The 144179-nt window shown below is 43.9% G+C and overlaps 4 protein-coding genes across 5 annotated transcripts; 2 read left to right on the top strand and 2 right to left on the bottom strand.

Annotated features, from left to right (window-relative positions):
- Positions 1-3586: 3586 nt before the first annotated feature.
- LOC311124802 (large ribosomal subunit protein uL24m-like) lies at positions 3587-10080 on the bottom strand (the record flags this gene model as incomplete). Its single annotated transcript, XM_084158335.1, has 3 exons — positions 3587-3727; positions 9524-9619; positions 9916-10080. The coding sequence occupies 3 exons, from the start codon at positions 10078-10080 to the stop codon at positions 3587-3589; spliced, it is 402 nt and encodes a 133-aa protein (XP_084014461.1).
- A 6922-nt stretch (positions 10081-17002) lies between these two features.
- Positions 17003-64798, bottom strand: LOC311126979 (semaphorin-4A-like). 2 transcript variants are annotated; one of them, XM_084158707.1, is made up of 15 exons: positions 64534-64798; positions 56226-56478; positions 36484-36644; positions 36105-36164; positions 32065-32163; positions 28379-28484; positions 26870-26992; positions 26096-26223; positions 25796-25977; positions 25014-25158; positions 24303-24492; positions 24072-24187; positions 21910-22073; positions 18799-18890; positions 17003-18522 (listed from the first exon to the last, which is right to left on the bottom strand). In XM_084158707.1, the coding sequence occupies exons 2-15, from the start codon at positions 56320-56322 to the stop codon at positions 17702-17704; spliced, it is 2484 nt and encodes an 827-aa protein (XP_084014833.1). In that variant the 5' UTR covers positions 56323-56478; positions 64534-64798; the 3' UTR covers positions 17003-17701. The 2 variants fall into 2 exon arrangements, with proteins under 2 accessions (XP_084014833.1, XP_084014832.1); XM_084158706.1 differs by having other exon boundaries at positions 17003-18537; positions 64530-64759.
- A 10817-nt stretch (positions 64799-75615) lies between these two features.
- LOC311112616 (uncharacterized protein) lies at positions 75616-83018 on the top strand. The gene is made up of 8 exons (XM_084155765.1): positions 75616-75790; positions 76295-76615; positions 76908-77264; positions 77742-77840; positions 78575-78605; positions 78694-78734; positions 81163-81206; positions 81767-83018. The coding sequence occupies exons 1-8, from the start codon at positions 75712-75714 to the stop codon at positions 81827-81829; spliced, it is 1035 nt and encodes a 344-aa protein (XP_084011891.1). The 5' UTR covers positions 75616-75711; the 3' UTR covers positions 81830-83018.
- A 44418-nt stretch (positions 83019-127436) lies between these two features.
- On the top strand, positions 127437-137331 carry LOC311112329 (protein S100-A13-like). Its single transcript, XM_084155391.1, has 3 exons — positions 127437-127865; positions 134774-134905; positions 136479-137331. Exons 1-3 carry the CDS (start codon positions 127854-127856, stop codon positions 136647-136649), a joined length of 315 nt encoding a protein of 104 aa, XP_084011517.1. The 5' UTR covers positions 127437-127853; the 3' UTR covers positions 136650-137331.
- Positions 137332-144179: the final 6848 nt, after the last annotated feature.

Consider the following 144179-nt stretch of genomic DNA (forward strand, 5'->3'; position numbering starts at 1 on the left):
TGTTTCTGGTGTCCTTTGACAGCTCTTTGGTCTTGGCCATAGTGGAGTTTGGAGTGTGACTGTTTGAGGTTGTGGACAGGTGTCTTTTATACTGATAACAAGTTCAAACAGGTGCCATTAATACAGGTAACGAGTGGAGGACAGAGGAGCCTCTTAAAGAAGAAGTTACAGGTCTGTGAGAGCCAGAAATCTTGCTTGTTTGTAGGTGACCAAATACTTATTTTCCACCATAATTTGCAAATAAATTCATTAAAAATCCTACAATGTGATTTTCTGGATTTTTTTTTCTCAATTTGTCTGTCATAGTTGACGTGTACCTATGATGAAAATTAGAGGCCTCTCTCATCTTTTTAAGTGGGAGAACTTGCACAATTGGTGGCTGACTAAATACTTTTTTTCCCCACTGTATATAAAACGACATAACCTAGTCCAAGGCTCTCCAACCCTGTGGGTTTTCAATCCAACCCCAGTTGTAACTAAACTGATTCAGCTTGTCAACCAGCTAATTATTAGTATCCGGTGTGCTAGATTAGGGTTGGAGTGAAAACCTACAGAAAGGTAGCTCTCCAGGAACAGGGTTGGAGAGCCCTGCTAGTCAAGTGAGGCAAGTGTGGGCCTATTGAGAAGACTTCCCGCTCCATGCCACTCTCTAGCTAGGGATTTACTTCTGGAGTAATTTCATTACTTGGTCCTTCGTCTCTTTCCTCCAGACCGATTGGAAAGAGAGACACAGACATTTGTCTTAAAGCTTAAAATGGCTAAAGGGCATTATTACACCCTGGCCCCAGTAGTATAATATATATATTTTTAACATATAATAAATGGCCAAAGTGGCTGTGAGCTTTCCCAAGATGAGTAATGACTTACGGTATTTTCTACTTCATCCTCCCAGACCAATTTACAGGAGGCTTATTCTTTTTCCTGCCACTGCATTTGCTTTGGCTCAAAGTTTAGAGCCTTGACATCTTTGTTAACTCTGATTTCAGCCCATCTGTCAAATTCTGAGCTGTCTATCTGTCAAACTGTCCCTCAAATGCCAAGTCCTGTCCTGCAAAGTAAACCCCTGTTTAAAAAGCTTGAATTAGTTGCTGATTGTGCAGTTTTGGTAACAACGAGATGCCATTGCAGCTTTACACATTAATCTAAGTCTTAGGCATAAGTTTACTTAGGGATGCTTTGACAAGACCACTTGTTCAACATCTGAATGGATAACTAAATGAGCCAATTCTACAACAAGTGCAGTTGTAGCATTTACAGCGTTGTACATACTTAATTTGGAGCACAGAAACATTAGGCTTATTTCTATTAATATTTTATCTCCCATTATCTAGGAAAACTTAAAGCCAAATCAAGAACAGGATTGTAGATTGCTTAGACATTTATTTACGACATGAATACAAATCAAAACATGTAAGACAAACTCTGAAAGCATAATAAATAGTGAATTCTGCAGAATTTATGCCTGAAACAGGACCAGTAATCGAGTTACATTTCTGTATGCACATGATGGTTCCCATCACGTTACTGTACTCACTCAACCCATTTCCACTGATATCCATCTGGACTGAGCGATGTGGAATTGGTAACATTTCTTTAACACACAGATATACAGTGGGGGAAAAAAGTATTTAGTCAGCCACCAATTGTGCAAGTTCTCCCACTTAAAAAGATGAGAGAGGCCTGTAATTTTCATCATAGGTACACGTCAACTATGACAGACAAATTGAGAAGAAAAAAATCCAGAAAATCACATTGTAGGATTTTTAATGAATTTATTTGCAAATTATGGACCTACAAACAAGCAAGATTTCTGGCTCTCACAGACCTGTAACGTCTTCTTTAAGAGGCTCCTCTGTCCTCCACTCGTTACCTATATTAATGGCACCTGTTTGAACTTGTTATCAGTATAAAAGACACCTGTCCACAACCTCAAACAGTCACACTCCAAACTCCACTATGGCCAAGACCAAAGAGCTGTCAAAGGACACCAGAAACAAAATTGTAGACCTGCACCAGGCTGGGAAGACTGAATCTGCAATAGGTAAGCAGCTTGGTTTGAAGAAATCAACTGTGGGAGCAATTATTAGGAAATGGAAGACACACAAGACCACTGATAATCTCCCTCGATCTGGGGCTCCACGCAAGATCTCACCCCGTGGGGTCAAAATGATCACAAGAACGGTGAGCAAAAATCCCAGAACCACACGGGGGGACCTAGTGAATGACCTGCAGAGAGCTGGGACCAAAGTAACAAAGCCTACCATCAGTAACACACTACGCCGCCAGGGACTCAAATCCTGCAGTGCCAGACGTGTCCCCCTGCTTAAGCCAGTACATGTCCAGGCCCGTCTGAAGTTTGCTAGAGTGCATTTGGATGATCCAGAATAGGATTGGGAGAATGTCATATGGTCAGATGAAACCAAAATATAACTTTTTGGTAAAAACTCAACTCGTCGTGTTTGGAGGACAAAGAATGCTGAGTTGCATCCAAAGAACACCATACCTACTGTGAAGCATGGGGGTGGAAACATCATGCTTTGGGGCTGTTTTTCTGCAAAGGGACCAGGACGACTGATCTGTGTAAAGGAAAGAATGAATGGGGCCATGTATCGTGAGATTTTGAGTGAAAACCTCCTTCCATCAGCAAGGGCATTGAAGATGAAACGTGGCTGGGTCTTTCAGCATGACAATGATCCCAAACACACCGCCCGGGCAACGAAGGAGTGGCTTCGTAAGAAGCATTTCAAGGTCCTGGAGTGGCCTAGCCAGTCTCCAGATCTCAACCCCATAGAAAATCTTTGGAGGGAGTTGAAAGTCCGTGTTGCCTAGCGACAGCCCCAAAACATCACTGCTCTAGAGGAGATCTGCATGGAGGAATGGGCCAAAATACCAGCAACAGTGTGTGAAAACCTTGTGAAGACTTACAGAAAACGTTTGACCTGTGTCATTGCCAACAAAGGGTATATAACAAAGTATTGAGAAACTTTTGTTATTGACCAAATACTTATTTTCCACCATAATTTGCAAATAAATTCATAAAAAATCCTACAATGTGATTTTCTCATTACTTTGTTATATACCCTTTGCCCGGGCGGTGTGTTTGGGATCATTGTCATGCTGAAAGACCCAGCCACGTTTCATCTTCAATGCCCTTGCTGATGGAAGGAGGTTTTCACTCAAAATCTCACGATACATGGCCCCATTATATAACAAAGTATATAACAAAGTATTGAGAAACTTTTGTTATTGACCAAATACTTATTTTCCACCATAATTTGCAAATAAATTCATAAAAAATCCTACAATGTGATTTATTTTTCTCATTTTGTCTGTCATAGTTGACGTGTACCTATGATGAAAATTACAGGCCTCTCTCATCTTTTTAAGTGGGAGAACTTGCACAATTGGTGGCTGACTAAATACTTTTTTCCCCCACTGTAGGCCTACAGTAGGTCCATAAAGAGCAGTCACTAATTTTTCCCCCGTGGTGACCAATGCGGAAACAAGAAGGGGGAGGGAGACCATGGATGCAATGCCCCAACCCAACCCATGGCTGTGTGGCCCAGACACCAAAGGGTCTCTCCCCTCAGTACCAATAGGTCTTCCGGTTCCTCCTGGGCTCTTCGATGCCCAGCTTCTCCATAACCTCCTCCTCCAGAGTCTTGAGGGAGGGCGTGTAAGTCTTCTCCAGTGTGTCCTCCGGACTGGTGTCATTGGGGATTCCAAAATTAGGGGTGTCAATTCAGAAGAAAGGGTGTGTATGTATACTTACACTGAGTATACAAGCATGTAGCTGACCCAACTCACCTACAGTGCCTTCAGAATGTATCCACACCCCTTGACTTATTCCACATTTTGTTGTGTTACAGATTTTTTGTCACTGGCCTACTTCAAGAACAGGATTGTAGATTGCTTAGACATTTATTTACGACATGAATACAAATCAAAACATGTAAGACAAACTCTGAAAGCATAATAAATAGTGAATTCTGCAGAATTTATGCCTGAAACAGGACCAGTAATCGAGTTACATTTCTGTATGCATAATGTCGAAGTGGAAGTATGTTTTACAAATTTTTGCAAATTAATAAAAAATGAAAAGCTGAAAAATGTATTTAGTCAACAAGTATTCAACCCCTTTGTTATGGCAAACCTAAATAAATTCAGGAGTAAACATGTGCTTAAAAAGTCATAATAAATTGTATGGACTCACTCTGTGTTTAACATGCCTCAGTCAAGCAGTGAATTTCAAACACAAATTCAACCACAAAGATCAGGTAGGTTTTCCAATACCTCGCAAAGAAGGGCACCTATTGGTAGATGGGTAAATATAAATGGAATATCCCTTTGAGCATGGTGAAGTTATTAATTAAACTTGATGGTGTATCAATACACCCAGTCACTACAAAGATACAGGCATCCTTCCTAACTCTGTTGCCGGAGAGGACGGAAACCACTCAGGGATTTCACCATGAGACTAATGGTGACTTTAAAACAGTTACAGAGTTTAATGGCTGTGATAGGAGAAAACTGAGGATGTATCAACAACATTGTAGTTACTCCACAATACTAACCTAATTGACAGAGTGAAAAGAAGGAAGCTTGTACAGAATAACATGCATCCTGTTTGCAACAAGGCACTAAGCAATTAACTTTTGGTAATGAACGTTTGGAGCAAATCCAATACAACACATTACTGAGTACCACTCGCCATATCTTCAAGCATAATGGTGGCTGCATTATGTTATGGGTATGCTTGTCATTGTTAAGGCCTGGGGAGTTTTTCAGGATAAAAAAGAATGGAGCTACAGTGAGGGAAAAAAGTATTTGATCCCCTGCTGATTTTGTACGTTTGTCCACTGACAAAGAAATTATCAGTCTATAATTTTAATGGTAGGTTTATTTGAACAGTGAGAGACAGAATAACAACAAAAAAATCCAGAAAAACGCATGTCAAAAATGTTATAAATTGATTTGCATTTTAATGAGGGAAATAATTATTTGACCCCTCTGCAAAACATGACTTAGTACTTAGTGGCAAAACCCTTGTTGGCAATCACAGAGGTCAGACGTTTCTTGTAGTTGGCCACCAGGTTTGCACACATCTCAGAAGGGATTTTGTCCCACTCCTCTTTGCAGATCTTCTCCAAGTCATTAAGGTTTCAAGGCTGACGTTTGGCAACTCAAACCTTCAGCTCCCTCCACAGATTTTCTATGGGATTAAGGTCTGGAGACTGGCTAGGCCACTCCAGGACCTTAATGTGCTTCTTCTTGAGCCACTCCTTTGTTGCCTTGGCCGTGTGTTTTGGGTCATTGTCATGCTGGAATACCCATCCATGACCCATTTTCAATGCCCTGGCTGAGGGAAGGAGGTTCTCACCCAAGATTTGACGGTACATGGCCCCGTCCATCGTCCCTTTGATGCGGTGAAGTTGTCCTGTCCCCTTAGCAGAAAAACACCCCCAAAGCATAATGTTTCCACCTCCATGTTTGACGGTGGGGATGGTGTTCTTGGGGTCATAGGCAGCATTCCTCCTCCTCCAAACACGGCGAGTTGAGTTGAGGCCAAAGAGCTCCATTTTGGTCTCATCTGACCACATCACTTTCACCCAGTTCTCCTCTGAATCATTCAGAAGTAATTAATTTGCATTTTATTGCATGACATAAGTATTTGATCACCTACCAACCAGTAAGAATTCCGGCTCTCACAGACCTGTTAGTTTTTCTTTAAGAAGCCCCCCTGTTCTCCACTCATTACCTGTATTAACTGCACCTGTTTGAACTTGTTGCCTGTATAAAAGACACCTGTCCACACACTCAATCAAACAGACTCCAACCTCTCCACAATGGCCAAGACCAGAGAGCTGTGTAAGGACATCAGGGATCAAATTGTAGACCTGCACAAGGCTGGGATGGGCTACAGGACAATAGGCAAGCAGCTTGGTGAGAAGGCAACAACTGTTGGCGCAATTATTAGAAAATGGAAGAAGTTCAAGATGACGGTCAATCACCCTCGGTCTGGGGCTCCATGCAAGATCTCACCTCGTGGGGCATCAATGATCATGAGGAAGGTGAGGGATCAGCCCAGAACTACACGGCAGGACCTGGTCAATGACCTGAAGAGAGCTGGGACCACAGTCTCAAAGAAAACCATTAGTAACACACTACGCCGTCATGGATTAAAATCCTGCAGCGCACGCAAGGTCCCCATGCTCAAGCCAGCGCATGTCCAGGCCCGTCTGAAGTTTGCCAATGACCATCTGGATGATCCAGAGGAGGAATGGGAGAAGGTCATGTGGTCTGATGAGACAAAAATAGAGCTTTTTGGTCTAAACTCCACTCGCCGTGTTTGGAGGAAGAAGAAGGATGAGTACAACCCCAAGAACACCATCCCAACCGTGAAGCATGGAGGTGGAAACATCATTCTTTGGGGATGCTTTTCTGCAAAGGGGACAGGACGACTGCACCGTATTGAGGGGAGGATGGATGGGTCCATGTATCGCGAGATCTTGGCCAACAACCTCCTTCCCTCAGTAAGAGCATTGAAGATGGGTCGTGGCTGGGTCTTCCAGCATGACAACGACCCGAAACACACAGCCAGGGCAACTAAGGAGTGGCTCCGTAAGAAGCATCTCAAGGTCCTGGAGTGGCCTAGCCAGTCTCCAGACCTGAACCCAATAGAAAATCTTTGGAGGGAGCTGAAAGTCCGTATTGCCCAGCAACAGCCCCGAAACCTGAAGGATCTGGAGAAGGTCTGTATGGAGGAGTGGGCCAAAATCCCTGCTGCAGTGTGTGCAAACCTGGTCAAGACCTACAGGAAACGTATGATCTTTGCAAACAAAGGTTTCTGTACCAAATATTAAGTTCTACTTTTCTGATGTATCAAATACTTATGTCATGCAATAAAATGCAAATTAATTACTTAAAAATCATACAATGTGATTTTCTGGATTCCGTTGAAGTGTACCTATGATAAAAATTACAGACCTCTACATGCTTTGTAAGTAGGAAAACATGCAAAATCGGCAGTGTATCAAATACTTGTTCTCCCCACTGTATATGTGCTTTCTTGAGCAGGGGGACCTTGCGGGCGCTGCAGGATTTCAGTCCTTCACTGCGTAGTGTGTTACCAATTGTTTTCTTGGTGACTATGGTCTCAGCTGCCTTGAGATCATTGACAAGATCCTCCCGTGTATTTCTGGGCTGATTCCTCACCGTTCTCATGATCATTGCAACTCCACAAGGTGAGATCTTGCATGGAGCCCCAGGCCGAGGGAGATTGACAGTTATTTTGTGTTTCTTCCATTTGCGAATAATCGCACCAACTGTTGTCACCTTCTCACCAAGCTGCTTGGCGATGGTCTTGTAGCCCATTCCAGCCTTGCGTAGGTCTACAATCTTTTCCCTGACATCCTTGGAGAGCTCTTTGGTCTTGGCCATGGTGGAGAGTTTGGAATCTGTTTGATTGATTGCTTCTGTGGACAGGTGTCTTTTATACAGGTAACAAACTGAGATTAGGAGCACTCCCTTTAAGAGTGTGCTCCTAATCTCAGCTTGTTACCTGTATAAAAGACACCTGGGAGCCATAAATCTTTCTGATTGAGAGGGGGTCAAATACTTATTTCCCTCATTAAAATGCAAATCAATTTATAACATTTTTGACATGTGTTTTTCTGGATTATTTTGTTGTTATTCTGTCTCTCCCTGTTCAAATAAACCTACCATTAAAATTATAGACTGATCATTTCTTTGTCAGTGGGCAAACGTACAAAATTAGCAGGGGATCAAATACTCTTTTCCCTCACTGTAAGCACAGGCAAAATCCTAGAGGAAAACCTGGTTCAGTCTGCTTTCCACCAGACACTGGGAGATGAATTCACCTTTCAGCACGACAATAACCTAAAACACAAGGCCAAATCTACACTGGAGTTGCTTACTAAGAAGACAGTGAATGTTCCTGACTGGCTGATTTACAGTTCTCACTTAAATCTACTTGAAAATATATGGCAAGACCTGAAAATGGTTGTCTAGCAATGATCAACAACCAATTTGACAGAGCTTGAACAATTTTGAAAAGAATAATGGCCAAATGTTACACAAACCAGGTGTGGAAAGCTCTTAGAGACTTCCCCAGAAAGACTCACAGCTGTAATTGCTGGCAAAGGGGCTTCTACAAAGTATTGACTCAGGGGTGTGATATTTCTGTATTTAATTTTCAATAAATTAGCAAACATTTCTAAAAATATGTTATCACTTTGTCATTATGCGCTATTGTGTGTAGATGGGTGAGATTATTATTTTTTTAATCCATTTTGAATTCAGGCTGTAACACAACAAAATGTGGAATAAGTATAGGGGTATGAATACTTTCTGAAGGCACTGTAACTTCCACAGTCTGTCATATGGTACACATCACCCTAATCCCACAGCCCATTTCATCCAACTGCCAAAAGCAGTCCCTCCAGGATTTCACATGAATTTTTTGTGATATTTGTGGGCAAAAATGCTTGATTTTGCACGGCAATATGCAATGCTTTTGCCCAATTTGTCACAGAAATGCACTGACAAAGGTTTGTTGACGTGTGACTTGATTGAACCATATTATGCGGTAAATCTGCGAGATTGGTTGAAATTGCGAGGCCTGTTTTTGTAGTGCGTGATCGGTCAGTTTTATGCGATAATATTGCGATGGTTTTACTGTTTTATGCAGTAATTTGTCAAATTTGCAAGCCCTCGCATAATATGCGGGGAATTGTTGATTTTGCTAAAATGCGATCGCAGAATAGCAAAATCTTGAGACGCAAGAAATTTCAACTTCAGCACAAATCTCACATTGATATAATAAAATGATTTAAAGGCCCAGTGCAGTCAAAATGAAGTTTTCCTGTGTTTTTTGTGTCATATTTGTACAACAGCTGATTAAACTAACATTGTAAAAGTTTAAAATATTTGGAGAAGAAAAAAAATCTACACCAACCATCATAGTAATGTACTTAATTCTTATCCAGAAATGATTTGATATCTAGATAAAAATGGCTGCATTGGACCTTTAATAGACCAATAAAAAAGATAGTTCTAAACCTCTCTAACGATGAACTTAGCCATAAGATGCCTTTGGGAAACCGGGCCCAGGTCTTTGCTTTTGCCGCTGTAGCTTGGCCTGTGAAGCCATTGAGCGGGCTACACAGGTTCAAAGACAGTGCACTAGAAACCGGTATTATAAAAATGTTAGAAGTAAGCCCATCAAGCAATTGAACTGGGCATTTATGAAGCTCCTCTTTGGTAGTCGGGACAGTTTTCTAAAATGCAAAGATAAAATAAATAGGTGACTGCGCAACAACAACCATGAGCTGGCACTATCTGTACCCTGTATCAGTGTATCTCAAGTGGGTTATACAGTATATATGTATACAGAATGGTATACAATTGTTGGGTGCATATACTGAATTTAATGTATGGATGTGTTCTCTGTTATGGAAGTGGCAAACATACCCCCTCTTACAACCATGACTGGGATTCTTACCGTGTTCAGCCCATCCAGGATGACCCAGTTTCTGTGTCTGAAGACCTGGGCCAATTTGCCCTGTTTTCCTTTGTCCTTCCCAGAGAGGATCTCAACCTGGTCAAGGGGGAATAGCATTTTAGAATATCAAAGCTGCAAAACGTTAGGCTAACGGCTGAATAAAACTTGACAGCGACCCACAAATCTCAGTGCTACATTACATTAATCTCATTATCATTATCCTCCATGTGTTGATTGTATAGCAAGGAATTGCTCAACTCAATGGTTAACAGTTTGTTTGTGTCTAATATCTGGTATCTCTGCAAAGGAATTAGCCATATAGCTGCAATACAAGTGTTCTATATTATACATCCTAAAAGTCTTCAATGTCCTTTTGTCTCATGACCACTTACTGTGTCCCCTTTGAAAACAGACCAGTCCTCATAAGCTATGAGCTCTATGAACACCTTTCTTCTCTTCTTGCCTGGTGGGTTCAATCTCTTGGCAGCTATGGTCCTAGGCCGATTTGTGCCGTAGCGGTAGTCTTTAGGGAAGGCAGCCTTAGCGGCCATTGACATTACGGCTGTTAACCGCATTTTCCTGGCAAAAAAATGAAAACAACAGACAAATTTACTTCATTGGTGTGTGTGTGGTTTGAAAAATCAAAGGGAGACAAAGAGAAGTGATGATCTTTCAACATTTACTACTCAAAAGCGTAATTATGGATGCCCACACATGAACCTAACAGTATAGTCACCATATAATTAGGATCTCTATGATAGTGACTATAGGCCTAGATAGCTAGCTAGGTAAATAAGATGAAATGTGCTGATCAGCAAATTTTTTGCTATGATGAAAAGTTGAACATTATAAAATAGATTAAAATCGTTTTTTAAGTATACCGTGTGAATAAATGTGTGCCGTTTGTACTGTAGCTATTGGGATTATGGTTCATTGTTTAGCTAGCTACATGTCTAAACAAAAGATGCCAGATGATTACATGACTCATCAAGTTAGGCAGATGTGTCTGGGGGTGATTACGGCCATCTATTGTATTTCATTAACATCTAGACAATAGTGGCCCATCCACTTAGCTAGATATGCCTGGGGTGTGGTTATAGCATTTCTTTCACATGACCCATCAATTTAGATAAGTGTGTCTGGGTAAGCATCATCTAATATTTTTAAATTTTTTTAAATTATCAAATCAAATCAAACTTATTGGTCACGTACACATATTTAGCAGATGTTATTGCTGGTGTAGCGAAATACTTGTGTTCCTAGCCCCAACAGTGCAGTACTATCTAACAATGAACAACAATACACAAATCTAAAAGTAAAATAATGGAATTAAGAAATACACTGCTCAAAAAAATAAAGGGAACACTTAAACAACACAATGTAACTCCAAGTCAATCACACTTCTGTGAAATCAAACTGTCCACTTAGGAAGCAACACTGATTGACAATACATTTCACATGCTGTTGTGCAAATGGAATAGACAACAGGTGGAAATTATAGGCAATTAGCAAGACACCCCCAATAAAGGACTGGTTTTGCAGGTGGTGACCACAGACCACTTCTCAGTTCCTATGCTTCCTGGCTGATGTTTTGGTCACTTTTGAATGCTGGCGGTGCTTTCACTCTAGTGGTAGCATGAGACGGAGTCTACAACCCACACAAGTGGCTCAGGTAGTGCAGCTCATCCAGGATGGCACATCAATGCGAGCTGTGGCAAGAAGGTTTGCTGTGTCTGTCAGCGTAGTGTCCAGAGCATGGAGGCGCTACCAGGAGACAGGCCAGTACATCAGGAGACGTGGAGGAGGCCGTAAGAGGGCAACAACCCAGCAGCAGGACTGCTACCTCCGCCTTTGTGCAAGGAGGAGCAGGAGGAGCACTGCCAGAGCCCTGCAAAATGACCTCCAGCAGGCCACAAATGTGCATGTGTCTGCTCAAACGGCCAGAAACACACTCCATGAGGGTGGTATGAGGGCCCGACATCCACAGGTGGGGGTTGTGCTTACAGCCCAACACCGTGCAGGACGTTTGGCATTTGCCAGAGAACACCAAGATTGGCAAATTCGCCACTGGTGCCCTGTGCTCTTCACAGATGAAAGCAGGTTCACACTGAGCACGTGACAGACGTGACAGAGTCTGGAGACGCCGTGGAGAACGTTCTGCTGCCTGCAACATCCTCCAGCATGACCGGTTTGGCGGTGGGTCAGTCATGGTGTGGGGTGGCATTTCTTTGGGGGGCCGCACAGCCCTCCATGTGCTCGCCAGAGGTAGCCTGACTGCCATTAGGTACCGAGATGAGATCCTCAGACCCCTTGTGAGACCATATGCTGGTGCGGTTGGCCCTGGGTTCCTCCTAATGCAAGACAATGCTAGACCTCATGTGGCTGGAGTGTGTCAGCAGTTCCTGCAAGAGGAAGGCATTGATGCTATGGACTGGCCCGCCCGTTCCCCAGACCTGAATCCAATTGAGCACATCTGGGACATCATGTCTCGCTCCATCCACCAACGCCACGTTGCACCACAGACTGTCCAGGAGTTGGCGGATGCTTTAGTCCAGGTCTGGGAGGAGATCCCTCAGGAGACCATCCGCCACCTCATCAGGAGCATGCCCAGGCGTTGTAGGGAGGTCATACAGGCACGTGGAGGCCACACACACTACTGAGCCTCATTTTGACTTGTTTTAAGGACATTACATCAAAGTTGGATCAGCCTGTAGTGTGGTTTTCCACTTTAATTTTGAGGGTGACTCCAAATCCAGACCTCCATGGGTTGATACATTTGATTTCCATTGATAATTTGTGTGTGATTTTGTTGTCAGCACATTCAACTATGTAAAGAAAAAAGTATTTAATAAGATTATTTCATTCATTCAGATCTAGGATGTGTTATTTTAGTGTTCCCTTTATTTTTTGTAGCAGTGTATATAAATATTAGGAGGAGTAATGTCGGAGTGGCATTGACTAAAATACTGTAGAATAGAATAGAGTATATACATATGGAAATTTTTTATATTGCTACCATGCAAATATGCAAGTAATCATTTCACTGTACCATTTACACCTTCTGTATCCTGTGCAGTGACAAATAAACTGATTTCATTTGATATAGTGTGTTTACCAGATATGGTAATGTGAAGAACAACATGAACGGTACCAAAGTCAGATTAGGATAAAGGCCAAATTTACTTACTTACTGCTTTTAGTAAGTAGAAACGCCAAACGGATGCTTCACATGTATACATCAGGTGAAATATCGGTCTCATTGTTCTACATTTTGTTCTACATTTTGCACCAACATGGTTTAAATTAATCTAGGATTAGAGCTAATCTAGGTTTTGTAAATCTAGGTTTATAATTCATCAGAGATGTGTTGCACCACTTAATTTTAAATCTGGATCAGTAAATCTATGATTAACGGTTTTAAACTATGATTAGTGACATGTTACACCAATATATGAGGTATTTCGTGAGTTGAAACGAAGTAGCTAGCCTACTTGACAAAACAGGCCACAAAGTTGCTGTTCCTTGATAAAACAAAAACAATGTAACGTTAGAACTACTGCAACTCCATCGTGAAAGGTTCTCATTGGATGGCTGATTTGAAATAAAATCTGTTATTTACCAGTACTAGACAGACTCATTCGTTAGCTAACGTTAGCTACTGTAGCTAGCTAGTTTATAAACCAAGCTAGCTAGCATAAAATATAATGTAGTATTGTCATTACTTAACGTTTTTAGCCATTTATTATTTATCCGCTAGCCACCTGATCATGGCACGTCAAAGAAGTTCACATTTCTCCGCTTAAAAACCTCGTCGGAGCTGATGGAGGAATTTAGTTACGTACTGGATAATAAAAAGACAGAGAACACGACTGTCAAAAAAAAGAAAGACACCTGGGCCATTTTACGCCACAGATTTAATGGATCGACATGGATTAAAGAGAAGTGGGACCCAAATCGGATGAAGGCTTGCTGGAAAAACTTAAAAGCGAAAGCCAAAAATGATGCGGCAGGGGATTTTTCAGACCAGAGGGGGGCCTCCGTCCAAGGGAATTGATCCTCTCTCCCTGAAGATATGCGAGATGATTCCCCAGCAGTTTACCCCTCTCCTTAACCCCTATGATGACGACCGACAACTCGAACCACCAATATTTAGTAAGCATAAATAACTGGTAAATATCAATGACTATAATGCACGTTAAAACGAACGTTAAGGCTACTTCACTACAATGTTACCGTTATCAGGCCCATTACATTATGTTGCATAACATCATCATTCGTACCAAGGCGGGGCATATCATAAGCCCCAATTCAATTGTTGTACGTAAATAGCCTACTAAGAATGAGTTAATTTTCTTTCCTTTCGTTGAGCTGACAACCTGTGCCGTGGAGAAACAGCAGTGCCTGGATCCAGGGGCGGTGTGTTCAATAGGGCGATATGGGCGACGCACTGCCAAACGGGAAAAGGAAGGGATTTTTTTTCTAATCAATTATATCACGGCAACAGTAGTTATCAGTGTTGTAATCTAGACGTCTGATCTGCCACAGTGCCACTAAATGTCCAATCAGGCTAAAGTCGTGCTTCAAATGGCCCCCCCCCCCTTTTGGGGCGATTTCAGTCAGGTTGAAAATCGCCCAGAAGTCTGTCATAGACTCCCATGTAAAATCTATTTTTTTCAAATATCAGAGCTTTCAATACAATCTCTATGGGTTTCTGAGGGCTTGCACTTACGCGCTTTCGTCATACGTAACATAACCATGAACGTAACTAAGAAAAGAGCGGGTAGCAGCGTCAATCAATTCACTATTACTGTCAAAATGGCTAGGCTTCAGTGCAACTCGATTGTGTCTTTGAAAGAAGTTCCTTTTTGTCGGCGAACAAATGAAGATAAATTGGCAACGAAACAATTAGGACCTCCCAGACCAAATTTAATAATTCAACAGGTTTCTACTAAAGGGGGGAAGTCCTACACCCGAGGATTTTCCAAAAATTGGTACGAACGAAAAACCTGGCTAGCAGGCTGCGATGTAGCTAATGCAGTCTTCTGCTACCCCCTGCTTACTCTTTCACCCTGAAGGCGGCACGGCAGACAGCACCGCTTGGACAGCGACTGGTGTGTAACGGACATGCACCATCTTTCAGGAAAGATTAAGAAACATGAGCTGTCAAAGACCCACATGGATAGCTGTTTGAGATTGTCTGCTTTGGGGAGAGTGAACATTCCCACTCAACTGGATGAGGGATACAGGCTAGCTGTCCGCCGCCACAACGATGAGGTTAGTGTTGATAATCACAAGTTTACTGGAGAACTGAAACTGACAAGGCTGACAAGATAGGACCCTTTTGTCCATTGTTATTGGATAGGAACAGAACTTATAACCAGCTCCTGACCTAAATAGATCTTAGCACAACATTTTACTCAACATATCATATTCCATATTCACTATAACAAATATATTTACTACGACATTAGCAAGAACCGCCACATCCTCAGCCGGCTAATCCAGTGTGTGAAGTTTTGCGGAGTGTTTGAGTTAGCTTTGCGAGGCAAAGATGAAACTGAGGGCTCCACCAACCCTGGTAAGCCAACACTTTTGAGATCAGTCAATAAATGCTTCTGGTATTGACTTATATGCTGCCCCTGTCTTCATGTTGTTGCTGGACATATCTTTTTTAAAATGTGTGTAGGTCACCTAAATCATCAGAAAAATTGCCCCCCCTGAGAATTTTTTCAGGAGCCGCCACTGCCTGGATCTTGCACTAGCAGCAAAAACACCAGACAGGCCAAGTAAACGCCCCAGAACTGACATGAACCAAGCTCATATTGATGTTTTGGAGCTGGAGAGAGAGAAATCTACTGCAGATTGAGATCCGGAATTTACAAAAAGAGCTACTGCAAATTCAGAAACAGAAACTCCTTCAGGGAAACAAATGCCCACTGTGTAAATAATGCTGATCTTTTTATTTAAGCAATTATTTGTTAAAACAATTATTTATTAAAACAATGCTTTCCCAAGCAATTTGGTGTCCTCCAGTCTTGTCCCCGGTCTTGTGTTCTGGTGCTTCCAGTTCCACACTGTATGGTACTGAGAATGATGGACGGGGCCATGTACTGTCAAATCTTGGTTGAGAACCTCCTTCCCTCAGCCAAGGCATTGCAAATGGGTCGTGGATGGGTATTCCAGCATGACAATGACCCAAAACACACGGCCAAGGCAACAAAGGAGTGGCTCAAGAAGAAGCACATCAAGGTCCTGGAGTGGCCTAGCCAGTCTCCAGACCTTAATCTCATAGAAAATCTGTGGAGGGAGCTGAAGGTTCGAGTTGCCAAACGTCAGGCTCAAAACCTTAATGACTTGGAGAAGATCTGCAAAGAGTGGGACAAAATCCCTCCTGAGATGTGTGCAAACCTGGTGGCCAACTACAAGAAACGTCTGACCTCTGTGATTGCCAACAAGGGTTTTGCCACCAAGTACTAAGTCATGTTTTGCAGAGGGGTCAAATACTTATTTCCCTCATTAAAATTTCCCCTCACTGTACCTACAGGATATGGAGACAGTACAGTTGACAGACTACTGTATATTACATCTCAAGACTGATGAAAATCAATCTGATCATGTTGAGTCCAGTCATCTTATCAGTTCATTGTTGCAAGCCATAACATTTATTTCTCTATTGAGCCCTTCTAATTGCCTTTCTGCATATGCTACTATGGCTGCGTTTACACAGGCAGACAGATTCTGATCCATGGTCTGTCTTTTGACTATGAAGACTTACGGCACACAAGCATATCTTTGTGAAAAACTGTTTCACAACACAATGGCCAATTTATATGGAGAACAGCCTGGAGCCATTTTCTCTGTTAAATCCTACTCAACGAAGCTTACATTAATAACATAATACTGTGAAGCGTTAAAATGCTTTAAAATAATGAGATTTTCTGCAGTAGGCCTAAATTCAACACAAATGACACATTGTTTTTGCACAAATTGAACAGTTTATTTGCAACATTAGAACAGTAACATACGATTGTATAAAAATAAAGACAAAACTTAATTTAAAAAAGTTGTTTGTGATCTGTACCAAAGACAATGAGTACCATATTTGTTTAACTATTCGTCTTTCTCATCAGCATCTAAAGCAGCTTTAAAATGAACCACCTTTCTCTTAATCTGTTTTCACTCTCTGAATAGCTGTCTAGCAAAAAACATTTGTTTTTATTCAAAATGCAATTTTGGCAATATCAGTTTTCAAAGTGATTTTCAGATTTCTGTCCAGTTAATACGCTGACAACACATATATTATCAAAACTAAAGGTCTCTAAACACCAGAATAATCTTGTTTGTTCTGGAAGAGATAAGCCTACAGTGTCAAATCAACATGTTCTCATGGCTTCACAGACTGCAGGATTTCCAAAAATGTGCGTTTCGGTGAGAGAGAAAAGAAAAGCAAGTTGGAAATACTTGAAGTCATTGGCAGCACATTCAACAGAATGACAAAAATAAACCAGCAAAAATAAATAGAGTGGAAAAAACCTTGTACTGTACAACGTGCTCCGCTAACCTTCGCTGACGCTGCATAGAAAGAAAGTGGTTTAGCAATGTAGACCTGATGATACAAAAACACTGTTCGAACAAAAAAGGCTGTTTTTGTGTAACTCGCGATATGCATCCACACTGCCTGGGATTTGAGTGGACACATTAGTTAATAGTTAGTGGTAGAGAAACCTGTTTAGGAGCAATTCTTTTTTTCTTTTTTTTGTGGCCGTATAGTGACGCAGTCCGTCATTTACATTCGATACATCGGCTTTCTTGGCTCTTTCATTAAATACACAAAAACAGTCTAGTCGATTGAACCTCTTCTCCTAAGTATATACAGCACAATATAATACACAATATTACATAAGAGCAGTGAGAGTCACATTTATCAGTCTGCCCATTTGATTCACATAGGCTTGTATCGTACCAGAAGAAAAGTGTCCTTTAAATTGAGTTACCACAGTCTATCAGGCCAAACAGTCTTACTCACTGCCATGACAGTCCATACAATTCAGAGTGCTGCAGTTAGCCGCGTTTATGTAAAATCCCATGGCTTAGTGCGACCATGTAAAGGCTACATTTCTCTCAGGAAGAGTGGATATGGTACTGTCAATAGTTAGAGTGTGATGTGGTTGACTATGCTCAGATAGGGGTGTTGGGCAGATGCCCGTTGGAGCCCTTAGGCGTGCCGTTGCACACGACCCCGTTGTCTTGGCCGTTGTGTGCCGCCTGCCCGTTCCGCTTGCCGTTGCTGCGCGGTGACTGACCCCCCCGGAGGGCCTCCCGCTCCTGATGGCCACCCCTCTCCAAGTCCCTCCCTGGGGCGTTGGCCTGGGGCACCGTCCTGCTGCGGCAGCGCTGCCTCATGCCGTACAGCACCATGGTTAGCAGGATGCTAACGCAGGATGCTAGCAGTACAGACACCACCACCAGCTCCTTCAGGTAGGTTTGCCCCAGCGCAAGCAGTAGCTTCTCCCCTCCCAGCGACTTTGCCTCAGTCTCCTCCGACTGCTCCACCCAGAAGGTAAAGTTCCTGCTGGTCCGCCTTGTGGTGGCCTGAGTCTCCCTTGCCAGCGCGGTGGGCTCCGGCTCGGTCTGCTTGGGCACCGTCAAGGGCGGGGTGAGCCATCCTCCTGAGCCGGCCTGGGTGGTTGGGAGGAGGGCCGGGCTCTGGGGGCGGGTGGGCGTCACGTCAGGAGCAGTGGCCTGGGGGGTGGGGCTGCTCTTCTGCTTTACCTGGTAGATGGCCAGGTTCTGCTGGAAGCCGTTCTCTGTGGATAGACACAGGTAGTGGCCCAGGGTGGCGGGCGTGGCCAGGAAGTGCAGGCTTCCGTCCTCCAGCTGCAGGTAGAGGTCCGGGGAGAGGCGGCTGTTGGGTCGCTCCCAGTGGCGGTGGGCCATGCTCGAGGCCGCTGGACACTGCAGTCGCACCACCTCATTCAGGGACACCGACACCAGCTCGCCTGGGGGAAAGGAGTCTAACATAAATCAAGAGTCACTGACTGAGGCCCAAGCTCAGATTGAGCCAGATGCTAGTTCTGGCAGTTAGCGTCTAAGCTAGCAGCTAGCCCACAAACAAAGGCTTGCGCACACACATACAATGCAGTGTGTATCTATCTATAGACTAGTCTGGCAGATAGATAATAGGATAGTAGGTATAAAGATGTTTGTCTATGCAGAAAATGGTGACTACAAAGCTCACTGTAAGCATGATGGCTGTTTACACTAGTGATTCTCACCTGCGTTTCCTTTGTGCAGTCCAAATCTGGATCTGGGCGTCATGGGCGACGCACACGCCTCCTGCACATTCCCTCCATCCACATCCTGGCCTCTGTAGAAGAGGAGATAAACACTGTCAGTGTGTGTGTGTGTGTGTGTATTTGTTTACGTGTGTGCATTCGGAAAGTATTCAGACCCAGTGACCTTTTCAAAATGTTGTTACGTTACAGCCTTATTCTAAAATTGATTAAATTGTGTGTTTTTTTAATAATAAATCTAAACACAATACCCCATAATGACAAACCAAAAACAGTTTTTTATAAATGTTTGCTAATTTATTAAAAATACAAAACTTTAATATCACATTTACATAAGTATTCAGACCTTTTACTCAGTACTTTGTTGAAGCACCTTTGGCAGTGATTACAGCCTAGAGTTTTCTTGGGTATGACGCTAAAAGCTTGGCACACATGTATTTAGGGAGTTTCTCCCAAAGAGTTCAATCTTGGTTTCATCAGACCAAAGAAACTTGTTTCTCATGGTCTGAGAGTCCTTTAGGTCATTCAACCTCATGGCTTGGTTTTTGCTTTGACATGCACTGTCAACTGTGGGACCTTATATAGACAGGTGTGTGCCTTTCCAAATCATGTCCAATCAATTGAATTTACCACAGGTGGACTCCAATCAAGTTGAAGAAACATCTCAAGGATGATCAATGGAAACAGGATGCACCTGAGCTCAATTTGGAGTCTCATAGCAAAGGGTCTGAATACTTATGTAAATAAGGTAATCTGTTTTTTATATTTTTTAATACATTTGCAAAAATGTCCCTTTGTCATTTAGGGTATTGTGTGTAGATTGATGAGGGGAAAAAATAACTTCATAAATTTTAGAATAAGGCTGTAACGTAACAAAATGTTGAAAAAGTCAAGGGGTCTGAATACTTTCCGAATGCACTGTATGTGAGTTTGTGTGATATATTCTGTGCATCTGTCCATGCAAAGTTCCTGTTTACATTCTGGATAACTCTAATGTCGCATAAAGCTTACTTCATTTTTTTTATTCACTGCATCAGGGACAGCGTACTCAGACGTTTTGGCTTTGCAGCCTTCTTCAGTGTGTAGGTCCACCTTTTTTTTGTACCTACACAAAGTATTTGTAGCTACACACTGAACAAGGCTGCAAAGCCGGAATGTCTGAACACTATCCCTGATGCAGTAAAAAAAAAAAAATGAAGTAAGTTTTATGCGACATCTTTGAGTGAGGACCCATCACACCTTTTTGCTTATCTGAATTCACAGGTTTTACACACCAATTAAACTTCTGGGAGAGCGCAATGGTCCCCTTTTGATTAATAATAATAATATAATAATAATATGCCATTTAGCTGACGCTTTTATCCAAAGCGACTTACAGTCATGTGTGCATACATTTTTACGTATGGGTGGTCCCAGGGATCGAACCCACTACCCTGGTGTTACAAGCGTCATGCTCTATCAATTGAGCTACAGAGGACCTCTATAATGTAAAAAATAAATAACAAATAAAAAAAATAAAGTACACATTACCAAAAGTATGTGGACACCTGCTCGTCGAACATCTCATTCCAAAATCATATATAATATATAATATAATGGGCATTAATATGGAGTTGGTCCCCCCTTTACTGCTATAACAGCCTCCACTCTTCTGGGAAGGCTTTCCACTAGATGTTGGAACATTGCTGCAGGGACTTGCTTCCATTCAGCCACAAGCATTAGCGAGGTCGGCCACTGATGTTGGGCAATTAGGCCGTTCCAATTCATCCCAAAGGTGTACGATGGGGTTGAGGTCAGGGCTCTGTGCAGGCCAGTTAAGTTCTTCCACACCAATCTTGACAAACTATTTCTGTATGGACCTCGCTTTGTGCACGGAGGCATTGTCATGCTGAAACAGGAAAGGCCTTCCCCAAACTGTTGCCACAAAGTTGGAAGCACAGAATCGTCTAGAATGTAATTGTATGCTGTAGCGTTAAGATTACTCTTCACTGGAACTAAGGGGCCTAGCCCGAACCATGAAAAACAGCCCAAGACCATTATTCCTCCTCCACCAAACTTTACAGTTGGCACTACGCATTCGGGCAGGTAGCATTTCTCCTGGCATCCACCAAACCCAGATTAGTCCGTCGGACTGCCAGATGGTGAAGCATGATTCATTACTCCAAAGAACGCGTTTCCACTGCTCCAGAGTCCAATGGCGGCGAGCTTTACACCACTCCAGCCGACGCTTGGCATTGCGCATGGTGATTTTAGGCTTGTGTGCGGCTGCTCGGTCATGGAAACCCATTTCATGAAGCTCCCAACGAACAGTTATTGTGCTGACGTTGCTTCCAGAGGCAGTTTGGAACTCAGTAGTGAGTGTTGCAACCGAGGACAGACGATTTTAACACGCTACGCGCTTCAGTGGTCCCGTTCTGTGAGCTTGTGTGGCCTACCACTTCACAGCTGAGTCGTTGTTGCTCCTAGACTTCACAATAACAGCACTTACAGTTGACCGGAGCAGCTCTAGCAGGGCAGAAATTTGACAAACTGACTTGTTGGAAAGGTGGCATCCTATGACGGTGCCACGTTGAAAGTCACTAAGCTCTTCAGTAAGGCCATTCTACTGCCAATGTTTGTCTATGGAGATTGCATGGCTGTGTGCTCAATTTTATACACCTGTCAGCAACGGGTGTGGCTGAAATAGCCGAATCCACTAATTTGAAGGGGTGTCCACATACTTTTGTATACATAGTGTATGTACTCTAGCTATACCCTAAATAAATACCCATTAAATGTTATTCTGTTTTTTCTTAAATATTATGGGCCGGTTTTAGGGAAACATTAAGCCTACTCCTGTTCTAAGAAGCATGTTCAATTGAGAATATCCATTTAAAGTGTTTTTGTGTCAGGGAATCCAGCCCTGAAGGAAATAAATTAATTCCACGATATCAAATGTAACAGCCTTTATCCAAAAGTAATTTCTTACATCCAGCTCTATGCAAGCTGTATATTACGCTTGCAATGGTACACCCTATAAATCCTCCAGTGTATTGGTGTTGTGCCTGCTGGGTGGAGTCGTTGTAATGTAATGTGATAGGGTGTGACACTCACACTTTGTCCTGGATGCTGGTGGCGTGGGTGCAGACTTTGTTGGAGGGGTCCCAGCCACAGAAGGGATCCCGGGACAGCACACACTCGGCACAGCTCCAGTAGTAGGAGCAGTTGGAGGCCGGGACCCTCACCACGCCTTCTGATGAGCCCACAAACACCACACCCTGTGGGGGTGAAGGATAGCATTAGTGCGAAGTCGCTAATGTTAGTGTACAGCAGTGGTCAAGATCACTTTGAGTCCAAAAGCACACAGAGATCTACCTCTCAGATGTTTCATAATCTTTTTACATTAGTTAAAAAAACATAAGCCTATGCAACATTAGCCTATTAAAAACAGTTATGTAGCAATTAGGTTTGTGCAGTAGGCTTTAGGTATATGATCACACTGGTAATAGATAATGTGTTGTATTACTTGTGAGGCACAGCTGAATGAGCATAATAATTCAATTTTTTTATTTTACTAGACTGATGGCCTGCATCTAATGGTGAGTCTAAGGGGAGGGAGGGAGGGAGCAGCGGTGAGGCTGCCTCTCACGCGACTCACCGTCCCTCCACTCTCCCTTCCTCTGCTGAGAAAAGGGGACAGTCTTCCAGCTGATGGCAAAACTCAAGTCGTTCTGCTTTATTTTTGCCTCATACAGCATCTCATGTTGTTTTCCTATGACCAGAGAAAGTGAAATATTCCTATATATTAAAAAAGACAAGCCGCTAATAGTAACAACGCAAGCTTATCGGAACACTTTACTATACTCATTCATTGTAGCTGCAGTGCTGGTTGTACAGTAGTAAGTGGAAGTAAGGAGCATTTTATGGCTCATACAAATGTTGAACAAAGTGTTGCTAGTGCTGAATAGCAACTTAAACATTAACTTACTTAAAAACAGCAGCTTTTTGCTGTATTCATTGAGTCTCTATCTAGTCATGGTTTTTAACGTTTTTAAATCTCAGTATCAACTTCGTGTGCTCGAGCCTTATTTTTACAGCCTATGGCTCGAGGAAACCGTGCAGACATGGTGATCTGAGCTATCCGATTGGCCAGCGGTAGGCCTATAAGTGCACTTGATTTGCTTTCTGGGCCAGCCGGGTAGGCAGAGTTTTACCTTCAGACACATGAAATGGTTCAAAATGCGAACACTTTCCTTCCCGGCGCTAGGGCTGCTGAATCAAGTGCAACTATCGCTAACAGCAGAAAAAAAAAAACACGCAAGGCTTTCTTGTTGTTTTTTACAGAAATGTTTGGTGATCGACTAGGAATGCCTTTGAGATAAACCAGTCGATCGCGATGCACAGCTATGGCAAACAACATAGGGGGATAAGGATATTAACATGTTAGCGTTAGTATACACTTAATGACCAAGGGCACAAAGAGATTTATTGGGTAGTAATTATGAGAAGGATTAATTGAATACATTTGTCACTGAATTGCTGCGTCATGAACACACACTCCAGACGGACAGCTCGCCAGCCTCTCTCTCTCGCTCTCTCTCGTGCAGCAGATCCGAGAGAGGGCTTATCCGGGCTAATACCATCGCCTCGGACACATAGTCCTGCAAAACCTTACCAGCTTCTGTTCATTTAGCCTATGCTATGGTGTACAGTGTACACTTAACAATAGTTCAACAGTAAAAAAAACAACACAATTTGCATTTGTCATCAGCATGTCATTATTTGCGAAGAAGGCTGTTAGATAAAACCTTGAAATATTATATGCAGTGGTAGTAAAAATGTTTAACAGTTTCTGTGTCTATTCCGTGCTAACCAACCATCTCGCACTTCACAGAAGGCATGAAGCCAGCAAGTGACACAGACTCCCCAGGCCATGTCCATCTGTCAGTCACCAGCAGATGCAGTGATGTGATGTGATTGGTTGAGACTTCTGGGCATATTGGTGGGGTTAAAGAGCAGACGAACCCAGCGCACACATTCACGCACACATCCACAGGAGATGACAGGGGAAGTTAATGTAAAGGAAACATCTCGTGAGAGCTTTGGCGAAAGGGGGATTCACTGTTTGCATCGTGCGCGGTTAAAGTGCTAATGTTAAGTGCCAGCAGGCCCCTGTGGTGTAGAGCCCATTAAAATGTAATGTGACAGCGAGGCGAGGGTAAAGTGGGATGAGTACCTGACTTGAGATGGAGAATACCTAATGACTAGAAAGGTACCTTGGCTATTGAGAGCAGGAGGTTCTTTACGGGCTGAGGCTGCTCGAAGACCTGGATCTCCTCAATGATGTGTGCACCCTTCTCCAGCAGCACTGCTTTGTGGAGGTAGCCTGATTCTGAAAGCAAGCGTTTGAAACAAATGACTAACACGGTAGTGGTGTGCACATGCATACATGAACTGAGTAATACATTCATATTTAGGTTGATTCCAGTTGAATACATGTCCAGTACCTGTAAGCAGGAATAGAACGGTGTAGTCCTTGCTGTTGGCGGCCTGTACTCTCTGGGTGACCACATGGCTGTAGCGCTGGTCAGGTGACACCATGGTCAGGCTCTTCCCCACAGGGTGTACGCTGTCGTCCGCGAGGAAGTTTTCTTTGACAAAGCGAAGGGTGTTGTCTGAGGCGTTGTGCAGGCCACACTGAGAGGAGGGAGAGAGGGATTGAGCCAGATACAGATTCTGAGAAACATCCAGCTGTATGCCAATTGGCCTGTGTGGAAGTCATCCACAACAAGTATGCTAAGGAGTTTGACGAAACTTAGAATAAAGAAGATTACAAAGTCTTAAAACTACAATATCACATTTATTATGCCAAGTTCAATGTATGGAAGTTTCTTCTTATTGAACATCAAACCAGGCCAGGCTTATGACCTAAGGCATGGCTGATTGATCTTCAATGCAATACAACATGGGGAGACAACACAATATGTAAAAGAATCCAAGACGTATCAGAAAGTAACTAACATTTACCTAGGCAAGGATAAACAAGGCATTCCCTGGCATTGTTTTGTCTGAGTAGCTTTTGTTCTGTTTGGTCTCCAGAAGTTGTTTTTACTTCTTAATTATATTTTCCTTTCATCCAACTTCGATTTGCTAACAAGCTAATGTATTTCTGCTGACCCTCTGGGGACCTCTGTCATTCAAGACGGGGACACGCTTACCTCTCCCGGGTTGGCGACCTTCTCCTGAACCCGCATGCTCCACCGTAGCGTGTCCCGATTCAGGACCTTGTAGTTGCCTGCGAAAACCGCTTTGATGTCGCCCAGGCGGAAGGCACACACTGCCGACCGCCCTGAGTTCACCGACCTAGTAGTGGCACAAACATCAAAGACACTTGCGGTCACAACCATGCTACAATCTGGTAGCAGCTAAATTAGTAAAAACTTGGCAAATCTTGAACACCCTTCTGAAACCCACTTCTTGTTTCAAAAACCCTCAACACGCCAACCAGTAAAAAATATAAAAAATAAGTGGTCTTGTTTGACAAATGTTTTTCAGGGATTCAAATATAATTTGGAGTTCATTATACTGTCCTATAAAAGGCCGGGACTTGTCACTCTCTAGCAAGGTACAGGTAACTGCCAAAATAAAGGAAACACCAACATAAAGTGTCTTAATAGGGCGTTGGGCCACCACGAGCCGCCAGAACAGCTTCAATGCGCATTGGCATAGTTTCTATAATTGTCTGGAACTCTATTGGAGGGATGCGACACCATTTTTCCACAAGAAATTCCATCATTTGGTGTTTTGTTGATGATGGTGGAAAACGCTGTCTCAGGCGCCGCTCCAGAAAGTGTTCCCATAAGTGTTCAATTGGGTTGAGATCTGGTGACTGAGACCTGTAAGACCTGCTAACAAGAAACAACGGTTGCCATTCGTACGGGAGAATGTCAACAGATGACTTAATCCCATTCATAGCTTATAGAATGTGTAAACTACTGACCACTGAGAGCTGAAGATGCCGAAGAAGAGTGTGTCGTCCACTGGGGCACCCTCAGGTGGCGGGAGGGTGACGATGTCCTGGATGACGTTGTAGGGCAGCTCGTTGTCAGACTGGCACAGGAGCTGGGCTTTGGCAAAGGTGGTCCAACGTCGCTGCAGGGTACGCTGGCCCCCAATGTCACTCTGGGACAGAGAGGAAATGGTTGAGAGGATTACCATTAACATGCATCCGCACACACGCAGATGTACAACCACACACTCGATGTACAACCACATAATAATGCATCTCTTAGGGTCTTACCGTGCAGACTTGGGCGATGCGAGACACAGTGAACTTGTTGATGAAGTCGTACTCCCGGCCCACCTCACTGAAGAAGAAATAGATCTTCTCCTCACTTGGGACGAAGTTGGAGCTGATGAAAGTGGGATCTGGAGAAAAAGACTGAACAATTGGCTACACTAATCGAGAGATAAGTGTGTTACTTGTTAGGCAAATTAATTAACAAAGTAATCATTGGAAAGTATTGCAGACGTATTGGTTAGGAGGGCTTAACCAACACCAACCGACGTATGACTAAACTATTTCCTTTAAAAATGTAGTCCTTTAAAAGAGCAGTTTAAATAGAAGTTGAAATGTACATTTCCTTTTATCTGTGCTTTATGTGGAAAAGGTCACATGTAGGTATTCCTCCCTCTGTCACGTATTGCTAAATATCCAGCTGAGTATACAAAACATTATGTACACCTGCTCTTTCCAAGACAGACTGACCAGGTGAAACCTATGATCCCTTATTGATGTCACTTCTTAAATCCACTTCAAATCAGTGTAGATGAAGGGGAGAAGACAGGTTAAAGAAGGATTTTTAAGCCTTGAGACCGGTATGTCTCAAGAACTGCAACGCTGCTGGGTTTTTCACACTCAACAGTTTCCCGTGTGTATCAAGAATGGTCCACCACCAAAAGGACATCCAACTCAATATTAGGAAGGTGATCCTAATGTTTTGTACACTCAGTGTACGTCAGAGCCTTGGAGATGTGTGTAATACATCATGAGTAGTTTGTTGCAGACACGTACCCTCCAGCCAGCCCAAAGTGTCGTCCAGCTTCAGATCAACATGGCTGCCCTCGCTGAGGTGGCGGGAGATGACTGGCCGGTTTCCCATGTAGTCCGCTACAGTTCCAGTGTACAGCTCTCCATCTGAACACACACACACACACAGTGAGCGTCATCCAGTACAAGGCATGTAAACCTAAGTAAACATACAGGAGAATGACATAACAGCCAAAGCTGAACAATACCAATACCAATACCTTTATTAATGACAGAGTTAAAGAAATGTACTGGCTTTGGATGACAACAAGGTTATGGCCAGGGGAAATAAAAATTATAATTTTTATTTTATTTTATCTTTATTTAACTAGGCAAGTCAGTTAAGAACAAATTCTTATTTACAATGACGGCCTATACCGGCCAAACCCGGTGCGCCGCCCTATGGGACTCCCAATCACGGCTGGTTGTGATACAGCCTGGAATCGAAACAGGGGGTCTGTAGTGACGCCTCAAGCACTGAGATGCAGTGCCTTAGACCACTGCGCCACTCGGAGCCCTTGAACAGTCCGTGCATGTAATTATTATGTAATGTACTGGAAATGGCCTTCCACATCAAGACACAATGCCTTAGCAGGTGACGACAGATTCTGTCAAGACTTGACATTTATTGCGAGGAACATGACCCAAATACAAGATGTATGCATTGCGTAGTATGTGTCAGCTGTCATAAGAGCAAGCTCTGCTGGGGACAGATTCTCACAACCTGTCGTGACAGGCGTTATGACTTAATTTACGACAGTCAAATCCAGTTACATTTTAAACGTCCCCCTCTTGGTCAGTGAAATCATAATCTCGAATACATAAAATGCTAATTATGGCCAATGACAGATATATAGGCCTAATCAGGATACATATGTAACCCCCCCCCCCCCCCCTCATGTACTGTAATCTTTGCTAGCAGTCACATGCCACCCACATAAAGGTAAAGACATCAGGCCAAGGGTTTATGGGCAAGATTATTATTAGCGTCTGCTCTTCCTCTCTCTCACAGACACAATCACAGATTAAAACGCCACCACATTATCATGGCAATCTCCACCACCTTTCTGCACACTATTCTTAACCCCACCCTACACCCTCCTACAATGAGATGGGACAAATATGACGACATCGAAGAGACTAAGAAGTTCATATGAATCCCACATGGATCCCTATCCCCCTAGGCACTCATGTAGATCTGAAAGGATTGGATTGGTTCAAGCAATGTGTTAATTGCTTCATGTTGCCTTCTCATAGGTTGGGTGAAATTATCGCCATATAACTCAGACCTATCAAATCCTTTCAGATCTAAAGGAGTAGACACCAGTATACCATAACGTGTATGATATCATTGGTTCGTAACGGCACACTTCCTGGAGAATGTTGAAGGCTATGATGTCATCATTGCCCTTTGCCAATTACATTTCCTTGTCTAAAGGCTCTGTTCTGTGGGTCTTTAACTACCCCCTCCACTTCCTGTTAGTCATCTCTTACCGACGGTGATGGCTGAGTTACGTTGGTAGGGGTCGTAGGGGCAGCGACCTCTGCCCTCCTCTGGCTTTCCGCTGGGGCTCGTTACGAGGGAGAAAGTCTCATAGTTCTGTAAGGAAAAGAGCAGAGCAGGGTCAGGCCTGGAGGAAAGCAAAAGTAATTCCGCTACCTGAGAATAGTAAAGCCCCCTTTACTGGCTCAAATAGCCGACCAATCAGCCTGTTACCAACCCTTAGTAAAGGTTTGGAAAAAATTATGTTTGACCAGATACAATGCTATGTTACAGTAAACAAATTGACAACAGACTTTCAGCACGCTTATAGGGAGGGACATTCAATAAGCACAGCACACAAATGACTGATTGGCTGAGAGAAATTGATGATAAAAAGATTGTGGGGGCTGTTTTGTTAGACTTCAGTGCAGCTTTTGACATTATCAATCATAGTCTATTGCTGGAAAAACGTATGTGTTATGACTTTACACCCCCTGCTATATTGTGGATAAAGAGTTACCTGTCTAACAGAACACAGAGGGTGTTCTTTAAATGGAAGCCTCTCCAACATAATCCAGGTAGAATCAGGAATTCCCCAGGGCAGCTGTCTAGGCCCCTTACTTTGAGAAAAGCCAGTGTGTCTATGTATGCGGATGACTAACACTATACACGTCAGTTACTACAGCGACTGAAATGACTGCAACACTTAAAGAGCTGCAGTTAGTTTCAGAATGGGTGGCAAGGAATAAGTTAGTCCTAAATATTTCAAAAACTAAAAGCATTGTATTTGGGACAAATCATTCACTAAAACCTAAACCTCAACAAAATCTCGTAATAAATAATGTGGAAATTGAGCAAGTTGAGGTGAGTAAACTGCTTGGAGTAACCCTGGATTGTAAACTGTCATGGTCAAAACATATTGATACAACAGTAGCTAAGATGGGGAGAAGTCTGTCCATAATAAAGCACTACTCTACCTTTATTTTAATTTTAATTTTTACACCCCCTTTTTTTATCCCCAATTTCGTGATATCCAATTACGATCTTGTCTCATTGCTGCAACTCCCCAATGGGCTCGGGAGAGGCGAAGGTCGAGTCATGCGTCCTCCGAAACATAAACCGCGCTACTTAACACCCGCCCGCTTAACCTGGAAGCCAGCCGCACCAATGTGTCGGTGGAAACACTGTTCAACTGTATAACTGCCTTAATTTTGCTGGACCCCAGGAAGTGTAGATGCTGCCTTGGCAGCAGATAATGGGGATCCATAATAAATACAAATAAAAAAATACAGCAAAGATCATGACTCAAGAGGAAGCCAAAGTTACGTGTTTAGTGCAGTTTTATCTAACAACATAAAATAGTTACAGACCTGCTACACTGGACTCGTAATTTTTGCCGAGCATCAGCCACGAGTGATACCCTCCCCCCTGTAGTCAATGAATCCTGCTACAATGGCCGTGGTGAGCGAAGCGTCATTTTGAAGCGTGAAATTTTGCTCCATGTCTACTTTCTGCTAATGGACCAAGGGTAGATCCTTGATTAAGTGGCTTGTGCTTCCTCTGGGATACACTTCCAGTGTAGCAGCTAAAAACCTGTGTTAGGCTACTAGAGATCGTAACCTCAAATGAAAAACCGGGCCCAAATGTAAAATGGTTACTAAAGACAAAGACAGGCCTCTGAGGCTAAAGGATGCTTTGGTTCAAGCTAAGTATATAAAGGAGCAACATAATTTTTACACCCCCTGGAAAGTTGTATTTTACATTTGGACAGATGGATATGATAAAGGTAACCTAATTTAACAAATGACACTGAAAGATTATACTTTGCAATCATTTATTCATCAAAAATAAACAGAAATGCAATTCCATAGTGCGGAAAAAACAAGTACACCCCTAGCTTCAATAGCTTGTGTTGCCCCCTTTGGCTGAAATAACTTAATGTAGACATTTCTTGTAACTGTCCATCAGTCTCTCACATCGACTGGGAGGAATTTTTGCACACTCTTCTTTACAGTACTGCTTCAACTGTGTCATGTCCGGGGGCTTTCTTGCATGCACAGCCCGCTTCAAGTCCCCCCCACAGCATTTCGATAGGATTGAGATCTGGGCTTTGACTCGGCCATTCCATAACACTCAATTTCTTATTTTTGAGCCATTCTGTTGTGGCTTTGCTTTTGTGTTTTGGATCATTGTCCAGTTGCAAGATCCATGTTCGGTTCAACTTCAGCTTTTTGACAGATGGCCTCACATTCTCCTCAACAATTCTCTGGTACAATATAGAATTCATGGTTGACTCGATGGCAAGTTGGCCAGGTCCTGAGGCAGCCTCAAACCATAATGCCACCGCCTCCATACTTTACGGTTGGATTTGTAACCCCTCCCAGACTCATGGGCATCAATAATCTTTCTTCTGAGGGCCTCGGGTAGGTATTTTAATCTTGGCATGATGTGTTACCACACACCCATATGGTTAAGCCCAAACCAGACCAAGTTTCTAATCTTTATGGAAGGCTGGACCCCCCTAAGTGTCTCTCTAATTATTTTATAATAATTTGCACCTGTTTTGGTGCACCTGATTCAAATTGTATTAAAGGTAGGAGTGTACTAACGTTTTCTGCATAAGGAAAATACATTTTTGTTTATTTTAATTGCATAACATTTTCAAAGTATACTTTTTTTTGTGTGTGTGATTTGTTAAAATTGGGTTACCTTTATCAATGAATGTGGTGGGAATTTATCTAAAATATCCATGTGTCCAAATATGTTTTAAAAAAGACCACTTTCCAGGGGGTGTACTTACTTTTTCACATGACTGTACAAGTGTAGCCCAGTCTTGGGCATCATTATATGTGAGGGATGTCCTGTCTGAGTGGCCTGGCTGGCGTTGGCTATGTGAGTGTAGTACAGTAAAGCTACCAGCATCAACATGACCCGAGTTAACAGGCTTGACTGGTGGTCACTCGAGGATCCATTTTCTTAAACCTCATCACACAGAAATGCTCTTCCGCACACACGCGTACACACACACACACACACACACACACTGTCTCAGCCCCTGGGCATCAGACTCAGGGGGCGAGCCAGCAGAGCATGAAAACATTGGTCATTGAGCTCAGTACTTCACATAACTGGATTAAGAAATGATCAATCTCGTGTGAAGCACTGGCACGCACGTTTCTGAGTTTCTGAGCAAAAAATTACCTACAGCCGTGATGTGCTTGGCACTAATGTATTTGCCATTGGATAGCTAATATCTAATATGGGTTTACTGTACAGCCCATGACCAAGCACCATTACCCTCTTAAGAGAGTTGGAGAAGATACTCAGTGGGTGGGAGATAAGGGATGGATGGAACAAAAACTAATACAGAGGGAGGCAGTCACGGAAGGAGAGCGCAAATATGGATAAACAACCAATAAAATAAGTTAGAGAGTGATATAAATGTAAGATTGTGAGAGAGGAATACTACAAACGTGTTCATATCTTGTTGTCCTCACTGTATTTGTCCTTGAGTACACTGCTTGGATAACACTGAATCATACATTTGGTGACGATAAAGCTTGTTTTAATTTGAATATGGAATATGAGAAAAGTATTTTGAGGAAATAATCTTATGTAGGTGTGGGTTCCAATATACTGTACAAATGTATGGCATGCCAGTAAAAGCTTGTTTCAGTTTGGAGTAAGAGAATCTTACGATGTAGGTGCAGCGCGGGCTGAAGGCGAAGGTTCCACAGGCGTACATGTGCGTGGAGTTCAGGAACTGCAGCACCCGGATAAAGTTGGGACAATCCGCCTGAAGAGGGGACACAAGACAGAGACAGGGAACATTTTTAGACAGTGCAAATAACTAGGTATAGTACTTAGAAATGTGAGTGCAGGGAGAGATGGAGAAAACAGTTACACAGTGTTGTAAAACGGTTTCCTAATCCTGGTCCTTGAGGCACACTGTGTGCTACTATCTGTCATTCCAGTCAAAACAATACTCCTGTTCTAGGAATTGTAATAATAATAATAATAATAATATGCCATTTAGCAGACGCTTTTATCCAAAGCGACTTACAGTCGTGCGTGCATACATTTTTTTGTGTATGGGTGGTCCCGGGGATCGAACCCACTACCTTGGCGTTACAAGCGCCGTGCTCTACCAGTTTGATAGCTCATAGCCAAGCCAAATAAACACATCTTCAAACACAATGAACTTCAGAACCAGAACTGGGTGACCCTGCAACAAAGCTTGGGTCAGTCTGTCTAGAGAGAGCAGGTCAGGAGGAGGGAGCACCGTTCGCACCAGTGAGCCAATAGCGCTGGTAACCCTGATCTCATTACTTAGTTTAAATGGGGCCACATGTGGAGGCTTACTTCATGGGAGGCCTACATTATATTAAAGAGATTCTCCGGTACTTTTGTATACTTTCTAGCCAGTAGTTGTGAAAGTAGCGCTCACGAGCCAAAAGTGGTCCCAGAAACTTGCGCACTACGTCACATACAGTGCATTCGGAAAGTATTCAGACCCCTTGACTTTTTCCACATTTTGTTACGTTACAGCCTTATTCTAAAATGGATATAATTGTTTTTTTCCCTCATCAATCTACACACAATACCAGATAATGACATAGCAAAAACAGGTTTTTATAATTTTTTTAAAATGTAAAAAAAATCCTTAAATATCACATTTACATAAGTATTCAGATCCTTTATTCAGAACTTCATTGAAGCACCTTTGGCAGCGATTACAGCCTAGAGTTTTCTTGGGAATGATGCTACAAGCTTGGCACACCTGTATATGGGGAGTTTCTCCCATTCTTCTCCGCAGATCCTCTCAAACTCTGTCAGGTTGGATGAGGAGCGTCGCTGCACAGCTATTTTCAGGTCTCTCCAGAGATGTATGATCGGGCTCAAGACCGGGCTCTGGCGGTCAATTTTGCTGCCGACTAACCGGCCCTCATTAAAATCGGTCAACAAACGGTTACATTTTTCCCAAACAGTAAAATGATGTGACCAACAGAAAATACTATGCACGCATACAAGGAACGGACATTTTTCATTAAAAGCTTAATGGAAGCATGCAACAATAGAAAGCCTATCGTCTTACAGTCAAAAGGCTATAGCCTATTATTGAACATGCAACTTCTGTAACGAAGCACCTAATAAAACGTCATTTTCAAACATTTGCCAAAATGCAATTAATAGGAAAACACAGTTCTAAACAGCACACCTAATGCGAGCGGTTCCATATGTGACAGAGATTAAAATCTCAGAAACTTAGAAATATGGGGAATCTTCTCTGGCAACAGCTCTGGTGGACATTCCTGCAGTCAGCATGCCAATTGTACGCTTCCTCAAAACTTGAGACATCTGTGGCATTGTGTTGTGTAACAAAACTGCACATTTTAGAGTGGCCTTTATTGTCCCCAGCACAAGGTGCACCTGTGTAATGATAATGGTGTTTAATCAGCTTCTTGGTATGCCACACCTGTCAGGTGGATGGATTATCTTGGCAAAGGAGAAATGCTCACTAACAGGGATAGAAACAAATTTGTGCTAACTTTTGAGAGAAATAAGCTTTTTGTGCGTATGGAACATTTCTGGGATATTTTATTTCAGCTCATGAAACATGGGACCAACACACTTTACATGTTCCGTTTATATTTTTGTTCAGTGTAGAAACCCATCCTAGTTGTTGCTAAAGAATTTATAAAAATGTACTGATTTCCTCATATGAACTGTAACTCAGTAAAATCTTAGAAATTGTTGCATGTTGCGTTTATATTTTCATTCAGTATAATATATGACTAGGATTGTGCCCTTGGCTTCTGGATAATTAAATAAATGTATATGAAAACTAATAGAACAGTAGAGAAATTATGGCATGAGGAAGTCTTCATAAAATAATTGCCTCCATGTTTATGGTTGGATTTTGGCTAGGCTACTTTGAAGCAAAGTAAGACATTCTTTATTATTTGAAGTAAAGTAAAACGTCCAGGTTTCAAACAATTATACTGCCTCAAGCTCATGTTGCAAAGTGGTGGGCGACACGCTGATAGCCTGCCTACCGTTGAGTATAGCCTATGCACTCGAATGGTGAATGGGAGGCGCGATTGCATTACGAGTTTAGGCTGAGAAATGAAAACATTTACATTTACGTCATTTAGCAGACGCTCTTATCCAAAAGAGTAGCTCTTTTTAAAATCGTGTCCATCAAAACAGTTTAACACGTCATTGCATTTAGAATTGTTATTTGTTGCACAATGACTAGGCGTATAAAAGCACGTTACACTCCAGTACCAGCTTTTTGAGGTGCTGCTCTCGGAGATGGTGCTCTCGTCTGGTAGGTGATAGGCTATTCCGCTCCTCAAACTAGGCTCTGTATGCTGTGCGCATGTGATAAATAAGAAAGATGACGACTAATGAAAATACATGCCAATTTAATTCCACGAAATTATGCAAATTAACCTATAGACCAATAAGCATGACTGGTCAAATGTATTTTCGGCGGCTAACCGATTAACGGTTAACCGTTAACATCCCTATTTGAATTCGAATTGCTAGGTGGCTGGCCCACGTGGGAGAAACTTCAGGGAAAATGGCGCTGCACAGCTTCCAGAAAAACAGTGTCTTTCAAACAAGGGATTTCGTGGCTAATTGAGGTAAGACGGTAATTCTGCATGTATGAACTACAAATTGACACATCCTGCCCAAAGCGTGAGGTTTAAAAAATACTTAGTAGTCGCCAAAGTTTCGGAACATGTCTTTAACCAATGGCATTTCCTTGTTTCTGCCCCACCAACGTTCATTGTAATGAAGGCCATTGGCAGCCAAAATGTTTTTAACTAGAATTAGATAAAGCATCAACATTTTTATTGTGAGAATAAGGCCTATTCACACCCACCATACACAACTTGCACACACACCACACAAACAATCAGAGCAGCTTGCTTCGTATTGTTTCGTTATCCCTCTGTCAGATAACTTATCACAGCTCATTCCTCGGATTCTGAATCATGGGACGTGGGCCATGTCAGTAATGTTGACACATAAGAATAATTACCTTAGTGTATAAGCTGTGCAAGCTACCTTAGTCTATAAGCTACCCCATACCCTTTAGAGAGGATCAACTCTATATTGTATAATGGGATTGGTCTTTGTATGAATGGCCATTATGGTCACTGTTCATCTGATTTATACTATGGACGTGTATAAAGTGGCTCTGTTTGACTTGTCACAAATGTGGCTAAGCCCATTGCCACTGATGCTACATACAGGCCCATTGGTCTGCTAATCCCTATTGGCATAAGACCATCTTGTATTGACTTCCTCCTTTTGTATCGCTAGCACATTGACGGCCAGAAAGACGGTTAAAGTTATCCAATCAAATAGCTAAACAATTCCATTACGGAATTACAGTCTTGGTGGGGTGGCTGTAAGTGGAATGCAGTGACAGCTGTGCCTCCAGTAAGTAATGTTTCTCCTCCCTAAGACAGACCAGAACCACCTTGCACAGCCTTATCCTATCCCCCCACCTACTTGTTTTGTTGTATTAATTTCTAATGTATTAAGGTATAATCTAAATTCTAAAGCTCAAATTAAGTGTTATTGAAAAACCTTGCGACAGTAGCCCTGGATATTGACTCAGGGGCCTAAACTGCCCGTCTAATATCAAATCTAGGGGAAACACTGGCAGCATGCGGCATTATAATGCAAATGAGTGGATTGGCTGAGCTAGGGTTAACTTGCCTTTTTCTTGCCCTTCATGGAGCATTCGTCCAGGTCCTTCACTGAGGGGGACCAGTCCAGCTGAGAGAAGAATGGAGGGAGAGAGGTCAGTGTTAAGACTGTTGAACCAGCTGTGTTTCTGTTTCAGATGACAACCGCTGAACTAAACCACTGGAAGGGGGACATTTTCTGCAGCATAGATGGGCTCTATGCAGTGTTGAATATTTCCGATATAGCCTGTATGAACTGTAGGGCTTAGGTATTTTCCAACAAAATCTGGTGGTCTTATGCATGAACTTATAAGCTTATAGGGTTTATACAGCTTCATGAAGTCTCATAAAGCTGATCATACTTGTTAATAACTTAATGATAACACGGGTGTAAATGTCAATCCCCCCACCTTGCTCCTCATCACAATGGCGTCCTCCTGGCTGACATCCAATGAGAGAAATGCATCCCGCGCTCCCACAAACAACGTGTCTCCGTCGTCACTTAGCAACAGTGTGGTGGTGTTGCCGACGTCCGAGCTGTCGAAGTGGCTGAGAGACCTCCCAGGTGTACCTGTTACGCAAGAGATTAAAGTAACAGGCGTTAGGCTTACCTTTCACATTCAAAATAAAGTGCATACAGATACAGTTGGACCTTCATATCAAGCTGACTTCCACATGAAGCAATGAGTATTACACGGCTCAGATAGTTGGAACACTGTGTTGGCACCACAAAGGTTGTGGGTTCGAATCCTGCATAAACTATCCATGTTGGATTCGAGTATCTCGTAAATGGTCAAAAATAATATTTGCATAGGCCTACATTTTTAGCAGCAGAAACGTAAAAAACAAACAATTCTTAAGAGGGCTTTTAAACCATTACAATACACCGGTCCTCAAAGTCACTAGATTAAGGGTTAGATTATATTAATATAGATGACATATTATTAAGATCCCAGTACACTCCGCACCCAGCAATTAAAATAAAATATATGTTTGACTGCGGAGAGTGCTCTAACCACCAGAGGGCACACTTGGCACCAAACCCTAACCCCACACTGAAAGTAGGCCTATAGCCTAGCCTACATAAAAAGCCTACATATTTTTAAGCATTGAATAATCATTATCCAGCACAGAATATTTATAAAGATTTAGGATTAAGTCTACTCCAGGGAAAGTAAAATGGAAAGAGTAGTGTCATTGCAAAGTTTCAATGATGTACAACTGCAGCTATTTTCACACGAGGACATGCAATATAATGCCGTACTAATTAGCCTACATTAACCTGCTCCGATTGAGTGTCGAGACAGAACTGACATTTCATTAATTTCTTCCTCTTTTCATTAACCCTTTCCATACAACAAATACATACAATAACACAGAGGGGTGGCGCCCCCTCGTTCCACGCACGCTCCAATTTCATTTGGACTGGAGGCCCTCAAGCAGGCCGCTATGAAAGATGGGAAATAGCACGTGCACACGAGGCACACACACACACACTAAGTACACATACCATGACCTTTAACCAATTACAATAACTCAACCCACTTGCCTATTAGGTAGAGCCATTTCAAAAACTCTCTGTAGGCATGCATTCTCTGTAAAACGCTCTCTATGAACACTGAATGAAATAGTTGTCATGTTTAAATTCACCTCCAACATGGGGATGAGAGAGAGACTGACTCAATACATGGCAGGGTTGGCATGACAGCTTGTAAGGTCATGGTTTTGACTTTCTGTAACCCCTACTAGTCATGTCAAAGATTTCAACACAGTTAAGATATGGCACAACATGACAGCAAAGATGACATTTTGGTGTAGCAAAATTAAACAAACTTGGGCCGAGAAATGGTCAAACTCTGACCTTATTTTATTAAACTATAGTATTGTTAATTGGAGGCAAAGGCACAGCAATCAACCTAACCTCTCTCATAATGAGAATATTGGCACTTCTCAAACGCTACCAAATCAATCAGCAAGCAGGACTATCTGGAATTATCCATTTTATTATGGTGTGATTCTCGGTCTAATCAACACTTTAGACAGAGGCTCTACAGAGAGGGCATGAGCACATGACGAGCATAATCCTGTGCTGTCGCTATGGTTTCCATTCCCATGGCACCATTGGGGACAAAAATAAAATAAAAAAAAGAGGTTGGGCTTGGTTATTAAATAGGCACAGACCTGAACTATGACAGCTTTGTGTTGTTCAGTGATTGTGAAAGGTGCCTGTGTGTAAGTGACAGTGAGCGGATGAATAATGCAAAAAGCCACTTCCTGCTTCGGGCAGTATCGCTAGAGAGGAGTTCTCTATCTAGTTTTATAAGCGATAAGATAGACATTTTGAGTGATGTGCGAACATTTACATTACATTTAAGTCATTTAGCAGACGCTCTTATCCAGAGCGACTTACAGTTAGTGAATACATACATATATATATATATATATATATATATATATATATATATATATATATATATATATATATATATATATATATATATATTTTTATACTGGCCCCCCGTGGGAATCGAACCCACAACCCTGGCGTTGCAAACGCCATGCTCTATCAACTGAGCTACATCCCTGCCGGCCATTCCCTCCCCTACCCTGGACGACGCTGGGCCAATTGTGCGCCCCCCATGAGTCTCCCGGTCGCGGCCGGCTGCGACAGAGCCTGGATTCGAACCAGGATCTCTAGTAGCACAGTTAGCACTGCGATGCAGTGCCTTAGACCATTGCGCCACTCAGCAGTACGAACAACAGCGGAAACATCTGTGTACTGCGGCACAACCATAGAGCTATTTTCTACGTGCACAGACACATTCACACAGGCCTTACTTAAACTTACAGTGCATTCGGAAAGTATTCAGACCCCTTGACTTTTTCCACATTTTGTTACGTTACAGCCTTATTCTAAAATGGATTAAAACTGTCCCCCCCCCCTCCTCCTCCTCATCAATCTACACACAATACCACATAATGACAAAGCAAAAACAGGTTTGTAGATTTTTTTGTGCAAGTTTATTAAAAAGAAGAAAATAAATATCACATTTACATAAGTATTCAGACCCTTTACTCAGTACTTTGTTGATGCACCTTTGGCAGCAATTACAGCCGCGAGTCTTCTTGGGTATTACACTACAAGCTTGGCACACATGTATTTGGGGAGTTTCTCCAATTCTTATCTGCATATCCTCTCAAGCTCTGTCAGGTTGGATGGGGAGCGTCACTGCACTGCTATTTTCAGGTCTCTCCAGAGATGTTCAAGTCCGGGCTCTGGGTGGGCCAATCAAGGACATTCAGAGACTTGTCCTGAAGCCACTCCTGCGTTGTGTTGGCTGTGTGCTTAGGGTCGTTGTCCTGTTGGAAAGTGAACCTTCGCCCCAGTCTGAGGTCCTGAGCAGGTTTTCATCAAGGATCTCTCTGTACTTTGCTCTGTTCATCTTTCCCTCGATCCTGACTAGTCTCCCAGTCCCTGCCGCTGAAACACATCCCATCAGCATGATGCTGCCACCACCATGCTTCACCGTAGGGATGGTGCCAGGTTTCCTCCAGACGTGACGCTTGGCATTCAGGCCAAAGAGTTCAATCTTGGTTTCATCAGACCAGAGAATCTTGTTTCTCATGGTCAGAGTCCTTTAGGTGCCTTTTGGCAAACTCCAAGCAGGCTGCCATGTGCCTTTTACTGAGGAGTGGCTTCCATCTGGCCACTCTACCATAAAGGCCTGATTGGTGGAGTGCTGTAGAGATGGTTGTCCTGGAAGGTTCTCCCATATCACAGTGACCATCGGGTTCTTGGTCACCTCCCTGACCAACGCCCTTCTCCCGCGATTGCACAGTTTGGTTGGGCGGCCAGCTCTAGGAAGAGTCTTGGAGGACACTGTGTTCTTGGGGACCTTCAATGCAGCAGATCTTCTTTGGTACCCTTCCCCAGATCTGTGCCTCGACACAATCCTGTCTCAGAGCTCTACGGACAATTCCTTCAACTTGGTTTTTGCTCTGACATGAACTGTCAACTTTGGGACCTTATATAGACAGGTGTGTGCCTTTCCAAATCATGTCCAATCAATTGAAAAAAAAGGTCTAAATACTTATGTAAATAAGGTATTTCTCCTTTGTCATTATGGGGTATTGTGTGTAGGTTAATGAGGATTTTTTATTTATTTAATCCATTTTATTATAAGGTTGTAACATAAAATGTGGAAAAAGTCAAGGGGTCTGAATACTTTCCGAATGCACTGTATAAACAGAGGTGTATACACATGCATTGGCATACAAAACGGCCTCAAATTGAACACACAGGCCTTGATTTAAATACACACAATTGCACATGTATACAGTGGGGTATATGAATGGATGCCTGACAAGTACATCAGTTCAGTGTTCTTAAATTGTTCTATAACTTCTGCTTGACCACAGAGGCACTGCTATCCAGAAAACTGTTATCATCTGTTACAATGCCTCCTGTCAAGAGAGAACGTATAAGCCCATCAGTTATTAGGGCATCAGTAGTTAAAGGGAAACTTATACATTTTTCAACTTCATTTTCAGCACCAGCCAAACATCAACATACACTATATGTACACAAAGGTATGTGGACACCCCTTCAAATGAGTGGATTCGGCTATTTCAGCCACACCCGTTGATCCATCCATGCAATCTCCAGAGACAAACATTAGCAGTAGAATGGCCTTACTGAAGAGCTCATAAACATTCAATGTGGCACCGTCATAGGATGCCACCTTTCCAACAAGTCAGTTCGTCAAATTTCTGCCCTGCTAGAGCAGCCCCGGTTAACTGTAAGTGCTGTTAGGAGCAACGACTGCTCAGCCGCGAATTGGTAGGCCACACAAGCTCACAGAACGGGACCACCGAGTGTTGAAGCCTGTAGCGCACAAAAAAATGGTCTGTCCTCGGTTGCAACACTCACTGCCGAGTTCCAAACTGCCTCTGGAAGCAACGTCGGCGCAAGAATTGTTCGTCGGGAGCTTCATTAAAATGTTTTTCCATGGCCGAGCAGCCGCACACAAGCCTAAGATCACCATGCGCAATGCCATGAGTCGGCTGTAGTGGTGTAAAGCTCGCCGCCATTGGACTCTGGAGCAGGGGAAACGCATTCTCTGGAGTGATTAATCACACTTCACCATCTGGCAGTCCGGCGGACGAATCTGCGTTTGGCAGATGCCAGGAGAACACTACCTGCCTGAATGCATAGTGCCAACCTCAACTCCATCGAACACCATTGGGATGAATTGGAACGGGGACCAACTCCATATTAATGTCTATAATTTTGGAATGAGATGTTCAACGAGCAGGTGTCTACATACTTTTGGTCATGTAGTGTATGTGAAAATGGTGCGTTTCTATGTTTTGTAGTAAAAGATAGAGTAAGATAAGTGTTTCCAATGACATCATCGGTGTGGTATCGTGTGATTTTGACCTATTGTGAATAGGTAGTGCCTACTAAATTGGTTGATGATGTCATTGGAAATACTCATCTTTATCTTTTTACTACAAAACATAGAAACACGCCATTTTCCAATATGTTGATTTTGGGGTGGTGCTGGAGAGGGTGAATATGAAGTAGAACAATTTTCACATTTCCCTAGTACGCCATAAACGTTAGACGACAATACAGTGACATCAAATGAGACTTGAAAAGTAATGACCGTGAGCAGTGGCGGCTCCTGAAAAAATTCTCAGGAGGGGCAATTTTTCTGATGATTTAGGTGACCTACACACATTTAAAAAAAGATATGTCCAGCAACAACATGAAGACAGGGGCAGCATATAAGTCAATACCAGAAGCATTTATTGACTGATCTGGGGAGATGGATTCCAGTTTCTGTGACAGATTATAAATAATCTCTGATGCCTTTGTTATATTAGCTTTTGGTTGAATGTACTGTCGTAGTAAATATATAATGTTATAGCTTGGTCTGACTAAAATCTTGTGCATGACCCATTTTGTGTTGGGCGTTTGTTTTCAATCAATGCTGTTCCTATCCTATAACAATGGACAAAAGAGTCCTATCTTGTCAGCCTTGTCAGCAGGTGGCCAAGGACAACACCCACGCCATAGGTCTCTCAGTTCTTCCAACTCACGAGTTCTTGCTCTGAGGACACACACACACACACACACACACACACACACACACACACATCATCACTGATAACACACACACACAAAAATCCCCTCTCTTTAGGCTGAACATTTGAAGACAGAGAACCCGACTCAGAGCCAATGCAACAGTGGAGGGGACCTCGCCCAACTCACCAGGACCAATCAGAAGATCAGAACTACTAGATTCAACCTACATCATTTATTGTATAAAATGTCTGCACACAATGTTTTCGGGGCTCTCTTCAGATAGCTCCCTAAGAGTTTGACGAACGAGTCCGTGCACGCGATTCCAGATATCTTTACCTCTGAATAAACTGCCTTTATTATACCATATCCACCCTGTCCAAAGTCTCTACTTGGTCTCAGTTCTCCAGTAAACTTGTGATTATCAACAGTACACAACGGTAACAAACAATTGGGGGAACTCACGGGGCAGATAGTAAGGTCGCAGTGACACAGAAAGCAGTTCAATGTCGGGGGTACAGAGTCGCTCTCTTACCAGGATCGATTTTCCCTGTGACTGTCTCTGTCATCCAGCCAAGTCTCCCAGCTGTATTGGATTCCGCTGCCAGCAGCGTTTTCATTATTTAGTCCGTTCGTAGCGGGTATGTACACGATCAACAAGATCAGTCCAAAACCCACCACTGGAAATCCATGGTTGGCAGAATGTTTGTAAACTAAGTGTACAAATTAAAAACATAAAATAACGCCACTAAGTGTACAAATTAAAAACATAAGATAACGCCACACTGCAGGTCGCAACAGAGACGCTGCTAGCCGCTATTTTCTTAGTTACGTTCATGGTTACGTCACGTATGACGAAAGCGCGTAAGTGCAAGCCCTCAGAAACACATAGAGATTGTATTGAAAGCTTTGAAATTTGAAAAAAATAGATTTTACATCAGAGTCTATGACAGACTTCTGGGCGATTTTCAACTTGACTGAAATCGCCCCAAAAACGGGCGGGGCCATTTGAAGCACGACTTTAGCCTGATTTGACATTTAGTGGCAGTCAGATCAGATTAGAACACTGATAACTACTGTTGCCGTGATATAATTGATTAGAAAAAAAATCCCTTCCTTTTCCCGTTTGGCAGTGCGTCGCCCATATCGCCCTATTGAACACACCGCCCCTGACCGTGAGTGAACTAAATTAATAAATCTAGGAAATTCCTCAAAACCAGTCAACAGAAAAATGTATTACATTGATCAGGCCTATTTCTCGCTTTTCACGGAAACTGTTCTTTTTGAAGACTTGTGAATGTATTTGTTCTGCTTTCGCCTGGTTTGCCAGGTTCACAGTTGCCAGACACACGACTGGTGGACAAGACTAGTTCCGCTTGAACTCTGAAGAGCAGTGTCTGCTTCACTACATGGTATATAAAAACTAAGCAAAAAAGAAACGTCCCTTTTTCGTTAAGACACTAACAGCTTACAGACGTTAGGCAATTAAGGTCACAGTTAGGACACTAAAGAGGCCTTTCTACTGACTCTGAAAAACACCAAAAGAAAGATGCCCAGGGTCCCTGCTCATCTGCGTGAACGTGCCTTAGGCATGCTGCAAGGAAGCATGAGGACTGCAGATGTGGCCAGGGCAATAAATTGCAATGTCCATACTGTGAGACGCCTAAGACAGCGCTACAGGGAGACAGGACGGACAGCTGATCGTCCTCGCAGTGGCAGACCACGTGTAACACCCGCACAGGATCGGTACATCCGAACATCACACCTGCGGGACAGGTACAGGATGGCAACAACAACTGCCTGAGTTACACCAGGAACGCACAATCCCTCCATCAGTGCTCAGACTGTCCGCAATAGGCTGAGAGAGGCTGGACTGAGGGCTTGTAGGCCTGTTGTAAGGCAGGTCCTCAACAGATATCACCGGCAACAACGTCGCCTATGGGCACAAACCCACCGTCGCTGGACCAGAAAGGACTGGCAAAAAGTGCTCTTCACTGACGAGTCGCGGTTTTGTCTCACCAGGGGTGATGGTCGGACTCGCGTTTATCGTCGAAGGAATGAGCGTCACACCGGGGCCTGTACTCTGGAGCGGGATCGATTTGGAGGTGGAGGGTCCGTCATGGTCTGGGGCGGTGTGTCACAGCATCATCGGACTGAGCTTGTTGTCATTGCAGGCAATCTCAACGCTGTGCGTTAGAGGGAAGGCATCCTCCTCCCTCATGTGGTACCCTTCCTGCAGGCTCATCCTGACATTACCCTCCAGCATGACAACGCCACCAGCCGTACTGCTCGTTCTGTGCGTGATTTCCTGCAAGACAGGAATGTCAGTGTTCTGCCATGGCCAGCGAAGAGGCCTGATCTCAATCCCATTGAGCACGTCTGGGACCTGTTGGATCGGAGGGTGAGGGCTAGGGCCATTTATTTTGATCCCCCCTTTGTTCAGGGACACATTATTCAATTTCTGTTAGTCACATGTCTGTGGAACTTGTTCAGTTTATGTCTCAGTTGTTGACTCTTGTTATGTTCATACAAATATTTACACGTTATGTTTGCTGAAAATAAATGCAGTTGACAGTGAGGACGTTTCTATTTTTGCTGAGTTTAGTAGCCTTTTAAGGCAACAGTCCAAAGTTTGACCAAATATGGTTTTACTCTATATGAGCTGCAGTGAAAATGGTGTGGTGGTTTGACTGGTTTGTGTCATTGAAGCAGAGTGTTTGGGGGAACAATTTACGTCAGCCACTATATTTATCACCCTAGAATCAGTGCGATGATCATACGACAATCATAACGATGTTAAAAATGATGCAGGGATTTTTGATAAGAATTCTCGTCTTCAGGTTTTAATTCCCTTGCATTGAAAACAAATTCTACCTCTCCACAAAGGTTAATCTGAATATTTTAAACAAATTAGTCATGTATTCAGCCAATAAATATGTTTTGAACAGACCAGAGCACCATAGCCCTACATGAAGAATATGTGATTTCAGTTGAAAATGTTGGCGTTAGTGTAGCAAAGGTAGGCAACACTTGTCTTTAGGCCTCGGGCAAGGTTACTCCTAAAGCAAGTACAGCTCAGCAAAGTGAATGCCTGCGTTTCAGCTCAGCACACTAACAGGATCTGAAGTTGCACCAACAACCCCAAATGATCAGTTACATTGGTGCCATGACTAGCAAACTGTTGACATTACTTAGCCGCAAAGGTTGCTGCAGAGGAAGTGAAATATAACTATGGAACTCTGAGGCAACAAGCCATGCTTGTGTGTTCAACTTTTGCTTGATAATTGATGACTCAAGCAAGCCGCTAGTGGTAACTGCTACTGACAATTATTTAAATCAAAAAGAACTTATGCGGTCGAGTCACGTTGACGACCCAGATGTAACATCCAGTCGGTTAACTTGGCAGCCCTAGATGTTGCCTCAGGAGCTTTTGCCACCTCACGCTAGTTTAACACTAGTTTCACTGTGTGGAAGGTCACCTTTCACTACTCCAATCAGTCCTTCTCCAAGCTCTGTTAGCAGGAGACATCTCGCAAAAGCGCCAGCTCAGGGATAAAGGTAATTGTTTTTCCTCCATGCCCACCCCACCTACGAAGTAGCTCTTTCCAGGCCATGGGCACACAGTGCTCCTTTGTTGCGGAGGTCATGAGAAAACCGCATCAGCTGAGGAGTTGGTGGGGGGACGTGAAATGTCAAAATCAACTGTTGCTTGTTTGTCTGGGCAAGGCCTCCTCTACACGGCCTTACTCAGGACCCCTGTGCGTCCCGTGCCAAGCTTAGAGGGGTTGCTACCACATTTCGCTTGAACGGTTGCCAAGGACTGTTTGCTTTACTCCTGGGCCTCATGAGACTTGATCTGTGTGAAGTCATGCTCTGCAAAGAGTTTACGTCTCAGCGCGTGCCTGCAAAGGTGTGGAGTCTGATGATTAATGTGGCCATGCATGGGTGTGTTTGAGAGAGAGTGCAAGAGTGTGGCATGTTTGTGTTCAAGGTTTGTGGGGGATATCAGCCAACAGACATCATTCGTAGCCACCCCAGTGAGACTGAGAAGAAACTATGTGTGGGTGTGCGTTTTTGTGTGAATGTTCATTCTGAGTGTAGAGGAACTTTGAGGTTGTGGGAGAATCTCCCAGTGTGCTTTCTGCCCACCCCAGGGAGCGGGAGATGTGCCCAGTAATGATGAGTGTGGTCTGAGAGCTCTGTGCTTCAACAGGGATATGGTCCTCCACTGGGATTCTCACTCAGTCACGGAAGTGGTTGCTCCAGGAAATGGGAGGATGGCAATACACGTGAATGAATAAGAGAGAGCGAGAAGGCCTCCCGAGTTGCGCAGCTGTTTAAGGCACTGCATCGCAGTGTTGCGGCGTCACTACCGGCTGTGACCGGGAGTCACATAGGGCGGCGCACAATTGGCCCAGCGTCATCCGGGTTAGGGGAGGGTTTGACCAGAGGGGCTTTACTTGGCTCATCGCGCTCTAGCGACTCCTCATGGTGGGCCGGGCACTTGCAGGCTGACTTCGGTCGTCAGTTGAACAGTGTTTCCTCCGACACATTGGTGCAGCTGGCTTTCAGGTTAAGCGAGTGGGTGTTAAGAAGTGCGGTTTGGCGGGTCATGTTTCAGAGGACGCATGACTCGACCTTCGCCTCTCCCGAGCCTGTTGGGGAGTAGCAGCGATGAGACAAGATCGTAATCACGAAATTGGGGAGAAAAAGGGGGGTAAAACTTACAAAAATAATAATAATAATAACAGAGAGAGAGATATGCCCTGTGAGAGAGAAAATATCCGGGGGGAGAGAGGGAAAAAGAGAGAGGAGACAGAGAGCAAATGTGGGTGAGAGAAAAACAACATGTGAGAGAGACAGTGGCACTGAAACTGTCGGGACTGCATGAACAGTGGACTAATGGAAAAAATACAAAAATATTGTGAGTGGATTATTCCATTAAGTGAAAAAGAAAAACGGCGTGTGAAAAAGATAACAGCACGTGAATAAATCCTAATGTAGTGTGCTTCCATAATAGAGTACCTCTTGGCCCAGCGTGAGCCTACAGCTGCATGGTGGAGTTAGGGTGGGGTAGGATGAGGATCTATGTCCTTGCCTGAGGGTGAGGGGAAGGTTCTATGGCAGCGTTTTTCATGAGAGAAACTGTGGTAGAAAAAAAATTGTGCTTGGGCATAGAAACAGGGTTAAGTCAGTAACCTCCGGTAGCCGCTAGAGACGGTTGTAATAAACAGAGTGCTTTCTTCCCCTTCCTACAAATGTGGCTCTATCTTTTAATATTATGACCAATCACTGAAAGATAAGACTCTCAGGAACAGGTATGTGTCTTCTGTTACCTTACAATGCCCACAAGCTGTGCAGGACTCATTAGAACAGAGTGGACAAGACCAGGCACTAAATCAGACTGGGGGAAAAATAACATCAATGATTATGTTCCACTCTAGACATTAGATCATACACAATTATTGCCTGATGATCTTCTGAACTTCCCATTCTGACGCATTTCAGTCACATCAAACCATACTTCCTTCAGCTTGAAATACTGTCAAAAGTACTGTCAGACTGATTTGTAATAGACTGTCATAGCCCCAATTAAAAAAGTAAACATTGGCCGTTGATTACGTCACTTTATTTGTTAGTTTTTTTGGTCCTCTAGCTGTGTGTGTGCGTATGTGTACATGGCACTTAGAACACAGATCTGGAACACAGATCTGGAACACAAATGGTTTGGCCTGAGTCCAGTTCTTACTGGATTAACCAGAACTGAGCACTAAGAGAGAGCCCATATCTGACCCCATGATGAAGGGATGGCGCCTTCGGACAGGTACAGTATTTTAACTCAACACAGCTGGAGTGGAAGACGGGGCAGGATATGAGCTAAAGAGAGGAGTTAAGTTTAAAGAGTCACATTGACTTCACTTGAAATAGTAAAATATCTAACTTTCGTGTCAAAGCAAGTGCCATTGGCAAAAACACAGAAGCCCAAAACCTTCATGAGCTCCTTAACTGTGAATACAAAATTAAAAACTAGTATACACTTAAGTTGATTAGAGTTTAGACACTTCACATCGTAGAGTTGGCCATGTGAGACATTTGAGTGAATACTGCATTTCCTGACTACGGTGTGGCTCTATGGGTAATGTCTCATGGGTGAGTTCCTCATGAATGAGCAACGGCTGGGCTACTGTGTGAGCAGTCACCCATTTAGAAAGAGGGTGGAGTGGGGGAGGAGCAGGTGTTGCGCAACATGGCAGATAAAACCTGCCATCCTGGGGATTAGGAGGGATCCCGTCCCGTACCTGTCAGCGCTCGTCATCATCCCTCAGCTGCCTGCACACACAGGATTGAGGCTCGTCTCAGTGAGGAGATGAAGAGACCTCAATGGAAGTTCATCCCAAGAGATTTTCTCACACTCTCACTGAACACAGTTGTGGATACTGGACTGTTTCTCCCTTTCTCTTGGCAATTTGATGCCATTTTGAATCTAAATAACTACCGTAACGGTCATCCATTTCTAATGATATCAACACTCGTGTGATTCATTGTGTCACACTCCAATAAAACATATTTCATTAAAACGTATGGATCTATAAAATGTGTGTGGGTGTTTGCGCACGCATGTGTACACAACTCATGTTCTGCATGTTGCGTGACACCTACCATCTTAGTGGCTGGCTCCAGCCGACTGAGGCCCCACTGCCTGAGGCCGAGTGGTTAACTAAAGCCTGCTGGAAATGAGGATGTGAGAGTTTGCAAAACAGCAGAAATGCGCTACCCGAGGGCACTTCCTCAAAACCAACGAGACGAGGAACTCCAAAAATCCCCATGTCAGCATAACGAAAACGAGCAAGTTCTGTAAAGCTTAGTGAAAAGTGATCGGTTTAGGTCCTCGCCAATGGCCAACTCAAACACTATTCTGTGGAATTCTAAACAGCACAAAGTGGGGTCACGAGGAGTTTAGTTTGTAAACATGTAAAAATTGTCATCTGTCTCAACCATGGCTCTTGGCTCTGACACTATCAGAAAATAGTTTGTACTCATTTAGCTAACAGAGAGTGAGCAGAAAGCACATTCACAACTTAGGTGTTTCGGGAAGGTGCAGAAACTGAGGTAAATATTTCTACACCACATTCTTAAAGCCAGGCAATTCTCCTGCATTTGTAAAACATTTTTTTTTAAACAACAAATAGATACTGAGGTTAATAGGCTATGCCTGGCAAACTGGGAGAAAAACATTAATGACCTAACATACTGATTTGACCACTGGTCTAACATAAGACAAACTGCTTTCATAAGTTAGGTGATTCCCATATACAAACTCCAATAACGCAGTGTTATTATGAGAAAATAATAGGACTACAACAAACCGCTAAAGCAGCAGGCAGGTTTTAAGGCATCAGCCTGGCAGGCTCTCTTGGTCATCCCAGCTACAGGTAGCAGAGCTAATCCCTATTACGAGCTGCATGGGAGGACGGGGACGCCACAGGCTTCTATTAAGTCCCCTAATCCCCTACCTGCCTCCAACCCTCCTTAAGTGAGCTCTGGAAGAAGAAAAGACCCTGGAGCAGCTTTGTTTACTTTCACCTCTCAAGAACTGATCCAAGATCAGCACCCCAGACCCTAATCCCTTCAGACCCTAACCCCAGACCCTACCCATTCAGACCCTAACCCCAGACCCTACCCATTCAGACCCTAACCCCAGACCCTACCCATTCAGACCCTAACCCCAGACCCTACCCATTCAGACCCTAACCCCAGACCCTACCCATTCAGACCCTAACCCCAGACCCTACCCATTCAGACCCTAACCCCAGACCCTACCCATTCAGACCCTAACCCCAGACCCTACCCATTCAGACCCTAACCCCAGACCCTACCCATTCAGACCCTAACCCCAGACCCTACCCATTCAGACCCTAACCCCAGACCCTACCCATTCAGACCCTAACCCCAGACCCTACCCATTCAGACCCTAACCCCAGACCCTACCCATTCAACATCATTGGAGATGCTGATCTTGGGTCCCGAGATGGAGGATGTGTAGTCAACTCTAAACTTAGCGTTTGTGCTGTACCATTGAGTGTGGGGAAAATGGATCTTGAATGGGGTGTTGGCATCGTCTAAGAGGATGGACATTTTTCCAGTAGTTCAATCCAGGCTTCCAGGGAAGCCTAAAGGCTTACCCTTTTCACACTACTGAGCCGAGCTTAGCTGTACTGCAACGGCCTGTTGCTGAAACCATGCTGAAAAGGACAATGTGAGAAGATGCATCTGAGCCAGCAAAAAAAAATGGTTTGGGACAGCACGATACTGTAAAAAGTGTATGACTGACCCCATTTGTACTATTCCTGTGCAAAACATACAAACACACTCACGCAACCTAATCTGATACTGTGCCCAAACGGAACCAGGCCACAGAGAGGAATCAAAACAAAAGGCTTCACCCACATCTGCAAATGTATCCGCTTTCACATTTATTTATTTTTCTCAAAATCAGGTCATCTTCGCTTCCTTTTCTTCTAGTCAGACCCAGTTTGGGCTTCCATTTGTGTTATATTTGTATTTTCCTTCAACTTTCTGAAACGGGCACAGGAATGCCCCGGTCTGTGCGTGTGTGTGTGTACACACACACACACACACACACACGTCTACACTTTGTGCAGCCATTAGCGATGATGCTAATGATAACCGTCTTCTGGTAGAGATGAAAAGGCTTTCACAAAAATCTTCTCAATTAAAATGTTAACTACAAAGTAGCATATGGCAGAATATGATTATTTGCATCAATCCAGTGGCCATTTGTTTAGCAAACTCTGCAATCACATGAGCACTACAGAAACATTGCTAACCAAACAACGGTCTCTTGCTGGTGTGCACTTGCATTAAAGGGTAACTACACCCAAAAATCTAAATGCATTATATTTCTCCCAGACTTCAAAAGTGGTCTCCTGATATGGTTTAAGCATTGTTGTGGACTTAGAACATAAACTACATTGGATGTTCTATTAAATAAGTGGGATTTTGAGTGAAAACCTGCAATTTTAGGGGTGGAAATGGAAACCTGGAAAAACAAAATGGAGAAAACAGAAATTGGGGAAAAACTAAAAACAGATTTTATAGGGCCCTATGAACTGCACATTATTATAGGACCTGAAACTGTCTGGCAAATTGTGCCAGTGTCCACATCTTACCCCGTAATATTTGCAAGCCAGGGGCCTACTCGATTGCATTGATGACACTGCAGACTAATTCCCTGTTTTACTCAGTAGTTCTCGGCAACTCACTTCCGATGTTAAGTATAAATCCATTAGTGCCTTGGTCTCAATGGCCAACACAGCTTTTTAAACGAAACACAAGCCACTGAAATGTCCGCAGAAAAAGCAAAGCAGAGATGAGTGAAACTGCTTCAGCAATCTGCACAGTAAACACTGATGACGCATTGAACTGAAACCTTCTGGCAATCCCTTGAGGTTAGCTGCATCTTCAACATAAACATAAGGAACAAATTTAGTTTGACATTCCAAACATAGGTTCAACAGCTGAGAGAACTGGAAGCTTAGAGGATAGGCTACATTTCTATTGAAAACTGTGCTTTGCGTGATATTTGAGCAGGAATGGAGTCATTTTCAGTACAAACTAAGACAGGAACAGTATTGTTATACAAACAAATGGCCAACAGTGGATACTATTTACTTTATGTTCCAACTTCCAACACTTAACTGGAGCAAACAAAAACGGAAAGTTTAAAAACCATATTACAACATTCTGTTTGTTTGTCATACCCAGCCCCTTAAAGTGGAACTGACAGCGTTTTAGCAACATTAAATCTTATTAAAATCTGTTCAAATACACCCCCAGGAAGAATATTAGTTTCCATTTTCTGAAAAGCGAGCACTTGTATATGGTCCTTTTCACCTTTTCATACTTTCATAGAATGTTTGGAAATGACGTAGAGTAAGGATTTTGTGACTATTCTATGGCAATATAGAGTGGGAAAGCAGCAGTGCATTTAGACATTTAATAGACACTGCAGTAAATATAACCTAATAAAAACGTGTCAGTCTTGTCCAGGACGCCATAGCCAATCAGAGCTACAGTAGGCCTATGCAAATAAGCCATTTTCCACAAGGGCCTGCCATCATTCACTTTGAACTGGACTGTGTGTTCACAGGCAGTAGCAACAGCGCGACTTTAGATTAGAACGCATTCGCCAAAACCAACAAAATACACCTTAATGGATTTCTGCACATATGTAAATACCACAGAAGTCCTCTTACAGTCCTATTGATGGAACAACCATGAACAAGTAGGATCTCTCTCCCTCAGTTGCCTATGCACAACAAGATTCACAACTAATGTTAGCCAGAGCGAGATGAGCTAAAATCTAAAGAGGGAACAATAAATAAACCTTCTCAAACTTTTCCACTTGTAGTTGGCCGGCAGAATTGCACTAATAAACGATGGGGAATAGTAGCCTGCTCGCCCTTCTGCAGCTTGCCAGCCAATGCAAATGCATATGCATGCTTGTCCCAACACACGTTTTGACAACTGAATGGGAACTTGCCCGCACATTTGATCGATGCCAAATACATTCGATTGACAACTAAAAGATATGCTAACTGTGGATAGTCGTTCAAGTTCAGCATAGCTAGCTAGCAAAGCAATTTGCATTTCTAGTTAGCTAACCAAATGGCACCTGCATCTCTAGCTGTAGCCACCGAAAAAACGATATTGGGGCCACTCACCCACTCGTCCAATGACAGGACATCCGCCCAGCAGCTAGTTAGCTAGCTAACGGCTCTGTGTTTTAGCGTGCTAAATAACTACATAAATAGATAAGATAGCCTATTAGCCACATTATGACTGACTTGTGGTCATTGCCCTTGCTAGTTTGATTGTATTGACATTCCCAGCCTAAGTTAAATTTAGTCAGTTTTTGTCCAAAATATTTAGTCATTAAAACTGAAACAGTGCATCCCGAATGGCTGCCTGGAGACAGACAAAAAATTGTACCAGATAAGCTGTGATTTACAACCTGATATCAATCCCAAGAAATGTATTGGTGAATTAGCTATATTAATCATCCATTGAACTGCATCCATCTATTCTGAAAATGCCTTAGTCTACATGTCATGGAATTAGAACCCATTTACAGTGGGGAAAAAAAGTATTTAGTCAGCCACCAATTGTGCAAGTTCTCCCACTTAAAGATGAGAGAGGCCTGTAATTTTCATCATAGGTACACGTCAACTATGACAGAAAAATGAGGGGAAAAAATCCAGAAAATCACATTGTAGGATTTTTAATGAATTTATTTGCAAATTATGGTGGAAAATAAGTATTTGGTCAATAACAAAAGTTTCTCAATACATTGTTATATACCCTTTGTTGGCAATGACACAGGTCAAACGTTTTCTGTAAGTCTTCACAAGGTTTTCACACTGTTGCTGGTATTTTGGCCCATTCCTCCATGCAGATCTCCTCTAGAGCAGTGATGTTTTGGGGCTGTCGCTGGGCAACACAGACTTTCAACTCCCTCCAAAGATTTTCTATGGGGTTGAGATCTGGAGACTGGCTAGGCCACTCCAGGACCTTGAAATGCTTCTTACGAAGCCACTCCTTCGTTGCCTGGGCGGTGTGTTTGGGATCATTGTCATGCTGAAAGACCCAGCCACGTTTCATCTTCAATGCCCTTGCTGATGGAAGGAGGTTTTCACTCAAAATCTCACGATACATGGCCCCATTCATTCTTTCCTTTACACGGATCAGTCGTCCTGGTCCCTTTGCAGAAAACAGCCCCAAAGCATGATGTTTCCACCCCCATGCTTCACAGTAGGTATGGTGTTCTTTGGATGCAACTCAGCATTCTTTGTCCTCCAAACACGACGAGTTGAGTTTTTACCAAAAGGTTATATTTTGGTTTCATCTGACCATATGACATTCTCCCAATCCTCTTCTGGATCATCCAAATGCACTCTAGCAAACTTCAGACTGGCCTGGTACTGGCTTAAGCAGGGGGACACATCTGGCACTGCAGGATTTGAGTCCCTGGCGGCGTAGTGTGTTACTGATGGTAGGCTTTGTTACTTTGGTCCCAGCTCTCTGCAGGTCATTCACTAGGTCCCCCTGTGTGGTTCTGGGATTTTTGCTCACCTTTCTTGTGATCATTTTGACCCCACGGGGTGAGATCTTGTGGTCCTCTGTAGCTCAGCTGGTAGAGCACGGCGCTTGTAACGCCAAGGTAGTGGGTTCGAACCCCGGGACCACCCATACACAAAAAAAATGTATGCACGCACGACTGTAAGTCGCTTTGGATAAAAGCGTCTGCTAAATGGCATATTATTATTATTATTTATCTTGCGTGGAGCCCCAGATCGAGGGAGATTATCAGTGGTCTTGTATGTCTTCCATTTCCTAATAATTGCTCCCACAGTTGATTTCTTCAAACCAAGCTGCTTACCTATTGCAGATTCAGTCTTCCCAGCCTGGTGCAGGTCTACAATTTTGTTTCTGGTGTCCTTTGACAGCTCTTTGGTCTTAGCCATAGTGGAGTTTGGAGTGTGGCTGTTTGAGGTTGTGGACAGGTGTCTTTTATACTGATAACAAGTTCAAAAAGGTGCCATTAATACAGGTAACGAGTGGAGGACAGAGGAGCCTCTTAAAGAAGTTACAGGTCTGTGAGAGCCAGAAATCTTGCTTGTTTGTAGGTGACCAAATACTTATTTTCCACCATAATTTGCAAATAAATTCATTCAAAATCCTACAATGGGATTTTCTGGAAAAAAAAATCTCAATTTGTCTGTCATAGTTGACGTGTACCTATGATGAAAATTACAGGCCTCTCTCATCTTTTTAAGTGGGAGAACTTGCACAATTGGTGGCTGACTAAATACTTTTTTCCCCCACTGTATATAGAACCTATTTTAAAAACCTCTTATTAAGTTGGTATTGTAGCATAAACTTGGAATTTGATCTTTTTCACTGATATTATGATTGTCTGTTTGTTTCATATCTGCAAAGTAGTTAAAATTGCTGTCAGTTCCACTTTATCGATAGTAATGAATACAAGCTTTGAAGACCATGCAACTGAACAGTTCAATCATTGGGATGTCATCTGCTGGCTGCCTCATTAACCATAATGCTTGTCTCATTAGTACATTGTTAGTTGGGGCAAAACTCAGGAGCTCTTCTTAAGATTGCAGAGAGCAGTGCATTGTACGAGAGACAACGGAGCATCGGTTCAGCTCAACTTTCATTCCCCTCTCCAGAATTTCCACAAATGATGGACGACAACAGACCACTCAAAGTTGTCCCACGTGAGCCTGTGATAGGCTCACGTGCGACAACTTTGGAAGTAGCAATACAAGGTGCACATAATGACAGCATCACCATATACAGATGACAAAGATGTGTATTTTGGCACTAGTCTGAAGTAATCATCTTTGCTCAGAGACAAGTATGCAATCAGCATTGTTCATTCGTAAGTGATTGATTCTTGAAAATGGACTGAACTAACACGACAAGGCTGAAACGCCCTCACCCAGTTAGAGAAATGTTTAGTGTTGCTCGTTGCTCACGATCGCATTTCCACCCTGTTAGCGCTGTTGCACTTCTGACCCTTAGTTGGTCCTGTTGAACCTCTATCTAGTCATATCAGGGATGCAGTTACTACCAGAGCTCCAATGGTAACCACCATAACAGAGAATACTTACCGTGCCATTCCGAATCACTATCATTTTCATATCATGATACGAGTATAGGAGCATTGTTAAATTGGACAAGCAAATGTCTGTGGATTGTGCGGGTCTCTCCAGCCCAAGCAGGGCATGATAGACAAGCATTTAAACCAAGAGTGTCTTTCTTATCTGTTCTTAAGTAAAAAATAAATCCATAACTAGACAGTCACTGGAGCATATCACAGCTGCAAAGTACTTTGCTTTAAGCGAGTGTCACTTTATTTCAAGACAGTGAGACTAAATGAAAGCACTGAAATGTATCACTGGATTTCAAAGTTCATATTCACAATCGAGGAGCTAACAAGACCATAAAAAGTGTTTGACTTACCCATAGGAAAGGAGACCCGGGGGGTCAGCCTGGCCACACATGTACGCATAACCCCTAGAATTACCACGAGGATAAAGAGTAGGCGTTGGTGTTCCATGACGACCCAAAGAGGAGGGAGAGCAAAATCAATGCTTGGGAGCTAGCGTCTGGCGAAAAGTTTCCGGTGCTCGTCTGTGTCAAAGACTGGGTCTGTGGGGGGAGCACTGAGGCAAAAGCCACTTCCTCTGGTCTCTGGAGCCAGCCGTCATCGCATCTGAAGGAGAGAGAAAAACAGCGAGAGAGAGATGGAGTCAGAGGAGGGAGGGTCAGAGAAGAGCAGTACACCCTTGGCACTGGGGGGGGGGGGGGGGGGTAGAGGCCACTTCCTCCAACACAGATCATAAGTACGCATCATAAGGCATGGGTTCTATAGTGAGTGATCACTTCATGTGACAGAGTTAAAATGAAATGGTGTGACCCAGAAAAACATGTCCAAATCAGTCGTCACCAGTCTGCATGGGATATCCCTGAATTACTTCATGGACTAGTATATTTAATCTACAAGTAGGCAATGCCAACACAGGCTGTTCAGGGGAAAACGTTACTAGAAACCTCATGGAATAACCCAAATTACATAAATGATTCATGCAATACGAAATACAGTAATTTTGGTTACAACTAGAGAAACGCCTGAAACTGATTTGACTTAACTATCACTTTGAAATTCTATTTAATATAAGGAACATCATGGAGGTTCAGTGACAAATACAGATAAGACCTACTCTAGGTTGAAATGACTGCTACTCACAACAAGATGAACCTTTTGATAAAGGGAAAGGTATTACCAACAATTTCATTGATATCTATCGTGCAAGGTAATTAGGGCCCCAAAAACATCCATTTTATTTTTTGCCTAATTCCATTTTGTTTTCCCCAAATTCCCTTTTCTCCATTTAGTTTTTCCAGGTTCCAGATTTGTCCCTGTATTCAGGTTTTTGCTCTTAAAATCATACTTTGTTAATAGAAAAACAACAAAATTGGATGTCCGAAGTCAGGGTTACCCAACTGGCAGCGATTTTATTTGGCCCCCCAAGTTTGAGCATTTTTTGTTTTACTGTTCAACATTTTGGAAAGCTGTTCCAAAGTATTCCCACGAAAAATAGAGATATATACTGAACAAAAATATAAACGCAACATGCAACAATTTCAAAGATTTTACTGAGTTACAGTTCATATAAGGAAATCAGTCAATTGTAATTAATTAGGTCCTTATCTATGGATTTCACATGACTGGGCAGGTGCGCAGCAATGGGTGGGCCTGGGAGGGTATAGGGCTACCCAATTGGGAGCCAGGCCCACCCACTGGGGAGCCAGGCCCAGCCAATTAGAACGAGTTTTCCCCCACTTTATTACAGACAGAAATACCCCTCAGCACCCCCCTCTCAGACAATCCCGCAGATGAAGAAGCCGGATGTGGTGGTCCTGGGTTGGCGTGGTCTGCGGTTGTGAGGCCGGTTGGACGAACTGCCAAATTCTCTAACACGACGGAGGCAGCTTATGGTAGAGAAATGAACATTCAATTCTCTGGCAACAGCTCTGGTGGACATTCCTGCAGTCAGCATGCCAATTGCACGCTCCCTCCAAACTTGAGACATCTGTGGCATTGTGTTGTGTGACAAAACTGCACATTTTAGAGGGGCCTGTTATTGTCCCCAGCACAAGGTGCACCTGTGTAATGATCAGCTTCTTGATATGCTACACCTGTCACATGGATGGATTATCTTAGCAAAGGAGAAATGCTCACTAACAGGGAAGTAAACCAATTTGTACACAAAATGAAAGAAATAAGCTTTTTGTGCGTATGGAAAATTTCTGAGACCTTTTATTTCAGCTCATAAAACATGAGTCCAACACTTCACATGTTGCGTTTGTATTTTTGTTCATTTACATTTTAGTCATTTAGCAGACGCTCTTATCCAGAGCGACTTACAGTTAGTGAGTGCATACATTTTTCATACTGCTCAGTTTTCTCCTATCACAGCCATTCAACTCTGTAACTGTTTTATAGTCACCATTGGCGTCATGGTGAAATCCCTGAGCAGTTTCCTTCCTCTCCGGCAACCGAGTTAGGAAGGACGCCTGTATCTTTGTAGCGACTGGGTGCATCGATACATTATCCAAAGTGTATTTAATAATTTCACCATGCTCAAAGGGATATTCAATGTCTGCCTTTAAAATAATAACAACCAATAGGTGCCCTTCTTTGTGAGGCATTGGAAAACCTCCCTGGTCTGTGTGGTTGAATCTGCGTTCGATATTCACTGTTTGACTGAGGGACCTTACAATTATCTGTATGTGTGGGGTACAGAGATGAGGTAGTCGTTCAAAAATCATGCTAAAACACCATTATTGCACACAGTAAGTCCATGCACTTATTTAGACTTGCCATAATAAAAGGGGTTGAATACTTGACTCAAGACATTTCAGCTTTTCATTTTTTATAAATTTGTAAATATTTTGAATAACATAATTCCACTTTGACATTACGGGGTATTGTGTGTAGGCAAGTGAAAACAAATCTCAATTTAATCTATTTTAAATTCAGGCTGTAACAACAAAATGTGGAAAAGTCAAGGGGTGTGAATACTTTCTGAAGGCACTGTATAAGCCTTCCACAACCATAAGACCCACTAATAATGTAATTATTTTATCAAAATACATTGAACAAAAATAAAACTCAGCATGCAACAATTTCAAAGATTTTACTGAATTACAGTTCATAAGGAAATCTGTCAATTAAAATAAATTAATTAGGCCCTAATCTATGGACTTCACATGACTGGGAATACAGATAAACATATGTTGGTCACAGATACCTTTAAAAAAAGGTAGGGGTGTGGATCAGAAAACCAGACAGTATTTGGTGTGGCCACCATTTGCCTCATGCAGCGCGACATCTCTTTCACATAAAGTTGATCAGGCTGTTGATTGTGGCCTGTGGAATGTTGTCCCACTCCTCAATGGCTGTGCGAAGTTGCTGGACATTGGCGGGAACTAGAACACATTGTTGTACACTTCGATCCAGAGCATGCCAAACATGCTCAATGGGTGATATGTCTGGTGAGTATGTAGGCCATGGAAGAACTGGGACAATCCAGGAATTGTGTAGAGATCCTTGCGACATAGGGCCGTGCATTATCAAGCTGAAACATGGCGGCAGATGAATGGCACAACAACGGGCCTCAGGATCTTGTTACGGCCACCATGGGGCACTCTGTTCACAATATTGACATCAGCAAACTGCTCACCCACACAATGTCATACACGCTGTCTGCCATCTGCCCGGTACAGTTGAAACCAGGATTCATCCGTGAAGCGCACACTTCTCCAGCGTGCCAGTGGCCATTGAAGGTGAGCATTTGCCCACTGAAGTTGGTTACGACGCCAAACTGCAGTCAGGTCAAGACCTTGATGAGGACGACAAGCACGCAGATGAGCTTCCCTGAGACAGTTTCTAACAGTTTGTGCAGAAAGTATTCGGTTGAGCAAACCCCCAGTTTCATCAGCTGTCCAGGTGGCTGGTCTCAGACGATCTCGCGGTTGAAGAGGCTGGATATGGAGGTCCTGGCTGGCGTGGTTACACGTGGTCTGCGGTTGTGAGGCCGGTTGGACGTACTACCAAATTCTCTAAAATGACATTGCTGTGTAAGTCTGAATTGGGGCTAGACAGAACTTTCTCTTTAAATAAAAAAACATTTTGCATGCAGCTTTCCCAAATCCCCAAATCAGTCAAAACAAAACGATGCAAAACAGAGCCACCAAAACAACAAAGGGATTAGGCGAATAAGCAAAGCAAACAGACAAGCTTTTCTGTGTGAGAACTGCTTCATATTAAGAATGTGAGTTGAGTCAACAGCTTCACAGCTACAATAGTTCATATGGTTATAATGTAAAAATGTGTAGGCTAAAACCATCGAAGTTCTGGCCTGGTATAATCTGAGACAAAATTGAGGACTAGGGTTATATGAAAACATCACTAGGACTCATTGTAGTAGGGGTAACCCCAGCTACAAAGAAAGAGGAGAGGACAAGAAAGAGAAGACTCGCCTTTGTCCAAGCCAGAGTACACATATGACATCGAGAGAGAGGGACAGAGAGAGAGAGGAAAATCTCCTGGGATGGCTCAGCGAAAGCTTTGATCCCCTAGGCCCCTGTGGGGTTACCATGACTACAGCAGATCTGACCAGCCCGGAGCATAAAGTGGCGAGGAGGAGGAGCTCTGCGGACATGAAGTAATTTAGCCATTGGGGCTCTGAAGTTGCTATTTTCTCAAGTTCTCATGTCAATTAACTTGTGCCATTCCTGGATTACTCATTATACTAATAAAGTCAGATTTAAATCAACAAATACGATAGTCAGTTTAAAAAAGGGTACGGGTACAAGACTGTGTACATATCTGGCTGTGTTGGCAAAATCACTACATATCCCATCGAGCCAAGCGGTAAGAGGCTACCCGTTGCTACAGTTCCAAGAAAAGACAAATGTCCAGCTAACCTTACAACAATGGATCTCAAAACCGAACTTGGATTTGTGTTAAGTAGCAATGATATCCTTCGCCGCCGTTGTCTCACGACACAACAGATAGCTCAAACCAGTCATGACTATTTATTCAACAAAACAACAAATAATTTAATTTTCTTTCCTGCGAATTAACTAGCAATGGAGTTTTCAAGTGGAGGGTGCAGCATTTATGACGTTTGGCAATGAAAACTAGCATAGTTCAGTTAGCCAGCTAGTTTAGCCAGGGAAAACAAGCTTGGCACAGGATATAGCTGGGCGCACATGCGCACTAGACTAATTCAGGACACAGATTATAGTTTTTATGCCCTGATATCTGGAGCCGAGAAGTTTGATTAAACAATTCAGAGACAAACGAATACGTCAGATGACAAATATTTAAGGAGAGCGAATCGATATACAGCTGTAAATGTTAATAGTAAAACAAAGCTTAAAAAGATGTTTAAGTGAACCTGAATACAGAAAATAAATGGCGAAGTCGCTTCCGTACATAGTAGACTACTCCTCCTCCTCACCACTCTATTACCAGGTCTGACGAGGGGTTTGGGGTTTTAGTTGAGTGTGAGGGTATGCATGCATTCATGCGTGTGTGTCTAGCTGAGGTTGAGTGTGTGTTTATCTGCATGTCTGATTGCGTGTATTGGTGTGTGTGCCTGCTTCTGCGTGTATGTGAATGAGCATGAACGCATGCTGCACGACTGTGCTTTTCCAAGAACAAGCCAATTAACTAGGCTGCAACAGCTCACTGCCCCACTCCCCCTGAGACTGCCTGGTGACATCAGTGTGCGAATGAATCATACAAAAGCCTCTCTTCAATAGACATAAACCACTAGATACCTGCACTTCTGCCCACCACGCACCTTCATCTGCTTTCACATATTACTCACTGACTCATGATATGAGGATCTGAGGGAAAAGCCCCCCATTTATGAACAATACAGTCAGACGAAAGGGTTGGACAACACCATACAAGATGATTGTGCTGTGCAGGCTTTGGTTTCAAGAGCCGTGGAGATCCTCCTCCAAGGACAGAAGAAGGCTTGGGCGATACACCGTATACCGGGTTTTTCAAAATACAGACAGTATGATTTTCAATACCGTAAAAAAAACAATTATATATACACACACACTATAGATACAAAAGTATGTGGATACCCCTTCAAATTAGTGGATTCAGCTATTTCAGCCACACCCATCGCTGACAGGTGTATAAAATCGAGCACACAGACATGCAATCTCCATAGACAAACATTGGCAGTAGAATGGCCTTACTGAAGAGCTCAGTGACTCAATGTGGCACCGTCATAGGATGCCACCTTTCCAACAAGTCAGTTCGTCAAATTTCTGTCCTGCTAGAGCTGCCCTGGTCAACTGTAAGTGCTGTTATTGTGAAGTGGAAACGTCTAGGAGCAACAACGGCTCAGCCGCGAAGTGGTAGGCCACACAAGCTCACAGAACGGGACCGCCAAGTGCTGAAGAGTGTAAAAACCGTCTGTCCTCGGTCGCAACACTCACTACCGAGCTCCCAACTGCCTCTGGAAGCAACGTCAGCACAATAACTGTTCGTCAGGAGCTTCATAAAATGGGTTTCCATGGCCGAGCAGCCGCACACAAGCCTAAGATCACCATGTGCAATGCCAAGCGTCAGCTGGAGTGGTGTAAAGCTCGCCGTTATTGGACTCTGGAGCAGTGGAAACGCATTCTCTGGAGTGATGAATCACGCTTTACCATCTGGCAGTCCGACTGACAAATCTGGGTTTGGCGGATGCCAGGAGAACGCTACCTGCCCGAATGCATAGTGACAACTAAAGTTTGGTGGAGGAGGAATAATGGTCTGGGGCTGTTTTTCATGGTTCGGGCTAGGCCCCTTAGTTCCAGTGAAGGGAAATCTTAACGCTACAGCATACAATTACATTCTAGAAGATTCTGTGCTTCCAACTTTGTGGCAACAGTTTGGGGAAGGCTCGTTCCTGTTTCAGCATGACAATGCCGCCGTGCACAAAGCAAGGTCTACACAGAAATGGTTTGTTGAGATCGGTGTAGAAGAACTTGACTGGCCTGCACAGAGCCTTGACCTCAACCCCATCGAAGACATTTGGGATGAATTGGAACGCCGACTGCGAGCCAGGCCTAATCACTCAACATCAGTGCACGACCTCACTAATGCTTGTGGATGAATGGAAGCAAGTCCCCGCAGCAATGTTCCAACATCTAGTGGAAAGCCTTCCCAGACGAGTGGAGGCTGTTATAGCAGCAAAGGGGGAACCAACTCCATATTAATGCGCTTGATTTTGGAATGAGATGTTCGACAAGCAGGTGTCCACATACTTTTGGTCATGTAGCGTATATAAGTTGTGTAAAATAAATTATATCCAGCTCAGGGCTCCAGCTATGCATTTGGTTTACTAACTTGGTAGTTAAGAAGCTAGATGTCAAGATCAAGCTTCTTGGTTCCAGCAGAGACATGCAATCCCCTCCTGGATCAAGATCCCTGTTGCCTTTGTCATTGTGTGTCCCCCCCAAACTAAATAAATATGTATCTATTTTTTGTGAAATAGTGCCCCTTGTGTGCACATTCGGTAATACAGTATACCCTGGTATGGTACAGAAACGGTATGAAAATCTGGATACAACCCTAGACAGAATAAATTGTTTGTGTGCCTCTGATGCACACTCCAACCATCTATCCAATTTTCCACCCGAGTGGGGAAGAGCAGGACAACCCTCCCTCTCCCACAAAGACAGTCAGTCAATGACTTCCTTACGTGCCTTCGTATTTGCAGCCAAGCATGGCTTTCCTTTGGCATTAGATCATCTGTCACAGAATAACAATTAAAATCACTTTGTTACACAAATGTAGCCATTTCACGGGTTGGCCTATATTGCATGGATATTCTCCATCTCCGAGCAGCAGTGACAATGGAATCAGGAGGTAGACTCACGTTTGAGACATAGAGCGTAGACAATCCTAACCTACATTTTTAAGATGTTATTGACCCAGTCAAATAGTAGGCCTAACTGCGCATGATTGCAAATGAATAGACTGCAGTAACTGATGCGAATGTTTTATGTCTGATAAGGTTGGTCATCATTACAAAAACTGAAAAGTTTCACCATGCTGTATGAGTTTGGTTGGCCAACTTCGGTGGGCAAACAGATAACCAGGGCAAAGGTTATGCGCCAGTGAATATAGCTTATATTTCCACTGCTGATATTATTCGACACCCACAAACATTGAATTCCAGAGTGAACGGTGGAACTGAATTTCATAACATTAAAGTAACAAATCCAAGTACAAGAGAAATGGAAAACAATCACCACATTCCACTCCCATAACATTCCACAGTGCGAGTCAGCCACAGGGAAGCACGTGTTTTCCAAAGTTCATCCCATAATTGTTGCGTTCTCTCCATATACAGCACCCAGCGCGCAAAGGGCATTCAGAATCGTTTACAAAATACACGCGTACATTATCACAAATGTGCATCGGTTGTTTTGTTCCGTTACCATTTACAATGCAAATTCAAGAAACCTGTGAGGCTACCACGAGAGTAACGTTATGCTGGCTGTATCATGGGCTGTTTACAATCAAAACACTCACTGAAGAAAAAGCCGAGCTAGCTAAATTAGCAGGCTAACAACGTTACCTGTTTGTGCTGGTTGAAATATACTAAATGTAAAGTACATAGCTAGCCTAACGTGTTTTAGTAAAAACAAATTGAAAAAGTCTACTAAAAGCGTTCTTACCTACATCTCAAAGAGCAGAGAATAAGGTATCTTCACGGAATGCGTTTGTCCGTGTCTTTTCCCGGTGTTGTTCTATCCAGCGCACCCTTGCGTTCAGGTAGGCTGGATCGGATTGTTGTTGTAGTCTACGCGGCTCAGGTAGCAAGCTCTGCTCTCACTTCCGAACGAAATAAATTGTGCCCACAAGAAGAAAACGCTGACCGTAAACATTTGCTAATGGAGCTCCCAGTGAAAAAACGCCTGGCATGCCTCCTCCCATATAATTGTATGGCCCCCGCTCAGCAAAGTGAACACACCGTTGATCAACAGATTACCGTAGACTATCTCTTGTGATCAACAGGCGCCATCTATAGGAAGAAACCGGTAAGACTATAACCAAATATTGTATTATCCTCTGCTGCTGATATGAAAATATTATAGGCTATACAGACAAATCCACTTTGTTGCTTGTGGTCACATCATTACCTTTTCCCTTCATTACAATTAATGTTAACACATTTTTCTCAATGCCATTGTCAATTTATAGCCCATTCTATCTTTTACTGGCATCATCCACTACTAACAACTTCAGAGCATTCTGGCAGACATATTACTTGACTATCCATTTGTTCCACATATCCAGGTTTTTGGAAATAACAATGCCGATTATAATAGGTCTACTGTAGGATATATTTAAGCTATAATGCCCGAGGAGGTGTGGTATATGGCCAATATACCACGGCTAATGGCTGTTCTTACACAGGACACAACCCAGCCTACCACAAACCCCCGAGGTGCCTTATTGCTATTATAAACTGGTTACCAACGTAATTAGACCAGTAAATAGTACTTTTTTTGTCATACCCATGGTATATGGTCTGATATACCACGACTTTCAGCCAATCAGCATTCAGGACTCGAACCACACATCAGCATTCAGGGCTCAAACCACCAGGTTTAACACACCACCAGGTTTATAATTTGGAATAAGTAGGCCTAGCCAAATTGAATTGAACAAAACCTGATGGCCACTTGATATGCATAAAATTACAGAAAAGCATCTCACAGCCTAAGCTATTAATTACACTGCTTTTGTAAAACAGCCTTTTGGCCTATGCAAGTAAAAACCATTGGTTAGGCTCTTCACATATACCTTGCAGTCAAAACCACCTCTCAGATGATACCTGGATGATTGTAGCCTATAACATGCAAATAAATTACCTGGAAAAAGTTACATATTTTTTAGCCATTCATTTGTTTGATATATGCTGGACCAGCTTGCTGGATATAAAACAAAACTGAACTTGAACAGGATACATAAACCCACAACATCTGACTGCAACCCTGCACCTCAGAGCTCATTACAGGTGCAGACATGTAGATCAACAATCCGTTTTACCTGGTCAGGACTTGATCTTGCACCCTCCACAGAACTTCTCTTCAGTCGGTTTCTGGCAATTCTCTGGTGAAAATTCGAGAAAGCCCTTCCCTCAGCCTTCTTGTTGGGACGGTATACGGAAGGTCATTAAGGAAGGAACAAGAGAAACGCTTACTATAACAGACAATCATTTTCTCCTCGTGTCATTTAAACCAATTTGCCACCTCAGCCGCTATCTTGGATCGCCAGATGGGCGTTGCATGCCTATACCAGCGGCAATTTCGAACTAGGCAGTTTAACAACTAATAAAACATATATCGCTGTATCAACGCTGAGAACCCCCCCCCCCCAACAAAAAAAAAAAAACTATTTATCTTTCGTCTCTCAGTGTTTCATAATTTCCCTTCAATTCACAAGAGGCTGAATGTATCTCAGAGGAGAAATCATCCGAGCGAGCAAAAAGCGCCCCTCTGGCTCTCTAGGTGTAGGCCGTCTATCTGATGCTGTCTGGTCCAAACGAGTATGACATTGTTGCCAACCGTAGCATTAAAGGCAAGGGAAGCCAGCGAGCATCTGGCCTCCCTCGACAAAAAAAAGTCTAAAAAATTAGCTAAACTGTGAATGGTCCTGGAGCACCAAAAAAAAAGTGTCAAGAGAAGCCAGTTTGGATTTGGTGTCACTCCTATCAAATCCCATTGAGAGCATACCTCATTGACAGAAACAACTTGAATTGTTGCATCTAGTTGTGTTGTTGTCCTCCGGTAAATTGGCCCTTTCCTAAATTAGCCATTAATTCATACATTGTTGTGCCTCTGGCCTGAGAGGATGGAAGTTCAATATGTAGCTAGATGTAGAATGGTCTATAACTATGTCATACAGTACACGCTTTTATTTGTTGTTGTCTTAGGCTACCTGGCTAATGTTAACTAGTTAACGTTGCCCATGAATGGAAGTTAGGCTAGCGAGCAAGCATTTTAGCCAGGTAGCCTAAGACAACAAAAAATAAAAGCATGTACTGTATGACAGAGTTATAGACCGGTTTGTCAACACGAAAGAGAGGAGGATGGTGAGTCATCACGTTTTTCTACTTGCACGAACGCACACACACGCGCGCACAGAAATCAGAACCATGGACAGCCACATAATATTTAGCTTACCTTGATTGAACTAAATTGTTTTGTTTTTGGTATCTTTTAGTTGTCACTGTATTAGACTAAGCAGAGGTGATTTGATGATGTTGAAGTTGAAATGGTGCTGGAATAGTGGAGGCAGCACCTGTTTTCTTTGCGACCAGCGGTAACTCTCTGTGGTTCTAAATCAGTAGTTGTTTAGTGGTCCGAAAAGGTAATGTAACTGTCTGTTACTGTACATGCGATATGCTTTGTGGACTTCACTGGACAGAGGTTGCTATCCGGTTTTGTGATAAAACAAAGGTGTGATTTAATTTATTCTGCCACTGTGTCTTCTTATTGTCTCGGCCTTTAGGCCTATATATCACAGTCGCAAGGCATATGAATTAACAGGTTATAGAGCAAACAACACAACTATCACAACACATAGGTTGTAATATGGCTTGCCCAGTGATTTTACCCACGCATCCCTACTGCGAATGTCCAATATAAAACAAATTTTACCTTGGTAGTTGACCATACCGAAATGTATTTAACAATGTACCCTGCAGCTTTACTTCCCATATCTGAATAGGTAGGTCATGAACACAGCGAGGAAAGGAGCTGGTAAGATGGCTAATAAGGGGAAATAGCCTAAGATTTTAGTCTTAGCAGCTACCTTGGAACAGCCCTTTGCACGAATGCCAATGTTTAAAGCCTCTGCAAGACTTAGCACAGTTTCCAAATATGCAAAATGATAGGTGAGTGTATTGACAGCTCCTACAGATATTGGTCTATAGCCTACACCTTATCTGACATGGTAAATAAACAGTGCATTTTGCCATAACACATTATTCAATAGGCCTGCAAATTCAAGCAATTATTACAATCTAAAAGTAAATACCCTGTTATTGTAGCTAAGTAGGCTGTTCATTTATGCATAGCCTAAATGTTTACCAAAAGAGGGCGTGCGCGCATTGGAGTTTGAACGCACTTGTTTGTGGCCATTGTGGGCCTTTATTGCATTAGATTGTCCCATGTAGCTCAGTTGGTAGAGCATGGCGCTTGCAACCGTTTAGAAACTACAGTACTTTCTGTACATAGTCCCCCCATTTTAGGGGAGCAAAAGTGTTGGGACAAATGTGTAATAAAAAGGGAAGTATTTGGTCCCATATTCATAACACGCAATGACTACATCAAATTTCTACAAATTTGTTGGATGCATTTGCTGTTTGTTTTGGTTGTGTTTCAGATTATTTTGTTCCCAATAAAAATGAATGGTAAATAATGTATTGTCATTTTGGAGTCACTTTTATTGCAAATACGAAAATAATATGTTTCTAAACACTTTTATATTAATGGGGATGCTACCATGATTACGGATAATTCTGAACTAATGTTGAATAATGATGAGTGAGAAAGTTACCAATGCACAAATATCATACCCCCAATACATGCTAACCTCTCACCATTACAATAACAGGGGGAACATGGTCTCAGAGCATTTCGTATTATTCTGTACGTAAATCCAATAACAATTTTTAGTATGCTTTGTTACGCTTCCTGTGGTTACTTAAGACGGATGGTTACTTAAGGCAAAAACGAAAGTAACATGAATGTCTAGCAACCCAAAGGTTGCGAGTTCGAATCTCATCACGGACAACTTTAGCATTTTAGCTAATTAGCAACTTTTCAACTACTTACTACTTTTTAGCTACTTTGCAACTCCTTAGCATATACTTTCCTGCAACCCGCCTCACTCAATGTGGAACGGATTCTATTATTGACTTACCTTTTATCTAGAATCTCCAGTTGAAACTAGCTAGCCAGCTAACTAGCTACTTGCTATTAGCAACAGCTAGCGGTATTTCACCCAGAACATTGGATTTTTTTCTGCGGGATTAATTTAATCACTGGATATTCGGCCAGTCTGCACAGCGCGATATCGACCCAGAACATATCAGTTTTTCTGCCGGAATCACTGAATCACTGGACCTTTAACTCCGGATTCATCGCTACCAGCTAGCTGCAACAAAATGGACGCTGTGGTCTGGCTAATCATCCTGAGCTAGGCCCATCTCCCGGCTATCTACCTCTCTGTCAACCGGACGGGACCACCTAGTGTTGACACGGAGCCCCGCCGATCCTACACGACTGGTCTGCCGACGAAATCGTCTGATGTGGTTACGACGTCGACCACGAAGATTCCATCTGCTAGCCCCGGCCCGCTAGCACACGCTAGCCGTGGCCTCTTACTCGCTAGTGCTTTAGCAGCCTCCGAACTATCCTATTGCTGTTCACCGGACCTTATGATAACTCAGCTATACAGCTGATGTCTGCTGGACTGTTCCTTTTTACGGTACTACATCCTGTTTATGTTTAGCCTCAGCCCAAACATGGTTAGCTTATTGTTGTTTAGGTTATTTCTAATTGTACTATTTCACTGTAGATCCCCCAGCCCAGCTAAACCTGCCTTAGAGAGCTCCTTTGTCCCACCCCCTATACATGCGGAGACCGACTCAATTGGTGCCTCTAGTGATACTATCTCTTTCATTGTTACCCAACGCTTAGGTTTACCTCCACTTTACTCATATCCTTCCATATCCTTGTCTGTACATAATGCCCTGAATCTTTTCTACAACACCCAGAAATCTGCCCCCTTTATTCTATGTACCCAACGCACTAGAAGACCAGTTCTTAAAGCCTTTAGCCGTATCCTTATTCTAGTCCTCCTCTGTTCCTCTGGTGATGTAGAGGCTAACCCAGGCCCTGCAGCCCTCAGTATCACTCCTACTCCCCAGGCGCTATCATTTGCTGACTTCTGTAATCGCAAAAGTCTTGGTTTCTTGCACGTAAATATCAGAAGTCTACTTCCTAAGTTTGAGTTATTCACTGCGTTAGCACACACCGCCAACCCTGATGTTCTAGCAGTGTCTGAATCCTGGCTCAGGAAGGCCACCAAAAATTCTGAAATTTCCATCCCCAACTATAACATTTTCCATCTAGATAGAACTGCCAAAGGGGGTGGAGTTGCAATCTACTGTAGAGATAGCCTGCAGAGCTCTATCATACTATCCAGGTCTGTGCCCAAACAGTTTGAGCTTCTACTTCTAAAAATCCACCTTTCCAGAAATAAGTCTCTCACTGTTGCCGCTTGCTACAGACCCCCCTCAGCCCCCAGCTGTGCCCTGGACACCATATGTGAATTGATTGCCCCCCATTTATCCTCAGAGTTCGTACTGCTTGGTGACCTAAATTGGGATATGCTTAATACCCCGGCCATCCTACAATCCAAACTAGATGCCCTCAACCTCACGGAAATTATCAACGAACCTACCAGGTACAACCCTAAATCCGTAAACATGGGTACCCTCATAGATATCATCCTGACTAACATACCCTCTAAATACACCTCAGCTGTCTTCAACCAGGATCTCAGCGATCACTGCCTTATTGCCTGCATCCGTAACGGGTCCGCGGTCAAACGACCACCCCTCATCACTGTCAAACGCTCCCTAAAACACTTTAGCGAGCAGGCCTTCCTAATTGACCTGGCCCAGGTATCCTGGATGGATATAGATCTCATTCCGTCAGTAGAGGATGCCTGGTTGTTCCTTAAAAGTAATTTCCTCTCAATCTTAAATAAACATGCCCCATTCAAAAAATACAGAACTAAGAACCGATATAGCCCCTGGTTCTCCTCAGACTTGACTGCCCTTGACCAGCACAAAAACATCCTGTGGCGTACTGCATTAGCATCAAATAGCCCCCGCGATATGCAACTTTTCAGGGAAGTTAGGAACCAATATACACAAGCAGTCAGGAAAGCAAAGGCTAACTTTTTCAAACAGAAATTTGCATCCTGTAGCACTAACTCCAAAAAGTTTTGGGACACTGTAAAGTCCATGGAGAATAAGAGCACTTCCTCCCAGTTGCCCACTGCACTGAGGCTAGGAAACACTATCACCACCGATAAATCTACAATAATCGAGAATTTCAACAAGCATTTTGCTACAGCTGGCCATGCTTTCCATCTGGCTACCACTACCCCGGCCACCAACTCTGCACCCTCCGCTGCAACTTGCCCATGCCCCCCCCTGCTTCTCCTTCACACAAATTCAGACAGCTGACGTTTTGAAAGAGCTGCAAAATCTGGACCCCTACAAATCAGCTGGGCTAGACAATCTGGACCCTTTCTTTCTAAAACTAGCCGCCGAAATTGTCGCAACCCCTATTACTAGTCTGTTCAACCTCTCTTTCATAACGTCTGAGATCCCCAGAGATTGGAAAGCTGCCGCGGTCATCCCCCTCTTCAAAGGGGGTGACACTCTAGATCCAAACTGCTACAGACCTATATCCATCCTGCCCTGCCTTTCGAAAGTATTTGAAAGCCAAGTTAACAAACAGATCACCGACCATTTCGAATACCACCGTACCTTCTCCGCTATGCAATCCGGTTTCCGAGCTGGTCATGGGTGCACTTCAGCCACGCTCAAGGTCCTAAACGATATTATAACCGCGATTGATAATAGACAGTACTGTGCAGCCGTCTTCATCGACCTGGCCAAGGCTTTCGACTCTGTCAACCACCGCATTCTTATTGGCAGACTAAATAGCCTTGGTTTCTCAAATGACTGCCTCGCCTGGTTCACCAACTACTTCTCAGATAGAGTTCAGTGTGTCAAATCGGAGGGCCTGTTGTCTGGACCTATGGCAGTCTCTATGGGGGTGCCACAGGGTTCAATTCTTGGGCCGACACTTTTCTCCGTGTATATCAATGATGTCGCTCTTGCTGCTGGTGACTCTCAGATCCACCTCTACGCAGACGACACCATTTTGTATACATCTGGCCCTTCATTGGACACTGTGTTAACAAACCTCCAAACGAGCTTCAATGCCATACAACACTCCTTCAGTAGCCTCCAACTGCTCTTAAACACTAGTAAAACTAAATGCATGCTTTTCAATCGAACGCTGCTGGCACCCGCCCACCCGACTAGAATCACCACTCTCGACGGGTCTGACCTAGAGTATGTGGACAACTACAAATACCTAGGTGTCTGGTTAGACTGTAAACTCTCCTTCCAGACTCACATAAATAATCTCCAATCCAAAGTTAAATCTAGAATCGGCTTCCTATTTCGCAACAAAGCCTCCTTCACTCATGCTGCCAAACATGCCCTCGTAAAACTGACTATCCTACCGATCCTTGACTTCGGCGATGTCATTTACAAAATAGCCTCCAACACTCTACTCAGCAAATTGGATATAGTCTATCACAGTGCCATCCGTTTTGTCTCCAAAGCCCCATACACTATCCACCACTGTGACCTGTACGCTCTTGTTGGCTGGTCCTCACTACATGTTCGTCGTCAAACCCACTGGCTCCAGGCCATCTATAAATCACTGCTAGGCAAATCCCCGCCTTATCTTAGCTCATTGGTCACCATAGCAGCACCCACCCGTAGTCTGCGCTCCAGCAGGTATATCTCACTGGTCATTCCCAAAGCCAACACCTCCTTTGGCCGCCATTCCTTCCAGTTCTCTGCTGCCAATGACTGGAACGAATTGCAAAAATCTCTGAAGCTGGAGACTCTTATCTCCCTCACTAACTTTAAGCATCAGTTGTCAGAGCACCTTACCGATCACTGCACCTGTACACAGCCCATCTGAAATTAGCCCACCCAACTACCTCATCCCTATATTGTTATTTATTTTGCTCTTTTGCACCCCAGTATCTCTATTTGCACATAATCTCTTGCACATCTAGCATTCCAGTGTTAATACTATTGTAATTATTTTGCACTATAGCCTATTTATTGCCTTACCTCCATAACTTGCTACATTTGCACACACTGTATATATATTTTCTGTTGTATTTTTGACTTTATGTTTTTTTTTACCCCATATGTAACTCTGTGTTGTTTTTATCGCACTGCTTTGCTTTATCTTGGCCAGGTCGCAGTTGTAAATGAGAACTTGTTCTCAACTGGCTTACCTGGTTAAATAAAGGTTAAATAAAAATAAAAATAAAAATAAATTAGCTAACCCTTTTCCTAACCCTAACCTTAACCCTTTTAGCTAACCCTAACCTTAACCCTATAACCTAACTCCTAACCCAGCTAACATTAGCGAGCTAGCTAACGTTAGCCACTTAGTTAGAATTCGTAACATACCATACATTTTGCAAATTCGTAGCATATCATAGGTTTTGCAAAATCGTAACATATTGTACATTTTGCAAATTTGTAACATATTGTTCGTTTTGCACATTCATAACATATAATAGGAATTGTAATTCGTAACATATCATACAAAATGGGTGATGGACATCCACAAATTAATACGTACCATAATAATATGAAATGCTTTGAGACCAGGTTGCCAGGCGAGGTTAGCATTTTTTTTGGGGGGGTGATATTTGCTCATCTGTAACTTTCTCACTCATCATTATTCACGATTTGTAGAGTCACAAGTTCGATGTAGTCATTGTGTGCTATGAATATGGGGCAAATACTTAACTTTTTACTATTTTAATACAAATATAAGTGAATTTGTCCCAATACTTTTGCTCCCCTAAAATGGGTGGACTATGTTCAAAAAGTGCTGTAATTTCTAAATGGTTCACCCAATATGGATGAAAATAGCCTCAGAGTAAAGCTGACAGTCTGCACTTTAACCTCATAGTCATTGTTTGATTTCAAATCCAAACTTTTGAACTAAGAGCCAAAATAAAAAATAAAAAATACTTTACTGTCCCAGTAATTACTGAGGGCACTGTATCTACAAGTTCACCCCAATCATTGTAAGTTCATATGTTTTTATTTAAATCAAATAACTAACAACAAGAAGCATCTCTGTGAATGTTATGGGAACAAATTGGAGTTCACAGTTCAGCATCAGATTCAGTCAAACACTGCATCAAAGACTTCATGCAACATATTACCTCTTGAAAGCCTCTAACTCATAATTGTGATGGAAATGCTGACATTTTTCACCAAGACAGAAAAGTGGATTTTTATGCATGACTGCAGCATCAACGAATTTAACTCCATCACCATGCCGCCTTTACCATAAAGACAAAATGCTTCCTTTACCCATTTCCATTCATCTCTCTTATGTTTTAGCCCAAAACATTTATTGACATTTCATCAAAACCCTTTGTCGATTTCCGGAAATATGTTCACACTGTCTTGTTCAGCAATGTCAGCATTGGCATGCACCCTATCTCAGAGTTTCCATGAGCTTAGTGGTCTAGAAACCCCAATGGTAAACAGGTAGTTTGTGTAGGCGCCGCCTCAAGTAATTCTTCCTCGCTCGGTTGCAACATCGCTTGCGCCCTTTGTGGTTAGATCAAGGCGAGCAACGTTAGAATATATGGCAGGAGTTTACGAACATAAAACCACGGCTGAATATATTGTCACTCTGGCCATTCAATCTGTATGCTCTACAATGTTTGTTTCCCCCCCATTTAATATGAACTAGCCTATTTAGTGATCAAATTAAACATTACAGTTGTTGTTTTGTATGTAACACTGAACTGTCTGTATTTGAATGTAGGCCTATCTAATGTTTCTCTTAACCACTTGTTCTACTTTCCCTTCTGGAAATAAAACAGCCTGTAATGCAAGTTTATGCCAACATATAAACTGGCTTGGAATCCATCATTAGTAGAATCCAGCGCCATAAATAGAGATAAGGCACACATTATTTACATTTGAGTCATTTAGCAGACGCTCTTATCCAGAGCGACTTACAGTTAGTGAGTGCATACATTTTTCATCACTTGGCAGAATCACAACAGATGTTGTGAATTATATTATGTTCAGATAATTAGGCAATCTTAACAGTTATAATAATAATAATAATAATAATAATAACGTTAGTCATATCTCTATAGACATACAGGCCTAACGTTTTTAGTGATGTATTGTTTAATAGGCGAACAATGATTACCGTCAAGATAAATAAAAAAAGGATAATAATAAACAAGCTTACGTAGCCTAATAATAATATTGAATTAAGCCAATTTCAAATAAAAATAATCCCCTGTAGCTCAGTTGGTAGAGCATGGCGCTTGCAACGCCAGGGTTGTGGGTTCGTTTCCCAAGGGGGGCCAGTATGAAAATGTATGCACTCACTAACTGTAAGTCGCTCTGGATAAGAGCGTCTGCTAAATGACTAAAATGTAAAATTCTGAAAAGTTCAGTGGCCTACTACTTTACAGAGAACTAGGCCAATAGCCAAATAGGCTATTACAGAGTAAGTTACATTCTTCTTACGTTCTTTTTATGTTCAAAATTATGTATTTGTATGACTTTTAGTACAAACTGGGGTTATAGATAGGTCACGGACGTGAAATGATAAAAATAAAAAAACGAATCCTTGATGTCATCATGTTTATTAATTCATCTCAATATAGCCTAGCTGGTAATTATCGAAGATTGGCAGATCTTTAGTGAGTACATTCTTACATTTATCTTCGCCTAGTTAGTTGCATTCAGGCGGTGCAATCTTCTCAACATTGCAGTTTTTTGTTGTAGAGGCTTTTGCTGGAATATGACCTATCTTTTCTTGCTCACAGTTTGAGTTAAAACGCAGGACACTTTATATGTTCATTTCCGGTGAGATGTTGTCGGTCTCGCTTTCTGAGACGTAGCAGGGCTATGTGCGAGACACCTTCATCTCGTCAAGGTGGCTCAACGGACGCAAAGAGATGATGCCCTTCAAATTCCGTGAATCTAAAATGCCATGCGCCCTGATACTTCTGCTGTGCTGGAGCTATGTTTTGAAAGGCAAGTATGACACGCTATTCTGCACACGTTGACAATGTGTCGAGAATAAATGTAGGAAAGGTACATTTATGTAGGATAACTAATGATGGTAGTAAGAGGTTTAGCCTATGTCTCATCATCACTATGCATACATTCATTTATTTCAAGAAATAAGCCTTTAACCACAGTATTCTAGTAAATTATAAATGTTTCATAAACTTGTGTGAGAATAAACGATCTGTCAAATTGTACATGTAATGTATACTGGCTATAATGTAGGCTAGTTCATTTTATAATCAAGCAATTGAAAGATAATTCACATCTTAGGTTAGACAACATTACAGGCCTATAAAAGTTTCAAAATATTTTTATAAGTGGACAGAGTAAGCTTTTTTTCTCTGTTTGGCATCCATGCTTGGTATGTTCATGTTCAGAAAAACAAAGTTATGAAAATGCACCAAACATGCTAACAGGAATTAGTTGAAATGTATGTTATATTCTTGTTATTCCTATTTCTGTTTTTAGCTACACACACAGACATTATCATCCAGACGCCTGGGAGGGTGATGGTGAAGGCTGGTGATACAGTGATCTTGAAATGCAATTTGATTGAGCTTATCACCTACTGCCACTCTGTGACTTGGATGAAAGTAGACCCCAGGACTGGAACACTGAGTACAAACCTAAAGACTGATAACAACTCTAAGAAGGGAGAAGTGAAACATGACAAACTATGTTCTGCTACAATCACCAAAGCAACAGTGAGCGACTCGGGCATGTACTATTGTTCAGCTGCTCAATCCGAAATGGTGCACACGGGCAATGGTTCTAGAGTTATTGTGAGAGGTAAATTAAATGTGTGGTATTTTCATTCACAAAGTTGACTGATAAAAAAATACACAGATGTGCTAAAAAATAATAATACACATACAAAAATTCATCTTGTGCTTGAAAAATCTAAATAGCCAATTGTAAATATAGCATAGAATTTCTGTAACCCTTTGAACATATTGAATGAGGTTGCCTGTATGGTCTAAAATGAAGAATAGTGCATTCAGAGTATAGGCTATGTTGAACAGCCTGTAGATCATTTCATCAAGTCATTTAATTGTTTCAATTCTGACAATCTTGTCCCCAGAGAGCGAGAGAACACAGAACATCACTGAATCCCCAACCATCAAACTCCTCTCTCCAATGGACGGTGACGGGTCTGTTGTGTTGACGACTTTATACTACACAGCAGAGTCCTTCATCCCTCTGCTGTGTTTGGTGTTGAAAGTGGTCCCGTCTCAGGTCCATGTGTTCTGGCTCATAGACGGGAGACAGGACAGTGGACTTACTGCGTCCACTTGGACAGACAACAGTGATTCAGCCACAGAGTTCACTATGAACCAGATTCTGGTCCAGGCAGAGGAGTGGGACAGAGGGGTGCAGTGTACATGTGTGGTGGAGTTTGAGGGAAATTATATCAACAAAACCCTGATAAAGAACAATGGTAATTGCATCAGTGTATCTCAAATACTCACTTTCTATGTTAATTTCAACAGTCTCCTCTGCAAAAAGCCCCATCAGCCAATGTCAAGGCTACCTAAATCAGATGCATTTTGAATCAAAAGTAGTCCATTAAGATTTCTTACCAAGATATGACGCAGTCTGAGGATGGTTAGGATGAGCATATTATACTACAGGAAAGGCTCAATTATAGTTTCACATAAGGGCAATACACATACACTGTAAAACATATATATTTTTATATTACATCGTAATGTGTGGGAGTGTGTACCCACCATAATCATTTATATTTCAATAATAGCCGTTATCACTTATACTTCATTATATATTTTTCCAATGTGACAGAGTTTGTGATGATTTTCCTTTTCCGATTAAAATGTTGTTCTCTTATCAACTTCTCATTTACCATGTACATTGTGTATTTCTTCTTTCTTACATGTATTTATGACCCAAACCATAGATTCTAATGGCATGTGCACAATCCTGCTGTATTGGGCATCTGCAGCTGCTCTCCTCACCATTATAGTGGCTGTCACTGTCGCTGTGTGTCTGCACCGTGGTAAGTTAAAACTAATCAATAATTGGCCAGTACTGTGTGAAACAAAGACTAAATTACCTGTGGATGACAATGTACTGTATAGCATTGTCCTCAGCAGAGGCATTATAACCATTGAAACCGAGGAGGTACATGCCCCATCAATTTAATCAATTTGTAGGATACAAATGTACAAGATATAGCTTATTTTATAACTTATCAGTGCCCCCTCAAAAACATTAGGGATATGACGTGATGGCTATGGTCATGGCTAGGTGTGTAAGTAGGCCAGTTCAGTCGTAAAACTAAGATATAGGTAAAGGGTCTGTTTTTACAACCTATATGAGGGGGTGAAGATTCTATTCCATTATGTCATTTTCTGAGCAAATGGAATGCAGTTTTGATTTGACTACAGCTGAACTGCAGCTGTAATACACCTACCCCCTCCTGACTGCCAATTATTTCAACATTGATAAAGAAGAACTGAGTCTTAAAATCAGAGAAACTGAGTCAAAGTCACAAATGACATAGTTACTGTATCTTAATTCACTCTACAACAATGTCAGAAATAGGAATGTTGGAAATATGCAATTGTAATAATTCTTGCTTAGTTGTACAGTTTACTCCCTCTGCTTTTGAGATTAGATCATAGAGTGAATATGAACAAATGGCCATAGACAAAGAACATTATCATTGAATCATAATGTATCCTTCAACCTGGATTTTAAATGTGGTATTTCTATTGCTTTTTCCTGTAGGACATCCTGTGGTTACTGATGTGGATACAAGGTTTGTGTCTGACCGTTAATCTAACATTTAATTTGAGAAGTCAGTGATCGCTGGAGTGCTAATGTGAAATACTCTGTTTCAATTTCAGACAAAGAGTCACAGGCACTGAGAGCAGGCAGCATCAATCTGGTAAAATGTTATAATTTTTCTAATTTAGGATTACAACAGCCGACTATTTTAGATGGATTTTCAAATCAAATCACATTTTATTTGCCACCAGCGCCGAATACAACAGGTGTATACCTTACAGTGAAATGCTTACTTACAAGCCCTTAACCAACAATGCAGTTTTAAGAAAAATAAGTGTTAAGTAAAAAATAGATAAGTAAATAATTATTAAAGAGCAGCAGTAAAATATAATAACAGTAGGGAGGGTATACAGTGAGGGAAAAAAGTATTTGATCCCCTGCTGATTTTGTACGTTTGCCCACTGACATGATGAAATGATCAGTCTATAATTTTTATGGTAGGTTTATTTGAACAGTGAGAGACAGAATAACAACAACAAAGTTCTGAAAAACGCATGTCAAAAATGTTATAAATTGATTTGCATTTTAATGAGGGAAATAAGTATTTGATCCCTCTGCAAAACATGACTTACTACTTGGTGGCAAAACCCTTGTTGGCAATCACAGAGGTCAGACGTTTCTTGTAGTTGGCCACCAGGTTTGCACACATCTCAGGAGGGATTTTGTCCCACTCCTCTTTGCAGATCTTCTCCAAGTCATTAAGGTTTCGAGGCTGACGTTTGGCAACTCAAACCTTCAGCGCCCTCCACAGATTTTCTATAGGATTAAGGTCTGGAGACTGGCTAGGCCACTCCAGGACCTTAATGTGCTTCTTCTTGAGCCACTCCTTTGTTGCCTTGGCTGTGTGTTTTGGGTCATTGTCATGCTGGAATACCCATCCACGACCCATTTTCAATGCCCTGGCTGAGGTAAGGAGGTTCCCACCCAATATTTGACGATACATGGCCCCGTCCATCATCCCTTTGATGCGGTGAAGTTGTTCTGTCCCCTTAGCAGAAAAACACCTCCATGTTTGACGGTGGGGATGGTGTTCTTGGGGTCATAGGCAGCATTCCTCCTCCTCCAAACACGGCGAGTTGAGTTGATGCCAAAGAGCTCGATTTTGGTCTCATCTGACCACAACACTTTCACCCAGTTCTCCTCTGAATCATTCAGATGTTCATTGGCAAACTTCAGACGGGCATGTATATGTGCTTTCTTGAGCAGGGGGATCTTGCGGGCGCTGCAGGATTTCAGTCCTTCACGGCATAGTGTATACCAATTGTTTGCCTTGAGATCATTGACAAGATCCTCCCGTGTAGTTCTGGGCTGATTCCTCACCGTTCTCATTATCATTGCAAGATCTCACGAGGTGAGATCTTGCATGGAGCCCCAGGCCGAGGGAGATTGACAGTTCTTTTGTGTTTATTCCATTTGCGAATAATCACACCAACTGTTGTCACCTTCTCACCAAGCTGCTTGGCGATGGTCTTGTAGCCCATTCCAGCCTTGTGTAGGTCTACAATCTTGTCCCTGATATCCTTGGAGCGCTCTTTGGTCTTGGTGGAGAGTTTGGAATCTGATTGATTGATTGCTTCTGTGGACAGGTGTCTTTTATACAGGTAACAAACTGAGATTAGGAGCACTCCCTTTAAGAGTGTGCTCCTAATCTCAGCTCGTTACCTGTATAAAAGACACCTGGGAGCCAGAAATCTTTCTGATTGAGAGGGGGACAAATACTTATTTCCCTCATTAAAATGCAAATCAATTTATAACATTTTTGACATGCGTTTTTCTGGATTTTTGTTGTTGTTATTCTGTCTCTCACTGTTCAAATAAACCTACCATTAAAATTATAGACTGATCATTTCATTGTCAGTGGGCAAACGTATAAAATCAGCAGGGGATCAAATACTTTTTTTCCTCACTGTATACAGGGGGTACCGGTACAGAGTCAATGTGTGGGGGCACAGATTAGTCAAGGTAATTGAGGTAATATGTACATGTAGGTAGAGTTAAAGTGACTATGCATAGATAATAAACAGAGAGTAGCAGCAGCGTAAAAGAGGGGTTAGGGTGGGGTGGGGGGGACAATGCAAATAGTCCGGGTAGACATGATTAGCTGTTCAGGAGTCTTATGGCTTGGGGGTAGAAGCTGTTAAGAAGCCTTTTGGACCTAGACTTGGCGCTCTGGTACCGCTTGCCGTGCGGTAGCAGAGAGAACAGTCTATGACTAGGGTGGCTGGAGTCTTTGACAATTTTTAGGGCCTTCCTCTGACACCGCCTGGTATAGAGGTCCTGGATGGCATTTTTTAGGGGACTCTGTTTTACATTTCTGTGTGAGAGATGAGATCAAAATATTTCATAGAGAAATAAATGGGGTGCCATTGTAGCACTTTGAGACACCATTAGTTCTCACAGCATCTCTTGATGGAGTATGCAGGGTTGGTTGATTGAAGGATTCCAAAACTTTTTGAAGTACAGTAGTTTGTCGGGGGATGTCATGGCTGCATTGGTGTTTGTCATGATCTGACTTGTAACATTTGCAGGGAAACGTGGAGAAGCAAGAAAGGCAGTTAGATCATCCGTCTCGGTAAGTAGCTATTGTATTTGGGTTAGAATTTTTGGTGGAAGTGCCAATATTTTTTAAATGTTGCATACTTTTATAATCCATTGCCATGCTATCAGATTTTCTCAGGTAGAACTTTTAAATCACCATTTCAGCTCTGAAATGTCTCATACTGGTGTATTACTTGATAAGTATAGTGTAATTACAGTACTTATAGGCGATATACCTGTTTGTGGTTTGTGTAAATACAGATTGGCATTTTTATATTTATTATATTTGTAAACAAACTCAAATGAATTGAGGCTAAACCTACTCTCACCCCTAGAATGATTGTTTTAGATTATTACTCAGTTATCTCCATTGTGAATGTATTGATTGAGATTGACTGACTCTAATTTCTATGGTGTGAATAGTCACATATGAGACCCTTGTTTACAGTTGCAGTATTGCTGCCCCAATTCAGTCCACATAAAGTATTAAAGCATTTTTGTATACTTGAATATAAAGCAAAAGCTATACCGATTTCTGAACTGTTGAGAAACAAGCCTCCTATATTGAACTCCCTGTTTTTGATCGTTACACAGGTCCAGTATGCGACTTTGGACCATATCAATTTTGGGAGATGCCCAAATACAATTATCCAATAAGATTTGGAAGAAGAAATTGCATAAGAGTTTTCAGATTATTATGTATGTATTTGTGTATAAAGCAAGAGCCAGTGTCCGCAATTGCAAAGTGCCCAGAGCCAATAGCAAACACAGAGCTCTTTCTTTTATATTGGATTTCAACTGTGGAATAGCCTCCCATTAGCCATTAAGCTGTCCCAGTCCTAAACTGTTTTCAGAGGTCAGGTTAGAGCCCTTCCGTGGGAGAACGTGTACCGGCCTACATAGGAAAATGACTGAAATAGTCTTGAATTTTGTGTTGATGATGTATTTATTGTGGTGTAGGCTATTTAGCTGCTTATCACAGGCCCATGTATTTTCCTGTGTATTTCCATGTATTTTCATGTGTTATGTCCTGTTTTTGTCCTACACAGAGGACCACATTGGAAATAAGTGTTCTTATGCTATCATGTGTCATCCTCTGGGATTATTTGTAAATGAATGTCTTTGTTTTTCTTTGTTTTCATTTTATTACCTCTTTCATTACCTCTTATCTAATTTACAATTTTCCTGGAACTGTTGGTGCCAACATTGCCTATATTTTTGAACAGATATCTCAAACATATGTTTAAAAACTTTGCTTGACTGCTAAAAAATATATTCAAATTCTCAATCTCAAACACACTTTGACGAACTCTGTACATCTTATTTCTCTGACCAAAATGAGAAGGCTTACTGTTTTTTGACACTTGTGAGTTGTTTGATCCTGCACAGACTGCAGATTGTGTAACATATGAGAAACTGTAGCCTTCAGAACAGAAGCTGACCACAGACCACAGTAGTTTAAGCTTTAGCTGCCTAACTCTCTCCTGCACACACACTCAATCTGTCTCTCGCTGTCTCTGCAAGGTGTGGCATTCTCAGGATGATATGCTTTTGGTCAGACACAGCTTTGGTCAAATCCATTCCTTGCTTATAACAAATCACTAGCAGATTCTATTTGCAGGCTTTTTCACCCTATAGCACATTATGAAAGATTAACATTTTTACTTTCGTGATATGCTACCAGCTATCATCCTATCACTTAACCTAACCTCAGCAGCTTTCATGATATCAATGAAACTCAGACAATAGATGGAATGTGCTGTTATTATTGTAACAATTAATTTTCCACAACAACATTAGTTTAAAGGCTTAGTCCTGAATGGAAAATAAAGCACCCTGGCTGATGAATGAAAAGGATGTGTTTGGATTAAGTCATGGTAAAATCAAGTAAGTAATGGCAAGACAGAACAAAAGTATTACAATTTAGGTAATGAAATTGTCATACTCTCAATACTAAGGACAGTAGTAATTCTTGTTAAGTAAAAAGTTATACTGGCTTTAGTGAACTGTAAAAAACACAAACACTTTTACAGTATGATATAGCATCACATAAATAATAATTTAGTTTAAAATGATGACTAGTTTGTTTAATGTTGATGCAGATAACTTAGTTAATGGAGTTTCCTACATTATGTTTTTGAATAGTTAAAAAACCTCCAGCCTATCTGAGTGACAGGAAGGGTAGATTGTAGATTTTGAGTAAACACTGATATCTACTGGATGTATTGAGACAGTGACACACGATGACTGTGCCACTAGATGAGAAAGACTAACATTTCATCACTACAGTACTTTAAGGATATCACTTTATTGAAGCATTAGCCTACTCTAACCCTTTCTTTTTTATGCATATTGCTTATCTGACAATTTTCATGTAATGAAATCAAAAGCAAAGTTAATAGGGAAAAAAAAGTCACACTCAAATATTCTATAGCCTTTCGACACCCAGTGAAAATGTACTACATACTTAACATCTTCCTAGTCGGTGTGAAGCACTCGGATTCACACAAAGCACTCAAATTCTGAATGTTGGTTTACTGCAGTTTTCACAATGAAGACAGAATCCCAAAGCCCTCCTTTTCTTTAGTTTGGGGGTTTTCTGTTGCTTTTCTTAGACTTGCCTAAACAAAAAAACAAAAGAACACAGATAGCACTTTAAGTTAGTCAAAAGTAAAACAAAAAAACTAATATTTGTGTGTATTCACATCGGACAATGTTTCACGCACACACGCGTAACTATACTGAACAAAATATAAATGCAACATGTAAAGTGTTGGTCCCATGTTTTATGAGCTGAAATAAAAGAGCCCAGAAATGTTCCATACGCAAAAAAAGCTGATTTCTCTCAAATGTTGTGCAGAAATATGTCTACATCCCTGTTAGTGAGCATTTCTCCTTTGCCAAGATAATCCATCCATCTGACAGGTGTGGCATATCATATACCTTGTGCTGGGAACAATAAAAGGCCACTCTAAAATGTGCAGTTTTGTCACACAACACAATGTTTTGAGGGAGCGTGCAATTGGCATGCTGACTGCAGGAATGTTCACCAGAGCTGTTGCCAGATAATGTCATGTTCATTTCTCTACCATAAGCCGCCTCCAGCGTCGCTTTAGAGAATTGTGCATTACGTCCAACCGGCCTTACAACCTCAGACCATGAACGTGTACCCACACCAGCCCAGGACCTCCACATCCGGCTTCTTCACCTGCAGGATCGTCTGAGACCAGCCAAACGGACAGCTGATGAAACTGAGGAGTATTTCTGTCTGTAATAAAGCCCTTTTGTAGGGGAAAACTAATTCTGATTAGCTGGGCCTGGCTCCCCAGTGGGTGTGCCTGGCTCCCAAGTGGGTGGGCCTATACTCTCCCAGGCCAGCCCATGGCTGCGCCCCTGCCCAGTCATGTGAAATCCATAGATTAGGGCCTAATTGATTAATTTCAATTGACTGATGTCCTTATATTAACTGTAACTCAGTAAAATCGTTAAAATTGTTGCATGTTGCGTTTTATATTTTTGTTCAGTATATAATTAGCTATCATACAAAAATAATTCTTACCTGAATTGTTGCTCTTGCCTGATAGTTGTGCCCATGCAGTCAGTGTAAGGAGAAGAAGAAGAGTGGACACAATTCCCAGAACCCTGTAGAGACTCACTATGGTGTAACACATCGTGGAGAAGTCTGACAGGACACAATAATATCTCATCAAAGGGAATGGTACAGCTCAATACAAAAAGTTTAAATATCTTCATATTCACTGCATTTCTTGTCAAATGAATGCTACTAACTACATGAACATACGGTCAATATTATTACAGTAGTACGAACTAATGACAGTAAGAGGAAGAGCAGTTACCATTGTGTTGCACGGTTTTGGTGATATACTGCCCTTCTAACTCCACCACACATGTGCATTCTGCACCTCTGTCCCACTCCTCTGCTTTGACCAGAATCTGGTTCCTAGTGAACTCTGTGGCTGAATCACTGTTGTCTGTCCAGGTGGACTCAGTAAGTCCACTGTCCTCTCTCCCGTCTATGAGCCAGAACACATGGACCTGAGACGGGACCACTCCTGACACCAAACACAGGAGAGAGACAAAGGAATTGTAGCTATTCTGCGGTTTCAGGATTTCGATGGTTGGAGGAGCTTTGGTTTCATCTACATGAACAAAAGGGAATAAAGGGAAAAATTGGGGAAGGAAATAAAAATGGTGATTTGGAAACTGATGTAATCTTTATTTCAAATACTGCATCAGTGACATAGCACATGCCTGTGACGCTTACAGAACACAAGTTAAAGTAAAACTTGAGATACAGGTTACAATAAAAAGGTCTATGAATGTTTTAATAGTTAAAATGCTATAGGACTAACCTTTAACAATCACTGTGGTGCCATTGCCTAAGTAGATCTGCTGGCCATATATGACGGCACAGTAGTAAATCCCAGAGTCGGTGACAGTTGCGTTGTAGATGGACACTGGGCACATATTCTTGAAGATTTCATACTGAGATCTGGTGTTGATAACGGTGTTCTTGGGGACTCGCAGCGCCCCGGGTTGTTTGGGCAGTCTTATCCAGGCGACGGTATAACAGTAAGACGTCAACCCCTCCAGAATGCAGTTCATGGTGATGTTGCCGCCGACTACCTCCTCAACAACAGGTGGATACTGGGTCACTGTTGAGTCCTCCGACAAGATGGGCACTACAACTGAAGATGGAAACATGGTACTGAACCAAATGCCTTCCATAGATTGATATTGGGTTAAAGTGATACACTACATGACCAAAAGTATGTGGACACCTGCTTGTCGAACATCTCATTCCAAAATCATGGGCATTAATATGGAGTTGGTCCCCCTTTGCTGCTATAACAGCCTCCACTCTTCTGGGAAGGCTTTCCACTAGATGTTGGAACATTGCTGCGGGGGATTCCATTCAGCCACAAGAGCATTGGTGAGGTCGTGCACTGATATTGGGCAATTAGGCCTGGCTCGCAGTCGGCTTTCCAATAGATCCCAAAGGTGTTCGATGGGGTTGAGGTCAGGGCTTTGTGCAGGCCAGTCAAATTCTTTCACACCAATCTCAACAAACCATTTCTGTATGGACCTCGCTTTATGCACGGGGCATTATCAAGCTAAAACAGGAAAGGACCTCCCCCAAATTGTTCACACAAAGTTGGAAGCACAGAATCCTCTAGAATGAACAGCCCCAGACCATTATTCCTCCTCCACCAAACTTTACAGTTGGCACTATGCATTGAGGCAGGTAGCGTTCTCCTGGCGTCCGCCAAACCCAAATTCGTCCGTCGGACTGCCAGATGGTGAAGCGTGATTCATCAATCCAGAGAACGCATTTCCACTGCTCCAGAATCCAATGGTGGCTCCCGACGAACAGTTATTATGCTGACCGAGGACAGACTATTTTTGGGCGCTACGCGCTTCAGCACTCGGCGGTCCCGTTCTGTGAGCTTGTGTGGCCTACCACTTCGCGGCTGAGCTGTTGTTGCTCCTAGACGTTTCCACTTCACAATAACAGCACTTACAGTTGACCGGGACAGCTCTACCAGGGCAGAAATTTTATGAACTGACTTGTTGGAAAGGCGGCATCCTATGATGGTGCCACTTTCAAAGTGACTGAGCTCTGCAGTAAGGCCACTCTACTGCCAATGTTTGTCTATGGAGATTGCATGGCTGTGTGCTCGAATTTATACACCTGTCAGCAACATAGTCAAATCCACTAATTTTGAAGAGGTGTCCACATACTTTTGTATATACAGTGAGTGAAAAAAGTATTTGATCCCCTACTGATTTTGTATGTTTTCCCACTGACAAAGAAATGATCAGTCTATAATTTTAATGGTAGGTTTATTTGAACAGTGAGAGACAGAATAACAACAACAAAATCCAGAAAAATGCATTTCAAAAATGTTATAAATTGATTTGCATTTTAATGAGGGAAATAAGTATTTGACCCCTCTGCAAAACATGACTTAGTACTTGGTGGCAAAACCCTTGTTGGCAATCACAGAGGTCAGACGTTTCTTGTAGTCGGCCACCAGGTTTGCACACATCTCAGGAGGGATTTTGTCCCACTCCTCTTTGCAGATCTTCTCCAAGTCATTAAGGTTTCGAGGCTGACGTTTGGCAACTCGAACCTTCAGCTCCCTCCACAGATTTTCTATGGGATTAAGGTCTGGAGACTTGCTAGGCCACTCCAGGACCTTAATGTGCTTCTTCTTGAGCCACTCCTTTGTTGCCTTGGCCGTGTGTTTTGGGTCATTGTCATGCTGGAATACCCATCCACAACCCATTTTCAATGACCTGGCTGAGGTAAGGAGGTTCTCACCCAAGATTTGACGGAACATGGCCCCGTCCATCGTCCCTTTGATGCGGTGAAGTTGTGCTGTCCCCTTAGCAGAAAAACACCCCCAAAGCATAATGTTTCCACCTCCATGTTTGACGGTGGGGATGGTGTTCTTGGGGTCATAGGCAGCATTCCTCCTCCTCCAAACACGGCGAGTTGAGTTGATGCCAAAGAGCTCGATTTTGGTCTCATCTGACCACAACACTTTCACCCAGTTCTCCTCTGAATTATTCAGATGTTCATTGGCAAACTTCAGACGGCCCTGTATATGTGCTTTCTTGAGCAGGGGGACCTTGCGGGCGCTGCAGGATTTCAGTCCTTCACTGCGTAGTGTGTTACCAATTGTTTTCTTGGTGACTATGGTCCCAACTGCCTTGAGATAATTGACAAGATCCTCCCGTGTAGTTCTGGGCTGATTCCTCACCGTTCTCATGATCATTGCAACTCCACGAGGTGAGATCATGCATGGAGCCCCAGGCCGAGGGAGATTGACAGTTATTTTGTGTTACTTCCATTTGAGAATAATCGCACCAACTGTTGTCACCTTCTCACCAAGCTGCTTGGCGATGGTCTTGTAGCCCATTCCAGCCTTGTGTAGGTCTACAATCTTGTCCCTGACATCCTTGGAGAGCTCTTTGGTCTTGGCCATGGTGGAGAGTTTGAAATCTGATTGATTGATTGCTTCTGTGGACAGGTGTCTTTTATACAGGTAACAAACTGAGATTAGGAGCACTCCCTTTAAGAGTGTGCTCCTAATCTCAGCTCGCTACCTGTATAAAAGACACCTGGGAGCCAGAAATCTTTCTGATTGAGAGGGGGTCAAATACTTATTTCCCTCATTAAAATGCAAATCAATTTATAACATTTTTGACATGCGTTTTTCTGGATTTTTGTTGTTGTTATTCTGTCTCTCATTGTTCAAATAAACCTACCATTAAAATTATAGACTGATCATTTCATTGTCAGTGGGCAAACATACAAAATCAGCAGGGGATCAAATAATGTTTTCCCTCACTGTACAATGCATTTGGAAAGCATTCAGACCTTTTCCCTTTTTCCACAATTTCCACAGCCTATTTTTTATTCATTAATCTACACACAGTACCCCAGAATGACAAAGCAAAAACAGGTTTTTAGAACGTTTTGCACATTTATAAAAAATAAAAACCAAAAATATCCCATTTACACAATTATTCAGATCCTTTGCTATGAGACTCGAAATTGAGCTCAGGTACATCCTGTTTCAATTAATCATCCTTGAGATGTTCCTACAACTTGATTGGAGTCCACCTGTGGAAAATTCAATTGATTGGACATGATTTGGAAAGGCACACACCTGTCTATATAAGGTCCCACAGTTGACAGTGCATGTCAGAGCAAAAAAACAAGCCATGAGATCGAAGGAATTGTCCATAGAGCTCCGAGACAGAATTGTGTCGAGGCACAGATCTGGGGAAGGGTGCCAAAACAATTCTGCAGCATTGAAGGTTTGGAACCACCAAGAATCTTCTTAGAGCTGGCCGCCCGACCAAACTGAGCAATCGGGGGAGAAGGGCCTTGGTCAGGGAGGTGACCAAGAACCCGATGGTCACTCTGACAGAGCTCCAGAGTTCCTCTGTGGAGATGGGAGAACCTTCCAGAAGGACAACCGTCTCTGCAGCACTCCATCAATCAGGCCTTTATGGTAGAGTGGTCAGACGGAAGCCACTCCTCAGTAAAAGGCACATGACAGCCTGCTTGGAGTTTGCCAACAGGCACCTAAGGGACTCTCAGACCATGAGAAACAAGATTATCTGGTCTGATGAAACCAAGAGTAAAGTCTTTGGCCTGAATGCCAAGTGTCTGCATGAAACGGTGGTGGTGGCAGCATCATGCTGTGGGGATATTTTTCAGCGGCAGGGTTTTTTAATTTGCACAAAAAAACCTGTTTTTGCTTTGCCAATATGGAGTATTATGTGTAGATTGATAAGGAAAAAAACAATTGAATCAATTTTAGAATAAGGCTGTAACGTAACAAAATGTGGAAAAAGTCAAAGGGTGTGATTACTTTCCGAATTCACTTTTTTTTTAATGATGCTGAAAGTGTTTTGTTTTCAGTTTATGTTATAGGTCAATGGTGACCGCTATGATAAAACAAGATTTTGTAGTGTAGAATCAATTAAATGCAATTAATGAATAAAATTAGAGGTAGCTTACCTTTCAAAATATGCATGCAGCACAGAATCAGAAGCTGAATATACATGTTTAACATCAGAGGGTTGAGAAAAATTGCTCGCTCCTTCAGCTAAGTAATAACGAGCGTACATCTGACAGGATGGAAGAATAGTTCAGCCCCACCCCAACACACAGACACACACAAATGGGAATCACTGCCTTTAGACAGGTGACAATGGGGTACTGATTTAGAAATAAAGAAAACACTGAATGACAATGAAGGTGTGCTTTTCATTTCCAAACAATTTCTGAAACATATTACAGAGACATTTATGTAGATTTGTAGAAAGCTGTCTCTCGATGCAGTCCGTGGCAGATTCAGGAGGATGTTATATGCTAAGGCATATCAGTCAATTTTTCAGTCCAAGTAATTTTAAGTTAGACATTTACATCAGTTTATCTTTACAAGGTACATCTTTACAGTTTATGCAAGACACTCTTCTTTAGCTAATTCAAAGTGTCTTTATTCATTTGGCATATCAACAAGGTTTGAATCAAAAGTTGACACAGACTGAAATGCTCTCCAACCTAAATGTGCAATATGGTGGTCTTGTCTTTGACCTGATTAAGGTTGTGAGGCCACGTCAGTGAATAAAAATGGACTGCAGACAATTGATGCTACCATTCTGGTTAGCAACCTCAGAAAAACAGACCTTTTAAAGAGAAGAGGTAGTTACACAACATAGTGGTCTCCATTGTGTTTCAACGTTAGTCAGCGCCGCATGCAAAGCTCCAATTTTTTTATTTAATTGGAATGGAATTGACACAAATGATGATGATGATCAGTATAACAGTATGTTTTTCATAATTATTTAGTTTGGGTGATAAAAAAGGTTTATAAAACACCATTAGTGACAAATAATTCAAAATAATTTGCAAAGGCACAAAAGGTCACAACAGTTGCAATGGGGATTTTTTTTTCATGAGTGCATCAATTCTTCAGAAGTCAACCTGTTGAGCTTTACCTTGAAAGACCACCTCAGTTGGTGTCGCCTCTTCAAACCACAAGACAAAGAGGACACAACAAAGCCGCTGCTGTACGTCCTGACTTGATGGGTGTTACTTTCTGTCCACTGCTCTGGCACAATTATGAACAGTACGCAAACCACTTTAGGTCTACTCTGCTACTGAATCTCACACTCAGCTACAGATCTCACATTATTTTCAGCAATGACAATAGGAGTAACACATTGTAAATGTACAGTGCATCCGGAAAGTATTCAGACCCCTTGACTTTTTCCAAAATTTGTTACGTTACAGCCTTAATCTAAAATTGATTAAATTATGTTTTCCCCTCATTAATCTACACACAATACCCCATAATGACAAAGCAAAAACTGGTTTGTAGAATTTTTTATTTTTTTTAAACGGGAAATATCACATTTACATAAGTATTTACTCAGTAATTTGTTGAAGCACCTTTGGCAGCGATTACAGCCTCAAGTCTTCTTGGGTATGACGCTACAAGCTTGGTACACCTGTATTTGGGGAGTTTCTCGCATTCTTCTCTGTAGATCCTCTCAAGCTCTGTCAGGTTGGATGGGGAGCGTCGCTGCACAGCTATTTTCAGGTCTCTCCAGAGATGTTCGATCGGGTTCAAGTCCGGGCTCTGGCTGGACCTCTCAAGGACATTCAGAGACTTGTCCCGAAGCCACTCCTGCGTTGTCTTGGCTGTGTGCTTAAGGTCATTGTCCTGTTGGAAGGTGAACCTTGGCCCCAGTCTGAGGTCCTGAGCGCTCTGGAGTATGTTTTCATCAAGGATCTCGCTGTACTTTGCTCCATTCATCTTTCCCTTGATCCTGACTAGTCTCCCAGTCCCTGCCGCTGAAAAACATCCCCACAGAACGATGCTGCCACCATCATGCTTCACCATAGAGATGGTGCCAGGTTTCCTCCAGACGTGACGCTTGGCATTCACTCTTGGTTTCATCAGATCAGAGAATCTTGTTTCTCATGGTCTGAGAGTCTTTACAGGTACAGTTACATCATTTAGCAGACGCTCTTATCCAGAGCGACTTACAAATTGGTGCATTCAACTTATGATAGCCAGTGGGACAACCCCCTTTTTTTATAGGGGGTGGGGGAAGAAGGATTCCTTTATACTATTCCAGGTATTCCTTAAAGAGGTAGGGTTTCAAGTGTCTCCGGAAGGTGGTCAGTGACTCCGCTGTCCTGGCATCATGGGGGAGCTTGTTTCACCATTGGGGTGCCAGAGCAGCGAATAGCTTTGACTGGGCTGAGCGGGAACTGTGCTTCCGAGGAGGTAGGGGAGCTAGCAGGCCAGAGGTGGATGAACGTAGAGCCCTCGTTTGGGTGTAGGGTCTGATCAGAGCCTGAAGGTAAGGAGGTGCCGTTCCCCTCACAGCTCCGTAGGCAAGCACCATGGTCTTGTAGTAGATGCGAGCCTCAACTGGAAGCCAGTGGAGTGTGCGGAGGAGCGGGGTGACATGAGAGAACTTGGGAAGGTTGAACAACAGACGGGCTGCAGCATTCTGGATAAGTTGTAGGGGTTTAATGGCACAGGCAGAGAACCCAGCCAGCGAGTTGCAGTAATCCAGACGGGAGATGACAAGTGCCTGGATTAGGACCTGTGCCGCTTTCTGTGTAAGGTAGGGTCGTACTCTGCGAATGTTGTAGAGCATGAACCTGCAGGATCGGGTCACCACTTTGATGTTAACGGAGAACGACAGGGTGTTGTCCAGGGTCATGCCAAGGTTCTTTGCACTCTGGGAGGAGGACACAATGGAGTTGTCAACCGTGATGGCGAGATCATGGAGCGGGCAGTCCTTCCCCGGGAGGAAGAGCAGCTCTGTCTTGCCGAGGTTCAGCTTGAGGTGGTGATCCGACATCCACATTGATATGTCTGCCAGACATGCAGAGATGCGATTCACCACCTGATTATCAGAAAGGGGAAAAGATCAAATTAATTGTGTGTCGTCTGCGTAGCAATGATAGGAGAGACCATGTGAGGATATGACAGAGCCAAGTGACTTGGTGTATAGAGAGAATAGGAGAGGGCCTAGAACTGAGCCCTGGGGGACACTAGTGGTGAGAGCACGTGGTGCGGAGACAGATTCTCACCACACCACCTGGTAGGAGCGACCGGTCAGGTAGGACGCAATCCAAGAGTGAGCAGCGCCGGAGATGCCCAACTCGGAGAGGGTGGAGAGGAGGATCTGATGGTTCACAGTATCAAAGGCAGCGGATAGATCTAGAAGGATAAAAGCAGAGGAGAGAGAGTTAGCTTTAGCAGTGCGGAGAGCCTCGTGACACAGAGAAGAGCAGTCTCAGTTGAATGACCAGTTTTGAAACCTGACTGGTTTGGATCAAGAAGGTCATTCTGAGAGAGATAGCAGGTGAGTTGGCTAGAGACGGCACGCTCAAGAGTTTTGGAGAGAAAAGAAAGAAGGGATACTGGTCTGTAGTTGTTGACATCGGAGGGATCAAGTGTAGGTTTTTTGAGGAGGGGTGCAACTCTCACTCTCTTGAAGACAGAAGGGACATGACCAGCGGTCAAGGATGAGTTGATGAGCGAGGTGAGGTAAGGGAGAAGGTCTCCAGAAATGGTCTGGAGAAGAGAGGAGGGGATAGGGTCAAGCGGGCAGGTTGTTGGGCGGCCGGCCTACACAAGTTGCAAGATTTCATCTGGAGAGAGAGGGGAGAAAGAAGTCAAAGCATAGGGTAGGGCAGTGTGAGCAGGACCAGCGGTGTCATTTGACTTAATAAATGAGGATCGGATGTCGTCAACCTTCTTTTCAAAATGGTTGACGAAGTCATCCACAGAGAGGGAGGAGGGAGGGGGAGGAGGAGGAGGATTCAGCAGGGAGTATAAGGTGGCAAAGAGCTTCCTAGGGTTAGAGGCAGAGGCTTGACATTTAGAGTGGTAGAAAGTGGCTTTAGCAGCGGAAACAGAGGAAGAGAATGTAGAGAGGAGGGAGTGAAAAGATGACAGGTCCGCAGGGAGTTTAGGTGCCTTTTGGTAAACTCCAAGCGGGATGTCATGTGCATTTTACTGAGGAGTGTCTTCCATCTGACCACTCTACCATAAAGGCCTGATTGGTGGAATGCTGCAGAGACGGTTGTCCTTCTGGAAGGTTCTCCCATCTCCACAGAGGAACTCTGGAGCTCTGTCAGAGTGACCATCGGGTTCTTGGTCACCTCCCTGACCAAGGCCCTTCTCACCCGATTCCTCAGTTTGGCTGGGCGGCCAGCTCTAGGAAGAGTGTTAGTGGTTCCAAACTTCTTTCATTTAAGAATAATGGAGGACACTGTGTTCTTGGGGACCTTCAATGCTGCAGAAATGTTTTTGCACCCTTCCCCAGATCTGGGCCTCGACACAATCCTGTCTCGGAGCTCTACAGACAATTCCTTCGACCTCATGGCTTGGTTTTTGCTCTGACATGCACTGTCAACTGTGTGACCTTATATGGACAGGTGTGTACCTTTCCCAATCATGTCCAATCAAATTAATGTACCACAGGTGGACTCCAATCAAGTTGTAGAAACATCTCAAGGATGATCAATGGAAACAGGATGCACCTGAGCTCAATTTTGAATCTCATAGCGAAGGGTCTGAATACTTAAGTAAATAAGGTATTTCTGTTTTTTAATTGTAATACATTTCTAAAAACCTGTTTTTGCTTTGTCATTATGGGGTATTGTGTGTAGATTGATGACGATTTTTATTTATTTAATCAATTTTAGAATAAGGCTGTAACTTAACAAAATGTGGAAAATGTGAAAGGGTCTGAATACTTTCCGAATGCACTGTATACCAATGTTTCTACTTTTCTATATGAAAATGTTATTACTCCATTTAAATTAGCCTATATGTTTTAACTCCTCATTTGGAAACAGGTTGCATGAAATGGCTCTTCATTGGCATATAGTCTATGAGATGGAGGGCAGGAAGGAAGAGGAGGCCTCTATGTTATAGACTGACAAATCTGGAGCAACCCCAAAATTGTACATAGAAAACGTCTGACAGTTCATTCTCTGAACGAAATCATGCTCTTCTCCATTAATTTACCTGGCAATGACATTTGAAGGGATAGGTTCACTCAAATAACAAAATGCATTAATGAATGAATTCATTTAATTACCCTCAAAGTAGTCTATAGATAAGGAGAGACTGCAATCCATGCTTTGGAGTTGTTGACCTAGCCACTGTCACAGACCGCTCACTGTATAATAAAAAAATACCAATGTAAGTTGATCTACTCAACATTATCATGTTTTACATTTCCTGCCTAAGTTATTCCAAAGTGTCTGAAAGGGTTTGTGTAGCTTAATGACTTGGTTTAAAGTTACTTTGACTTGTGTTTTTATGATGAAAGCAAACCGACAGAGACCAGCAATAATCTCACCCTATCTCACATGGGATGCATTTAAACATTTAGTCTGTTGGACTAAATAAGACGAGTCGGATAAGCGACGCTGCTGCACACTGCTTACTTCCAAAGTTTCACTTTTTAATTTGAGGACACTTATTGCACAGCAATTGCAACTATTTTAGCATAAAATATGCATGTATCTGTGTTACTATTCCCGTTTTTAACTCTGCATTGTTGGGAAAGGGCTCGTAAGTAAGCAGTTCATGGTAAAGTCTACACCTGTTGTATTCGGGGCATGTGACAAATAAAATGTGATTTTATTTGATTATCTGATATGCACTTAGTAAGAGTCAAAGAGTTGGGTATCATGTCTCTCCTTTACAAGTTAGTAGTACAAACATATGGTCAGGATTTCTGGACAGGTTTATTACTTTAGCAAATATGGCAGTAACAACATAGCATGAGCATAAGGAATGAAGCAATACTATTGTATTGCATCTTTTAAACATGGACATTTTCTTGAAATTGATTCATTCGAAGTCTGTAACTACATAGTTGCCTGCATGAAACCTAGCAAAGTGTGGTTCACAGAGAGGAAATCAATAACATTACAATCACTCCTTCAAATGTTTAGATTAAGAAAAAGATTGATAAATGACCCAGAATTTGTAATGAGAGAGTGGACAGTAATTAAATATGAATCAGTTCTATGAGAAAAATATAACTGCAATTTGACATCCAAATTAGCTTTTTCTATATTACACTTTCATTTTTTTATAGTTAGCAACAGTTAAGCAAGCAACATCAACAACAAAAAATAAACAACTTTTCCCAATTGTCTTAACACATGTCATTGCTGCCAAAATGACTTTGTACAAATGAAAAACTATAAAACCTTTTCCTTTTTATGATGAATTATGCCTTTTTCCCCTGTTCTTTGAGGTATCATTCCTCTGAACACCTAAGACACAAAATGGATATAAAGACTCAAAACAGTGCATGTCAAAACAGGTGAATTATTCTATTGTGTAACTGAACCATTACAACGTACAGTACATTTGTATATTTGTATTATTACATTCTATTCTATTCATGTATTTGGGTCATTCAGGACCTACAGCGTATTCAGAAAGTACTCAGACCCCGTGACTTTTTCCACATTTTGTTACATTACAGCCTGTCACGCCCTGGCTCTGGGGACTCTTGTATGTTGAGCCAGGGTGTTAGTTTCTTTTTGTAGTGTCTATGTTTCGTTTTCTATGTTCTGTTCTAGGTTATGTGTTTCTAGGTTGGCCGGGGTGGTTCTCAATCAGAGGCAACGAGAATCAGCTGTTGCTTGTTGTCTCTGATTGGGAACCATACTTAGGCAGCCTTTTGTGCACTTGTGATTCGTGGGATCTTGTTCCGTGTAGGTTTGTGTTATTGACCGAGGACTTCACATTTCGTTTTGTTGTTTTTGTATCGTGTTGCTAAGTACACTATTCAAGAGATGTACGCATATCACGCTGCGCCTTGGTCCACTCATTATGACGATCGTGACACAGCCTTATTCTAAAATTGATTAAATTGTTTTTTTTCCTCATCAATCTACAGACAATACCCCATAATGACAAAGCAAAAACTGGTTTTTAGAAATTTTTGCAAATGTATTAAAAATACAAAACCGAAATATCACATCTACATAAGTGTTCAGACCCTTTACTCAGTACTTTGTTGAAACACCTTGGGCAGCAATTACAGCCTCGAGTCTTCTTGGGTATGATGCTACAAGCTTGGCACACCTGTATTTGAGGAGTTTCTCCCATTCTTCTCTGCAGATCCTCTCAAGCTCTGTCAGGTTGGATGGGGAGCGTCGCTGCACAGCTATTTTCAGGTCTCTCCAGAGATGTTCGATCGGGTTCAAGTCCGGGCTCTGGCTGGGCCACTCAAAGACATTCAGAGACTTGTCCCGAAGCCACTCCTGCGTTGTCTTGGCTGTGTGCTTAGGGTCATTGTCCTGTTGGAAGGTGAACCTTCGCCCCAGTCTGAGGTCCTGAGTGCTTTGGAGCAGGTTTTCATCAAGGATCTCGCTGTACTTTGCTCCGTTCATCTTTCCCTCGATCGTGACTAGTCTCCCAGTCCCTGCCGCTGAAAACATCCCCACAGCATGATGCTGCCACCACCATGCTTCACCGTAGGGATTGTGCCAGGTTTCCTCCAGATGTGACGCTTGGCATTCAAGCCAAATTGTTAAATCTTGGTTTCATCAGACCAGAGAATCTTGTTTCTCATGGTCTGAGAATCTGTAGGTACCTTTTGGCAAACTCCAAGCGGGCTGTCATGGGCCTTTTACTGAGGAGTGTCTTCCGTCTTGCCACTCTACCATAAAGGCCTGATTGGTGGAGTGCTGCAGAGATGGTTGTCCTTCTGGAAGGTTCTCCCATCTCCACAGAGGAACTCTGGAGCTCTGTCAGAGTGACCATCGGGTTCTTGGTCACCTCCCTGACAAAGGCCCTTCTCCCCCAATTCCTCAGTTTGGCCGGGCAGCCAGCTCTAGGAAGAGTGTTGGTGGTTCCAAACTTCTTTCATTTAAGAATGATGGAGGACACTGTTTTCTTGGGGACCTTCAATGCTGTAGAAATACTTTGGTACCCTTCCCCAGATCTGTGCACCTGAGCTCAATTTCAAGTCTCATAGCAAACGGTCTGAATACTTATGTAAATAAAGTATTTCTAAATTTCTAAAAAACAGTTTTTGCCTTGCCATTATGGGGTATTGTGTATAGATGATGACGGGAAAAAAAACAATTTAATCAATTTTAGAACAAAGCTATAACTTAATAAAATGTGGAAAAAGCCAAGGGGTCTGAATACATTGTATGTCAGTATTTAAACATACCTCTGTTTTTGCCTCTGCATGCTGCCACAGTGGCAGCCATGATCAACAGCAGAAGCCAGGCAGTTATTCCCAGGAGTCTGTATATCCACACTGTGACGTAACACAGCACGCCAAGATCTGAGGATATGACATACCATACACAAAGATAAGTATGTAACTGTACTAAGTAAGTAAGTAAGTAAGGTAACTGTAATCTGCATAAATATTCTGTACCTTGTCATGGACGTTGTTAAGAGAATTCTCTAGCAGTAAAACAGTCGTTTTGTTCACTGCAAGGGTGCAGTTGGGAGGGGAATGTTGACCACAGTTTCCCAAAAAACATATTTTTAACGTACCTATTCTTTGCACAGTTTTGGTAGTAGAATTTCCCTCAAACTCCACCACACATGTACACTGCACCCCTCTGTCCCACTCCTCTGCCTGGACCAGAATCTGGTTCCTAGTGAACTCTGTGGCTGAATCACTGTTGTCTGTCCAGGTGGAATCAGTAAGTCCTCTCTCCTTTCTCCCGTCTATGAGCCAGAACACATGGACCTGAGACGGGACCACTCCTGACACCAAACACAGCAGAGGGGCGGAGGAGCCGTCACTGTCTGATGATGAGATGATTTCGATGGTTGGAAATTCAGTGCTGCTCTCTGTAATGAGAAGAATAACATTCAATTATAATTTGGGAATATTCTTTCAGGCTTGTTATTTGCAGTGCAGCTTATATGGTGTTGATAATTAGCAAATGCATAGTTGTATTTCACCTGTGACGATTAGATTGGATCCATTGCCAGTGTGGACCGCCTTCGAGTGAACAGCCAAACAGTAATACATGCCAGAGTCGCTCACTATTGCGTTGGTGATGGTTGCCGAACATACTCTGTCCCGTTGCCCTTCCTCAGAGGTCGTATTAATCTTTACGTTTGTTATTGTGCTCATTGTTCCAGTCCTGGGGTCTACTTTCATCCAAGTCACAGAGTGGCAATAGGTGAGAATCTGATCAACGTGGCACTCCAAAGTCACCGTGCCACCAGCTATCATTTTCACCATACCAGGTGTCTGGGTCACAATGATTTGGTTTGTCCAAGTAGCTGTAAGTAAAAACATGGATTATGAAACTCACAATTATGCAAACTGTCTGATTGGTAGTTGTGATGGAAAAGCTTTTTTTTGTTGCCAATGTTTGGGTTAGGAATTTGCCATAAAGGAAGCATTGTTGAAGTGGTAATAATACAAGAGTTGGAATTAATCTACCTGAGAGAGTACTCCACAACAGAAAAAGGCAGGCACGCATCTTGACACATCAGAATAATTACTGTCTCAAAGCTTTTTAACCATATATATACCCTCCTCTAAATGCCTGAAATCTTTTTTCTTCTTCTTTTTTTACAACTTCAAGTGTCCCTATGTTAGTTAAAAGAGGCATGATTAAAAGCTTACACCAATGCTTTATTGTACATTTTAAAAAACTTATAGGGATTCTTAGGGAGTCATTTGGGAGTCATTTAAGGAGTACTTTGACTCTAATTCCAAATCTTGAGTATTTGTCATGATAGATAAACCTCAACACATCCATCAAAATATGGTATAATGGTTAGTAATGGATATTTCAGTAATTATCACAGATTTTCCCTTGTAAGTAAGATAATTCTTGTTTATGTACTGTATGTGTTTGCAAAACAGTACAGTCTTCTATTGAGGAGCTCACAGTGTTTGTAAGAGTTAGCTCAGAGTCTCTCTCCACCTCTAACCACACGAACTCACATAGAAAACAAGACTGTGCTCTCTGCATGGGCCTGTGTTTCCTGTCCACTTGTCTGTTTAAAGCAGCAAACACACTGACTATTACAACATAAGGAAACACCTCGGTAGAATCATTGCATCTCACATTTCAGCTACAACTAGCAACTATTAACTGACAACTCTTGTATTGTTTTAGTTGCTCACAGTGTATTACAGAAAAACTGGTTAAAGTAAGACTGATCAATATGAACAAGTATTGGCAACAAAAACAAGTGTACACTATTGTATACTGTATTTTCTTCTTTGAATTGTAATGCCTTGCTGTGCCCTTTAGGGGTGTATGATGTTGAATGTTGAGCGTTTTAATAATTTTGGAGTTATGCCAACTACAGGAAATTGCATTATGTTGGTGTATTGTTCTGTATATCCTATTTTTTAATGTGCCTAACAATGAATGCATTTATATCCAAATGCAATAAACAACCACTATACATTTTTGTTCTTATTTGTCATACTTCTCAGTCCATTGCTCTCTAACCCACAAGGTGTGTAAATTTTGGTTCTAGCCCAGCACTATTAACACATTCGATTCAACTAATCAAGATTTGGGTGATTAGTGATTAGTCAAGTAGTTGAGTCAGGTGTGTTCGTGCTAGGCTGTCTGGGTCCCACGGGAATAGATTTAGAAAGACTGTAGTACTGTGGTCAATACACAAACCAACAAAATAAGCAAAATAAATCAGAATAATCCGTGTTACAGATATGAATCAGTTGGTTGTTCCGCAACTGCTTTTATCATTTTTTGTCAAGTAATGCAAATGTATCAGTAGATTTGCAGACATGTTTTTTTCTTTTTATAACAGTTACCTGCACTTCCAAAAACCATAATATAGGCATGAGCATAATGTGGGTTGAGTTTACATACTATCATTGAGATGTAAAGTCTATTAAAGAATTACCTAGAATTTACTCGTTCAACGTCTTTTGGCCTACACAGGTACAATTAGGCCTAGCAAAAAAGTTCAAATAAGGAATCAAATAACATCACAATGAATCTATCATGCAGGACTTGTACTGAAAGAGCATCCGAAAGCAGAAAATTAGAAATATGAAGTAATTATTTGTTGGAAAATGAAAATGTGTGACGATGTGCCTGAGCCATTGCCATGTCAAGATATTTCCCTTCATTTTCCCACACAAACTGAGACATTAAGGGTGCGTTCGTAAATTCACTCCTGCTATCTACTCCGATTTCAGAGCACTCTCCTCTGAAGCTGCGTTTGTTAATTCACTCTGGCTATCTACTCCGATTTCAGAGCACTCTTGTCTGAAGCTGTGTTCGTAAATTCACTCTGGCTATCTACTTGGATTTCAGAGCACTCTGGTCTGAGTGTGCCAGAGCGCAGAATAACTGATGCATTTACGAACCTCAACACCCGTTGAATATGGCCGGTGTCAGTAAACGTTGGCAAAAAAGCGTAATTAAATTGTTGCCAGCAGCACAGTTACAGTCACCAACGCTCTGGATAACATGAAAACAGCCTAACCAGCTCTGCTAGGGCGAGTAAAATGGTCAGAGTGAGGTGTTCTCTCATTTGTATCTGGAAGTAGCTAGCAAGCTAGCCAACATTAGCCAGTTAGCTTGGGTGCTTGACTGCCGTTGTGAGGTCAGAAAGCTCGGATCAACCCTACTCCACCGCCAGAGCATCCAGTGTGCGCTCTGAACGCTCCGAGAGCTAAACGCTCTGAATTTACAAATGCCCAGCGTGCACTCTGAGCGCACTCTGGCACTCCAGATTGAATTTACGAACACACACTTACATTAACGTGTTAATATTAAGTAATGGCCATTTTAATGTCAGGGAATGTTTCTGTTCATCAGATGAACCCAGCATTTAGCCTGTTAGAGCCACGAAATCTCCAGGGGAGGAAATATTCTCAGACATAACTTGGAAATCGAATGTTCAATAAGGGGATTCTCTCACTTGGAAATCGAATGTTCAATAAGGGGATTCTCTCTGTTTTTCCCTCCCTCTACCTCCCAGAAAACTGTGTTTTTAAATTACCACTACACCATGTCTCTATCGAAGGGGAGGAAGATCAGGGCATGTGGAAAGGGTTCTACATGGAACCCAAAAGGGTTCTACCTGGAGCCAAAAGGTTTCTACATGGAACCAAAAAGGTTATCCTATGGGGACAGCCGAATAGCCCTTTTAGGTTCTAGATAGCTTTTTTTGTGTGTGTACTATTTTGGCTAAGTAAGTTTATTGTTTTTGAAGTTAATTATTTTTGTCAACTATTTTCATTAAATCTGTACATTTTGTAAATACTCAACTCTAGATCCAGTCTTCATTACTGCCTGCTGTAAAATAAATTAATTGTACCACCTATGTTTGCACCTGAACCTCTGACTCAGTCTCACATGTTGCTGCCCCACACCAACTAAATAGGCTGCCGGGTCCTCTCTCTTAACAAAATGAAACATGAAAAAAATATTGGCTCTTTTTTAATATATACACAATTTATTTCCATGTTTTCTCAAGTTTGCCAGCATCGAACAACTTTTCAATACTGTTTTTAACGTCTGCCACTGCTACGAAATATCCTAGAATAGATCTGTATCAAATTGGTAAATTCAATTTAATCTCTTTACAAAGTATGTACACTACATCAGTCGCTATGGGCTATTATTTCGTTAAGCAGAAGCACACAGTAGTAAATGCATTTTACCAGTGAAAATTACCCTTGATCCATTGCCGTGTGGACTATTGTACCTTGAAATGAAAAACAGTAGCCTAGTACAGCAGTTCCCAACCTTTTTTGGTTACTGTACCACCAACTGAACTTTGCTATGCCCGGAGTCCCCTAAAGTACCCCCTCATGTGCATTTTACCAGTAGGCCTATGGTTTAATGAGTCTTCTCAAGTACCCCCCGTGGATAGGCCAAGTTGGGAACCACTGGCCTAGTACATGCCAGAATCACTCACTCCATCTCCATCTCTGACCACACAACCTCACATCAAAGACAAAGGTCTGCTCTCTGCAATGGCCTGCCTTTCCTGTCCACTACCTGTTTGATGCAGCAAACACACAGACTATTACAACATAAACACTTCAGTAGAATCATTGCATCTCTCAATTACAGCTACAACTGCTACTAACTGACAGCTCTTTTCTTGCTATTTTAGTTTCATCATTGCTTTTTATATAGCAGCTGCACACAACTACAGTCTTCGTGGACCACAGTGTTCATGCCTTTGAATCGGTCTCTGGGAAATTAGTGACATTAATCAATCAAGTGCACGGGGAAATGAAAAACAGCAGGATTGCAGCGCCTGAGGATTGGAGTTGGGCATCTTTAGATAACAGTGAAAATGCTGCTTGTTCTGTATTTCAATTGTACTACCTACTATTGCCCTGTAGGGTGCCTGATGTTTCCTCAAGTGTAGAGGATGAGGGTAGCAGGAAATCTATGAGTGCATCTCAGTCATCTGAAGCGCCTTCCTCTTCACGTCTCCTTTCCTTCATTTGCATTGATGTGAAAGAACTGGACAGGTGAAAGTATACTCCTGGTCGGTGCTGAGCCACACATATACTGCAGCAATGTCTATGGCCAAGTATGTCAACAATACAGGAATGTAGTAAATTCACTGTGCTGCAAGTTTTAACAGATTCTGGTATTCCGTAATAATGAGGTGACTGAAGCAAGAGGAAAAGGGGTTTGGCCGGCTGTTTTTTGGTTTCACTTGAAAAAATTGAACAGTATCTCTATCTCTCTCACAGTGAAACATAATTCTGATTTAAGATATAAATGAGATGATGGCCTTGTGGAAGCAATCCAAAATATTTACATATTTTAACAACCTGGTAAGCACATAACAAGCACTACAAAAAAAGTTAAAATACTGGGAGTGTGGTCAGCCTGTTTGCCTTGAGAGTGAGAATAGGAATGATACCACACATAATGACACTATTACAACACAGAGGGCATGACTGTCTGAAAGTGAATTATGTAGAAGACTAAGAATGCACTGAATTGCCTGTGCCACAGTGTGTGCCTGTTTCCATCCCAAAATCATATCTCTATATGAGTAGCTTGTATAAGTTATTTACTCATACTGAACTTACGTTCATTCATAGGGAGTTATTAATCTTAGGGTCATTAAAGATAATTTGATCATTAAGCCTAATTTGACTATTGTTTAAAATAGTAGGTATACTGAAGGGCACGTATCAAACTCATTCCGAGGGCCGAGTGTCTGCAGGTTTTCACTCCTCCCTTGTACTTGATTGATGAATTAAGGTCACTAATTAGTAAGAAACTCACCTGGTTGTCTAGGTCTTAATTTAAAGGAAAAAACAAAAACCAGGAGACACTAGGATGGCAGATGGGCATGCATAAGCATCTGCCTCTGGTCAAGCATCTGCCTCTAGTGCCAAAGGTTGCATGTTCAAATTTAGTGATAGAAAGTGGGTTTTGCTGGTCAAGCATCTGCCTCTGGTGCCAAAGGTTGCATGTTCGATTTCAGTGTTAGAAAGTGGGTTTTGCTGGTCAAGCATCTGCCTCTGGTGCCAAAGGTTGCATGTTCGAATCCAGTGATAAAAAGTTATTTTGAGATCAAATAAATAAATAATTGGAATTATAGCATAAACTTAACCTTAAACACTTCAAAATGTGACGTTTGAGAAAGATGGAGCATCTGCCTCTGGTGCCAAAGGTTGCATGTTTCAAATCCAGTGATATAGAACGATGTTTTTGAGATTTTTGTTTGAAGCCTATTTCAAATCTTACCTTAACCATTCGGAGTTAATGACTAATTTTAAGATTTCAGAATTAATGCTTAAACCTAAACTTGAGAAACATGGATGAAGGTTTAATTCTGACATGAGACTGTGAGAGCTAGTGTGGCTTCTAGGGGGTTCTAGTGCCTATGTGGCATGTTGATTATCTTTTCTTCATATGAATTTGGCTCTAGCGTTTGAACGGTATAAGCTACAAAATATTACGACCCCATTCCTGAAAGCTATGACTCAGGAATGCGCACATGCCTTCTGTTTTCCTCTCTGATGCTCACACGGACTCGTTAGAAGCAGTGGAGGCTGCTGAGGGGAATGGCATCTAACACCTGGAAATAATGTGTTTTATGTATTTGATACCATTCCACTGATTTCACTCCAGCCGTTACCATGAGCCCGTCCTCCCCAATTAAGATGCCACCAACCTCATGTGGTTAGAAGGGAGTGTGACAAAAAAAAACGCACCTAATGACTGAGGAAAATGAATTCAAACATACAGTGCATTCGGAAAGTTTTCACACCCCTTGACTTCTTGTACATTTTGTTACGTTACAGCCTTATTCTAAAATGGATTAAATTGTATTTTTTCTCATCAATCTACACACAATACCCCATAATGACAAAGCAAAAACTGGTTTTTAGAAATGTTTGCAAATGTAAATAAATAAATGAAAAAATCACATTTACATAAGCATTCACATTTACTCAGTACTTTGTTGAAGCACCTTTGGCAACGATTACAGCCTCGTGTCTTCTTGGGTATGACGCTACAAGCTTATCACACCTGTATTTGGGGAGTTTCTCCCATTCTTCTCTGCAGATCCTCTCAAGATCTGTCAGGTTGGATGGGGAGCGTCGCTGCACGGCTATTTTCAGGTCACTCCAGAGATGTTCGATCAGGTTCAAGTCCGGGCTCTGGCTGAGCCACTCAAGGACATTCAGAGACTTGTCCCGAAGCCACTCCTGTGTTGTCTTGGCTGTGTGCTTAGGGTCGTTGTCCTGTTGGAAGGTGAACCTTCGCCCCAGTCTGAGGTCCTGAACGCTCTGGAGCAGGTTTTCATCAAGGATCTCTCGGTACTTTGCTCCGTTCATCTTTCCCTCGATCCTGACTAGTCTCCCAGTCCCTGCCGCTGAAAAACATCCCCACAGCATGCTGCCACCACCATGCTTCACCGTAGAGATGGTGCCAGGTTTCCTCCCAACATGATGCTTGGTATTCAGGCCAAAGAGTTCAATCTTGGTTTCATCAGACCAGGGAATCTTGTTTCTCATGGTCTGAGAGTCCTTTAGGTCATGTGCCTTTTACTGAGGAGTGGCTTCCTCTGGCCACTCTACCATAAAGGCCTGATTGGTGGAGTTCTGCAGAGATGTTTGTCCTTCTGGAAGGTTCTCCCATCTCCACAGAGGAACTCTGGAGCTCTGTCAGAGTGACCATCGGGTTCTTGGGCACCTTCCTGACCAAGTTCCTTCTCCCCCGATTGCTCAGTTTGGCTGGGCGGCCAGCTCTAAGAAAAGTCTTGGTGGTTCCAAATTTCTTCCATTTAAGAATGATGGAGGACACTGTGTTCTTGGGGAACTTCAATGCTGCAGATATTTCTTGGTACCCTTCCCCAGATCTGAGCCTCGACACAATCCTGTCTCAGAGCTCTACAGACAATTCCTTTGACCTCATGGCTTGGTTTTTGCTCTGACATGCACTGTCAACAGTGGGACCTTTTACAGACAGGTGTGTGCCTTTCCAAATCATGTCCAATCAATTGAATTGACCATAGGTGGACTCCAATCAAATTGTAGAAACATCTCAAGGATGATCAATGGAAACAGGATGCACCTGAACTTAATTTCGAGTCTCATAGTAAAGGGTCTGAATACTTATGTAAATAATGTATTTCTGTTTTTTATTTTTAATACTTTCAAAAATGTTCTAAAACCAGTTTTTGCTTTGTCAAAAAAAATATTTTTATCAATTTTAGAATAAGGCTGTAATGTAACAAAATGTGGAAAAGGTGAAGGGGTCTGAATACTTTCCGAATGCACTGTACTTCCTTCAGACTGGAATTTGGAATTACTTGATTTGACCTATCTTTGCATCATTTATTGAGATGCTTAGTTTTCAGATGATGTTTTTAATGACCTAATTACTTTAAAGAACCTTTTAATAAAATTTAAAAAATGGTGAGCAAGTGTTGTGCCTTTTCCTTTTTTTGGTTGCACCTGGATTCATGTTGGTTTAGCGCCCCCCACATCTTTCCTAATTCCTTTTAGAAACATTTAATTTTAAGAATATAGCTTCCTAAGAATAATCACATGTGGAAAATGTCCGGCCCCCTGCAATTAACCTAGTTTGCAGTATTATCATAAGGAGACGTATGCTTGGATTACGGATGAGGAATGGAGGGAAAAAGAGAGGCAGAGGAGATCAAAGAGATAGAGGGAGGAAGAGGGTGAGCTTGATCTGGTTAAACATTTAGGAAAAAAGGGAGATGGGTTGTTGAAGAAGAATGGTAGAAAGTGTAAGCAGAGTGAGCTGTACGCCGGATCGAAGACAGGAGGAGAAATTGAAGTGAATGAGGGCGAAGTATCGGAGTTGGTAGATGTGGTGAAGTTCTCGGAGCCCAAGGCTTGCACCTAGGGTCAGAACAAAGATGAGTCTGTGACGGTAGGAGTGACATTTTTGGAAAAAGTGGACCCTTTCCTTTTGGCTGATCCATTTATGGTTTCACGGTGGGTGAAAACAGAACTAGGTGCTGTGGAATCGGTGAAGGTAACCAGAAGTGGTCTTGTGATAATTGTTTGTGTTTCTGCTGGTCAGAGGGAGCAGGCGCTCCGCGTCAAATGACTGGGGACGAGAGATGTGAATTATTTTGCTCTCAAGAAAAGGGTGCCATTGAAAGGAGTGATTGCTGAGGTAGCGGTAAATGTGAAAGTGGACCAACTGAAGGGGAAGATTCCCGGTGTTTGTGATGCTCAACGTTTGGTGTGACGCAGACAAGATGGCGTGAGTGGTGAAACAGAAGAGTCATTGTCTATTCTTTTGAGTTTTGGTGTTGAGTCATTGCCCAACAAAGTGATGTTAGGATACATGAGTTATCCCATACAAGCTTTTGTGCCGGATACATTACGTTGATACAGGTGTCAAGCTTATGGGCATGTGGCAGCAGTTTGTAGGAGGGAGGTTCCTAGGTGTGAGAAGTGTGCAAAAGGGCATGAGACAAAGGTATGTGTAGCATTGGGGAAATAAATGGTATGAGTTAATTTTAGGGGTGCCCATGGGGCTGGAAATCAGAAATGTCCGGTGAGAGAGAGGCAGGTTGAGGTTACCATGGATAGAGTAGTGCAGAAGTTGTTGTATGCTGAGGCAGTGAAGAAAGTAGAGGAAGATGGGTCAAGGGGGAGGGATCCTGAGAGGAGTGTTGCGAGTAGTAGATCTGTACAAGTACAGAGGGATAGGCCAACAAGTGATATATGCTTCAGTAAGATTGGGTTTTTAGCGTTTATAGCAATGGTTATCAACTGTACTGCAGGGATGGAACGTAAGTCGCAGAAAATTGAGGTTGTGGTGGCAGCTGCAGACAAGTATTTGGGTGTACTAGACTTGACGTCAGAAGAGTTACAGGGTGTGTTGAGTGGTAGTGTCCCACCCTTTCAGGCTGTTGGCTGAGGTATGACTAGATAGATTCAGTGGAGTAGGGTGGTGGGTTTTTAATGAGTGTAAGGTTAGATGTTATGGTATTTATTGATTTATTTCCTGTTTTCCAAGCAAAGTATAAGGGAGTTATACTCCAGTATAGTAGGTGGCGGTAATGCAACATTTATTGGATGCCAACCGCCGTTAAACCTAATCGAAGAAGAAGATCCCTTACGCCAGTTCTATACTACATGATTTTGGCCCTGATTTAGCTGTCCCAGACAAGTTTTTGAGATCGAAGACAAAATCCCCATGTCGTTGCCTACTTGGGGTGCGTGGCTATCACTGACGCTTGTTTAATGTGAGCGGGTCAGAGACGCAATCTGAGCGTGACCGATCTTGTCTTTGAGCAGTCCCAGACGTCACAATATTTTCAAACACGTTTGATTTTATCGCACAAAATCTGCAATGCTCTTGTAGTGTGAGATGTGCAACAACAAGTTCTATATATCGTGGAGCGCCGCCCCATAGGGGAGCTCTGCTCCTATTGGTTTACCCACTGCCCTAAGGCAGCATCAGCCTGAGACAAAATTATGCGCACACCTGCAGCCAATAGGAGTACAGGTGTCCCTATAAGAGGGGATGCCTCCCCTCAATCAGCCTCCCTTTATCTTCAGCGACTGGACTAGACTGAAGAAGCCACGAAGAGATGAAGAGAAGACTCAGGACGAAAAAACGCCGTCGATTTCCAGTTCATCGACGTCGTCCTACAATGAGCACACCAGGAGATTTTCCACCCCCAAAAGCTCTTTTCAGAGCTCAATGCCGATGCTCCTTCATGACGGCTGTGGACTCCCACGACTTATGTTTTGTGTGTTTGGGTTCACAGCACGCGAAGGAGGGCATCAGCAATCCCCCTAATTGCGCCTCCTGCGCCCTCCTTTCTTTAAAGGAGAGGAAGCAGTGCTGGGCGTTTTTTAGGGAGGATATTCCTCTAGAGGACATGCTGTCGGTGCTAGCCTCTGCTTCAGAGGCATCATCGGATAGCGCCGACTCAGGAGATGACGGGGATTATGGGGAGGAGGCGGATATTCCGATGGAACAATCCGACCCTCTGACCCACACGTTCAAGCCCCCCTTTCCCTTGGAGAGTGAGAGGGCTTGCAGTTCCCTAGGCGATGACGACACGGGCTCTGAGAGATCAGAAGCCCTGTCCTTCGCTGCAGCCTCTCTGCGTTCGGATTTTCCCGGACTCATTGAGAGGGCTGCCCAACGTTTGGAAATAGCGCTGCCCCCTACTCTGCACCGGAGGTGGATATTACATTTACATTTTAGTCAGGAGCAATTAGGGTTGAGTGCCTTGCTCAAGGGCACATTTACGTAATTTAGCAGACGCTCTTATTCAGAGCGACTTCAAATTGGTGCATTCACCCTATAGCCAGTGGGATAACCACTTTACAATTATACTTTTTTTTTTTTTTTTTTTTTTTTTTTTTTTGGGGGGGGGGGGGGGGTAGAAGGATTACTTTATCCTATCCCAGGTGTTCCTTAAAGAGGTGGGGTTTCAAATGTCTCCGGAAGGTGGTGAGTGACTCCGCTGTCCTGGCGTCGTGAGGGAGCTTGTTCCACCATTGGGGTGCCAGAGCAGCGAACAGCTTTGACTGGGCTGAGCGGGAACTATGCTTCCGCAGAGGAAGGGGAGCCAGCAGGCCAGAGGTGGATGAACGCAATGCCCTCGCCTGGGTGTAGGGACTGATCAGAGCCTGAAGGTACGGAGGTGCTGTTCCCCTCACTGCTCCATAGGCAAGCACCATGGTCTTGTAACGGATGCGAGCTTCAACTGGAAGCCAGTGGAGTGTGCGGAGGAGGGGGGTGACGTGAGAGAACTTGGGAAGGTTGAACACCAGACAGGCTGCGGCATTCTGGATGAGTTGTAGGGGTTTAATGGCACAGGCAGGGAGCCCAGCCAACAGCGAGTTGCAGTAATCCAGACGGGAGATGACAAGTGCCTGGATTAGGACCTGTGCCGCTTCCTGTGTAAGGCAGGGTCGTACTCTCCGAATGTTGTAGAGCATGAACCTGCAGGATCGGGTCACCGCCTTGATGTTAGCGGAGAACGACAGGGTGTTGTCCAGGGTCACGCCAAGGCTCTTCGCACTCTGGGAGGAGGACACAACGGAGTTGTCAACCGTGATGGCGAGATCATGGAACGGGCAGTCCTTCCCCGGGAGGAAGAGCAGCTCCGTCTTGCCAGGGTTCAGCTTGAGGTGGTGATCCGTCATCCATACTGATATGTCGGCCAGACATGCAGAGATGCGATTCGCCACCTGGTTATCAGAAGGGGGAAAGGAGAAGATTAGTTGTGTATCGTCAGCGTAGCAATGATAGGAGAGGCCATGTGAGGATATGACAGAGCCAAGTGACTTGGTGTATAGGGAGAAAAGGAGAGGGCCTAGAACTGAGCCCTGGGGGACACCAGTGGTGAGAGCACGTGGTGCGGAGACAGCTTCTCGCCACGCCACTTGGTAGGAGCGACCGGTCAGGTAGGACGCAATCCAGGAGTGAGCCGCGCCGGAGATGCCCAGCTCGGAGAGGGTGGAGAGGAGGATCTGATGGTTCACTGTATCAAAGGCAGCAGACAGGTCTAGAAGGACAAGAGCAGAGGAGAGAGAGTTAGCTTTAGCAGTGCGGAGAGCCTCCGTGACACAGAGAAGAGCAGTCTCAGTTGAATGACCAGTCCTGAAACCTGACTGGTTTGGATCAAGAAGGTCATTCTGAGAGAGATAGCAAGAGAGTTGGCTAAAGACGGCACGCTCAATAGTTTTGGAAAGAAAAGAGAGAAGGGATACTGGTCTGTAGTTGTTGACATCAGTGGGATCGAGTGTTGGTTTTTTGAGAAGGGGTGCAACTCTCGCTCTCTTGAAGACGGAAGGGACATGGCCAGCGGTCAAGGATGAGTTGATCAGCGAGGTGAGGTAGGGGAGAAGGTCACCGGAGATGGTCTGGAGAAGAGAGGAGGGGATGGGGTCAAGCGGGCAGGTTGTTGGGCGGCCTGCAGTCACTAGTCGCAAGATTTTATCTGGAGAGAGAGGGGAGAAAGAAGTCAAAGCATAGGGTAGGGCAGTGTGAGCAGGACCAGCAGTGTCATTAGACTTAACAAACGAGGATCGGATGTCATCAACCTTCTTTTCAAAGTGGTTGACAAAGTCATCCGCAGAGAGGGAGGAGGGGGGGGGGGGGGGGGGGGGGGGGATTCAGCAGTGAGGAGAATGTGGCAAAGAGCTTCCTAGGGTTAGAGGCAGATGCTTGGAATTTAGAGTGGTAGAAAGTGGCCTTAGCAGCAGAAACAGATGAAGAAAATGTAGAGAGGAGGGAGTGAAAAGATGCCAGGTCGGCAGGGAGTTTAGTTTTCTTCCATTTCCGCTCAGCTGCCCGGAGCTCTGTTCTGTGAGCTCGCAATGAGTCATCAAGCCACAGAGCTGGAGGGGAGGACCGAGCCGGCCGGGAGGATAGGGGACACAGGGAGTCAAAGGATGCAGAAAGGGAGGAGAGGAGGGTTGAGGAGGCAGAATCAGGAGATTGGAGGGAGAAGGATTGAGCAGAGGGAAGAGATGACAGGATGGAAGAGGAGAGAGTAGTGGGAGAGAGAGAGCGAAGGTTGCGGCGGCGCGTTACCATCTGTGTAGGGGCAGAGTGAGTAGTGTTGGAGGAGAGCGAGAGAGAAAAGGATACAAAGTAGTGGTCGGAGACATGGAGGGGAGTTGCAGTGAGATTAGTAGAAGAGCAACATCTAGTAAAGATGAAGTCAAGCGTATTGCCTGCCTTGTGAGTGGGGGGGGGATGGTGAGAGGGTGAGGTCAAAAGAGGAGAGGAGTGGAAAGAAGGAGGCAGAGAGAAATGAGTCAAATGTAGACGTGGGGAGGTTGAAATCCCCCAAAACTGTGAAGGGTGAGCCATCCTCAGGAAAGGAACTTATCAAGGCGTCAAGCTCATTGATGAACTCTCCAAGGGAACCTGGAGGGCGATAGATGACAAGGATATTAAGCTTAAATGGGCTAGTGACTGTGACAGCGTGGAATTCAAATGAGGAGATAGACAGATGGGTTAGGGGAAAAATTGAGAATGACCACTTGGGAGAGATGAGGATTCCTGTGCCACCACCCCTCTGACCAGATGCTCTCGGGGTATGCGAGAACACATGGTCAGACGAGGAGAGAGCAGTAGGAGTAGCAGTGTTTTCAGTGGTAATCCATGTTTCCGTCAGCGCCAGGAAGTCGAGGGACTGGAGGGTAGCATAGGCTGGGATGAAGTCAGCCTTGTTGGCGGCAGAACGGCAGTTCCAGAGGCTGCCTGAGACCTGGAACTCCAGGTGTGTGGTGCGTGCAGGGACCACCAGGTTAGAGAGGCAGCAGCCACGCGGTGTGAGGCGTTTGTGTAGCCTGTGCGGAGAGGAGAGAACAGGGATAGGCAGAGGCATAGTTGACAGGCTGCAGCAGATGGCTACAATAATGCAGAGGAGATCGGAATGAAATGAACTAAACATCAGGGAAAGGAGAGAGCAGGCCTCCCTCACCAAACAAAAAAAAATATATATATATAACTCTCCCAACTTCCACCTCAGAAACTATAATTGTTTCACTGAACCACCCGAGTAAAACTCTCCCAACTTCCACTTTAGAAATTAGAATTGTTGTAAACTACAGCAGACTGTTATCAGTAGCTGTAATTAAGTACAGCAGCTACCAACCACCTAACGTTAATGCCTCGGATGAGGTTAGAAAAACAGCTGAATGGTAGCAGCTAGCTGGCTCAATCACAGGTACTCTTAAGCATGAAATAACATTGGAAACAATTAACCACAGTTGCAAAAAGTTACCAGTAGCTACCCGCTAGCTAGCTAGCTAGCTAGCTAGCTTTGTTGGTCCAAGTAGTGGGTAAGCTAGCCTCGTGCTTCGCCGGGGTCCGCCGAATACAGTCCTTACCTACAATAATTACCTACAATAACCTTCAATAACTACCTGAGTAAGCTACCTATAATACCAAACTACAATACCTACCTACAATCTAAATACATGGTTTAAGCTTAACTCAACACCATATAAGAAGCCAAGCTTACCTTTCATATAACGCAGCAATGATTAAACGTTGGGTAGCTAGCACAAAGATATTGTATTTAGCTACCACAGTACAGCCAGCTGGTAGTGTTGGCTGGCTAGCAATGGCTGCTGTGTTGACTTTGTTTGAAAAACGGCGTCGCTGCGAACGAATGTAGCTGGCTAAAAGGATATTGTTTTTAGTTGCAACCGTTGCTAATAGCTACTCGCCAGCTAATCCAGGAGGTGAGTTAGCTAGCTAGCTTCGTGCTACACCCGGCACCGCCGAATACAAAAGTAACCTACAATAACTACACAACAGCTACCCACAACAGCCCACGATGCCTACCTATACTACTTAATAATATACAGCCCACGATGCCTACCTATAATACCTAACTACAATCTAAATACATAGTTTAAGCCTTACTCGACAAAGCCCAAGCTATGTATAAAGCCAAACTGGCAGACTGCAATCAGTAGCCGAAATTAAGTACAGCAGCTACCAACCACCTAACGTTAATGATAATGAGGTTAGAAAAACAGCTGAAGGTGGCAGCTAGCTGGCTCAATTACAGGTACTCTTAAGCGTGAAATAACATTGGAAACAGCTAACCACAGTTGCTAAAAGTTACCGGTAGCTACCCGCTAGCTAGCTAGCTTTGTTGGTCCAAGTAGTGGGTAAGCTAGCCTCGTGCTTCGCCGGGGTCCGCCGAATACAGTCCTTACCTACAATAATTACCTACAATAACCTACAATAACTACCTGAGTAAACTACCTATAATACCTAACTACAATACCTACCTACAATCTAAATACATGGTTTAAGCTTTACTCAACACCATATAAGAAGCCAAGCTTACCTCCTGCTAGAGAAAACACAACCTCTCCCGTCAGCTGCTGTTGACGGGAGAGGAGAGCGGCAGAGCCATTGGCTCCAGCAATACCCTCACTGGCAAAATACGTAGAGGGCTCATGGGAGGCAACTTTGGCGGCGCGTTCGCCGGCCAAATCGTACCTCCCATTCACCAGAGTGGAAGGAAGATACCAGGGCCTCACGAAGGGAATCCCCAGGTTAGAGAGCGCCATGGCTGCGTATCTCGTACCGGGTTCGAGTCCCTGGCCCTCTTCTAAGAAAGCCACTTTGCCGACGCAGAAGGACCGTCTCACAGCGTAGCTGTTAGAGAAGTATTTTACGTTGGGAGCCCAAGCTGTAGCAGCAGCTAATAATATTGCCCTCCTAGCGGCTGCTCTGTCCCGTTTAACCACGGGTAAGACCGAGCTGGACAGGGAGGAGGTGGAGGAGGCATCCAGAATTTCTGGCGCTATTCTCCACCTAACTCAGGCTTCGGCTGTCTGCGCGGGGAGGTCCATGGCCACTTCGGTGGTCGCGGAACGACACCTCTGGTTGTCATTGACGACCATGAAGGAAGCAGACAGGACGTCGCTTTTGAACGCCCCCCTCGCTGATGACGGACTCTTCGGAGTCGCCATCAAGGAGGCGATGGAGCGTTTTTAAAAACTCGACAAGGAGAGGAAGCAGCTGGCCAGACACCTGCCACTGGCAGGGAGGTTAGGCCCTGCGCCCCAGAAGCCGTCCACCTCCACCTCCCAGTGTAGACCAGGGTCTACTTCGAGGCGTCGTGTCCGGCGCCAGACGGCGGCTACAGGCAGCAGGAGAGCGGGCCCCGCCCCCCCAGCAGCCACGGTGCCCCTGATGACGCAGCCGGCAAGGGAGGTCGTCAAGACGCCGACCTGGCAGCCTAAGGGCGGCCACAAGAGACGGCGCACATGACGGGACGCGGGGGAGTGGATAGAAGACGGCGCAACAACAGTGTCGAACGTGCCCGCTATTCCCCCCCACCCTTCGGTTGAGGGGATGGGTGAAAATGTTGTTGTTGATGTGATATGTAATAAAGAGTTGGCTCCACCTGACTTTGTCAAAAAATAGCCCCTTTTCCATAATACATCCGAGAGCGTTCGCCCTACCTCACTCTCTCTCTCTCTCTTATCACTCTGAGTGCCGCTCAGCCCACCAAGGGTGCGTTGCTGAGCGCACACATAAGGTAGGTATAGACCTCACTTCACAGACTCCTAGGAGTGCTGTAGGGAGTGTCTCACATAGCAGGCTGCAGTCTCAGTCAGATAATGACAGGATGACGCAACCGCTATTTGGGGATGGCGCACCGTCTCAGACTAAGGTCTCTGTCAGTGCAGTTCAGACCCGTGCTGCGTTCACGGAGGGCCGGAATACTACGGTTACGGGCGTAACCAACGTATCGGCGCCCCCGTTTCTCTCAGAACGCGCTGATAATCACCACACTGAGTGTAGCTCAGCCCCCCAGGGGTGCAGAGCTGAGCACACACAGGAGGTGAAGGTTAAAAAGGTATCAAGGCGCCACCTTGTGTTACCTCATAGAGACCTCGCATTACAGATTGCTAGGAGTGCTGTAGTGAGTGTCTCACATAGCAGGCTGCAGTCTCAGTCAGATAATGACAGGATGACGCAATCGCTTTCTGGGGATGGTGCTCTGTCGCAGGCTATAGCCTCGGTCAGTGCCGTTCAGACCCGCGCTGCGTTCACGGAGGGCCGGAATACTACGGTTACGGGTTTAACCAACGTATTGGCGCCCCCGTTTCTCTCAGAACGCGCTGATGTTTCCTCTCCCTTTCACCACCTCATTGCTGGGGAACAGCGGCGGCAAGGGCCATCGAGGAATACAGGTCCTTTCTACTGAATGTACCACAGCTTCGCGCTCGCCCACTTTCTCTGCATTGCTGGGAGTGGCGGCGAAGCTGTACCCTCTCACGCTGGCTAGACCAGACGTTGCAGAAGGGTTATGCCATCCAATTCCATCGGACCCCGCCCCCATTCAGGGGAGTGGTGGAGACGGTGATGAAAACGCCTGAAAAAGTGGGCGCTCTGGTTTCAGAGATTACGGAACTTTTGGCGAAGGAGGCGGTCACAGTAGTTCCCCAGGAGCAAAGGAACAAAGGGCTATATTCGCCCTACTTCCTAGTGCCCAAAAAGACGGGGGGAATGAGGCCGATATTGGATTTACGCATTCTCAACGAGAGCGTAACCAAACGGCCCTTCCGAATGCTCACGACAAAACGTCTACTGGAATGTGTCCAGAAAGGAGACTTTTGTACAAGCATAGACCTAAAGGACGTGTACTTTCATGTGCCGGTGCAGCCACGTCACAGAAAGTTTCTGCGATTCGCCTTTCAAGGGGTGGCGTACGAATACACGAGGATGCCATTCGGGTACGCACTGGCACCTCGCACGTTTTCCAAGTGTGTGGAGGCGGCATTGGAACCGTTGCGTCATCAGGGAATAAGGCTACTAGCCTTCCTAGACGACCTACTGGTTCTCGCCCCGTCAGCAGAGCTGGCGTTCACTCACACGACACAGACAGTGATTCATCTCACACGTCTGGGGTTCGCTGTGAATTGGAAAAAGAGCGCGCCCTGGCCCAGTCATCAGATTGTCTACCTGGGGATACAGCTAGACACTGTAATGATGAGGTCTCGAATTTCGGACCCTCGAAGGGTAGCCTTGTTGCTAGCCCTGAGAAAGTGTCGTCCGAATCACACGGTAACGGCGCTGTCAGTCATGTCACTCTTGGGTCTCATGTCGTCAGCCCATTCCGTGGTTCCGCTGGGACTCCTGCGCATGCGCAGGATGCAGCGATGGTTCACCCAACTAAGACTAGACCCAGTGCGTCAATGTCATCGGTTGGTGATGGTTCCTCTCTCGCTCAGTGCAGATCTGAACTATTGGAGAGACCCGCGCGTTCTCACGCACGGAGTCCCGATAGGCAAAGTGTCCTCCTACATTCCAGTGTTTACAGATGCCTCTCTGACTGGATGGGGAGGGACATGTCAGACCCAAGCGATAGGAGGTGTGTGGCCTCTTTCGAGTCGCCACATCAACCTCTTGGAGTTGGAAACGGTTCGACTGGTTCTGACCCACTTCGCGTCTACCCTTCGGGGTCGCGATGTGTTGGTCTGGTCAGACAACCGGACCACAGTAGCCCACATAAATCACCAGGAAGGAGTCAGGTCTCCTGCTCTCCACCGGTCGGCAGAGGAATTGTGGCTGTGGGCTCACGAGCACCTTCGCTCATTGAGAGCAGCACACATTCCGGGCTACTTAAACGTAGGAGCAGACCTCATGTCTCGAGGGGGTCCTCGAGACGACGAGTGGCGTCTGCATCCGGACATTGTTCTCCAAATTTGGGAACAGTTCGGGAGAGCCAAGGTGGATTTATTCGCGTCACGCGTGAATGCGCATTGTCCCCTATGGTTCTCTCTGAGGGAACAGGACAAACTGCCACTGGGAAGGGACGCATTCGCGCACCACCTGTGGCCGAGAGTTCTTCTGTATGCATTCCCTCCGCTGTCCTGCATTCTCCCACTGTTAGCCAGGGTGAGATCAGGAGGGCTGTCAATAATATTGATAGCCCCCGATCGTCCAGGGGCTCCATGGTTTGCGGAGATGAGTCAGATGTTGATTGCGCCACCTTGGCCAATTCCACATCGACGGGACGCGTTTTCTCAGGCGGGGGGCTCGATAGGGCAATTGCCCATAATCGGCCAACCAGTGAAGGCTTGGCTCCTGAGAGGGACAGGCTAGAGCGCCGTTGGTTATCTGATTCAGTAATCAGGACCATACAGGGTTCACGTGCCAGTTCCACTTCCAGGGTGTATGCCAGTAAATTGAACGTTTTTTCACAGTGGTGCGTCACAGAGAATGTAGACCCCATGAGCTGTCAGGTGGAGAGTGTTCTCTCTTTCCTGCAGTTTATGTTTGATAAGCAGCGATCGCCCGCCACCATTAAGGTGTTTGCAGCGGCGATTTCAGCTTGTCACAAGGGGTTTGGCAGAGACACTGTCTTCAGCCACCCTCTAGTGAAATGTTTCTTATTGGGAACGCGGCGGCTTAGGCCAACGCCTAGAGCCACGCTTCCTCAGTGGAATTTGGCTTTGGTACTCGAAGCGCTATGTAAGTCGCCGTTCGAGCCATTGAATCAAATACCCCTCAAGATGCTGTCTATGAAGACGGCACTGTTGCTCGCTTTGACTACGGCTAAGCGTGTTAGTGATTTGTGTGCTCTTTCGACGAGACCCGACTGCCTTGCCATTAATGGCGATCTGAGCAGAGCGGTGTTACGTCCTAACCAGGCATTTGTGCCGAAGGTTATTAAGAGCTCATATAGATCACAGACCGTGGAGCTGTGGGCTTTTTCTCCCCCTCCTCATGGGGAGAGGAGTGAGGAAAGGCTCCATCGCCTGTGCCCAGTGCGCGCTTTGGCGTGTTACGTTGAGCGCACAGCAGCGATTAGGTCATCGCCTCAGCTGTTTGTGTGTCACGGTGCGGCTGCACTAGGTAGACCACTTTCAAAACAGCGCTTGTCTCATTTGCTTTGCAAAGGCATTGAGACAGCTTATGAGGCAGCGGGGCGACAATTGCCTCAGGGTATAAGAGCTCACTCCACTCGTGGAGTAGCGGCTTCTACTGCCCTTTTCAGAGGAACAGGGGTAGAGGATATCTGTGCAGCGGCGTCGTGGTCGTCACCGTCTCCATTTATCAGTTTCTATCTCTTGGATATGTCTTCTAACTCTTTGGCTCAGTCTGTACTCAGCGTGGCTGAGGGGAGGACTTGAGCTAGGAGAGAGGAATGCAGGACTGAGGAGACAGGTCTCTTTCAGGTCCGCTTCTGATAGAAGGACATATTGCGGCATGACTCCTGACTGACATGTTCAGTACAGTAGAGGGCATGTATGGATCTGCCCACCAGTGAATAACTGGGTTGAGGCGGAATGATGAGGGATAATAGTAGTAACCTTGGTTACGGTACTATTAGACCGGTCATGACAATTTTGACGGAACGTGACATCATCTATCTGCTTGTTCAGATTAGTATGAATCATGTTCTGGGATCTGCCCACTAATCTCTGGGGTTCCATTGATTGAGTGGGGCGGGCTACCGTGTACACAATGTAGAGTGACACTTTGTGTCATTCCATTAGTGGTTGGTATTATTGTGACAGGATATTGAGGTACCATCTATCTGCTAGTACAGATTAGTATGCCCGTATTCTGGTGATCTGCCCACTAGTCATTGGTGTTGCCATTGGACTAGGTGGGGCGGGTTTTTAACCGATGACGCAGTATATTGTGACACTTGTATTGTCATACAGTGGTTGCAGTACTGCGGGACTTGGTTGCAGCCATTGCTAGGCCTGACCTTTTCATTTCGATGGGAAGTGTTGGGCTCGGCAGGGAGTACATTTTGGAGCATTGCGCTCCGCCTTAAACCAATAGGAGCAGGGCTCCCCTATGGGGCGGAGCTCCACGATATAGAACGATAGTTACCGGAGTGTAACTCCAGTTCTATGAGTGGAGCGGAGCCCCATAGGACTTAAGGCCCTGCCGACCCTCTCTAGTCTCGCTGAAGATAAATATCTCGGGAGGCTGATTGAGGGAAGGCATCCCCTCTTATAGGGACACCTGTACTCCTATTGGCTGCAGGTGTGTGCATAATTTTGTCTCAGGCTGATGCTGCCTTAGGGCAGTGGGTAAACCAATAGGAGCAGAGCTCCCCTATGGGGCTCCGCTCCACTCATAGAACTGGAGTTACACTCCGGTAACTATCGTTTTGAGAACAGTGATCAGCAATAGCCAATGAGAGCTCGCCAGAGAAGAAGCCAGTGAGATGATGATATTGTTTCGCATCACCCAGAATGTGTAGACTCTCAAACAGGAGCGATGACTACTAGTATGCATTTGTACTTGCCTTTAACCAAAGCTTCAAATCGTTACAGCTCTGAAGTTCACAAGCATTGTTATTTCATTTTAAATGTTGGCTAGGTATTTCAATTCTTTATGGCAAGCGTAAATGTCTGACTGAACATTTATGAGGCTGCTTTGAGCTACAGCTCATAGCTACATTAAATCTAATCACATCATTGTTTTCGCGAGACAGTGTGGTATTGACAATCCTCACGGCCAAGTGAAGAATCTTGTAGTGTGTGACCACCGTCTGTGCCACATCGTTTAGTGTGCACACAACTATGTTGGCAACACACACAAAAAATACAGGAAAGACGGTCGTTTATGTGAGAGGCTTGGCGATGTTAGGATTTTGAATGTCGTGTAGTGTCCACCCAGCTTTAGTCTCCTGAACAGTGTCATTTCAACATAGCCCTAAATGTCTCAGCAATGAGACATCGTGCCTAAGACATTGACAGATCCCTGATCCTGTGGCTTCGCAAATGTGGGCGTGGTGTCTGTTTTTTCTGGAAGACAGCGAGGAGGAGTGGCGAGAGAGCAGGACATCGAAAGCTCTGAGGGGAGGACACTCTTCTCCCCACGGATATAATTCATTTTTACAATCATATGTTTAACAAAGGTGGGTGGTAGTGCGAAGCAACGGGTTTATATATAAACCCTGTATTGCTGATGCTATGTATTGGCCATTGTTGAGAGGCTTTGAAGCCAAAGGTGGGCCACATTGGCACCCCACAGTTGGAGCAGTCCTCCATAGGAATTTATGTAATTCTACAGTATTTCAATTAAATGTTTAGAGGACAAAATAACATGTATTTAAGTATTATTTTGGTCGTAGTGGGGACAGTAACATCAGTAATCTCCTAACGTCTTTAATAGAATAAATGTGGCAAGAATGAATGTAGACATAAAAAATGCATTTCTAGAGCTTCCGAGATGGAGGCATGGTGGCTTCAACACAGCGCCCCCTATCAGTCATCTAGTATCAATCATTGGTTTGGATCCAACTGTGTGGATCCAGTATCTATGCTAGATTTAGGCCTAACCATTCTAGGGCCAAAACAGCCCATGACTTTGTGCAGCGGTGGAAAAAGTACCCAATTGTCATACTTTAGTAAAAGTAAAGATACCTTCATAGGAAATGACTAAAGTAAAATGGAAAGTCACACAGAAAAATACTACTTGAGTAAAAGTCTAAAAGTATTTGGTTTTAAATATACTTAAGTATCAAAAGTAAAAGTATAAATAATTTCAAATTGCTTCTAATAAGAAAATCAGATGGCAACATTTTCTTGTTTAAAAAAAAAAATGTATGGATAGCTTAGTGAGTCCTCCAGATCAGAGGCAGTTGGGATGACCAGGGATGTTCTCTTGATAAGTGAGTGAATTGGCCACTTTCCTGTCCTGCTAAGCATTGAAAATGGAACGAGTACTTCTGGGTGTCAGGGAAAATGTATAGAGTAAAAAGTACATTATTTTCTTTAGGAATGTAGTGAAGTAAAAGTAAAAGTAGTCAAAAAATATAAATAGTAAAGTACAGATACTTAAGTACTTTACACCTGTAATGAATACTCGGACAGAGTGGTAAGATCCAATCGCAGAATAGCGATGCTTTATTAGAGTACAGACAAGGGTATAGCTTAATCGTGGTCGGGCGGGCTGTGGTCAAAACCGGGCAAGGCATAGACAGGCAGAGGTACCAAAGGAGCGGGCTTAGTCGTAGTCGAGGGCACAGGCACAGGATCAGAGCACGGTCATCACTGGGGTAGACAAGCAGAGGATTAAGCAATTCGGGGAGTCAAACAAGGCACAGGTCGGATACACGGGTAATCAAAACAACAAACTCTCTCTCTCTCTCGGAACAAAAACGCTTAGCAAGTCACAAAGGAACAATACCTCGCACCGACTGAACTTCTGAGCCCACCTTATATCCTACCCTATTTACGGACAGGTGTGCTCAGAACTCAGGTGAACCAGATCGAGTCTGATGACTCCCCCTCTCAGTAGATCGGGGAAGTGTCAGACTCTGTCTAGACCCAGCCAACCCCCGATCCCTTACAGTATCCCCCTCCCCAGGGCCGGCTCCTGACGGCCTTCTACCTCTACCGGGTGGTCTTCCTCTGGGTCGGGGTCCGGGATGATCTGGGTGTTCAGCGTGGAAAGTGGCCTTGAGAGCGGGGTCTAGTATGTCCTTAGCAGGAACCCAGGACCGTTCCTCCGGTCCATATCCCTCCCAGTCCACGAGATATTCGATGCCCCCTCGTCTCCGTCTTGACTCCAGTATCTCGTGGACTGTATAGGTGGTGTCCTGTTCATCCTCCAAAGGTGGTGTAGTAGGTTGTTGAGCGATTGGTGGATACATCGGGCTATAATGAACAGGTTTCAGCAGGGAGACGTGGAACGTAGGGTTTATCCTGTAGTGTCGAGGGAGTAACAGACGGTAGGTGACAGGGTTAATACGTCTCTGTACTTTGAAGGGACCAATGTACCTGGGTTGGAGCTTCTTGCAGCTCCGTCGGAACCGCAGGTCTCGGGTAGACAGCCACACTCGTTGCCCGGGTTGATAAGTGGGAGTAGGTCTCCGGCGTCGGTCGGCATAGGTCTTTTGCTGCTGTGAGGCTTGACTGAGATGTTGATGGGCCGTCTCCCAGACCTGCGCACTCCGACAGAACCACTCGTCCACCGCCGGTACCATCCCGGGTGCGGTATCCCATGGAAACAGGGGTGGTTGATACCCTAGAACACACTGAAAGGGCGTTAGACGTAGGGAGGTGTGAACGAGTGAGTTCTGAGCATACTCTACCCAAGGAAGGAATCGGCTCCACTCTTGCGGCTGCCGCGAACATTGTTGCCGTAGATACTTCCCAATTTCCTGGTTGAGCCGTTCTGTCTGCCCATTGGCCTGGGGATGATACCCGGAGGTGAGGCTCACCGAGATGCCCAAACGTTCGCAAAAGGCCTTCCAAACCCGGGATACGAACTGGGGTCCCCGGTCGGAAACAATATCCTCTGGAACACCAAACTGCCGGAACACCTGGTTAAACATAGTCTCCGCCATCTGAGTGGCGTTAGGTAAACGGGTCATGGGTACTAACCGACACATCTTTGAGAATCGATCGATGACCACGAGAATTACAGTATGGCCCTCTGATTCTGGTAGGTCGGTAACAAAGTCCATCGCAATGTGCGACCAGGGTCGTTGAGGAGTTGGCAATGGCATCAGTTTACCCTCCGGTAGTGCTCGAGGCGCCTTGGACTGAGCACATACCGGGCAGGATAATACGTAGTCTCTGACGTAATCTGTGAGGGAATCCCACCAGTATTTTCGACTGATGAGTCGTGTAGTTCGAGTGATTCCGGGATGACCAGATCCTAGCGACATGTGGCACCATTCCATCAGTTGAGGTCGAAGCGGAGCTGGTACAAACACCTTCGACACCGGGGTTTCTGGAGGGGCTGGTTCTGCTTGTAGGCTCTCCTGAATTGTGTCATCGATAGCCCACCTCACAGGATCAGCACGGCAACTCATGGGGAGGATAGGTTCTGGTTCAACCGGTCTGTCAGCGCGCTCGAACCGTCGGGAAAGCGCGTCAGCCTTACAATTCTTGGACCCGGGAATATAAGAAACAGTGAATTGGAAACGGTTGAAGAACAAAGACCACCTTGCCTGTCGGGAGTTCAGCCGTTTAGCACTGTGAAGATACTGCAGATTGCGGTGGTCCGTGAGCACTTGGAACGGATGAGCTGCTCCCTCCAGCCAATGTCTCCACTCCTCCAGCGCTAACTTCACCGCCAGTAATTCACGATTTCCCACATCGTAGTTCTGCTCGGCCGGATTCAGCTTCTTCGAAAAAAAAGCACAGGGTCGTGATTTGGGAGGCTCACCTTGGCGCTGGGATAGCACGGCTCCAACTCCAACCTCCGAGGCGTCCACCTCCACGATGAACGGCAAGGTAGGATCCGGCTGACATAAAATGGGGACAGTGGTAAATCGTTGTTTCAATGTCTCAAAAGCCCGCACTGCCCCCTCCGTCCATTTCAGACCACGCCCCTTGTGGCTGGTCATCGCCGACAGGGGAGCTGCGGTGGTGCTGAAATTACGCACGAACCGTCTATAGTAATTGGCAAACCCCAAGAACCTCTGAAGCTCTTTTACCGTCTGGGGTTGAGGCCAGTCTCGTACAGCTTGTACCTTGGATTCATCCAGTCTTACCCCGTCGGGAGTGAGTATGGCCCCAAGGAAGGAAATCGTCGTGACATGGAACTCACTCTTCTCGGCCTTCACGAACAGAGAGTGTTGGCGGAGTCGGTCCAGAACCTGTCGTACATGGGACACATGTTCTCTCAGAGAGTTAGAGTAGATTAGGATGTCATCAATGTACACTATGACGAAGCGATCAATCAAGTCCCTAAAAATGTCATTCATGAACGCCTGGAACACAGAGGGCGCGTTAGTAAGTCCATAGGGCATGACACAATATTCATAATGTCCTCGATGGGTGATGAAGGCGGTCTTCCATTCATCCCCCTCTCTAATGCACACCAGATTGTACGCACTCCTGAGGTCCAGTTTACTGTAGATGGAGGCCTGCCCCACCTGCTCGAGGGCTGCTGGAATCAAAGGAAGGGGGTAACGATTTTTAATGGTGATATCGTTCAAACCTCGATAGTCTATACAAGGACGCAGTCCGCCATCCTTTTTCTTAACAAAGAAAAAACTGGATGCCGCGGGAGACGTAGATGGGCGAATGGCCCCTTGCTGAAGTGCCTCATCAATATACTTGCTCATTGATTCCCGTTCCGGCTGTGACAAAGGGTAGATTCGTCCGCGAGGAGGTGTAGCCCCGGATAGCAGATCAATTGCACAATCCCAGGCCCGATGCGGTGGTAACACGGTAGCCCTCTCCTTGGAGAACACCTGCGCGTAATCCTGGTACTCTGTAGGAACAACAGTAGACACCGCACCCTTCGCATCCTCCACAGTAGACGTTTTGCAAGGTAAAATGAGGCACTCAGCCCTACATACCTCACTCCAAGCCGTGATATCGCCAGACTTCCAGGAGATGACCGGATCATGGGTAACGAGCCAGGGGTGGCCGAGGACTAGCGGCTCCCGTGGAGCGGAGATGACGAACAGAATGATGTTCTCATGGTGCAGGGAGCCCACTTGTAACTTGATTTCCCCGGTACGGTGCGTAATGAACCCAGTGCCCATGGGCTCACCGTCTAGCGCGTTGACTCGCAGGGGAGGTTGAATTGGGATAAGTTGAACTCCCAACTCCTCAGCAAGACCCATATCCAGAAAGCTGGCCGCCGCTCCGGAATCAATAAGTCCCTCCAACCTGCGCACTTTCTCTCCGACAGATAAGGTAACAGGTACATACATTTGTTTCGATGTAATGTTCAAAACGGGAGTCTCTCTCACCGGTTTGACAGTTCCGAGGCGATACCCTGGGATACGGTTAGGTCGTACCGGACATTGACGAACGAAATGACCCCACTGACCACAATACAGGCATAGTCCGTCTTGCCGACGTTGTTGTCTCACCGACCCTTGTAGAGGTGACCGTCCCAGTTGCATAGGTTCCTCCTCAGATTCTCTCCTCCGCTCTGTCGATTGCATAGGACCAGTGATCGAGGGCTCCCGAACAGTGGATGCCTTGTGTTGCACTATAAGATTATCAATAGCGATGGCTATTTTGATAAACTCATGTAGCGCAGTGATATCTCCTCGACAAGCCAACTCAGTCTGTACGTCTTTGCGCAGCCCTCTTCGGAAAACTGTGAGCAAAGCAGTCTCGCTCCATCCGCTACCGGCTGCTATAGTACGGAACTCTAAAGCGTAGTCGGCTACTGTGCGACGGCCCTGCTGAAGTTCGCACAGTTGGTCTCCCACACTACGCCCAGATACTGGGTGGTCGAACACCTCTTGAAACAGTCTCTTGAACTGAACTTCCGCATTCAGCTCGGGGACCTCAGCTGCCCAAAGCGCAGTAGCCCAATCCAGTGCTCTTCCCGTTAGCAGAGAAATCATGAAATCCACCCTGCTACGGTCATCGGAAAACATAGTACGATTATATGACAGATACAGGGACATCTGGAGTAGAAACCCCTGACATTTGCCAGGTTCCCCGTCGTACCTTGTAGGTAGAGAAATCGGAGGTGCATGACGAGGACTGACCGTGCTCGGTGTGGTGCCTTCAGCCGCACCAGCGTGGAGTAGCTGTAGGAGTTCATCCATCCGTTTCTCCTGTATCTCCCATCGCCTCTGTAATTCCGCTGGATCTATGGTAATGGCGAGGTATTCTGTAATGAATACTCGGACAGAGTGGTAAGATCCAATCGCAGAATAGCGATGCTTTATTAGAGTACAGACAAGGGTATAGCTTAATCGTGGTCGGGCGGGCTGTGGTCAAAACCGGGCAAGGCATAGACAGGCAGAGGTACCAAAGGAGCGGGCTTAGTCGTAGTCGAGGGCACAGGCACAGGATCAGAGCACGGTCATCACTGGGGTAGACAAGCAGAGGATTATGCAATTCGGGGAGTCAAACAAGGCACAGGTCGGATACACGGGTAATCAAAACAACAAACTCTCTCTCTCTCTCTCTCTCTCTCTCTCTCTCTCTCTCTCTCTCTCTCTCTCTCTCTCTCTCTCTCTCTCTCTCTCTCTCTCTCTCTCTCTCTCTCTCTCTCTCTCTCTCTCTCTCTCTCTCTCTCTCTCTCTCTCTCTCTCTCTCTCTCTCTCTCTCTCTCTCTCGGAACAAAAACGCTTAGCAAGTCACAAAGGAACAATACCTCGCACCGACTGAACTTCTGAGCACACCTTATATCCTACCCTAATTACGGACAGGTGTGCTCAGAACTCAGGTGAACCAGATCGAGTCTGATGACTCCCCCTCTCAGTAGATCGGGGAAGTGTCAGACTCTGTCTAGACCCAGCCAACCCCCGATCCCTTACAACACCACTGACTTTGTGATAGCATAATGAAGATCCTGGTTGACTGGTTTTCATGTAAAACGACTCAGTAGGCCTATGACAATTTGTGGACAGAAGCAGTTTTATCGAGTCCTATATCTACCCACTACTCTGTCAATGGTCATTAATCCGGCTTTCAATAATGTGGTCGTGCTTGTTCATTGGGCGCGCATCGCTTTTTGTTCGCATGTCCTGATCAACCTCTGATGACTGTCAAAATGAATGTAGGCCTAATGGAAATTGGAATGGACAATTACAAACGACGTTTATTATAAACGACCTCGAAAAAAACATGTCCATGCATGGTTCATACAAGTTTCTTACAATATTGAGAAATGTATTATTTTGGGTGGATATTCAAAGCTTTACAGAAACTGCAGAAAATATGTTGGCCTATATGAGGGGTTAAAAATTGCGACAATAAAGAAGAAAACTCCTCCCTAAACTTGCAGACTGCTCCAACTTTTGCTAAAGGTTTCCAGATGTTGAGTGAAGCACTCGCGGGCTCTATTCTCGAATAGCCTACATTTTAAATGCACAACTCTGTAAGCCACTCTGACATTGAATACTTCAAAACAATAATAGTTCAAAGAAGGTTGGTAGGCCTATATGACTGCATGTAGACTATCTGTCTCGTGAAGTTTACAGTCCCAATGCATCGGGTTACACAGCGCACTGTAATTTTTCCAATAGCTTTCTCTGACTGACACGGAAGGTGGAATCCAGTTACATTTTTTTTCTTTGAGTGGGAGGATGTAGGAATCTTGCCAATATATGACAGAAGCAATGGAACGCTGAGCGAGAAAAGTAACAATTACTGAACGTCGCAGTGAGAAAATTTTACTTCGAAAAAGGACAGCGCAACGAACCAAATGGCAGAACAGGTAGGCCTACTATACCATTTTAATATCAGCACTTGTCAAAACGTTGCACTTGAAGAGATGGTGGCTTTACTCATCCTAGAAGCAACGAATGGAGCATTCTTTTGGTGCATCGAATAGAGCATTCTTTTGGTGATAACTTCCCCCGACACTTTTATGCACCGTTCTGATTGTCTTTGGAAGTAGCACAGATGTAGTTTATCCAGAATTCCATAGATATTATGCTATCCAATTTATATCATGACACATTCCATTAGATCCTATAAAAAAAAAGGGGGGGGGGGATCTACTAAACTATATTGAATTGTTTTAAGAAGGTCATACCAAGGATCATTTTGCTATTTCATTTTGAATTGTAAGACCCCTTGAGGTTGACAAAAATATATTCAAAAAATATTTGATGAAAAATTGTATACATTTACATTTTAGTCATTTAGCAGACGCTCTTATCCAGAGCGACTTACAGTTAGTGAATACATATCTTTTTTTATTTTTTATACTGGCCCCCCGTGGGAATCGAACCCACAACCCTGGCGTTGCAAACGCCATGCTCTATCAACTTAGCTACATCCCTGCCGGCCATTCCCTCCCCTACCCTGGACGACGCTGGGCCAATTGTGCGCCGCCCATGAGGCTGCGACAGAGCCTGGATTCGAACCAGGATCTCTAGTGGCACAGTTAGCACTGCGATGCAGTGCCTTAGACCACTGCGCCACTCAGGAGTACGTATTTAGCCTTACTGCTATTAGCCCATACAAACGCATTGAAAACAGATTCACTACATGGAACACCAGATAGTCCCCAAAAAAGAATCTATAGGAAGTTTGTTCTGAAGTGTCTGATCTATATCTTAGAGATATAAGAAAGATCAGGATATTATTATTATTATTTGGATTTTTTACATGTATTTAAGCCCTTATTTTTGGCACTAAACAGTCTCCTTATATACTTCCATTCATTTTTTCAACTGGTATCGGGGACCTTCAGACTAATCTTGTGAGGCCTGTGGGCGTCCTAGAGCAAAACACAGAGGGGTCATATTAGTGTGTAGCCCAAACTGTTAGGACGCTACAGACGATTTTGTGAGAAGACCGATTTTCGGGATGGCTCAGGGTCTGACAAACACAGCTCTAGCTCTGTCACCTTTTCACTGCAGATGCCGAAGTGTGACATAGGTGAATGCGGTGGATTGAGACATATCCAATGCAGAAAAACAGATATCTCTAGCACACATAGAACAATGAGACAGATATTTCACCGGATGTATAAATGTGAAGCATCCGCTTGGCGTTTCCACTCACTACCAAATATGGTGGTGAGAGGAAGCCCAGTGGCCGATAGTGGGAGAAGATGGAACGAGATGGATTTTGACCGACATTCTGCACATTATCACATCGATGAAACATTTGATCACAATACAGTTTTCTGTTCCCCAAAAACTGTTATGAACATAGTGGACTAAGTTTTGTAGACTTTAACCTTTGCAAAAGTAAAAAAAAAAAAAAAAAAAAGAGTTGTTTAGAAGGAGTGCAAAGGCGAATTGAGTTATTGCACATCCACACTTCACAGAGTAGGCGTTCCCTAACGGAAATATGCATATGTACAGTGGGGGAAAAAAAGTATTTAGTCAGCCACCAATTGTGCAAGTTCTCCCACTTAAAAAGATGAGAGAGGCCTGTAATTTTCATCATAGGTACACATCAACTATGACAGACAAATTGAGAAAAGAAATTCCAGAAAATCACATTGTAGGATTTTTAATGAATTTATTTGCAAATTATGCTGGAAAATAAGTATTTGGTCACCTACAAACAAGCAAGATTTCTGGCTCTCACAGACCTGTAACTTCTTCTTTAAGAGGCTCCTCTGTCCTCCACTCGTTACCTGTATTAATGGCACCTGTTTGAACTTGTTATCAGTATAAAAGACACCTGTCCACAACCTCAAACAGTCACACTCCAAACTCCACTATGGCCAAGACTAAATAGCTGTCAAAGGACACCAGAAACAAAATTGTAGACCTGCACCAGGCTGGGAAGACTGAATGTGCAATAGGTAAGCAGCTTGGTTTGAAGAAATCAACTGTGGGAGCAATTATTAGGAAATGGAAGACATACAAGACCACTGATAATCTCCCTCGATCTGGGGCTCCACGCAAGATCTCACCCCGTGGGGTCAAAATGATCACAAGAACGGTGAGCAAAAATTCCAGAACCACACGGGGGGACCTAGTGAATGACCTGCAGAGAGCTGGGACCAAAGTAACAAAGCCTACAATCAGTAACACACTACGCCGCCAGGGACTCAAATCCTGCAGTGCCAGACGTGTCCCCCTGCTTAAGCCAGTACATGTCCAGGCCCGTCTGAAGTTTGCTAGAGTGCATTTGGATGATCCAGAAGAGGATTGGGAGAATGTCATATGGTCAGATGAAACCAAAATATAACTTTTTGGTAAAAACTCAACTCGTCGTGTTTGGAGGACAAAGAATGCTGAGTTGCATCCAAAGAACACCATACCTACTGTGAAGCATGGGGGTGGAAACATCATGCTTTGGGGCTGTTTTTCTGCAAAGGGACCAGGACGACTGATCCGTGTAAAGGAAAGAATGAATGGGGCCATGTATCGTGAGATTTTGAGTGAAAACCTTCTTCCATCTGCAAGGGCATTGAAGATGAAACGTGGCTGGGTCTTTCAGCATGACAATGATCCCAAACACACCGCCCAGGCAACGAAGGAGTGGCTTCGTAAGAAGCATTTCAAGGTTCTGGAGTGGCCTAGCCAGTCTCCAGATCTCAACCCCATAGAAAATCTTTGGAGGGAGTTGAAAGTCCGTGTTGCCCAGCGACAGTCCCAAAACATCACTGCTCTAGAGGAGATCTGCATGGAGGAATGGGCCAAAATACCAGAAACAGTGTGTGAAAACCTTGTGAAGACTTACAGAAAATGTTTGACCTGTGTCATTGCCAACAAAGGGTATATAACAAAGTATTGAGAAACTTTTGTTATTGACCAAATACTTATTTTCCACCATAATTTGCAAATAAATTCATTAAAAATCCTACAATGTGATTTTCAGGAAAAAAAATTCTCAATTTGTCTGTCATAGTTGACGTGTACCTATGATGAAAATTACAGGCCTCAATTGGTGGCTGACTAAATACTTTTTTTACCCACTGTATGCTAGAACGCGCCTATGGGATCTCGCTAGCTTGTGCTTAGCTCTGCCCACCTCCTTGCTTGTTCTGCCCACTCTGACTCATTTGTTCCAATTGGAAACAACAGGCTGTGGTCTATCTTGGTTTAGTTATACAAATCTTTGTCTCTAGCTTAAACTGATGGATTTTGATGGGGATTTTTTTATTATGCTAATTTGATTTCCACGGGGGCGCGGACATCGACCTTAGTCCTATAAGTCCTATAGGCACGTTTGCACATAGCCTACTTACCTTGCACTCTTGCCAGCTTAACACAAGTTTATAACTAATAATTTCAATGCAGTGATCAGTGCGCATGCTGGAACAGCAGAAAATAATGGACAATGACAAATGAATCCAGGCCATATGGTGACTATGGAGCAAGGAGCTATTCTCAGTTGTGTCTATAGACAGAGACTGTGTGTGGAAATGAAAAGCACCGGGAGTCAATCAGTCTCTTCTTATTCTGTCCCAATGGCCTATGACACAGAGACCTTCTTTGGAGATAGACTACTGTTTGAAGGATGACAGCTAGACAAACAGAAAGACAGACAGACAGAATGAGATACTCACCGTCGGCGAGCAAGCGCCTTACCATTGTTGCCTACTGTATCCATTTTATGATATTTGTTGGGTGCAGTGAGCTATCTGTGGAAACATCATCAAATGGAACACTGTAGTTGGCCTAAAACAACACTTTTATGGTAGCCTAGTCCTAGTGAGTAAGGCTTTTTATTCTTTATTATTTCCTACAATGACAACTGAAATGGATGTCTCAATGAATTTGGTTTAGTGTTTAGGATATAGGTAAATAGAGTTTGAAGTCACCACTGATTCCTTTCCCTGTTGCCCAAGGTTCTTGTGCACGCCCCAGGTACAGACTGGGACCAGAAATCGTCCCTGGCATTTCTAACACACCTGCCCCTTGAGACCCCCACACCGGCCTATTTTTTTCCCCAAGGCCTCCACACTGGTACATTTTTCCACTTGAGGCCTCCATTATTAGCCAGATCATTTTGCGTGAAAAACCTAAGTTAGACAGCCCCAATAGGCAAAATATTGACCAGCCCATCTGGCATTTGCCCGAAATGCCAGATGGCCCATCCGCCCCTGGCACACCCTGAAGATAAACAGTGACAGGGTGAGCTGTCATAGCTACCCCAACCTGCAGGTATTTCAAGTACCTTCTCCATGTAGACAAGTTGTCTGAATTTGCCTTCAAATACCAGTAGGCCACTCAGTCTCTCGTTACTTAAGCTTACTCCTCCTTGCCCAACTCACAGATCGCCCACATTTCAATAGCATATTCAAATATCAATTTGAATAGGGGTGAGTGACATAACAAAATTCCTTTACAGTTATTTAATGTTGGTGATTTAGGATATAAATAAAAAGTAGTTTGAATAAAAACCCGTCAGCTACAATAGATTGGGTGTTTGGTTCTTGGTTTAAAGAGAGTATTGAATGATGTCCTTCACAATGACCAACATAACCAGTCTGTGTGACACAGTTTCATATGCCACTGCAAAACATAATGTCTACTTTTTAAACAGGTGACTTGCAACCTAGAAGTATAACTGATCTTGTTGGAGTATAACTTTTCACTCAGCATATTATTTCTCACAATTTTTGGTTGACCACTAAGCTTTCCATGACAATGATACTGGACAGGTCAACATTCACAAGGCCGCAGGGCCAGACGGATTACCAGGACGTGTACTCCGAGCATGTGCTGACCAACTGGCAAGTGTCGTCACTGACATTTTCAACATTTCCCTGACTGAGTCTGTAATACCAACATGTTTCAAGCAGACCACCATAGTCCCCATGCCCATGGACACTAAGATAACCTGCCTAAATGACTACCGACCCGTAGCACTGATGTCTGTAGCCATGAAGTGCTTTGAAAGGCTGGTCATGGCTCACATCAACACCATTATCCCAGAAACCCTAGACCCACTCCAATTTGCATACCGCCCCAACAGATCCACAGATGATGCAATCTCCATTGCACTCCACACTGCCCTTTCCCACCTGGACTAGAGGAATACCTACCTCAAAGCTCATCACTAAGCTAGGGATCCTGGGACTAAACACCTCCCTCTGCAACTGGATCCTGGACTTCCTGACGGGCCGCCCCCAGGTGGTAAGGGTAGGTAACAACACATCTGCCACACTGATCCTCAACACGGGGGCCCCTCAGGGGTGCGTGCTCAGTCCCCTCCTGTACTCCTTGTTCACCCATGACTGCATGGCCAGGCACGACTCCAACACCATCATTAAGTTTGCCGACGACACAACAAGTGGTAGGCCTGATCACCGACAATGATGAGACAGCCTATAGGGAGGAGGTCAGAGACCTGGCCGTGTGGTGCCAGGATAACAACCTCTCCCTCAATGTGACCAAGTCAAAGGAGATGATTGTGGACTACAGGAAAAAAAAGAGGACTGAGCACGCCCCCATTCTCATCAACGGGGCTGTAGTGGAACAGGTTGAGAGCTTCAAGTTCCTTTGTGTCCACATCACCAACAAACTATCATGGTCCAAACACACCAAGACAGTCGTGAAGAGGGCACAACAAAGCCTATTCCCCCTCAGGAGACTGAAAAGATTCGGCATGGGTCCTCAGATCCTCAAAAAATTCTACAGCTGCACCATCGAGAGCGTCCTGACTGGTTGCATCACCGCCTGCTTGGCCTCCGACCGCAAGGCACTACAGAGGGTAGTGCGTACGGCCCAGTACATCACTGGGGCCAAGCTTCCTGCCATCCAGGACCTCTATACCAGGCGGTGTCAGAGGAAGGCCCTCAAAATTGTCAAAGACTCCAGCCACACTAGTCATAGACTGTTCTCTCTGCTACCGCACGTCAAGCGGTACCGGAGTGCCAAGTCTAGGTCCAAAAGACTTCTCAACAGCTTCTACCCCCAAGCCATAAGACTCCTGAACAGCTAATCATGGCTACCCGGACTATTTGCACTGCCCCCCCACCCCATCTTTTTACGCTGCTGCTACTCTGTTAATTATTTATGCATAGTCACTTTAACTCTACCCACATGTACATATTACTTCAACTACCTCAACTAGCCGGTGCCCCCGCACATTGACTCTGCACCGGTACCCCCCTGTATATATAGCCTCCCTACTGTTATTTTATTTTACTTCTGCTCTTTTTTTCTCAACACTTTTTTGTTGTTGTTTTATTTTACTTTTTTATTAAAAATAAATGCACTGTTGGTTAAGGGCTGTAAGTAAGCATTTCACTGTAATGTCTGCACCTGTTGTATTCGGCGCATGTGGCCAATAAAATTTGATTTGATTTGATTTGATACTGTGAAATGTGTGATACAAACACAAGTTAATTAACTGAACAAGAATGCTGCAGTGTTGTTAGAACAGGGCTTTATCTGATGGCCTGAGATGAAGTCACTCAAGGACAGGGTTAAACATCAGAGTGCCATCTTTGCGTAGACTTCCGACACGTGGAGGCATGCAAGATATGCACTTGAGAACGGATGTGAGTGTGTCTGAATTTTTTTGGGTATTTGGGACTAAATTGAGTGGAGGTCGGTACACTTTGAATATGTTAACTTTCTTTCTTTCTTAATGATCTATTATAATAATAAACGTCACATACTAACTTCAAAGGACTGTCAGAGGATGCTTTTCTTATTGTTATATTATTTGATTCCCCTTTTTTCTCCTCCTCTGGCGCAGCACTCAGACCTGGAAAATGCCATCAACACTTTGGTCACACAGTTCCATGCCGCTGCGGCCAATAACGGTCCCACGCTCCAAACCGAAGAGTTCAAAGGCCTCCTATCCTCCCAGCTGCCCAACTTAGTTAATGTACGTAAACTGCAATGGTCGGTTACATTGCCCCCACCCTCCCAGGCCACACCTCCCATTGATTCTACCAGTAGGAGGCGTGCCTCTGACTCTTACTACCCTCCCACTCAGCCACAAACATACAGTAAACACCACCTCCTATAACTCACAAACCAACACTCAGGAAAAGCTTTGAGGCATCGGTTGCCAGGTTCAATGCAAATCCAAAATTTGCTGTAATATACTGTGTGCTCAGTCACCAACTGAGTTTTAAACATGCTTTATTTTAATCTGACAGATGCTTTATTTGAATCACTGAAAAGGCCAAAGTATCTTGCTTTGTCTTCATTTTGGAACTGGCTGCTTAGTTGTCTGAGGCCCAAGGCAGTTTTCCAGGATGAGTCTAAATCTACCAGAGGGTGACAAAGATAGCGATGCTTCTGAAAAACAGGAAAAGGCCAGTTCAAATACATGAGCAAGTGAGGAAGGCTCAAGGTTGTTCGCTCATCTAGAGGGGGAAAAACAAACGGACAGATAAATAAATAACCGTTTTCATTATGAATAGATCAGGAAAAAAACTGTAATTGTAATATGACTCCTTGCACCAAGTCGACTTCATCCACCATAAACTCAACAACCAAGTAGAGTATATCTGCTACACAATAGTTAGCCACAACAGCTAGGAAATATTTGTTCATTTGTTGTGAAAGGCAAATGAGGTTAAGGAGAGGGGGCAGAATACACAACTGTTGAAGTAAATAATATGCTTAATTACGAAGTCCATATGTTTTTCATTACGTCCAGTCTTAGACTTATATAAAACCAGAATCTATTTAAAAGAAAAAGTAATGATCACATAATTCAAATGGGATTCCATTGCAAACAGCTCATTATATTATCTCAGCTGTGGAGCAGCGTTCAGGACAGGATATATTTTCCCAAATCAATTTCCTATTGTTTCCAGCAGACAGAAAGATCCACTGTGTTTGCATCTGCCTGCCTGACAGCTTTATAACATTTCAGAATGAAATGACTGTAGATAAGATTGGCTACCCAGATACTGCTATTGATTACATTTACATTTGACATTTTAGTCATTTAGCAGATGCCATGCTCTACCAACTGAGCTACAGGGGACTATTACCTCTAGAATACCAAACAAAGAAAAGTTGCTATATGAAAATATCGATACAAATGAAAAAGGGCCATGGATCTATACCCACTAGAGGTTAGCAAAGCCTGAAACATTGACACAGTTAATTGACAAAGTATACACATGCTGTGTTTATTCAGCTGCATACATTACAGTTGAAGAGAGGCCAATAGTGGATTATGAAGTCAAACATGTTTACTGGAGTTATTCAGTTGAATTATTGATACAATAATTACCGATGAAGATATTAGTAGTTAAGAATATCACCTACTGAGTAATGTAAGGCAACAATGTTATTCGCTCAAAAGTGTAATAGACTAATTGCTAACTTCCTGCTAATACATGTCTATGCATAATTACTTAATTGCTTATTAACTGTCAGTAAGTTAAATACAGTGTACATATAGTGAAGTTGTTTTTTGTGCTCCCTCCGTCCCCCAGACTGGAGGCTCAGAGCAGGGCCTGGGCGAAGTGATGAAACAGATGGGTGTGCCGGACGGCGAGGGAATTACCTTCAAGCACTTCTGGGGCTTGATCCAGTCACTGGCCACCACACAGTATGGTCGACTCAGCAGCGAGAAGGTGTCCAAGTGCGACTGTGTGCTTCTGTGAAGACCATGCCTTCTGACGGTGGTGTGAGCTAGGGGGAACCAGACAGCCTTATAGTATGCCACCCAGTGTCAGTACCCCTTCTCACCCCACTGCTCCCATCCAACCCTGGACACTCACATAGTCCTCACCCCTTCCACTACAGGCCTCTTATGTACATTCTCCATGCTTGGTAGTGCTCCATGCCAGCAGTGCTCATCTCTTAGCTCTATGCCACTTGGTTTACAGGATTTTGTTGTACTCCCTTATTGTTATCAGTGGTGGTGTTTCCATCCAAATATCCCTTCTATTGAAATATCCCCATTCTCAAACCCTGAAGACTTTCCTATAGGCCTACTACCAGTCTAACCGCTACAAATAATCCTTAGATGACATATGACCCAAAGTGAAATCAGAAAGCCATGTGCAAGATTTAGGTGCTAGACAATAAAGAAATAAAGAAATAAAACATGTATTTACACATGGCATTACACGTTAGTGGAAAGCTCCTTTGAGCCACCAATAGTCCACATACATACAGTACTGGTGTTGCAGAGTGCCCATAGCATGTTTCCTTAAACAATGTTTTCCCCACTGTGGTATTGCAGTTTTGTATTTATATTTTGTAATTCTCTTTATTCTGGCCCTTGTGATAACATACTAAAACATGACAAGAAATTATATAATAAAGATCAAAAGAAATTGTAACAATGGTGAGCTCCGTTTTTTTATTTATGTTGAATTATCACTTTAATCATTAATCAACATATTACCCACTGACAGATAAGCATTTCACAAAATACATTTTGTGATGAAACAAAATAATAATCCAATACATATTTCAGTGTATCAACTAGAAGGTGAATGGTTGTCACCACTATACAGCACACATATCGTATTCAGTGTGTAATTGTTACACTCTTACCACAGTGTTATAATTTAGGCAAATTAAGTCTATTGGGCAAATGGCACCTATTACACATTTTCATACAACCTATGAACATCACATTGTCTAATTAATCTGTTTATTTTAAATTGTTCAATGGGAATGTCTTATCTAAACGTTCCGTTTGTAGATTAGCATTCTTCCATGACAGCTATTAGAAAGCATTATTTTTGCATGAGTGCTAGCAAGTCCAGTGAATCCCTGTATGGAGAATGCCATAAAAAAATTCTGAACTACAAACCCCAATGCTAAGAGCAATGGTATCTTCCTAAATCAGCAATATAGTTTTTCACAGTCACATTATGCTTCACCCCAGCACTCAGAGGGATCCATATATCCCGACCAAGGGATTTCGATGGGACAGCTGCTCTCTGCCAAGGATTCCTCCTCCAACTGGAGCTCTATTATTTCAGCATCAGCCCGGCCCCATCGGAGCGGGAGAAGGTGTCCGCCCTCGTCTCCTGCCTCTCGGGGAAAGCCCTGGAGTGGCCAACGCGGTCTGGAATGAAGGAGGAGCCGCGTTGGACAACTACGGGGAGTTCGCTCGCCTCTTTCGAGCTGTCTTCGATCACCCGCCCGAGGGTCGAGAGGCGGGCGAGCGGCTGGTCCACCTGAGGCAGGAGACAAGGACCGCGCAGGACATCGCCCTGGAGTTCCGGACTCTAGCAGCTGGGTCCGGGTGGAATGAGCGGGCCCTCATCGACCACTTCCGATGCCATCTGCGGCAGGACGTCCGAAGGGACCTAGCCTGCCGGGACACCATGTTGTCCTTCCCTCAATTGGTGGACATGGCCATCCGCTTGGACAACCTGCTGGCGGCCAGAGGACGTGTCACTCTGGTGGCACGAGAGGACATTTCACCGCACAATGTCCTCAGCCTTCTTTTGGGTCTGGAGGCGGCAGGCAGGGCACTCTCGCGTCACCCCAGGTATCTTACACCCACACTCGTTCAGAGCCCTCTGCTGCACACTGTACCCTACCCATCCACTTTCCAATCACATTGTAGTTCCCCAGTGTAAGGCGCTAGTCGATTCAGGCGCAGCTGGGAACTTTATGGACAGGTCATTCTCACACAGTCTAGGCATTTCATTGGTTCCCCTATCCATTCCAGTCCCCATCAGAGCACTTGACAGTCGACCATTAGGGTCCGGGTTTGTTAGGGAAGTTACAGCACCAGTCACTATGGTTACCCACGAGACTCATCGCGAGCAAGTCACTTTTTTTTTATTATTGAGTCTCCTGCTTTCCCAGTTGTATTAGGTATTCCTTGGTTAGCACTCCACAACCCCACCTTCTCATGGCCGCAGAGGGTTCTCACAGGGTGGTCGCGAGAGTGTCAGGGTAGGTGTCTCTGTGTTTCCGTTGGTGCAACCACGGTGGAAAGTCCAGAGAGTACCTCCATCGTCCTCATCCCCCCTGAATACCTCGATTTGGCGCACACGTTTTCCAAAACGCAGGCGACCAAGTTACCACCTCATCGGGCGGGGGATTGCGCGATAAACCTCCGGGTAGACGCTGTGCCTCCCAGGAGTCATGTGTATCCCCTGTCACAGGCTGAAACGGAGGCTATGGAGACATACGTCACCAAGTCCCTGTGCCAGGGGTTTATATGTCCCTCCACTTCGCCCGCCTCCTCAAGTTTATTTTTTGTGAAGAAGAAAGACGGCAGTCTGCGCTCTTGCATTGATTATTGATCACTGAACAAGGAGACAATATGATTTAGTTATCCTCTCCCCCTCATTCCTTCGGTGATTGAGTCAATGCATGGGGCGCGCTTCTTTACCAAATTAGATCTCCGGATTGCGTACAACCTGGTTCGAGTCCGAGAGGGGGACGAGTGGAAGACAGCATTCAGCACAACCACGGGGCATTATGAATACCTGGTGATGTCTTACGGTTTGATGAATGCTCCATCCGTCTTCCAGTCCTTTGTGAACGAGGTGTTTCGGGACATGCTTGGTCGCGGTGTAGTGGTCTACATCAATGACATTCTGGTGTATTCCGCTACGTGCGCCGAGCATGTGTCCCTGGTTCGCAAAGTGCTGGCCGGACTATTGGAAAATGACTTTATGCCAAGGCAGAAAAGTGTCTGTTTTTCCAACAGTCCGTCTCCTTCCTCGGATACCGCATTACAACCTCAGGTGTGGAGATGGAGGGAGATCACATTTCAGCCGTGCTTATTTGGCCGACTCCAACCATGGTAAAGGAGGAGACAGCTCCGGAGGAAGTCGTGACAGTACCCCCACCTTGACGCGCAGCTCCACCAGTGCCGACACCGGCCTCGGGGATGGCCAGGAGGACGCGGAGCAGGGCGAACCGGATGGCAACGGTGGAGCGGACCAGCCACCACCGGCCTGAGGAGAGGTTACTTATAGGTTATTACTTCCCCATGATTATCGTATTAACCCCTCGTTTAATGTGTCTCTCCTCAGGCCGGTGGTGGCTGGTCCGCTCCAGGAGTCTGAGGTGCGGGAGGTCCCTCCGCCTCCTCTGGACATCGAGGGGGCCCCGGTGTACTCCGTCCGTTCCATCCTGAATTTGAGGCGTCGGGTGGGGGGCCTTCAGTACCTCGTGGAGTGGGACGGTCCGGAGGAACGGTGCTGGGTCCCAGTGAGGGATATCCTCGATCCTCGATTTCCACCGTCGCCATCCAGCTCGCCCTGCTCCGCGTCCTCCTGGCCGTCCCCGAGGCCGGTGTTGGTGCGCTGCTGGAGCTGCACGTCAAGGGGGGGGGGGGACTATCACGACTCCTCTCCTTGTTTGGGCCGGCTTCGGCGTTCGTCGTCACCGGCCTTCTAGCCACTGCCGCATCACATCTCATCATTCCATTTGTTTTGTCTTGTCTATTACACACACCTGGTTCATATCCCCTCATTAGTACATGTGTAAGTGTTCCCTCTGCCCCCTTGTCCTTGTGGGTGATTGTTTAATGTGAGGAGAGAGTAGCTCAGTTGAGCCACATGTATTTTGTATTGCGGGGGTATATTTTTCCCATGTACCTGTTTTATTCCAGTGCGCCTGTTTTGCGCACTGGACTGTTTGATGCTATCCTGCATAACTCTGAATTCTGGAATAAACTCTGTATTCTGTGATGTACCCTCCTGCGCCTGACTCCTTCAAATCACCCATCACATTTGCCCTGGGGCCTCCTCTTGTTCCTGCACTGGGGGACTTGCCTGCCTCTGATGGGGTGGCCACACGGGATGGCCGTAACGTCCTTGGGCCCAGCGGGCTCTAGACTGACATTCCGGCAGGGAATTCCTTGTTTTGTAAATATGCTGCTCAAATTTAGGGGTGGCAATTACAAATTATCTGCTGGTGACTGTTATCAGCACCTCACAACCTTGAGCTGGACATTCCACTCCCTATCCCCCAGGACCAGAGCCTGAGAGTCTAGATGGTACCATAAACCTGCCTCTCAAACTCTCTCTGACCTGAATGCCCTGTTCCCTGATAGGTTGCTAGGGAGGTTACTAAGGGGCTGGACATCTGCCCATCCTCTTGACTCTGCAGGTCACACAATACTTGCAGTCTCCCTCAAGCAGTGGCAGAGAGCAACATCTCTGTCTCTGCCCATCAACAACTGGACTCATATCTCTGGACTTGAGGGATGGAGTGAGTGCCATACCCATGTACATCCCCATATTCATCTTCTGCTGTGTGTGGTTAAAGTTCCTGTGTGTGTGTTAACTCTTGGACTGCTTTATTCCCCTCTAACCGGGGGCAGTGTCAGTGAGTCACAAACCAGTCAAATATGTAGAGCCGGGTCACTCTCGTTCAGTGGTCATCCCCAACAAAGGCTGTGCAGAACAAGCTGTCAGAGCCTTGGGATCAGCCCACCTTGCATGCAATTACATTTAACATTTTAGTCATTTAGCAGACGCTCTTATCCAGAGCAACTTACAGTTAGTGAGTGCATACATTTTTTCATACTGGCCCCCCGTGGGAATCGAACCCACAACCCTGGCGTTGCAAGCGCCATGCTCTACCAACTGAGCTACACAGGACCTCGTGTAGCGTGTAGCTCATGAGGAAGAGCGAGAAGGTGCGAAAGTTTTGGCCAGATGCAGAGAACATGGCAGCCATGAAGTAGTGGCCCCAGCGCTCGCAGTCCCGTATACATCGTTGCAGCTGGAACGTCTGGCGGCAGAAGTTGTTGAATTCGGACGCCTTGAGGCCCTGTCTAAGCTCTTGGAGGGAATAGTGCTCCTTCTGGTCTCAGAAAGCATCAGTGAATTTCTCAATTTCTTCCAGATGGTTAGAATGAATGTACTTCCCCACCAGGGAGGCGTAGAAGGTTCTCCTATGCACCTTGAAGATGCAGTCGTTCAGAACGTAATACAAGTCAAAGTCTGCTTCATCCCTGGCGTTGTACCTGATCTCCACCAGCAGATCAAGAATGGTGGTGAGGTGCTTGATGGGAATGTCTCCCATGGGATTGTGGTCAGTCAGACACACGGCCGTGAGGTTCCCCTGGTTGTGCACTGGGACGTAATCTGGAGCGTGCCTTATTTCATTCTCCTCAAAGAACAGGCCCCTCTAGACAGTCAATGGAGGTATACTTCTTATGCAAGTCTGCTGAGACAAACATTTGAGGGTGGGTCGGCCATTCTAAAGTCTGTATGTATAGGGCGTGCCCCTGGTAGTTGGGAATGACCTCTCTTCTTTACTGACTTTATTGTCCCCATGGGGACATTTTGTTGCAGTGTCATGTACACGTTTAAAGTGCCGTTTTAAATACAAAACAAATTGACAATACAACTTTCATAACAGTTACATACCAATAAAAAGAGACTAGCCTGCTTGCCTTACTGGGTCGATAGGAACATTAGCCAGAGCTGTTTAGGAGGGATATGACACCTGGCACAAATGATTGTCTAATTCTGTTTTTCTTACCGAGGTTTGCCCTATACCTGCACCCAGAGGGGAGTAGTTCAAAGTCTGGGTACAGGGGGTGGCTTGGGTCTAAATGATTTTGTGAGCCTTGCAGAGGGCCCTGACCTTAAAGATCTCATCCAGGCCTGTCTGTTTGACTCCAAGTACCTTGCTTGCTGTGGTGATAATCCTTCTCAGCATATTTATCTGGCTGACAGTGGCATTGCCAAACCAACAAACAATACAAAAAGTTAAAATACTCTCAATGAAAGATTTGTAAAACAGAGGCAGTCAACATTAAAAGATCACAGCTTTTTGAGAAAGTACAGTCTCTGTTGACTCTTTTTGTAGATCAGGTCTGTACATTTACACCACTGAAGCTTATTGTCCAAGAGGACACCCAGATATGTGTATTCCTTTACAATCTTTATGTTCTGACCTCTGATAGATGTTGCAGAGGTAGGTGTTGTACGCTTCCTGAAGTCTAAGCACATCTCTTTGGTCTTGTTGGTATTGAGGACCAAGTGTGATTCGTCACACCACTCTACAAAGTCATTTAGGACCGGGCCCTGGTGTTCCTTGTCATCATGCAACTGGCTGATCAAGGCAGTGTCATCAGCGAACTTAACGAGGTGTCTGTCAGGATGGGAACTAGTACAACTATTAGTGTACAAGATGTACAGGAGTGGGGGAAAAACACATCCCTGAGGAGAGCCTGTGTTGGTGGTGCGTATGTCCGACACGTGGGGACATACTTTGACCCGCTGTGACCTCTGGCTCAGGAAGTCCAACAGCCACAAAACCAGCCCCCCATCTAAGGAGAGGTCCCTAATGAGTCTCTGTGCCAGAATGTAAGACTGGATTGTGTTGAAGGCAGAAGAAAAGACAACAAACAGAACCCTGACATTGGATTTGGCACCCTCTAGATGTCTATAGACCATTTTGAGGAGAGTAAGAATGTCATCATCAACTCCTCTGCTGGGCTGATAGGCAAACTGAAACGGGTCGAGGAGCTTCTGGGTGGCACTGAGAATATGAATTTTCTCAAAGCAATTCATTACTAAGGATGTCAAGGTGACAGGGCGTTAGTCATTCAGTACAGAGGGATTAGATGCTTTAGGAATGGGTATAATTATTGAGTTTTTCCACAATACTGGCACGTGTTGCTGGTCAAGCAAGGATTGGAAAATGTCTGTAAAAACACCAGCCAATTGTTCAGCACAGTGCTTTAACACATGTCCACTTATTTTGTCTGGGCCTGGGCTTTAGTGTGCATTACATCCCCTGAACAACTTCACAACGTCAGCCTGTTTAACAACAACCATCTCAAACATTTGTAATGATGCTTCCATTTGTTTTACCTCCGAAACAAAGTTGTCAGATTCAAATCTTGAGAAGAAAACATTCAGTTCATTAGCCATGTTCTGGCCCTCATGTCTCCCAAGGTCAGCATTGGTTTTTCCCCTGCCTATGTGGGTGGCACTAGCCATGAATTTAATCCCTTGCCAGGCCACCCTTGAGTTTCCTGAGGAGAGGGTCCTCTCCACCCTTTGCTTGTATGCCTCCTTGTCCACCAGTATCGGTATTTTGATCTCACGTTGTACATTTCTTAAAGCCTGTCTATTACCCTCAGCATAAACTGCCTTCTTCCTATTAAGTAGTGATTTTATATTTTTTGACACCCAAGGCTTATTGTTAGGGAAGATTTTACAGGTTTTAGTAGGCACAACTGA

This window comes from Coregonus lavaretus, assembly GCF_964263955.1.
Source record: "Coregonus lavaretus genome assembly, chromosome: 3".
NCBI lineage: Eukaryota > Metazoa > Chordata > Actinopteri > Salmoniformes > Salmonidae > Coregonus > Coregonus lavaretus.

Bases quoted from the DNA above. Each gene is read 5' to 3' on its own strand.
- LOC311126979 (XM_084158706.1), bottom strand. From the start codon at position 56,322: ATGGAACACCAACGCCTACTCTTTATCCTCGTGGTAATTCTAGGGGTT. The intron at 28,485-32,064 runs GTAAGATTCTCT...TTTTCCTTACAG, and splicing joins GCCCGCGCTGCACCTACATC to AACTATGAGACTTTCTCCCT. The intron at 25,159-25,795 runs GTCAGTAGTTTA...TGCCACTACTAG, and splicing joins GGCATCTTCAGCTCTCAGTG to GTCGGTGAACTCAGGGCGGT.
- LOC311112616 (XM_084155765.1), top strand. From the start codon at position 75,712: ATGATGCCCTTCAAATTCCGTGAATCTAAAATGCCATGCGCCCTGATA. The intron at 78,606-78,693 runs GTTTGTGTCTGA...TTTCAATTTCAG, and splicing joins GTTACTGATGTGGATACAAG to ACAAAGAGTCACAGGCACTG. The intron at 78,735-81,162 runs GTAAAATGTTAT...TAACATTTGCAG, and splicing joins GAGCAGGCAGCATCAATCTG to GGAAACGTGGAGAAGCAAGA.
- LOC311112329 (XM_084155391.1), top strand. The intron at 134,906-136,478 runs GTACGTAAACTG...TCCGTCCCCCAG, and splicing joins AGCTGCCCAACTTAGTTAAT to ACTGGAGGCTCAGAGCAGGG.